This window comes from Phacochoerus africanus, chromosome 1, assembly GCF_016906955.1.
Source record: "Phacochoerus africanus isolate WHEZ1 chromosome 1, ROS_Pafr_v1, whole genome shotgun sequence".
Lineage (NCBI taxonomy): Eukaryota > Metazoa > Chordata > Mammalia > Artiodactyla > Suidae > Phacochoerus > Phacochoerus africanus.
The window spans coordinates 99,036,093-99,155,163 of record NC_062544.1 but is presented as its reverse complement, the minus strand read 5'-3'; the positions used below and the strand labels follow the sequence as shown (position 1 = coordinate 99,155,163).

Genomic DNA, 119,071 nt, shown 5'->3' with positions numbered 1-119,071 from the left:
ATTAGTGCCTTACTATATAAACATATAGATCATAGCAAGGAACAAAAAGTTCAAATCACACAGTACGAAAAAAAAAAATCTGTAAATAATATAAACTATAGCACAAGAAAAATAATTCATTATATAATTCTGTTGGTTCCCTTGTGGTACAGAGGGTAGGGGATCCAAGCTGCATGGCTCAGGTCACTGCTGTGGCATGAGTTTGATTTAGGGCCCAAGAAATTCCACAGGCCAATGGTGAGGCCAAAAATAAAAGAGTTCCCACTGTGGCTCAGTGGTTAATGAACCCGACTAGTATCCATGAGAACTGGGGTTAAATCCTTGGCCTTGTTCAGTAGGTTAAGGATGTGGCGTTGCCGTGAGCTGTGGTGTAAGCCCACAACTACACCTCCAATTCGACCCCTAGCCTGGGAACCTCCAAATGCCACAGGTACAGCCCTTTCAATGGAAAAAAAAAAAAAAAAAAAGGATGCTAGTAAGAGTTCCCTGGTGGCTTAGTGGGTTAAGGACCTGGTATTGTCAATGCTGTGAAACAGATTCGATCCCTGGCCTGGGAACTTCCTCATGCCATGGGGTGTAGCCAAAACAATAAAGATGCTAATAAATTTGGAGTTTGGGATTAACAGATATATACTACTTTATATAAAAGAGATAAACAAGACGTACAGTATAGCACAGGGAACTATATTCAATATGTTGTAATAACATATAATGGAAAAGGACCCGCAAAAGATATGTGACTGAATCACATTGCCTACACCAGAAGCAACTAACACAACATTGTCAATTTTTTAAAAATTTTATTGAAGTATAGTTGATTGACAATGTTGTATTAATTTCTGCTGTAACAACTATAACAACTATACCTCAATTTAAAGACAGATGCTAGCTGGAGTTCCTGTTGTGGCTCAGTGGTTAACCAATCCGACTAGGAACCACGAGGTTGTGGGTTCGATCCCTGGCTTTGCTCAGTGGGTTAAGGATCTGGCGTTGCCATGAGCTATGGTGTAGTTCACAGACACGGCTTGGATCTGGTGGTGCTGTGGCTGTGGTGTAGGCTAGCAGCTGCAGCTCTGATTAGACCCCTAGCCTGGTAACCTCCATATGCCATGAGTGCGGCCCTAGAAAAATACAAAAAAAACAAACCAAAACAAAACAAAAACACACACACACAAAAAAAACGCTAGCTTTCTGCATAATTACAAGGATTAACGGAGATAATACTTTCAAAGTATGTAGCCCAAAGCTGGTACATGGTAAGGCTCAGGAAATGATAGCGATCTATGTTATTCTTATTCCTACTAATAGCTTTTCCCTCTAAACATTTGATCCTACATCATCTAACATGTGCTGCCCTCCATCCCCATCCACCTATCTTTTATTTATTTATTTATGTCTTTTAACCTTTCCTAGGGCCACTCCCGTGGCATATGGAGGTTCCCAGGCTAGGGGTCTAATTGGAGTTATAACCCCTGGCCAAGCTGGAGCCACAGCAACGCGGGATCCAAGCTGCGTCTGCGACCTAAACTACAGCTCACAGCAATGCCAGATCCTTAACCCACTGAGCAAGGCCAGGGATCAAACCCACAACCTCATGGTTCCTGGTCGGGATTCGTTGACCACTGAGGCACGACGGGTACTCCGACCTATCCTTTAAAGACTGACCCAAAGTCCACTGCTTTTCCATCCCCCTGGGTCAGAAGTCATTTCTCCTGCCACCTCCCACCCTGACTGCAATTTAGCTGCTAACTCTGTTGTGAAATTTAACACTTTCACTTGTTGGGGTGGACTGCAGTAGTCGTGGTCCCCAGGTGTTCATGCCTCCCTGTGTCTGGGCCTTTTAGTCAACTCATGATGACTCTGGGCATGGCCATGTGATATGCTTTGTCTAATGGGACAGTACCAAATGTGACATAAGCAGAAAGCTGAAAGCACTGGGGCATTTTCTGCTGGCCCTCTTGCTGCTCTGGAGCCCCTGGGCCCACCTGGGCCAGTCTGCTGGAGGATGAGAGCTACATGGCCCTGTTACCCCCTTCACCCCACTGAAGGACAGCCCAACAGTGGACATGGCAGTGAGGCCTCCAGCATACCTGCCAGCTGACTTGAGGAATGATTTACCCAAATCAATATGGTGAGGAAAGAGGCAGTAGGTGAATTCACTCGATGAATATTCCTTGAGCACCTGCTATGTGTGAGGCTTCGGGAATGCAGCAGCCAACCAAGCAGTTCCTCTGGTGAAGGGGGAGGCAGGCAATACACAGGTAAAATATCGAACATACTGACTTCCCAGGATCAGCACTGGATCAAGGAAACACAAAGTGCTTGAGTGAGAAGGAGGGATGTTGTTTTAGATGAAGAGGTCAAGGAAGGCCTCTCTGAGGAGGTGACATCTGAGCAGAGACCAGAATGAGGTGAGGGAGCTAGCCAGGTAGATATATGGCGAGGAGAGGCTCAGGCAGAGGGAACCCCAAATGAAAAGCCCCCAGGGGATGGGAATGTGATAGACTTGCTGGAGAAACAGCAATGTTGCCTATGAACATAGAATTCAGCACATCAGGAGGAAACTGGTAGGGAATAAGGGAAACACAAAGTCAGGGGCCTGATTGTAGAGGGCCTTGTAAATCAAAGTCGGAACTTTGGATTTTATCCTAGGTGATGGGAAGCCAATAGAGTTAAGATTGAGGGAATGACATGATCTGATTTACGCTGTAGAGGATTTCTATACAGCTACTGTATAGAGAATAGACTGGGGGTGGCTGGACAGGAAAGAGTGGAATTAGAGGCAGATGGATGTTGGTTATGGCTTGGACCAGGGTAGGAGCAATGAAGGTCATGAGAGGTGGTCAAGTTCAAGATATGGTATTTTATGGACTTCAAGACGTCAATGATTGTAAGGCACACTATGGTGGTTCTAAAACAGAGCCCCAAATTCTCTGACATTCCTCTTATGGAGAAGTTGGTGAGGTGTCTACCCCCAGAATCTGGGGTGGCTTATGACTGCTTCAAACAACAGAATAGAATGGAAGTGATGCTCTGTGACTTTGAGGCTAAGGCATAAAAGACCATGTAGCGTCTACTCAGCTTAGTGGGACACTTGCTGCAGAAACCCTGAGCTGCCCTAACAGGGGGACCTTGTGGGGAGATCCTGAGCATTTGTAATGATGGGTGGAGAGACAAACAGATAGAAAGACAGATGGTAGATGATGGAGAGAGAGACAGATATGGATAGATAGATATAGATAGGCAAATGGATAGACTGATCATTGGAAGTATGGATAGATAGGTGAACGGGTGGATAGACAGATGATAGATAGATAGATATAGATAGATAATCCAGAGAGCCCCAATTATTCAGGTCATCCCAGTCAAGGAGCCAGACATGTACATGAAGTCATCTTGAGATGATTCCAGCCTCAAATCCTTAGAGTCACCCCAGCCATTCAAGACTTCCCAGCTGAGATTTCAGGCATTGTGAAACTGACACAAACAACCCCTGCTGTGCCCTGTCTGAATTCCAGCCCCACATCATCTATGAACATAGTAAGATGGTGGTTGTTTATGCCACCGAGGTTTGGAATGGTGTGTCAAGCAGCAGTGGATAACAGGAGTATATACCATTTTTACCAAATGAAAAATATGTGCCTCTTCAAATTAATGAAAATACTCTAGGAGTTCCTGTTGTGGCTCAGCAGAAATGAATCTGACTAGCATCCATGTGGATGCAGGTTCGATCCCTGGCCTCTCTAGTCAGAGATCCGGCATTGCCACAAGCTGTGGTGTAGGTCAGACACAGCTGAGATCTGGCGTGGCTGTGGCTATGGCATAGGCCAGTGGGTGCAGCTCTGATTTGACTCCTAGCCTAGAAACCTCCCTCTGTATGCTGTGGGTGTGCACCCCCCAAAAAGAGAAAAGAAAAGAAAAGACTTTACATTTTAAAAGTAGAGCCAGGATGATACGCTGATGGTTTGGATGAGAGAAAGATCAAAATCAAGAGGTGGAAATGAGGATGACTCCAAAGTTTTTGCCCTGAGCTGTGGGATACATGGTGATATCACTTCCTAAGCTACAGAATGCTGGGGGTAGGCGCTTGAGTGAATTTATGCTGAAGTCCTGACTGGGCTGCTTCTGGACCTGTATGTCCTCAGATGTGTTCCCTGCCCTTCCCGGCTCAGTTCTGAGTCTGAGGGTCTGGTCCTACTCCCCAGGTTCCTGAATCAACTGGCTTCTGGCTGGGATAGCCAATAGAAGGCTGGCAGTTAATTACAGAGCCAAAAGGAAGGCACCAGGGCTCTCTGCCCATCCCTCTCTCTGCCTTGGGGAGCAATTCTGGTCTCCAGCCATGGTTGCCCCTCTTCCTGGCTCCATCTCCAGGTCTGAGGTGATTTCAGCTTCCAGCAGGGGATCCCTGGGTTCTGCTGACTACACCCCACACCTTTGATTTTCCAGCTAGCAGTTTCCTGTTCCCGCTGACCTCTGGGTTCCATCACCAGTCCAACCAAACCACTCCATTCAATTCTGTTATAAATATGTAAAGTCATTTCTGTTTCACTGGGTGGCCCCTGACTGTGGCACTCTAGGTTGAGGACACAAGTGAAAATGTGCAGGCTCGAGTGAGCAGCAAACACCTTGCCCAGCCCCACCTGGGGCAGACTCTCAGGCTCCAAGGTGTTTACCAGCCCTTCACCTTGGGATTTGCTCATTCCTGACCTCTGTACTTTTGTACCAGACATTTCTCTCTGTCTGTGTGCAGCATGTGGTTTCTGAACATCTGAGCAATGCTCGTTTCCAACCCTGGCTCAGAACCCATGGCCCCCCTTAAGCCTGTCAGCAGTGACTCACCTGTCCAGCCTCCAGTCTGTCCCCTGGGCTCAAGGTCCACTTGCTGAAAAATTGCGTATTTCATCCTGTCTCTGTGTTTGGCAAACGTTCCCCTCTACCACTGGTCACAACTTTACCAGAAAACTATTTGGCCTTCAAAACGTCCTTCAGAGTTGCTGTCATGGCCCAGCAGAAATGAATCCGATGAGGAGCCATCCCTGGCCTCTCTCAGTGGGTTAAGGATCTGGCAATGCAGTGAGCTGTGGTGTGGGTCACAGACACAGCTTGGATCTGATGTTGCTGTGGCTATGTTGTAGACCGGCAGCTGTAGCTCTGATTAGACCCCTAGCCTGGGAAACGCCACATGCCGTGGGTTCGGCCATCTGGGGAGTAAGTCATTTCTGGCATGTCTCCTCCCCAGACCAAGAAGCAAACTCTCATATTCCTGCTGTTGTCCTGGTCCCTGGCAAACAACACTACAGCCATTTTACACATCTGCCATATACAACCTCCAGCTTCTTGGAGGTGAGGCTAAATCCTCAGCTTTGGTTTGGGCACTGGTGGCCCTTGGGGACTCTCGGTTGAAGGCTGACTCAGATGCATGGATGACCATGTGTCTTCAGTGACTGCAGCAAGTGCCTTTGGTCTTCCTAGTCTGGTAATAAGCTTGTCTTGGGAGGGATTCCAAATTCTTCTGCAGCCTGTTGCTACTAAGTTTAAGTCAATTTCGGAGTTCCCACTGTGGCACAGTGAAAATCCGACAAGTATCCACGAGGACGAGGGTTTGATTCCTGGCATTGCTCAGTGAGTCAGGGATCTGGTATTGCTGTGAGCTGTGGTGCAGGTCACAGATGCAGCTTGGGAACTTCCATATGCTGTGGAGTACGGACCTAAAAAGCAAAAAAAAAAAAAAAAAAAGGCGTGTTCCAGGCAGGAGAAAACAAATAAATGTTGTATGAGACATGAACATTTTGTCTATTTCCTTTTCTTCCTGCCTTCCTCCCTCTTTCCTTCTTTCTTCCTCTCTTGTTAAGCTTTTTATCTCTTCTTTATTTAGTTTCATGTATTCTTATTTTATTTTATTATTATTATTTTGTATTTTTAGGGCCACACCTATGGCGTATGAAGGTTCCCAGGCTGGGGGTTGAATAGGAGCTATAGCTGCCAGCCTATGCCATAGCCACAGCCACAGCCACACCAGATCCAAGGCAAATCTACACCATGGCTCATGGCAGTGCTGGTTCCCTGACTGAGTGAGGCCAGGGATTGAAGCAACATCCTCTTGGATACTGGTCAGATTCGTTTCCACTGTGCCACAATGTGAACTCCCTCACGTATTTTTATTTATTTAGTCTTTTTGCCTTTTATAGGGCCACTCCCGAGGCATATGGAGGTTCCCAGGCTAGGGGTCCAATCGGAGCTGTAGCTGCCGGCCTAGGCCACAGCCACAGCAATGCCAGATCCAAGCTGCGTCTGCAACCTACACCAACAGCTCAGGGCAAGCTGGATCCTTGACCCACTGAGCGAGGCCAGGGATGGAACTTGCAACCTCATGGTTCCTAGTCGGATTCGTTAACCACTGAGCCATGACGGGAACTCCATTTATTTATTGTCCTTTGTCCTTTTAAAGCCACACCTGCAGCATATGGAGGTTCCCAGGCTAGGGGTCTAATCAGAGCTATAGCTGGCGGCCTTTGCCGAAGCCACAGCAATGCCAGATCTGAGCTTCGGGAACGCATCCAATAATGAACTTTTAAAAATAAAAATACATGAGGGAGTTTCCGTCATGGCGCAGCGGAAATGAATCCAACTAGGAAACATGAGATTGCGGGTTCGATCCCTGGCCTCGCTCAGGGGTTAAAGATCCATCGTTGCTGTGAGCTGTGGTGTAGGTCGCAGATGTGGCTCGGATCCTGAGTTGCTATGACTCCGGCATAGGCCAGCAGCTATAGCTCCAATTAGACCCCTAGCCTGGGAACCTCCATATGCCACAGGTGTGGCCCTAAAAAAGGACAAAAAAGACACACACAAGAAAAAAATCTTAAAAAAAAAAAAAAAAGGTCATTATCGGAGTTCCTGTTGTGGCTCAGGGGTTAACAAACCCGACTAGTATCCATGAAGACTCAGGTTAGATCCCTGGCCTCACTCAGTGGGTTAAGGATCCAGCGTTGCTGTGAGCTGTGGTGTAGGTGGAAGATGTGGCTTGGATCCGGAGTTGCTGTGGCTGTGGCATAGGCCAGCAGCTACAGCTCAAGTTGGACCCCTAGCCTGGGAAGGTACATATGCCGTGAGTACAGCCCTACATAGACAAAAGACATAAATAAATAATGAATAAATAAATGTTTGTTCATTGTTATTATCATTATTGGCTGTGGCATACAGGTATTTGATGTAGGATCTCATTTCCCAGAACGGGGATTGAACTCGGGCCATAGCAGTGAAAGTGCTGATTCCTAATCACTAGACAGACTTCAGGGAATTCCTGGTTTCTATTTTTGCTAACTTTGTATTTTTGGTTTTTTTTTTTTTTTTTTTTTTTTTTTTTTTTTGCTGAACCCGAGGCATGCAGAAATTCCCCAGGCCAGGGATGGAACCCGCACCACACCAGGGACCAGAGCCACAGCAGTGATGCCAGATACTTCACGGCTGGGCCTCATGAGAAGTGCCCCCTCTCTATTTCTTTTTTTTTTTGTCTTTTTTTTTGTTGTTGTTGTTGTTGCTATTTCTTGGGCCGCTCCCTTGGCATATGGAGGTTCCCAGGCTAGGGGTTGAATCGGAGCTGTAGCCACCGGCCTACGCCAGGGCCACAGCAACGCGGGATCCGAGCTGCATCTGCAACCTACACCACAGCTCACGGCAACACCGGATCGTTAACCCACTGAGCAAGGGCAGGGACCGAACCCGCAACCTCATGGTTCCTAGTCGGATTCGTTAACCACTGCACCACAACGGGAACTCCCCCCCTCTCTATTTCTAATTACTTCCTTGTGCCTTTCCTAAGAATACAAACATTATCTTATGTAACCAAAGTATAGTATCTAAATCAGGAAATTGAGCACTGATACAAGACTATTATCTAATCCACAGACTGTATTTACATTTCACCAGTTGTCCCAATCATGTCCTTTCCGGGCACATTTGTTTTTCCCTTCCCAGGACCCAGTCAGGGATTACAGCCTGCCGCCCAACTTTTCCAATTCCCCCCTCTTTTTTTAATTTTATACTTTCTTTTAATTTTTTCAAATACAGTTTATAATACTTTGTTCTTTGTCCCTATCTTTTCTGTTTTTTGATTGTTCTTTTATCTTTGCCACAGCCACAGCCACAGCCACATCCGATCTGAGCCACATTTGTGACCTACACCACAGCTCACCACAACCCACTGAGCAAGGCCAGGGATCAAACCCACATCTTCATGGATACTAGTCAGGTTCATTTCCACTGAAGCACAATGGGAGCTCCTGCCAATCCCTTTTAAGTGGGATAGATCCTAGCACTGCTTTGTCTTTTAGGACCTGACATTTTTGTAGGGTCCAGGCCAGTTGTTTTGCTTCGTCACAGGTTTCAAAATGCCCCAAAGATTTCCCTTCTCACCACTTTGTTTCCAAGGTTTCTTCTTGTCCAGAATCAGGGGAAGACTCTTTGCAGGGCCTTGTAAAATCTTAAATAAACTACATGAACAAATTCCGCTTTGACCGCTATCTTGTTAAAATTCCTCAAAAAAGTTAACTCATTGGCCCCAAAGTACCTTAACAAAAGCCAGGCTGTACTTCTGGTATTCCTCCTCCTCAAAGGTTTTACGTGCCATTTATTGATTTTTCACAAACAGTTTTTTCCTGCCCTTAAAGTCGGATTAATTGAATTTTAATTCAGTTGGATCAGCCTCTAAAAAGAGAGACACTGGCTCTGTGGGTTGATGTTAGGGCCACTCAACCTAAATTGAGAACCTTCACAAGCAGAGTGGGATTTTGGAGGGTAGAGAGTCCAGCCATGCGGAGTTCCCGTTGTGGTTCAGCAGTAATGAACCCAACTAGTATCCATGAGGATGCAGGTTCAATCCCTGGCTTTGCTCAGTGGATTAAGGATCCAGTATGCTGTGAGCTGCAGTGTAGGTCACAGACAAGGCTCAGATCTGGCATTGCTGTGGCTGAGGTGTAGGCTGGCAGCTACCCCTAGCTTGGGAACCTCCATATGGCTCAGGTGCTGCCCTAAAAAGACAAACAACAATAACAAAAGGAGTTCCTGTTGTGGCTCCCGACTAGTAATCATGAGGATGTGGGTTCAATCCCTGGCCTCACCTGGTGGGTTAAGTATCTGGCATTGCTTTGAGCTGTGGTGTAGGTTGCAGCCATGGCTCAGATCCAATGTAGCTGTGGCTGTGATGTAGGCTGGCAGCTGTAGCTCCAATTTGACCCTGGCCTGGGAACTTCCATATTCCACACCTGTGGCCCTAAAAAAACAAAAACAAAAACTCAAAAAAACCCACCCAACAACAACAAGACAAAAACCTTTGGGAGTTTCTTGGTGGTTCATCAAGTTAAGGATCCAGTATTGACACTGCAGTGGCTTGGATCCCTGCTGTGGCCCGAGTTTGATCCCTGGCCTGGGGAATATCTGCATGCAGTGAGTGCAGCCAAATCAAACAAACACCCACAAAAATATTTCCTTTTGGTTAACAAATTTTTTGTTTTTGTTTTTGCTTTTTAGAGCCGTACCTGCGGCATATGGAGGTTCCCAGGCTAGGGGTTGAATTGGAGCTGCAGCTGCTGACCTACACTACAGCCACAGGAATACAAGGTTTGAGCTGTGTCTGTGACTACACCACAGTTCATGGCAATGCTGGATCCTTAACCCACTGAGTGTGGCCAGGGATCAAACCAGCATTCTCACAGATACCAGTCGTGTTTGTTACCACTGAGCCGCCACGGGAACTCCTGGTTAAAAAAATTTTTGAACAGCTGAATGTGTTTGACATTCCCCAAATACAAAAGACTATACCCAGAAAAGTCTACAAGTTCTCTCCTGAATTTTGGCCTCAATTCTACTCTCTGTAACTCTTTCTGACTCAGAAACGTTTCCAGTGGCCTGGAACCTGGTTGCTGTACGAATTTTACTGAACGATTCCATGGATGAGGGACCAAAGCTTATGTTGTCCGAGAATCCTACTGACTATTTTCCTGATCAGCCTGGCCTGAAATTGAGTTAAAGATAGATGGATGGAAGAGTTCCTGTTGTGGTTCAGTGGTTAACGAATCTGACTAGGAACCATGAGGTTGAGGGTTCGATCCCTGGCCTTGCTCAGTGGGTTTAAGGATCCGGCGTTGCTGTGAGCTGTGGTGTAGGTTGCAGACTTGGCTTGGATCCCATGTTGCTGTGGCTCTGGTGTAGGCTGGCAGCTAGAGCTCTGATTAGACCCCTAGCCTGGGAACATCCATATGCCACAGAAGCGGCCCTAGAAATGGCAAAAGAAAAAAAAAAAAAGATGGATGGATAGATAGATAGATGATAGATGAATTGGTAGGCAAATAGATGGATAGATGGATAAGGTAACCCAACCACTCAGAGTTCTATAAAACTTTTCATCTTTAAGTGGAAAGGACAATTATTGCAGAAGTACCAGCCTAGGCAACAGCCACTTCTATGGCCGATAAGGGACTGACAGAGGCCTATGCCACAGCTGCAACAACCCAGATCTGAACCACACCTGCAACCTATGCCATCACTTGCAGCAATGACAGATTCTTAACCCACTGAACAAGGCCAGGGATCAAACCTGTGTCCTCATGAACACTATGTCCAGTTCTTAACCTGCAGAGCCACAACAGGAACTCCTTCTACAAGGCATTTTATTTTTTTTATTTTTTTATTTTTTTGTCTTTTGTTGTTGTTATTGTTGTTGTTGTTGCTATTTCTTGGGCCGCTCCCTCGGCATATGGAGGTTCCCAGGCTAGGGGTTGAATCGGAGCTGTAGTCACTGGCCTACGCCAGAGCCACAGCAACTCGGGATCCGAGCCGCATCTGCAACCTACACCACAGCTCACGGCAACACCGGATCCTTAACCCACTGAGCAAGGGCAGGGACCGAACCCGCAACCTCATGGTTCCTAGTCGGATTCGTTAACCACTGCACCACGATGGGAACTCCGGCATTTTATTTTTTTATTTTTTTAAGTTTATTTTCATTTTTTTTGTCTTTTTGCCTTTTCTTGTGCCGCTCCCGAGGCATACGGAGGTTCCCAGGCTAGGGTCAAATCGGAACTGTAGTCACTGGCCTACTCCAGAGCCACAGCAATGCAGGATCCAAGCCACATCTGTGACCTACACCACAGCTCACAGCAATGCCAGATCCTTAACCCACTGAGCAAGGCCAGGGATTGAACCCACAACTTCATGGTTCCCAGTCAGATTCGTTAACCACTGCGCCACAACGGGAACTCCTACAAGGCATTTTATAGTAGCCTCTGCATTTACTTAATTTATTTAACGTTCACTAATCTGGTACTTTCTAGGTGCCAGGCTCTGTTCCTTGAGCTGTACAAATATTCTCGTTTAAGCTTCATAACAGGCTTATAAGGTTCATATTATTATGATCTCATTTTACAGATGAGGAAACTGCATCACAGAAAGGTGCAGTAACTTGCCCAAGGTCACATAGGAAGTAGTAGGACTGGTATTTGGACCCAGGCCATTGGGTTTCAGGGTCTGTATATTTCCTGCATTCCCTAAAGCCAGATCCAGGAGGCAAGAGTATACAAGCAGAAGCTTCACAAACAAATGAGAAAGAAAAGTAGAACCCCTCCCAAAATTCATGGAAAGGAAACCCATCTCTTGCCCAGTTTGAATGATGAGAGCCTCAGTGGGAGTCGTGTCTGGGTATCATCTTCACTGGGCCCACTGCCAACCCCATCTTCCTGGGGAGCCCTTTCCCATGTGGACAGCAGAAATCTTATCCAAGCAGGCCCCTAAGCTCTACTACTGACTGTGGCCACCGGAGCCACCGGATCTAAGGACTGGAGGGGGGCTTCTTTCTAACGTCCCCGCCACCACCCCCATGCCAGACTCTTAAAGCCCTACGTGAGCTAGAGGTCCCCAAAGATCCACCTCTACCTGCAGATGGATTAATCCCTGACTCAGGATGGCTGTCCATGCTGCTTTACCACATGTGGTTCAAGCATGAACAGCTGTGGCCAACCCTTTCTTACCCCTGTGGTACTTCTGATCCCAATAGGTTTCCTCCAACCAGAGTTTTGGCTGTGGCCTGGGTCTGCAACCATTTCCCATAGCCCCCAGATTCATCGCTTTCCAGTGTTCAGTGCTAACGAAAGCACAATCATTAAACTGCAATACAAAGTTGAGTTTTTGCAGACTCACATATCTTGAAGTTAAACTCAGGGTCACCAAGGGGAGAACATGGGAGAAAGGGATACATTAGGAGTTTGGGATTAACATATACACACTACTATCTATAGAATAGATAATTAACGAGGACCTACTATATAGCACAAGGTACTCTGCTCGATATTTTGTAATTACCGATATGGAAAAGAATCTGAAAAAAAAAGGATATGTATATATACATAACTGATTCACTTTGCTGCAACTAACAGCACTGTAAATGAACTATACTCTAATAAAATTTAAAAACAAACAAAAAGTTGAGTTTCTCAACCCAGGAAAAGTGCCATCTTTATTTTTTTATTTACTTTTTGCTTTTTAGGGCTGCACCTGTGGCATATGGGGCTAGGGGCTGAACCAGAGCTACAGCTGCAGGCCTACACCACAGCCACAGCAGTGCCAGATCCAAGATATGTCTGAGACCCATACCACAGCTTGTGGCAATGCTTAACCAGGGATTGAACCCACAACTTTATGGATACTAGTTGAGTTTCCTTCCATTGAGCCACAATGGAAACTCCAAGAGTGCCATTTTTAGAGAGGGAAATTTTGAGGTCTTAATGCTTTCCTTATTGGATTGTTTTGGGGAATGGTATGGTGATAGGAGTGTTAGAATCCGGGTAACAAACAGGATAGCAAGAGCAGAACTTTTTTTTTTAAGGCCTCACCTGAGGCATATGGAGGTTCCCAGGCTAGGGTTTAAATTGGAGCTACAGCTGCCGGTCTATGCCAGGGCCACAGCAATGCCAGATCCAAGCCGAGTCTGTGACCTACACCACAGTTCACAGCAATGCTGAATCCTTAACCCACTGAGCGAGGCCAGGGATGGAACCCGCAACCTCACGGTTCCTAGTCAGATTTGTTTCTGCTGTGTCACGACGGGAACACCAAGAGGCGAACTTTTTAAATGTTATGGCTGCACCTGCAACATATGGAAGTTCCCTAGGCCAGGGGTTGAATCTGAACCTCTGCTGCAACAACGCCAGATCCCTTAACCAGTGTGTTGGGCTGAGGATTGAACTCGTGGCTCCAATGAAATCCAAGCCACTGAAGTCAGATTCCTTTTTTTTTTTTTTTTTGGTCTCTTTAGGGCTGCACCCGTGGCATATGGAAGTTCCCATGCTAGGTGTCAAATCAGAGCTGTAGCTACTGGCCTATGCCATAGCCACAGCAATGCCAGATCTAAGCCATGTCTGCAACCTGCACCACAGCTCAGCTCACTGCAACACTGGATCCTTACTTAACCCACTGAGAGAGGCCAGGGATTAAACCCACAACCTCATGGTTACTAGCTGGATTTGTTTCTGCTGTGCCACTTCAGGAACTCCTGCCGTCAGGTTCTTAACCCAATGTGCCACAGTGGGAACTCCTAGAGCAGAAATTTAAGAAACCATGGTCCAGGATTCTGAAGAGAGGTCCTTCAGCTTCGGGAGAAGGAATCAGGGATGAAAATAATGGGCCCCCTCCTCATAAAATGCATGTAGTCATCAAAAATAATCAGATAAATACAGATGAAGGAAAATTCTCCAAGATCATGACCTGGAGCCCTCAAAACTATAATTGTCACTGGAGTTCCCTTCGTGGCTCAGTGGTTAATGAAACTGACTAGCATCCATGAGGATGTAGGTTCAATCCTTGGACTCATTTGGTGGGTTAAGGATCCGGTGTGGCTATGAGCTGTCCTGTAGGTTGTAGATGCAGCTCAGATCCCGTGTTGCTGTGGCTGTGGTATAGGCTGGCGGCCACAGCTCCAGTTGGACCCCTAGCCTGGGGACCTCCAAATGCTGTGGGTGTGGCCCTAAAAAAAAAAGACCAAAAAAAAACCCAAAAAAAAACCTATCAATGTCACAAGGGACCATAAAGTTTGGGAGAATGTCCTGAATTAAAGAGGTCTTAGGGGAGTTCCCATCGTGGTGCAGTGGTTAACGAATCCGACTAGGAACCATGAGGTTGCGGGTTCGGTCCCTGCCCTTGCTCAGTGGGTTAACGATCCGGCGTTGCCGTGAGCTGTGGTGTAGGTTGCAGACGCGGCTCGGATCCCGCATAGATATGGCTCTGGCGTAGGCCAGTGGCTACAGCTCCGATTGGACCCCTAGCCTGGGAACCTCCATATGCCGTGGGAGCGGCCCAAAGAAATATCAAAAAAAAAAAGACACACACACAAACAAAAGAGGTCTTAGGACAACCAAATGTAATACAGGATCCTGAAGTAGGTTATAAACCAAGGGGAAAAAACAGCAACTAAGAGAATTTCAGGGGCAACTGAGGAAACTGAAATGTGGATTGTTTTATTATTATTCTTATTTTCTTTTTTAGCCACCCTGTGGTATATGGAGTTCATGGTCAAGGATCAGATCCAAGCCACAGTTGTGACCTATGCCAAAGGCCAAAACCTATATGACCTATGAAAAAACACATGAAAAGATGTTCAATATCACAAATTATTGAAGAAATGGAAATCAAAGCTAGTATGAGGTACCACCTTACACCAGCCAGAATGGCCATCATCAAAAAGTCTTCAAGCAATAAATGCTGGAGAGGGTGTGGAGAAAAGGGAACCCTCTTATACTGTTGGTGGGAATACAACCACTATGGAAAACAGTATGGAGCTTCCTCAAAAAAACTAAAAATAGAACTACCAATTACATATAGAAATCCCACTCCTGGGCATCTATCCAGAGAAAACCATACTTGAAAAGATAGATGTACCCCAGTGTTCATCCCAGCAATCGCCAAGACATGGAAGCAAACTAAATGTCAGATTCTTTAACCCACTTTGCTGGGCTGGATATGGAACCTGTGTCCCGGGGCTGCAGAGATGCTGCTGATACCATTGCACCACAATGGAAACACCTGGACCATTACATTATTAAAGACTATTACAGTAATTGTCTTTAGTATAATACTTAATAATAATTTATTGCAGTAATTATTATACTAAAATTATTATGGTTTTGTAGATACTGGTCCTGTTCTCAGAGATACAGATTGAAGCATTCGGTGGTAAAGTAACATCATGTCTGCAATTTACTCTCAAAAGTTCATTTTAAAAATAGAGGGGAGGAGTTCCCATCATGGCTCAGTGGTAAAAAAACCGACTAGTATCCACGAGGATGTGGGTTTGATCCCTGGTCTTGCTCGGTGGGTTAAGGATCTGGCGTTGCTAGATAGGTCTCAGACATGGCTCGGATCCCCATTGCTGTAGTTGTGTTGTAGACCAGGGACTACAGCTCCAATTGGACCACTAGCCTGGGAACTTTAGGGTGAGTACAGCCCTAAAAATCAAAAGAAAATAGAAGGGGAAAAGGAGTTCCTTGGTGGTTTAGTGGGTTAAGGATCCGGTATTGTCACTACTGTGGCATGGGTTTGTTCCCTGGTCCAGGAACTTTTATGCGCACAGACAAAAAGCAAAGGAAAGAAAAAAATATAGAAAAAGAGGAAGCTAAAGCAAATGTTAGTCAAGTTTTAACTGGTGGATCCTAGGGTATAGAGGTGATTTTTTTCTGTATGTTTAATCTTTTTCAAAATAAAACATTGGGGAAAGATGCAGTGAAAATTCAGAAATGCAATTCATAGTGCTTGCTAGACAATCAATAGCAAATAAATAGTAATTCATTCTCCTCTCCCCTAGAAATAAAACAGGACACACACCATATAGTTCAGGGTCTTTGGAGTGGGGGTGGTCACAGACACAATGTCCTCCCTGGAACCCACAGACCCATAGACTCAGAGCTGAGATTTTCCTGATAAATGACCCCTTTCCTACTTCAAATTATAGACCACTCTCCCTGCCTCCCTGCAGCACCTGAGACCCATTACATTGTGACAAAAACAAAAACAAAAACTCTAGGAACTTCTTTCCCAATTTTCTTCTTTTTTTTTTCTTCTTAGGGCTTCACTGGTGGCATATGGAGATTCCCAGGGTAGGGGTCGAATCAGAGCTACAGCTGTGATCTGGGAGGGAACGGAGCTGTGTCTGTGACCCCTACCGCAGCTCACAGCAATGCCGGATCCCTGACCCACCAAGCGAGGCCAGGGCTCGAACCCACATCCTCATGGATACTAGTCAGATTCGTTGCTGCTGCACCACAATGGGAACTCCTTTTCCAGTTTTCTTTATCTGGAACATGCCCCTAAGATCTAGTCCCCTGCACCTATCTGCCTACCTGAAGTGACACATCCTTCCTGAAGCGTTGTTTGAATACTTGGGTCCTGGTCTCCTGTCCTCAGTTTGTCTTGGAGCTCTTGAAGCTAAGAATCTGTGCCCAGAGCAGTACCTAAAGATCTGATGTACCAGACATGCAATGAGTGTTTCACATTGTGTCATCTAGAGAAATATTTATTAATGGCTTTTGGTCAGTACATTTCCCTGGCCCAGTTATGACTTCAAACCTCATGCCTGACTTTCAGGTGCTTCCAATTTAGTGGAAGATGAGACCAACACCCTGAATAATTATCTGAGACCAATATCTGTTTTCACTATTTCTCAAAACTCAGAGGCAAGAAAATACATAAGTCTCAGAATAGGATAAAAAACATCCGTCTTTTCCCTTCAGCCACAAATAATGCAAAATAAGACAAGTAAAATTAAAAACACATGAAATGGAGGTAAAATGAATAAAATAAAATCATAGAATAAAGAGACAACTTTAAAAAATGAAATCAAAATAAACGAAATTCAGCAATGAAATAAAATGAGTGAAATAAAATGAAAATGAAATACATCAAGTAAAATAACGAAATGGAATGAATAAAATAAAAACCAAGTAAAAGGAAGTAATAAAACAAAAATAAATGACTACATAAATACAATAAATTAATTAAAAATTTGAAAAGGAATCTAATCAAACACCATACCGATTGGAGAAAATTTGGTATGTTTGTTGGGCAGGACCTCGTTTTATTTCACCTGCGTCTTTGGGGGGAAACCAAAGCTCACCTCGGGGAAATGCTGAGTCGCTAAAGCGCTGGACCCTCGGGTGGGTGGCGTTCCAAGCCAGTAAACGTGGAGCCTGACTGGGAGAAGAGGTTCCCGGGGTCGACAGCTTCTCAAGCTCTTCGGGTGCTGGTTCACAGCGCCGACCATACCACCGGCAGGTGGCGCTCTGGGCCCCGAGGCCCTAACCCTAACCTTCCCCGACAGCGCGCGCAGTGCGCCTTTGCGGCTGGACTTCGCCCCTCCGGCTTAACCCTTTGGACTCTTCTCTTTCTCCACGACCTGCGAGCTTTCGACTGCTGAGGATGAGCCGCATAATGGTTAGTTTGGCACCCCTGCAGAGTGACCCTTTATACGCAGGGTTTTCGCTGCAGGAACTCGTTGCACGTTTGACGTGCAATGCCTTGATCTTCCTTGAAGGAATAAAAAAAGAAAAAAAAAATTGGGGGGGATCTTTTCTGCCATTTCTTGGGCCGCTCCCGCGGCATTTGGAGGCTAGGGGTCAAATCGGAGCTTCCGTCGCCGGCCTACGCCGCAGCCACAGCAACGCGGGATCTGAGCCGCGTCTGCGACCTACACCACAGCTCACGGCAACGCTGGATCCTTAACCCACTGAGCAAGACCAGGGATCGAACCTCCAACCTCATGGTTCCTAGTCGGATTCGTTAACCCCTGAGCCACGACAGGAACTCCGGAATAAATTGTTTTATATAAAACACCTCAAAGTGTTAAATAACGTCTTTAAATGGGAGTTAAAAAAAATTCACCTGCCCAGTGCCTCAAGGGAAAGGATATGCATTCAGAGAGTTCCAGAACAGCTACCTGTGGCTTTATCAGGGATTAAATGATGGCTGAGGATCTTTGCAGGCGGCCTTCCCTCAGTTCCAGAGGTCCCCAGGAAAGCCAGGCTGGGGGAGGGGAACGCTGAGGGTGGGGACGGGGACCCGGGGCCGCTCACATGCAAATGCAGCTGTGACAATCCGGTCGGGCGCCTCCGCGGCTCGGGAAGCCGAGGTTGGAACAAAGCATTAGCATTTTCTGCATGTGAAAAGCCTGCATTCCTGGGCGGGGAGGCCGCGAGGGCGCCGCCCCCCCTCCCCATTCACGCTCCAGACCACACAGAGCGCCTCTCGCGCCAAAAGCTCGAAGGTTCGCTGCAGCTTTTCTTTTGACTAGGGCGATGCATACGAAATGTAGATATTTCCCTAAACGCCGGCTTTGACATTTAATGCGATCCTAAGTAGTCAGAAATGTGGACGGGATTAGGAGGGGGCTTGGGGCCCACAGGGACACTTGGCCAAATCCGCCTAAATCCTCCAGGACAATTGTTTGTCACCACACGGATCCCCTTTGCCCCAAATGAGGGGGCTAATGAACTTCGAGGCCTCCTCCCGCCGCACTCCCACTCCCACCCCAGCGCCTGCACGTCCGCCCTGCTCTTCTCCGGGAGGAAGGGAAGCTGGCTGTGTTGGTACAGGTTTGGTTACTTCAGGCTGGGCCAGCTGAGTTCCACCAGTAACCCACCCATCCTGGGTCACTATTTAACTCACTTGATGAGGCTCAGAGGGTCAAGGATGCTGAGCCCCTGTGACCCTGGGATTATGCTAATAAACCATTCCCTACCTTGAAAGAAGTAGGTCCTGTGACACTGCCAGGCCTAGAAAGAAATCACCAAAAATTCTGTTCTGCAGACTTTATTGTTCACCTAGAACAATCCACACACTGTAGAATGCACAGCCTTGGCTTCAAAGTACTTGCAACCCAGGGAAGGAAAGAAAACAGACAACAAAAAACAGAACATAAACTGAGCCTGAAGATCTGCCAGGGGCTCCTCTGAAAAGCTCTCCAGCCCAGAATATGCCTCTGCTGAGCATGTGTGGAAGAAATGGAGAGTTAGGGAGGTGGAGAGGCAGTGTAAGACAGGACATGTGTACACTGAAACTGGAACTCCTAGAACAAGTTCTAGGGAGCAGAGGAGCCTGAAGCAAAGCCCTGGGGGGTGGGAGATGATGACTTTTTGGGGAGATTCCAATTTGGGTAACATGTTCCACCCTCTGTGTGAGGGGAGGGTGAGGGGAGCTGCTACCATGAAGAAACCCCAGTGGGAATCAGAGTGCTGTGGGCAGTCACAGGCAGCTGTGAGGAGGAAAGGGTAGGGGAGGGGATCCTCTTGACATCACAGAATAGGGGCCTGGGCAAGACAGGTGACAAAAGGGACAAGAACATAGGATGCCAGTATCTATTGAACTGTTTCTGTGCCCCAGACATTGGACACATCCAAAATGAAGGCAGCAATGACTTACATGGAGGAGTCCCCGGCTCCCTATCCCCAACTCCACAATGTCAGTGGTTCAGAAAAGTCTCTGCTTTCATTATCCTTCAGGTGACACAATAAACGTTAGAGTTCCCTTTTGAACGTTTGGAGTTCATATCCAGCAACTGCAACAATGTCCAGGACCTTAAACCTCATTCCAGCCCCATGAGGTAGGTACTGTTGGTATCCTTACTTTACAGATGAAGAAACTTGAGGCACAAAGAATCGAAACAACTTGTTTCAGATCAAGCTCGTTCCAGTGAGAGAGCTGAGATTCAAAGCCAGTCCCTAAAGGGCCCACAGTGTCATTGGTCACTTTCCTTCAGGTGGCCTTCAAGGAGGAGAATGGGTGAGAGCTAGAGAGAGGTAAGGCTGAGAGGAAGGAGGTGTCCAGGCTGACAGGGCTGAGCAGGGCAACAGGAGGGTAAGCGAACTCACCAGTATAAAATGTCTACAGGGTGCCCTTTGCATTCATCATTTCACTTTAAATCTTCACACTGGGCCCAGAGGAGAGTTACCCTCATTTTGCAAACCTGCTAAAAACCTCGGAGCTGCCTGGCGGTTCAGCAGGTTAAGGATCTGGCATTGTCACTGCTGCGCGTGTTCCATCCCTGGCCCAGGAACTTCCATATTATGTGGGCACAGCCAAAAATACAAAAACAAAACAAAATAAAACTAAACCTCAAGAGAGAGCAGGTCACTTGGGTTGAATAAGGGGGCAGAGGTATAACTAGTCAGTAAGGGACCCAGCATGGTGGGAACATCAGGCACGCTGTTCTAAGGTGGGGGGACACTGAGAAGGCAGGGCAAGTGAGTCAGGAGAGGCCTCTCGAAGTGCTGCCTCTGCAGAGGGCCATCCTGTAGGAAAGGGCTGGAGCAAAATCAAAGACCATTCCAGCTCTGCTGAGGGTTCATGCTTTGCAGTTTTGGGGACACCTGCAGTTACATTCTCTTAGGGTCTGTGAAGAGATCCATGCAGTGAATCTTGCCCCATTTTGCAGGTGCCGCTGAATGGGTGCTGGAGCTTGAACAAAAGCTAACGAGGCTCATCTCAGAATTCACAGCCCTATCAGATGGGATACCATCCTTTGAGCTCAATGCCTACAGCACCCGTTAAACTACAGAATACCATATACCATAGAAGAAAAGGTACTTATCAAGAGAGACACAGGGGGATTGGCGGGGGGGGGGGGGGGGGGGGGGGGGGGGGGGGCACTGGGAGAGTTAGTAAGAACTTCAGGGGCATATGAAATCTAGAACCTCTCGGCAGGTAGCAGGGGTGGCAGGAACACACTCAGGCAGGAAGAACAGCTGGGAGTAACCTTCCTAGGTGTCAGACTCAGGAGGTCTAGTCACAGAGGTGAAGAGCTGGAGTTCCCTGGCTCAGCAGAAATGAACCCGACTAGTATCCATGAGGATGCAGGTTTGATCCCTGGCCCTGCTCGGTGGGTTAAAGAATCCGGTGTTGCTGTGACCTGTGGGATAGGCTGCAGACGAGGTAGGGTGGTGGCTGCAGCTCCAATTTGACCCCTAGCCTGGGGACTTCCATATGCCACAACTGTGGCCCTAAAAAGCAAAAAACCAAAACCAACCAAACAGAGGTGAAGAGCTTACATTTACTGTGCCCTGATCTGCAGAAGGTGCTTGTGGAAGGCAAAGCTGGGCTGCTGGGATCATAATGTGATAACAACACATCAGATATAGGGTTCTCCAATGGGGAAAACACCTACTTGGCCTCCCTTTAAGATACGCAGGGCTCTCCCAGCACCTGCAGCCCAGGATGGCTATAAGACTTGACTTGAGAAAGGAGATGGAAGCGGAGGTTTGGTGGGGGTTCCTGGGAAGACTATTCCTGATGATTGCCTTCAATGCAGATGGAATGCTGGAACATTCTGTGACCACAGGGACAAATGTCCAAATGCTAAGGACAGTGGCATGAAAAAACAGAGCCAAGTCCCTGATGCACTACAGCCAAGGCCACCAACTGCCTATGTACCCTCTTCTCAAGTGAGAGAAACACTATCTTCCTTTAAATCATGGATCCATTTTTGCTATTCACAGCCAACAAAAGTGTTCCTATTTAACACAGCTACATGGCACCTAATCTGCCTCACAGCTATTCCAAGTTACCCCCAAACCAGCCAGCAAGCAGGGAAAGATCTAATTTTTTTTTTTTTGTCTTTTTTCCATTTTTCTTGGGCTGCTCCTGCAGCATATGGCAGAGCTGTAGCCACTGGCCTATGCCAGAGCCACAGTAATGCGGGATCTGAGCCGCGTCTGCAACCTACACCACAGCTCACGGCAACACCAGATCCTTAACCCACCGAGCAAGGCCAGGGATCGAACCTGCAACCTCATGGTTCCTAGTTGGATTTGTTAACCACTGCACCATGATGGGAACTCCAAGATCTAATTTCTTGAGATTTATCCAAAGATGTATTGCCCTAGTGCAGTGTTGCTGGTACAGTGGTGAGCATAGCTGCCTTCCAAAGATATACTGCCCTTGAGTATAATCACAAGCCTTCTACCACCTTATACGACCCGAGACCCTGTGGGTCCCTAGCAATTTGTTTGTTTATTTGTTTTTTAGGGCTGCCAGTATGGCATATTTAAGTTCCCAGAGGCTATGGGTCGAAATGGAGCTGCAGCTGCCAGCCCACCCACAGCCACATACATCAACGCGGCATCTGAGCCACCTCTGTGACCTATACTACAGCTCCTGGCAACACCGAACCTTAACCCACTGAGCGAGGCCAGGGATCAAACCCAATTCCTCATGGATACCAGTTGGGTTCTTAACCTGCTGAGCCACAATGGGAACTCTCACAGCATTTTATGAAGTGTGTGGACTCTGACCAGGAAAATGCCCAGGTTAAACGCTGCTGCCGCCGTCCTGCATCAGATGAGTGAATACCACGGCGACTGGGAGCAGCAGCTGCAGACTTGACCAACACCAGTGAAGCTTATGGGTCCTGCTCCCGTCTCATTTGGAAAAGGCTCTGAGAGGCTCAAGGGAAGTAGGCAACCTCTGTTTTCAGTACTGTCCTAGAAAGAGTCTACCTTGTATAGATATCAACAGCAATGTGGCAAAATGGTGATCGAGCCTCTGTGCACATCCATCCCACATTCAAGTGGAAGAGGAATTCCCCCTTCTCTGAATCATTTGTGGGCGATGTCGTCACCGCAAATACTCAGTTATGCAATAGATCCCTAACTAAACTGTTTGATTTCAATAGCAGAATAATTTAGATAATGTTTCAGATAAATCATGTGCTTATCCAATCACCTTCCACTCTCCAGTTGTGCAACTGAGGGCCCACGCAGATTCTGCTAGCATATTTCCCTATGTGAACCTGGTTTCCAAAGTAGGGGACAGAAGAGATGGTGTGAGTAAGGGATGATCCTTAATGGCAAGCTTTGCTGAGTCTACCACACACAACTGCACAGTGTTGCTAACACAAGCTTGTGGTGTGTTGTTTTTTCCCTATGAAATTAGTGTATGGACCCTGGGGACAAATTTTGGCCATGTCAACCCCCCATCACATACCTGTCTCATGGAAGGAAGCTCTTAAATTCTTGTTTGAATTTGCAAAGGGGTTCACAATAAACCTTGAATTCCTTGCTAACAGACTCCACAACCAGTGCTTCTGCCTAAGGGTACAGGAGGGAGAACAAGACCAGTGCCCTGAACCCTGTTTGTCTTCATCTGTAACTTCTGAGCAAATGATTGATTACCAGCAGGTCAGGCATCTCTTCTTAACCCAATTTTACTAGCCCTGTGGGTCTTTTTATGCACTTTCTGGTCCTTATAGTCCTAACTAGGCACACACAACACCAACTCCCCTTCCCTCTGCCCTGGTCAGCTTCTGGGCTTGCTACTCGTCTCCTGCTCATGCTCTTCTCTCCATTTTAATTTTAATTTAGTTTTATTATTATTATTATTATTTGTCTTTCTTTTTAGGACCTCACCCGCAGCATATGGAGGTTCCCAGGCTGGGGGTCTAATCGGAGCTGTGAGTGCCGGCCTACGCCAGAGCCACAGCAGTGTGGGATCTGAGGCATGTCTTTGACCTATACCACAGCTCACAGCGACACCAGATTCTTAACCCACTGAGTGAGGCCAGGGATTGAACTTTCGTCCTCATGGATGCCAGTCAGGTTTGTTAATTGCTGAGCCACGACTGACACTCCCTCTTCTCCCCATTTTTAATACTTTACCACTAAATCTCAAGAGGCCAAAATACTCTAATCATTGCAATAAAAAGACAAAATGTATTATACAGGACTGTTCTGATAAGACCATGGTTTAATAGCCTATGACACAGATATATCACATAATGGCTCAAAATTAATAGTCTAGCAAAGATTAAAGGGAAAACAGATGAAAATGAATTTGCGAATCCTTAATTTTAAGTAAGCTTCTGGCAAAAAAAAGAAAAATCAGGGGTTAGAATCATTTCAAAATTTTGTCTTCAAAACTAGCACCCATCACCATCTGTCTTTTATTCATTTTGTCATACAACTAAAAAGGCTCATAAATACTCCCCTGGGTCTCAGGTAACAGTTTTCTGAGAGCAAAATATCACTTTCTCTGTACAGTGAACGCTGGCATTTGGATGGGCTGGATTGGGTGGACAGGCTGAAACACTGGCTTCTTTCTCATTTCAGAGAGTGTTTTCACTGCAGGGAGCAGCTGATTCCTTTTGATGATCTGTAGGGCCAGCTGGGTGTTACCTATAAAAACACTTCCCATTACAAAAAAAGCATGTAACGACACCACCACATACAAAGTGAGCCATTAGAATCCTGCAAGGAGGTAAAAGATGAGAAGAGCAGTGGCCTAACCTCTGCCACACACTGTAATCTCACAATGCTGCTGCACCACCCCCAGAGATTTGGATTTAAGAAATCTAACGTGTGGAGTTCCCTTCGTGGTGCAGTGGAAACGTATCTAAGAGCCATGAGGTTGCGGGTTCAATCCCTGGCCTCACTCAGTGGGTTAAGGATCCGATGTTGCCATGAGCTGTGGTACAGGTCGCAGACGCGGCTTGAATCTGGTGTTGCTATGGCTCTGGTGTAGGCTGGCACCTACAGCTCCAATTAGACCCCTAGCCTGGGAACCTCCATATGCTGTGGGTGTGGCCCCTAAAAAAAAAAAAAATCTAGTGTGTGATCTGGGCAATGGGATTTTTAAAAGCTTCTTGCTGATTCTAAGGCAGAGCCCACTTTGAGAGCTTGTCTACAGGCAGACTGCAGAAAAGAAGGGCTCTAAGACTATGCACTGATTGACCCTATAGCACCCCACAGGAAGCGACAAGGTCTGCCAATGCTTAATGTCCCTTCTTCAGCTATAAAAAGAGAGGAGCCTTGTAAGGATTCCCATGATCAGCAAGGAGGTATGACTAAGGACTCTTAATACTTCTGTCCCTTTTCATTTCTCCCATTCATCTTTCCTTTTCCACTTCATGTGCCATTTCTTACATAGGGCTCACAGCCTTTCTCCTAGGAAGCTACATTCGGGAGGTTCCATGTGCCCCAGAGGCATGACCTCGATTTAGGTTTGAATGAAAAATTCTCAGCAGTAACAGCATTACAGTGAAACTCATCAATGATGTCTATGTTTAAAACACTAAGGTGTACCATTCAAAGCAACTGCATTCTGGATCAGATTTTCAATTAGAATCATGTGGATGCCTAGGAGAAAGGTTAATTAGTAAAGATTAATTATAATTGTCAGAAGCAATGCTATTCTGCCTTTTCATAGATAAAAGGAAATATGCTTATTAACCCACAAGAAGTAGGAATGTGTAAGATACCAAAAACTCCCTAGCTACACTTTTGCTTATAAGAATGTGATGGGCGGATATCTCTTCAATTTCAGAGAGAAAAAGCAGACACTGAAAATCTTGGGCTCTTTGAAGGGCTCCAGTCCTAACTCAAGAGAAGAATTACTCACCATTCTGCAGCTCAAGGTAGACAGCCAATAAGATAGCTTCAGGGGGCACCTCTTTAGGATGGATCATTGAGGCCGCCTTTGCTCAAAACAAAAAAAGAGACCCATGAAACACCAACAGCTTAAGATAAAACTCCAAGTAGTACCAAAAAGTCTGCCTAGGAGTTCCCATCGTGGCTCAGAAGAAATTAATTGAGTGGTATCCACGAGGATGTACGTTCAATCCCTGGCCTCCCTCAGTGGGTTAAGGACCTGGCGTTGCAGTGAGCTGTGATGTAGGTAGCAGATGCGGCTTAGATCCTGCGTTGCTGTGCTGTGGCACAGGCCGGCAGCTACAGCTCCAATTCAGCCCTTAGTCTGGGAACCTCCATATGCCAAGGGTGCAACCCTAAAAAGACCCCCCCCCCCAAAAAAAAAAGTCTGCCTAGCAATGACAAGTTAGCAAACTCATTCAAGCTCACTGGGACACTACAGTTCTGCTTGGATGGCCCTCAGCTATCTTTGTTTTGATCCCTCCTAGTTACACTAGACATGTAATTGATTTTTAGTTAAATATTTCTCTTCCCCTGCCTCATCCATAATGAATTCTTCATAGAAGAAAGCTTTCCTTCACTCCTAGTTTTCACCTGCTTGGGGTTCTTCTCCCTCTTGGCTGTACTTGGTTTTGAGATGGGTGATCAGACACTCCTGATTCTACACTCTGGTCACCTGTCTGAATCTGCATGTCTTTTTGTTTTCCTAAGTAACAATTCAGTCCTGTAAGCTGCAAGTTCCCAACGTCAAGAATAAGAATTCAAACTTAAAAGGCTGGAAATATTTTAAAAAATACACCGTTAAGCATGTCTGATGTCTCCATTCTTAAGACCTGAGACAGTACAATTTAGTCACATAAAATAATATACTTGTTTAAGCAGATGTTGTCCTTTCCTAGATCTGTGAGCACAGAGCACCAGCCAGCAGTTTCCCTCTGATTTAGTCCTGCTCTGGTCAAAGGTGCTGAGATTTCAGGTGTACTCCCTCAGACAGGGGCCCTCTGGGCTGCGGCCTCTTTCTCTCCTTTCCACCAACTGCTGTTTCCCCATCCAGGTTCAGGAGCTCAGGCTTCCAGACCGCTTTGACACTTCCCTTCCTCTGATCATAAAGTGTCCTTTATATTTATTGACTAGAGGTGGGTGTGAAGACAGGGCAGGGATTTACCCTGATAATAAACAAGCATGCAACTAACTAACAATAATCCAAACAGGTTTACTAACTATAAAGGAGAGAGGAAAGTGAATGTCCTATAAACCCAAGAAGAGTTTCTTCAAATGGAGAGCTTTGGGGTGAGGAACGCCCGGCCCATCCTCACATGGTGAGTATCTGAGAGGCAGCAGGTGGGAGGATGGTACTGCAGGCTTTGTGAACGTGGGAGACATCGGGGGACCAGAAATGTGCTCAAGGTCGGGTCCTGGCAGCACCAGGAGAAAGCTTAGACTAGAGGGTGTTCTTGTCCAGAGCACATGCTCCCAATGTGCATGAATGAAGCAGAGAGCTTTGTTTTCCTCTTACCACATCACTGGGGTCTAACAACTCAGCTCAGAAAATGAGAGTTTATACTTCCATCCTAGCTTTATACAGGCAAGACCACCTTTACATCACTTTTGGGGTACTGAAATCTCCACTTCCCCTCAAATGGTTAGTTAACAGATCATTTACTGCTCTTTGCACTGACCACAATCAGCAGCTTTTCCTAGGATACAAGAATTCATGGCAACAGCTTTATGAGAGAATGATATTTTGCTTACTGGCTTTTCAGAACAGCCAGTATTGGGCATGCAACCTCAGAAACATCTACTTGGAGCCCTTTCCAAACTCTTCACACACCACCGTTCAGCACCACCAGGCACAGTGGCCTCCCAATTAACACAAGTCCATTGGATTAACCTAAAAACCAAGAGACCAAAACAAAACCTCCTTCAGACTCCAAACCAGGCCTGATCCCCTCTGTCTCTCCCAGTGTGGCTGCTGCTATGGCCTCCTGCTCTGCAATAACCTGAGCTAGACGGTATGCACTGCAACCTTACTTCTAAACCCTGTGTGCTGCAGTCACCAGGGGCCATGGGCACGTCTAAAAGGCTGCTCAATGCCCCAGCCTCGCCTCAGAGATCAATGGAACATTTTCACCCTTCCCATTTTAACTCCTGAGCTAAAGTCCTAGATAATAGCAAACATGTTCCCTGGATAGATCATCACTTTTCTTATTTTCGATCATAAATGCTGACCAGCTGCCACTAAACTGACCAACATCACTCGTGCTTATTTTGCACATGGTAAATCTCTACTTCTAGACACAAGGTCACCTTCTTAGGTGTCTGAGGAAGGACATTTTGAGAATCCACCTTATCTCTTGAGAATAGGCTTAATTTCACTTTCAATTACTCTGGCAGACCCTAATGTGTCACTGGTGAATACATCATTTGGCACAAACTTTCTCTGATCTTGCAACTCCCTTTTTAGGAATACACCTCCTAAGTGGATGGTCCATGGGGGCAAAGTTGAAGCATGTCCACTTACTGGCTGTTTTATTCTCTTGGCTTAGCCCAGAATTAAGGGTGTTGGATTAATATCCTTCTGAGGAGGTACCCCTTTCCAATTCTGTGAAATTCCTCTGAGGCTGCCAAGGGTACCTGTTGCCTTACTCCAGGCTTGGGATCTCTGCCCAAGACGAGTTCAGGGATGGGCAGAGGCCCAATTAGAATCTTCCTTGGGACCTACTGAGAAATACTCTCTCAGGAGTTCCCGTCGTGGCGCAGTGGTTAACGAATCCGACTAGGAACCATGAGGTTGCGGGTTCGGTCCCTGCCCTTGCTCAGTGGGTTAACGATCCGGTGTTGCCGTGAGCTGTGGTGTAGGTTGCAGACGCGGCTCGGATCCCGCGTTGCTGTGGCTCTGGCGTAGGCCAGTGGCTACAGCTCCGATTCAACCCCTAGCCTGGGAACCTCCATATGCCGCGGGAGCGGCCCAAGAAATAGCAACAACAACAAAAGACCAAAAAAAAAAAAAAAAGAAATACTCTCTCAGTTGTGGAGGCCAGAAGTCCATGGCAGTTACACACAGCCAGGAACCTTCTTTATTGTGTGAGGAATTTCTTTGGTACTGGGTTTTGTGAACCCTTCTAAGAGGTGTATTTGTATTTTAACTTTTTATTTATTTATTTATTTTATTTTTGTCTTTTTAGGGCCACACCCAAGGCATATGGAAATTCCCAGGCTAGGGGTAGAATCAGTGTAGCTGCCAGTCTACACCACAGCCACAGCAATGCCAGATCTGAGCCATGTCTGCAACCTACACCACAGCTCACAGCAATGCTGGATCCTTTACCCACTGATGAGGCCAGGGATCGAAACTGTGTCCTCAAGGATGCTAGTCAGATTTGTTTCTATTGAGCCACAATGGGAACTCTGCATTTTAACTTTTTGAATGGACAGAGATTCATACAATTCAAAACTAAAAAGTATATGCTATCCAGTGAATAGTGTCCTGTTTCAGTGCTTCAGCTACACAGCACTTGTCCTGCCACCCCTGCAGCCAATGTCAGCAGTTTCTGGTGTTTCTGTTCAGAGATCGTTTTTTTTTTTTGCCTTTTCTAGGGCCGCAACTGCGGCATATGGAGGTTCCCAGGCTAGGGGTATAATTGGAGCTGTAGCCACAGGCCTACGCCAGAGCCACAGCAACGCAGGATCCGAGCCGCGTCTGCGACCTACACCACAGCTCATGGCAACACCGGATCCTTAACCCACCGAGTGAGGCCAGGGATCAAACCTGCAACCTCATAGTTCCTAGTCGGATTCGTTAACCACTGAGCCATGAAGGGAACTCCCAGAGATCTCTTATGCATATATAGGATTATACGTTTGGCATCTTGTTCTTTCCACTTAATATATCTTGGATGTGTTATCATTTTAGTACATAGTGCCTACAGCTGCACAGCTGCATCATGTTCGACTATATGGCCATACCACTATGGATTTAAGTGATCCTTTTTTTTCTTTTGGCTGTGCCCTCAGCATGTGGCAGTTACCGGGCCAGGGATGGAACACAAGCTGCTGCAGTGACACCAGATCCTTAACCTGCCACGCCATAAGCGAACTCCTAAGTGATCCCTTATTTAGATGGTTTCCAATCTTTTGAAATTTTAATGACTCAAATCACCAAAAAAATTCTTCATTAACTGCCAAGGTTCATTTGCAACAACAATCAGTCGCTTACCTTGTGAGAATACATTTGGAAGAGTAATATTCCAGTGTGTAACAGACCGACCAGAAGCCTCAAACAAAATAACAAAGTCCATATATTCCAAACCTTCTGTGGTTGCTTCACAATATGGTTTGGCACCAGCCCAGCCTCACCTGGTGCAGACACTTCCGGGCTTTGTCATATTCGCTCCTCAGGCAGTAGGCGCTGCCCAGGTTGAACAGCATCACGGTCCGAGCCGAGTTGACAGAACTGGGGTAGCACTGAGGGGCCCGCTTCCCAGCTGGGAAGGAGACCAGACACACAGGTGAGGGCAAGGGAGCAACCCACTCTAGCCACCCAGAGGAGCTACAGAATCAGCCTAGCACTACTCCTCGGGCTGATGAAGGAAGGGCATGGAGTGTTAAGTCTTTGGGAAGCAGGCCAAGCTATTCGAGTCTTTACAAAACTTTGTACTTACAAGATTCCATTGCTTCATTTTCACCTTTGTCTGATCCTACAAAGACAGGAACATAAATCTGACGGGGCAGCACAACAGAGCATATTTTCTAAAAACCTCATTTGCTTTAGGAAATGGAAACCTAATATTAAAGAAATCTGTCAGAGTATTTCCTTTTCACAGAGTGGAGGTGCTATTAGACATCAGAAGTCTACTCCCCACCACCACCCTACACCTGAGAAATAACCCTCAATAAAGTGAATGCTAGTGTAACTCCCTCAAAAACTTAGCCACGGAGTTTTCTTGTGGCTCAGTGGGTTAAGAATCTGGTGTCACTGCAGCTAGCTTGGGTCACTGCTGTGGCATGGGTTCCATCCATGGCCTGGGAATGTACGCATGCCCCAGGTACAGCCAAAAACAAAAACTTAGCCCTGATTTACAACTTTTTTTTTCTCTTTATGGCGGCACTAGTGTCATATGGAAAGTCCCAGGCCAGGCATCGAATCCGGGCCGCAACTGGGGCAATGCCAGATCCTTTAACCCACTGTGCCAGGCCGAGGACTGAACCTGCACCTCTGCAGTGACCAGATTTTTAACTCACTGTGCCACAGCAGGAATCACCCCCTCCCCCCCAGTTTTTTGGCTGTGCCCATGGCATGCAGAAGTTTCCAGGGCTAGGGACTGAAATTGCACCATAGCAGTGAAAATGTTGGATCCTTAACTGCTAGGCCACCAGGGAATTCCTAAAACTTTTTTTTTTTCCAGGGCCGCAGGGGCGGCAAGCTAGGGGTCAAATCAGAGCTACAGCTGCCGGCCTGTGCCACAGCGACAAGGGGTCCAAGCCATGTCTGCAACTTACATCTTAGCTCATGGCAATGCCAGATCCTCAACCCACTGAGCCAAGGCCAGGGACTGAACCTGCATCCTCAATGATACTAGTTGGATTTGTAACCACTAAGCCACAATGAGAACTCCTAAAACTGATTTCTGAGTGCAATACTTTTACTCTCTCCTGGATAGTGGGATCCCTCTGAAGAGAAAAATATAATATAAAAATCAAAATGAATTGTTCTTACACGATGAGCCTTTCAAAAGTCAGAACATAGGCCATGTGATAATCTACTCAGCAAACCAATCAGTACCAAGGAAGTTCAGCCAAAAATGTAGATTGCCGACCTAAAACTTCCTTCCCTTTACAACCTTGCCCTTAAATTTCCACACATCCTGAGTTATAACAGAGAGGGAGCAGAAGTGGTGTCCTTATTAACCTTGGTCCTGCTCATTTGAAGAGATCCCTAAGGAGACATCAGTAACATTTTCTGGGTTCAAGTGAGTAATAGCATCAGATATTCTGTCCAGAGAGATGAGGGCTTCTGCAGCATATAAATGGCCCAAAAACCTACAAAACAAAACAAATAGATTCTAAACTGAAAGAATCATCACAAAAATACCCAATGTATAGTAAAATCTGGTGGATGGGTGTTTCACACATTGCAAGTCTTTGAATTGAAATCTCAGTTTATAATGGACTGATTAAGGGTCACTTAAATTTATCTCTTTAAAAATATCCTTTTTTTTGTCTTTCTGTCTTTTTAGGGCTACACCCGAGGCATATGGAGGTTCCCAGGCTAGGAGGTGAACTGGAGCGACAGCTACCAGCCTATACCACAGCCACAGCAACACAGGATCTGAGCTGCATCTGTGACCTACACCACAGCTCACAGCAACACTGGATCCCTGACCCACTGAGAAACGCTAGGGATTGAACCTCATGGACACTATTTGGATTCATCTCCACTGCATAACAATGGGAACTCCCAGAACTATTTCTTTATTAAGCAATTTCTTTCTTCTAACTAGCAGCAGTTGTAAAAAACCTTTTATTTTGCTTCCCTACTAAATACCCGAACAGAAATGACAATTAAAAAAAAAATCAGTAACTATATATTTTTTGAAATAAGGTATTTTAAAAATTTCATTAAAGCAGTACCTAAAGCCATATCTAAAAGCCAATAATCATAAAACACAAAGACACAAATTCAAAAAACTATTTCAAATTGTTTTCTATTTACTTTTTTTTTGCCTTTTTTGGTCTTTTTTTAGGGCTGCACCCTCGGCATACGGAGTTTCCCAGACTAGGAGTCCAGTCGGAGCTGTAGCTGCTGGCCTACGCCACAACCACAGCAACTCGGGATCCGAGCTGCGTCTGTGACCTAAACCACAGCTCATGGCAACGCCGGATCGTTAACCCACTGATCAAGGCCAGGGATCGAACCCACGACCTCATGGTTCCTAGCCTGATTTGTTTCTGCTGTGCCACGAAGGGAACTCCTGTTTATTTACTTTCAAAAAAAAATTTTTTTTTTTTGGACATGCCCATGGCATGTGGAAGTTCCTGGGCCAGGGATCAAACCCATGACAAAAATCTAACCAGAACCACAGTGGTGACAATGCCAGATTCTTAACCTGCTGTGCCATAAGTGAACTCCTTAAAATTCTTATTTCTACTTTAATTGTATCCCTCAAAGCAGATTTATCATTTTGCCCAAACTCCTTTGTGTGGGTCTCCCTGAGGACTTGGCTTGTTTTGTGGTAAGACACTCATCAGACCCAGCTCTGGACTCTACAGAGTCCAGAGTTTCTGCCTCCTCTGCTGCACAGCAAATGCCATTTCCATTAACCCCTGAGGTGCAACAACTAAAAAAATTTCACTACCAAACACACAATTACCTAGAGTTCCCTGGTGGCCTAGCAATTAAAGACCCATTGTCACTGCAGTGGCTCTGATTGGATCCCTGGCTTGGGAATTTCTGCATACCTTGGGCTTGGGCAAAACAAAACAAAAATAAACAAAACTTTGCACAATTACCAAATTAAGAAACTTGTTGTGGAGTTCCCATTGTGGCCCAGTGGTAATGAATCCAACTAGTATCCACAAGGATATGAGTTTGATCCCTGGCCTTGATCAGTGGGTCGGGGATCCAGTGTTGCTGTGAGCTGTGGTGCAGGTCACAGACTCGGCTCGGAATCCTAGTTGCTGTGGCTGTGGTGTAGGCTGGCAGCTGTAGCTCCAATTCGACCCCAAGCCTGGGAACTTCCATACGCTGCGGGTGTGGCCCTGAAAAGCAAAAAAAGAAAGAAAGAAAACAGAAACTTTCGCTTTCCTGAAGATAATATATATTCCACTGGGGGAGTAAAAAGAAGCAATATGCACCACAAACTAACAGAAACACTCCAAACAAAACCAACCAGGGACAGTTAGGACAACTCACACTTACTTCAGAGATCCCGACAGCTTGGGCTGCTGAAGAAGTTTATCTGCATGATTCAAAGCCATAAGGTTATCACCCAAAGCCAGAGCCACATAAGCACTGCAGGCAAGGATGGAGCATCTGGAACACAAAAGGGAAGAGCTGAAAACCGGACTTAGAAAATGAAAATGATGATATTTGTTAAATAGGAAAGAAAGCCCTAATTATAGCTGTGTGAACACCACAAAAGGAGAGAGAAAGCTACAATACTTAGGGTAAGAATACAAATGACATATAAAGCTACCATCTGAGAGTCAGTTGATCTATTTACCTAATCTTTAGCTTCCACCCCGTCTCCAACAAAATAACCAAATGGAATTACAATATAAATTTTGACTGTAAAAAAATAATGTAGTTAATGGCCTAGTGAGAACTTACTTCCACAGACAATTCCTTTAACAACCTAGAAATAAAGCAATAGAAGCACATTTCCGACTCTGCTAAGGAACACAATTAACTTACTAAAAAATCCATTTAGTTCTGCTTACTGTAAGGTGTCCTCCGAAACTATTAAAATATCTACAGGTCTTGCTAAGCAATAGAATCAATAGTAACTAAAAAAAATTTCATTCATATAGGTACTATTATCCTAAATGAAAATTCAAGGAGAGAAAAAAAACAGGATAAATAAATACATTATGAAGATAAAAAATTTAAGTTACATTGATTTTGCTAAATTCAGTTGGAAACCTAAATTTCTGTTTGGTTTTCTACTTAAAGAGCAGTCATTTAAAACAGGTCTAGCTAAAGACTTGACACTAATAGATCATTTGAATGTTAAACAACCACTCCACAAAGCAGTCTTAAAAACAAACCCCTGTCAAATAGAAGGGAGGTCTGAATGGCCAACCACAAATGATCTCAGATATAGGGTTTTGAATTACGTTCAGAAATTACAATACACATGTATATCATAAAGTGCATTTGGATTGAAATTTAAGTCTAAGGAAGATTGTAGCCATCTAGCATCACACAGTTTTCTTATACTCTGAAAACCTCTAACTAGAAATGCCTGTCTAGTAAAAACACAGCTGGGCAAATTCAGAAGTAGCCTGTTTCCTCCTTACTGGCTCATTCCTGGTTGCTGGGACCTCAGAAAATTATCTTTAAAGGAAAAGTAGCCCCTCAACTTCTAACAGCACAGAAAACTAGAATGAAAAATTAATAAATAAAATAATTAGGAGTTCCCAATGTGGTGCAGCGGGTTAAGACCCAGTGCTGCCTCTGAGGTGGCATAGGTTCCACCCCCAGCCCCAGGCAGTGGGCTAAGGATCTGGCATTGCCACAAGGCACAGGTCATAGCTGCTGCTTGGATTCATTACCTGGCTTGGGAACTCCCATATGCAATGGGTGAGGAAAAAAACAGAGTTCCCCTTGTGGCTCAGTGGGTTAAGGACCCAATCTCCTCACTGTGAGGATGCAGGTTTGATCCTGGCCTTGCTCAGTGGATTAAGGATCTGGCCATGTGGGCTGCAGCTGCAGCTCTTATTCAACCCCTGGCCTGGGAACTTCTATATGTGACAGGTGCTGCCATAAAAAGAAAAAATAATAAAAAGTGGAGTTCCCTTGTGGCCTAGTAGGTTAAGGATCTGGCATTGTCACTGCTGTGGTGCAGGTTTGATCCCCTGGCCTGGGAACTTCCACATGCCATGGGCATGGCCAAAAAAAAAAAAAAAAAAAACGAAAAAGAAAAAAAAAGTAGATTGGCACAAGGAAATTGAAACTTATGGCTTTAGGCTATCATAAGGGCTGGAAGACTGCCCAAGCTGTTAGATACAAGCTGTTAGACGGTCTCAAGGTTAGAGTGTGTGTTGAGTCAGGACTCACATTTAATGATGAGGACCCCAGTTCACCCCTCTTCCCATCCTATCACACTGCTTCTCTGAGTCTTGTGATTTAAGACTCGACTGCCCTAAATAAATAGAATAAAATAAAACAGAAATGGGGTTCTCTTGTGGCAAGGTGGGTTAAGGATCTGGCGTTGTCATTGCAGCAGCTTGGGTTGCCACTATGGTATGGGTTCCATCTCCAGCCCAAGAGCTTTCACACGCTGTGGGTGAGGCCAAAAAAAGTAGAAAGAAACGATGACATGAGTTTTCTAATGCCTACATAACTATGCACACGTATGTAATCTAACCTGTTTTTTTTTTTTTTAAAGGAACAGAACTTAATTGAAACAGTACAAGTTTAAATTTTGTTACTGAGCACATTACGTAATTTAAAATATGAACCCTATTCATGGAAGAGAGTATTTTTTTGGGGGGTGCACACTCAGCATGTGGAAGTTCCTGAGCCAGGGGTTCAACCTGAGTCACAGCTGCAACCAGACCACAGCAGTGACAATGCTGGATCCCCAACTCGCTGAGCCAGAAGGGAACTCCAGAAGGGAGTAATGTAAGAGCAGACAAGTGGTGTCATTACAAAGGGAATTTCCTGTCACCCACCCCACCTCCAACGTGTCTCCAAGATCTGTCTTCACTAGCAAGGCTACCCTGTGGTCATACCCCGAGGGCAGGGGTGGATGAACTCAGACCTGAGGGCCCAAAGAAGGGAGGTTATCTCTGATTTTCTGCAGCCCTTCAGTGGTTGGGTGTATGTGGTGAGATTAGGTTGACTTAATCTCCTCTTTTGGTTTATTTGTAGTTCTATTTTTAATTTAATTAATTAATTTATTTTGTAGTTTATTTATTTATTTTTAAGGGCCACACCTGAGGCATATGGAGGTTCCCAGGAAAGGTGGGGGGGGGGGTCAATCAGAGCTACAGCTGCCAACCTACGCCACAGCCACAGCAATGTGGGATCCCAGCTGCATCTGCAACCTACACTGTAGTTCAGGGCAACACCAGATCCTTAACCCACTGAACAAGGCCAGTGATCAAACCTGCATTCTATGGTTACTAGTTAGGTTCATTACCACTGAGCCACAAGGGGAAGTTAGAAAAAGAATGATTTTTAAAGGCCTAGGTCTCCGGAGGTCCAAGATCATCATCAGCTCAGGGTCAACGTGGATAAAAAAATTAAAATGTCACAAAATTTAATATCCAATGGGATCCTGCTGTATAGCACAGGGAACTATATATCTAATCACTTGTGGTGGAATATGATGAAGGATAATGTGAGAATGTATATATACACATGACTGGGTCACTTCGCTGTACAGCAGAAATTGACAGAACATTGTAAATCAATCATAATGAAAAATTTAAAAGAAAAATTTAATATTCATTTTCATCTGTGATTTTGCCAAAGGCCAGGGCAAAGCATTAGCTCCTTAAAAGCAGAAGCCTGGGAGTTCCCTGGTGGCTCAGTAGGTTAAGGATCTGGCGTTGACTCTGTCTGTGGTGGTTTGGGTTTGAACCCGGCCCAGTACAGTGGGTTAAGGATCTGGCATTGCTGCAGCTGTGGTGAAGATCGAAGCTGCAGCTCAGATTTGATCTCTGGCCTGGGAACTTTGATAAACTCTGGGTGCAGGGTGGGGGTTGGAGGGAAGAAAAAGCCTGCATCTTTTGTTTCTTACACAAAGACTCCAGCAGTTTTTCAGCATCTGCAGTGGGTGTTCAATAGGTAATCACTTAAGACCACCACCTTCAGTGTTTTAGACTTACTGCCTCAGGCACCCAGATTTTAAGCTGTCCTGCCGGCAGGCCACCTTGCTGACAAAACTAACTCCCTCACAGCTCCCAAACACAAGGGAGTCATCCTGCAGGCTCTGGATCCTAGAGTCTAGGACAGCCCTCACCTCAGGCATGCTTGCTGGGAAAAGCCTGCCCTGGCCTCTCCTGACAGTAGGGGGCTATTACCGCCCCAGCCCACTGTCAAGCCCACTTTGGGTCCAGAAATCAGTCATGTAAGATTTGCAGCAGGATTCTGTATTCCAAACCATAATTGTGTATAAGGAAAAATCTGTTTTCCTTAGCTTTTACTTCTTTCCTAAGATACCATACCAAATTACAAGAGGGTGAAACATTCTAATAATAAAATAAACTTCCTATGAAAAAGTACTTAAACATGTGAATGCAAAACTTTTGGGCTGGCATTCTGATTAAGTCATCAGATTAAGCAAGTTTCACTGCACAAAATGAAAACTAACATTTATGTTCCTCTTTTCAGAGGCCTTCCAGGCCATCCTAACTAGTCTCTCTCCGCCCTCACTCACCCTCTTCCTCTTAGAAAGTAACACTCCGCTCTGCATAATTCCTGCAGACTAGTCACACGAGAAACATGCACGGTTCTATCTATTAAGCCTCTGGAGAAATCACTTTACTTTTGATAGCTGCTACTTAAAATACTGACGACCCCCCCCCCCAATCTGCCCCACTACTTCCTCGAGTCACTGTCCAATCTGCTTTACCAACCACTCAGTGGATCTGACAGTTCATCAGACTGGAAGAACTATACCTCAAGGGAAGGGACACACCAGCTTCTCCCCCCTGTGGGTGATCTGACACAACCCCACACTCTCCTCCACAAGCTGAAGCTGGCTGTAGGTCCATAGAGCACCACCCTCGGAAAAGAAAAGAACAAGAAAGATGAAGAAGAAAGAAAGAAGACCATTGGGGGTAAAATTTTCCTTAAAGGACCAAACTATAGTAACAAGCTACATAAGACTGGGCATTAAAATCTGTTGGGCCATGTATTCTGTGAGTAAAATGAATCTATGTCAAATGCCTGAAAGAGCTTAATCCATATCCAATGAGGCTAAAATGAGGGTAAATTCAGTTACCACTTGTCAAAGGAAAACAAATTCACAAAGCAACCTCAAGGCAAATGTTATTTTAAAAATTGGCTCAGAAAATCCTGTAGGATCTCCTGTTGTGGCTCAGTGGGTCGCGGATCCAGCATTGCTATAAGCTGTGATGTAGGTTGCAGACGTGGCTCAGATCCCATGTGGCTGTGGCTGTGGCACAGGCTGGCAGCTGTAGCTCTGATTCAACCCCTAGCCTGGGAACTTCCATATGCTGCATGTGTGACCCTAAAAAGCAATCCTCCCCCCAAAGAAACCCCCTCAAAACCCAACATGTAAAGATTTCTTCTAAAAGAAGGATTATGGTATGGAATTTTAAAATTTAAAAAATATATATTTCAAGCTGTTCCATTTACTTACAACAGTCTAGAAAATGTTAAACTTGTCAACTTCCAAATCTTAAAAAAATTTAAGTTAAATAAGTTTTTCAAGTCATACCTTCTGTAAGCATTTTACTTCCTAATAGTTCTGTGCAAAAAGAATAGGAGTTCCCGTCATGGTGCAGTGGTTAACAAATCCGACTAGGAACCATGAGGCTGCGGGTTCAATCCCTGACCTTGCTCAGTGGGTTAAGGATCTGGCATTGCCGTGAGCTGTGATGTAGGTTGCAGACGCGGCTTGGATCCGATGTTGCTATGGCTCTGGCTGGCGGCTACAGCTTCGATTCGACCCTTAGCCTGGGAACCTCCATATGCTGCCGGAGCCGCCCAAGAAAAGGCAGAAAGACCAAAAAAAAAAAAAAAGAAAAAAAGAATCTTACTGTCAAACACACCCCAAGTCCAACACTAATAGAAGCTCAATTCAAAGAAGCTGAAGTTTTCTTTAACCAAAAATAACCTTTCAAGGAACCCAGTCCTACCCCAAGCAGCAAATAAAATGCAAGTCACAGACACAGAGTTTTATACATGGACAGGACCTTAAGATTGCTCAATGCAACTTGCTTCCTTGACAAGAGGAAAGAAAGGTCCCAAACGGTTAAATGATTTGTTCAATGCCAGTAGGAGCCCTGTGTGGTCTCTCGAGAGTGGGAGACCACTGAAGAATTATTGTAACTCTGGCTTATAATCAGTCTGATCACCAGTATACCTAAATGGGGTCCTAGGACTCAGATGTGAATTCTGCCGGCGTGAACACAAGGTGCTGATGAGGTGAAGAATATGTCATACAGGCAGGTTCCCTCTTTGGTAGACTATATTAGATGAACAAGTTTTAGTAGGATCACTACCTTTTTTTGGCCCTGCCTGTGGAATATGGAAATTCCTGGGCCAGGGATTAAACCCATGTGACAATGCTGGATCCTTAACCTGCTGAGTTACTAGGGAACTCCATTCATTTACAAGACTGAAATGGGGCTGGGTCTCTAGCAAGAATAATATGAGATTCAAAAGATAATTAGCCATAACCCTGTTTTAGGTATGAGCTACGACAGAATAACTTGGCTAAGACCAAGAGAAATAAGATTCCTAAAGTACACTAAAACTGCCTGTAATATTTATGTTATCAACCATTTGCTTGACTCATCTTCTTCCATAAACATTGGGCCATGGGAGGTCCCTTTTAACTGAATGGGAAATAATTCACTGAATGTCACATCAAAGTCCAAAAGAACTAATTAAGGCTCCATAATTTATATTTGTGAAATAACTGGGCCTAATTAATTCTGGTCTGAACATTTCTTTTTATCCATTTTGAGCCTCTTATTAAAAAAAAAAAGACAAACTGAAATTTCATTTTTATTTTGTATGCTGTGATTTTAATTTCTTTCTTTTTCCCCCCCACTTTTTCCTTATGGCCATGCCTGTGGCATATGGAATTTCCTGCGTCAGGGATCAAACGGGAACTCCCCGATTTTACTTTCTTATACAGATGTTTCCAATGTTGGCCCCAACATTATGTCCTACCCTTTTCCAGTTCTGTTATACTCTTTTCCAGGTTCTAGAGAAGCCTCCAATTTAGTTTTAGAAATTAAAAGTTAGCTAATATCACAATCTCAGAATGAATAACAAAAATGTCCTAGAGTTCCCATTGTGGCTCAGTGGGTTACGAACCCAACAAGTATCTATGAGGATGCAGGATCAATCCCTGGTCTCAATCAGTGGGTTAAGGATCCAGTGTTGCCCTGAGTTCAGGTGTAGGTCGCAGATGCAGCTGGAATCCCACATTGCTGTGGCCGGCAGCTGTAGCTGTGATTCGACCCCTAGCCTGGGAACTTCCATATGCTGCACCTGTGGTCCTAAAAATAAATAAACATTTCTCTAAAGGAAGAGATACAAATGCCCAATAAGCACAGGAAAAGATTCTCGATATCATCAGTCTTCAGGGGAATGCAAATCAAAACCACAATGTGGTAACACTTCATACCCACTACTGTGGATAATCAAAAGGGTGAAAAACAAGTTTTGGTGAGGATGTGAAGGAACTGCAACCCCCATATACTGTGGGTGGAGTTGCAAAATGGCGCAGCCACTTAACCAAATAGTCTGATAATTCCTCAAATGATTTAAGTTACTATAGGGCCCAGCCATTCTACTTCTAGGTATATACATCCAGGAAAAATAAACATATGTCTACACAGAAAATTGTGTATGAATGCTTATAGCAGTATTATTCTTTTTTTCTTCTTCTTCTTTGGCCGCCCTGCAATACATGGAATCCGATGGCCAGGGATCAGATCCAATTTGCAGTTGCTACCTATGTTGCAGCAACGCTGCAACCAGTGTGCCGGGCTGGGGATCGAACCTATGTCCCTGTGCTCCAGAGATGCTGCTGATCCTGTTGCACCACAGCCAAAACTCTAAACAGCATTATCCTTAATAGCCTAAAGATGGAAACAATCTAAATGCCTATCAATGAAAGAATGGATAAACAAATGTGGTATATCCATACAATGGAATATCATTCAGCAATAAAAAGGAATGAAGTACTGATACAGGCTACGACTTGGATGAACCATGAAAACATTATCCTAAGTGAAAGAAGCCAGCCATAAAAGCTCACATATATATGATCCTAGTCATAGGAAAGTCCAGAACAGGCAAATCCAGAACAGGTGATAAAAATGTTCTAAAATTGACTGTAGTGAGGATTGCACGATGCTGTGAATATAATAAAAAACACTGGATTGCATACTTTAAAATGGGTGAATTGTACAGTATGTATAGTGTATCTCAATAAAGCTGTTTAAAAATATAAGGTTATTAGAGTTACTGCTGCAACACAAAGGATTAAGGATCCAGTGTTGTTTCTGCAGCAGCTAGGGTCATTGCTGAGGCATGACTTCGTTCCCCAGACCTGCACAGTGGGTTAAGAACCTAGCCACAGGTCACAGCTGTGGCTCAGATTTGGTCCCTGCCATAGGTGTGACCTCCCCCCAAAAAAAGAAAAAAAGTATTAAAAGTACATCATTATGACCAATAACTGTATAAGAAAATCAATACTGGAGAGTTCCTGATGTGGTACAGGAATTGGATCTGTCTGCAGTTCCAGGACACAGCTTTGATACTTGGCCTGGCACAGTGGGCTAAAGGATCTGGCACTGCCATAGCTGTGGCACAAGTTGCAGCTGTGGCTTAGATCTGATCCCTGGCCTGGGAGCTACATGTGCAACGGGATGGCCAAAAAAGAAAATCATTATCTCCCAATTACATGTAACTTTAATATTTATTTACTTATTATTTATTTTGTCTGTGACTTTAATATTTAAATCAAAGCATATGGATAAAATATCAACCCTGCACATGCCTCTACATTCTAAGATTCAGTAAGACATTAGGCCTTTTGTTTTCTTTTTTTGCCCCCTTTTCTTTGTTTTGGCTGCATCTATGGCATGTGAAAGTTCTTGGGACAGGGATGGAACCCATGCCACAGCTGTAACCAGAACCACAGCAGTGACAACACTGGATTGCCAACCTGCTGCACCACAAGGGAACTCCAAGCCCTTTTAAAAACAAAGGTTTTTGTTTTTTGCTTTTTAGGGCCATACCTGTGGCACATGGAAGTTCTCAGGTTAGGGGTCGAATAGAAGTTGCAGCTGCCAGCCTACACCACAGCCACAGAAACTTGGGATCCGAGCTGAGAATGCAACCTACACCACAGCTCATGCCAAAGCTGGATCCTTAACCCACTGAACAAGGCAGGGATCAATCCGCATCCTCATGGACAGTAGTCGGGTTCGTTACCACTGAGTCACGATGGGAACTCCTTAAAGACAAACCTTTTTGAAGAGATATTCTGCTAAATTTTGTGGCATGTGAGAAAAGTGGCAAAGTAATGATATTACACACTCAGAGAAATCATGTATGAAGAAATACAAACACTTCAAACATTTTTAACTTCTTAGAGCAGCATTATTCAACAGAAATATAATTGGAGCCATGAGTATAATCTTAGATTTTCCAGTAGACACATTAAAAACACACACACACACACACACGCGCGCGTGCGCGCGCACAGAAAAAGGGGCATCCCCTTGCGGTTCAGTGAACTGAGAATCTTGCATTGTCAGCGCTGTGACATGGATTTGATTACTGCCCCAGGAACTAGGAACTTCCCCATGCCTAGAGCCTGACCAAAAAAAAAAAAAAAAGCTGGGAGTTTCTGCAGTAGCACAGCAGGTTAAGGATCCTGTATTGTAGCAGCTGTGGCATAGGGTGTAGCTGAGGATCGGATTCGATCCCTGGCCCGGGAACTTCCCTATGCCATAGGTGTAGCCAAAAAACACAACAAGCAAAAAACAAAAACAAAAACACCCCAGCAGAAACAGGTTAAATTAATTAATTGTAATATATTTAAATTAATCCAATATATCCAAAATATCATTTTAACATATAGTCAATATGAAAAAAAATTTTACATCTTCTTTTAAAGGTTTGAAATACAGTGTGTATCATACATCTAATCTAAACAGTGTACCTTTCACCAGACATAGTGCATGTGCTCAAGGGCCACATATAATGAGTGGCTCAGGTCCTGGACACTGAAGCCTTAGGGTCAAAGGAATACATGTTAAATACAAGAAGAAGGGTTTTTGTGGTTGTTAAGAAACCAAATTTTCCATGTCAGGTCACACCATAAGTAATATGTAAGAGTAATTGATGGTTTATTATTAGTGGTTAAATTATATTTCGCCAAAGAATATATTTAAAATTATACGAATTTGAAAATTTTCAAAATGCCGTTAAAATTTTAAGTTAGCTTTATTTTTATAAATTAAAATACAGCAGGAGTTCCCATCGTGGCCCAGTGGTTAACAAATCTGACTAGGAGCCATGAGGTTGCGGGTTCGATTCCTGGCCTCACTCAGTGGGTTAAGAATCCGGCATTGCTGTGAGCTGTGGTGTAGGTTGCAGACGCTGCTCGGATTCCTCATTGTTGTGGCTCTGGTGTAGGCTGGCGGCTATAGCTCCGATTAGACCCCTAGCCTGGGAACCTCCATATGCCACGGGAGCGGCCATAGGAAAGACAAAAAAATAAAATAAAATAAATAAAAATACAGCATTTTAAAAAAGGGAATATTAGCACCTGAAGGACACTGTAGACTATTTTTATTTTTCGGCCGCGCCTGTGGCTACGGAAGTTGCTGAGCCAGGGAGTCGGATCTAAGCTGCAGCCTCGACCAATGCCACAGCGGCGACAATGCCAGATCCTTAACCTACTGTGCTGGGCTGGGACTGAACCCATACCTCAGCAGTGACCCGAACTGCTGCAGAGACAATGCCAGATCCTTAATCCACTATGCCACAATGGGAACTCCTAAAATACATCATTTTAAGTGCACAGATGAGTTTCAGTATATACCTGTAACCACCACCTAATTAAGGTAGAGAATATTTCTTTCACCCCAGCAAGATTACTTCCAGTCAATTCCCCAACCACTACACCAATTCCTTTTTTACTATACTAATTTCTAAAAACATAAATTAGTTTAGTATAGCTTTGCCTGTCATATAAATGGTATAAATGGAATCATCATACAGTACATACCTTATACTGAGTTAAAAGAAACACAAAATGTTTTGAGATTCCTATCAGTAACTTGTTCCTTTTTATAGCTGAGTAGTATTCTAATACACAGAGTGGACTGCAACTTAGTTATCCAGTTTCCCACTGATGCACACTTAGGCTGCTTCTAGTTTTTGTCTACCATGTATAAAGCTTTTTTTTTTCTTTACCACTGCATGCAGCAATTTGATGTGGGACCTCAGTACCTAGACTGGGGACTAAACTCAGGCCAAAGCAGTCAAAGTGCTAAGTCCTGACCACTAGACCACCAGGGAATTCTTGCTGCTATGAAATTCTTACATGGACAAGTTTCACTTCTCTTAGACAAAATCTAGAAATGGAATCACCTTTTATTTAAAAAATTTGGAGTTCCCACTGTGGCTCAATGGTAATGAACCTGACTAGTGTCCATGAGGATGTGGGTTCGATCCCTGGCCTCGCTCATTGGGTTAAGGATCTGGTGTTGCTATGAGCTGTGGTGTAGGTCACAGACGTGGTTTGGATCTGGTGTTGCTGTGGTGTAGGCCAGCAGCTGCAGCTCTAATTTGACCCCTAGCCTGGGAACATCCATATGCCACAAGTGTGGCCTTAAAAAAAAAAAAAAAAAAGGCAAATAATTAACGTTATAGCATTTATTTAACTCAAGGCTGCAGAGTATGTGTGTGTGTGTGTGTGTGTGTTTTGTTAGCTGAATGAAATTGATGGCTTTGCAGAGCTTTTGGGTTCAAAAACTGAAGCAACATCCTTTTTTTTCTTTTTTCTTTTTCAGGTACCCATGGCATATGGAACTTCCCAGGCTAGGGGTCAAATTGGAGCTGCCGCCGCTGGCCTAGGCCACAGCCACAAATGTGGATCCAAGCCACATCTGTGATGTACACCGAAGCTTGCGGCAACGCCAGATCCTTAGCCCACTGAGGGAGGCCAGAGATCGAACCCATGTCCTCATGGATGCTAGTCGGATTCATTAACCACAAAGCCACGATAGAAACTTGAGAAGCAATATTCTAACAGTGTCAATATATACATGCCTTTCTTGATCCACTATATCAGTATCTCTAAGTTCATGAGAGCCTCACAATTAAACTATTTGGTTGATTTCTGTGATATTTCCCTGCTTTGGGACAAATTTCTGTTTTAACTGTGAGACTATTTTTTCTGAAAGCTACCTTGATTTTAAAACAGAATCTAACTAGTGCATCAGGTGTCCTATGCTTCTGAAAATATGCTTGTAACCTGGTGAGAATGAATAATTTTTTGGACCCATCTTCTTTTCGGTACAAATAAAAAAAAAATAAAATGAAAATACTCAAGAGGCTCTGAACCCATAAGGTAAGAAGTGGCCATTAGAACAGTCATGATAATTTACTGCATATTAGTTATGCTGGAAATAGGAAATGAGGCTGTACATTGGTGTCTTGGGTATTATAGAGCGTGAGGGGTCAAACATAATAGTCCATAAAAACTAAACTATACACTAGTCCCACACACTTCCAATTACATAAAAGAATTCAGGTCAGAAATGGATGAAATCTCTAGGAATTCTAGGATCTCAATGGAGAATCAATGTGCTGAGACCCCTCCTTTCTCTAGGAGACAGCTGGATCCTGCCACAGAACTGCCCTTTAACACACTCAGTGTGCTGAGGGCTTTTATGGCTCTGAAAATTACGACACAAATCTTTTACGACTCCTTCCCCCACACCATTTGTCTCCACATTACCCTTACTACTGTCTCACAGAGGAGTTCTTTTTATAAATCTACCCTAAGACTCCTTCCATCTTGTTCCATTTCCCTACTCCCATCTGCTCCGTAAGAAATAAAGGTTAATATATATTAGCAAACCCATTTTTACCTCACTTTATGATGATGGAATTCCCTATGGAAATCCTTTGCCTCCTTCCACAAAAACAGGAAATTTTATTTTCTCTGAAAACCACCAACCCTCCTACTAGGATGTGTGGAAAGCAGAGTTGCGGAAGGCACAAAACTCTGAGAATAGGTATGCTATCCTGCATGCATCTTCCTCTTTAAAGCCATTTTCAGAAGGAAATACACAACTCTGTAGCTGTTTACCATATGGAATAATATAATTCTTCTTTTTTTTGCGGGGAGGCACACACCCTTGGTATATGCAAGTTCCCAGGCCAGGGATCAAACCTGTGCCATAGCAGTGACCCAAGCCACTGCAGTGACAATGCCAGATCCTTAACTCACTGTACCACAAGGAAATGCCTGAAATAATACACTTCTTACTCCATGCATGTATAAAGCAATCGTAAGAATAGTACTCATTCAAATAAATTCCCCAAAATTAAATCAAGCTTACAAATCATTTCAAGGAGTTCCCCCTGTGGTGTAACAGGATTGGTGGTGTCTTGGGAGCACTGGGATGCAGGTTTGGTCCCTGGCCCAGTGAGGTGAGTTAAGGATCAGGTGTTATAGCTGCTGCTTAGGTCACAATAGTGGCTGGGATCTAATCTCTGACCCAGGAATTCCATATGCTGGGGATGGCCAAAAATTTTTAAAAAATAATGTCAAAACCTCCATCATCAAGGATTCATTCCCCTTAAAAATTGTGTACAATGTTATTTACTGCAGCATTATTTGTCTTTTTTTTTTTGGTTTTCTAGCCACATGCAGAATTTCCTGGGCCAGGGATCAAACCTGTGCCATAACAGCGACCTGAGCTGCCACTGCAGCATTATTTGTAATAGTAAAGACTGAAAACATTATAAACAGCTGATTATAAACTAATGGTCATATCCATACAATGCACATTCTATGCACGCATTAGAAGGAATGAAACAGCTCTGAACTGATACAGAAGAATCTCTAAAGACATACTGTCAAATGAAGTAAGGTATAGAACAATGTGGAACTTTGCAATTGTAGCGTAAAAAGCCCCATATATACATATGCTGGGATAATACAGAGAAATTTAATGGGGAGGACATATAAGAAGCTGGTTAGTAGTTGCCCCTCAAGGGAGAGGAAGCAGAGGACTGGGGTGGGACAAGATTCACTTTACACTGTAGGACCTTTAGTCTTAATTGGATATTTACTATATAAAATAACCCATTAGGACTTTCCCTGTGGCCTACAGCATAACTATGTGGAAGCACTGTCTGCTTGGGATCTGCTCCTTTAGCATGCTAAGGGTGAGGCCAAATATTACAAATAAATGATAATAAAATAAATAAATAAATAAAATTAAATAACCTATCAAAAATAGATGAACCCTGGAGTTCCCATTGCAGACCCAATGTTGTCCCTGTAAGGATTCAAATTCAGTTCCTAGCCTCCCTCAGTGGGTTAAAGATCCACTGTTGCTGCAAGCTGCAGCATAGGTCACAGATGGGGCTTGGATCCAATGTTGCTGTGGCTGTGGGGTAGCCTGTCTCCCAGTGCCTCGGAACTTCCATATGCCACAGGTGCAGCTGTAAAAAGAAAAACAAACAAACAAACAGATGAACCCTGAGATAAATATGAACTGCAAGTAGCTCCATAAAACAGAGATATCTATAGAAAATATTAGGCATGCTGGGAAGAAAAGATATATACCTATCTTTTCTCTCTGTCTATATATATAGCAAATTAAAGCATTTTCCCTAATATGGTCCTGGATGAAATTTACAATCCACTCCTTCCCACCAGATCACTTTATACCAAATCCAGATTAGCTTTACTTAATTTGCTTCAATTTTACACAATTCCACTCAGGACAAAAATCTAGCATAGGAGTTCCCGTAGTGGCTCAGTGGTTAACAAATGTGACTAGGAACCATGGGGTTGTGGGTTCAATCCCTGGCCTCGCTCAGTGGGTTAAGGATTTGGCGTTGCTGTGAGCTGTGCTGTAGGTCGTAGATGGGGCATAGATCTCCAGTTGCTGCGGCTAGGTTCCCTAGCTTGGGAACCTCCATATGCTGCAGGTGTAGCCCTAGAAAACACACACAAAAAAGACAAAAAAAAAAAAATCTAGCATAGTGAGTTTTAGTTACACAGCTTGAAATTTGATTTTTTTAAATTCAATTTTATTGTACTCAATAGCAATATTCTTTTGTATATTTTGTTTCTGCCATGTTTCACCGGTAATTGTAAACATATTTTTTATTTTCTTGCTATGTTACAATTCAGAGAAGAAATATGAATTCAAGAAGTTTTATTTATTTATTTATTTATTTATTTAGGGCCACACCTGGGGCATATGGAAGTTCCAAGGCTAGGGGTAGAATTGGAGCTGTAGCTGCTGGTCTACACCACAGACATAGAAACAGCAGATTCGAGCCATGTCTGCAACCTACACCACAGCTCACAGCAACTCCAGATCCTTAATCCACTGAGCTAGGCCAGCAATTGAACCTGAATCCTCATGGATACTAGTCAGACTTGTTTCCACTAAGCCACAACAGGAACTCCTCAAGAAGTTTTTTTTTTTTTTTTGGTCTTTTTGCTATTTCTTTGGGCTGCTCCCGTGGCATATGGAGGTTCCCAGACTAGGGGTCTAATAGGAGCTGTAGCCACTGGCCTACGCCAGAGCCACAGCAACGCGGGATCCGAGCCGTGTCTGCAACCTACACCACAGCTCACGGCAACGCCAGATCCTTAACCCACTGAGCAAGGGCAGGGACCGAACCCACAACCTCATGGTTCCTAGTCGAATTCGTTAACCACTGCGCCATGACAGGAACTCCAAGAAGTTTTAATAAAACTGAAGATAATTGAAAAAAAATTTAATTACCTTTGTCAAGTTTTAAAAACCAAAACACTGCTTTCAAAACCTTAAATGACCAACCCCTCATTTCTAACTAAATATGAGATTTTAGATTTTCCTCCATATAATCATAAGATTAGTGCTTTCTTCCTGACAATCAGATACAGTGGGAATACACATATATATAAAATCTAGGACAGAGAGGATATTATGGCAAAGTGGGAATCTGACAGAAAAACACAGAAAAAAGCTGTTGCTTTGTTAATGGGTGCCTGAAGCCCTGAGCTCACTGACATCAAGGCCCTGCCATGAACACACTGACCAGACAATATGTTACCATTACAGGGGCACATCTGCTGGCCAGTCTTTCCTCCAAAGGGATTCATTAAGATTAATGAGGTATTGGAGTTCCTGTCATGGTGCAGCGGTTAACAAATCTGATTAGGAACCATGAGGCTGTGGGTTCAATCCCTGGCCTTGCTCAGTGGGTTAAAGGATCTGGTGCTGCTGTGAGCTGTGGTATAGGTCACAGAATCGGCTTGGATGTGGTGTTGCTATATGACTGTGGCATAGGCGGGCAGCTGTAGCTCTGATTCAACCCCTAGCCTGGGAACCTACATATGCCTCGGCGCAGCCCTAAAAAGGAAAAAAAAAAAAAAAAAAAAAGATTAATGAGGTATCTTAATTTTTTAAAAGTTGGAAAAAACAAATATTCAATAAGAAAATAAAAATCATCAGTCACCCCAGCATTTGGGGCTAATCACTATGAAGGTTCTGACATAGATCCCTCCAGATTTATGTAATGCAAATAGACATACATTTATGTTATTTTATAAAAAAATGTAACTTCAAACTACTTAGACACAAATCTTAGCATTTTATAGCTTTGTTCCATGCTTTATTTGGAGGGTAAGATGAAGTTAATCAAATGAACTATACTATGAAAAATTACATAAAATAAGGGTAGATTCCCTACCTTATTTGTTTATATAAAATAAAATTCTAGGAAGTTCCTGAGTGGTGCAGTGGGTTAAGGATCTGGCATTGCTGCAGCTGTGGCACAGGTCACAACTGTGGTGCAGGTTCAGTCCCTGGTTGGGGAACATCCAAATGCTGCAGGTGCAGCCAAAAAAAAATTCTAGATGAAAAAAAATTTTTTTGGTCTTTTTAGGCCCGCACCCACAGCATATGGAAGTTCCCAGGCTAGGGGTTGAATTGAAGCTGTCAGACGACACCACAGCCACACCAGATCTGAGCCACGGTATGACCTATGCTGCAGCTCGCAGCAACGCCAGATCCTTAACTCACTGAGTGAGGCCAGGGATTGAACCCGCATCCTCATGGCTACTAGTTGGGTTCATTACTGCTGAGCCACAAGGGGAACTCCTAGATGAAAAACATTTTGATTGGTGGTTGTAATAGTGTAATACTGAAAGTGCTAAAGAATATGGCTAAATTATTGTTTAAATCTTGGAGGAAAGAAGGTCTTTCTAAACATTGCACAAAATAGAAAAAAAGCAGACTGCAAAATATGATACTTAAAAAATGAAACTCTGGGATTTCTCACTACGGCACAGTCGGTTAAGGATCTGGGGTTTTTGCAGCTGTGGCTCGGATTCAGTCCCTAACCTGGGAACTTCCATATGCCAAGGGTGTAGCCATTAAAAAAAGAAAGAAAGGAAGGAAGGAACTCTGCTTTACAACCAGGTATCAGAAAGAATGTTACAGAACAAGTGATAAAGGTTAATTTCTTGAATACAGAGCAACTCATAAAAATAAAAAGGATGAAAAACCCAATATGGAAAAGGTAAATGCTACCGATAGGAAGTTCACAGAAAAAGTAATACAGCTGATTAATAAACTTTGGCGTCAGATGGAGCACCTTGAACTGACTGAAAGAAATGCCAAATTTTAACATCATTTCTCACTTATTGGGATGATCAAGTTATCGCAAGAAAAGAGACACCACAAATCTCACCACCTAGTAACTAATCTACTAACTAATCTACTAATATAATTTTCTCCTAAGTGTTCGCCATCTGCTTTTGAAGGCAATGCTTTTTTCTTTTACCTCTGATTCCCCAGTAACTAGCACAAGACTAGCACTAATGTCTGTCAGAAATAACTGTGAATAAATGAAATGCTTTCCAAAAAGTAATACATTGATACAGTTCACTGTGTTATATTCAATACATTGTAATAACCTATGAGAAAAAAATCTGATATGCATAACCAAATCACTTCACTGTACACTTGAAGCTAACAAAACTTTGTAACTCACTTATACTTCCATTAAAAAAGAAATACATCAAAAGCTACAGAAAAAGTAGTGCATCAATTTACAATGCTATCAGCAACATATAAACGTTTTAATTGTACTCTTCTCACTTTTTGCAACTTAACAGGTAAAACCTAACAGTGATAGTCTTTCTTTCCATTTTAATTTGTAGTCCTATTACTGAAATCATTCTTCAAGAATAATGCTGGGGCATTCCCATTGTGGCGCAATGGAAACGAATCCGACTAGGAACCATGAGGTCCCTGGCCTCGCTCAGTGGGTTGAGGATCCTGCGTTGTCGTGAGCTGTGTTGCAGACATGGCTCGGATCCTGAGTTGCTGTGGCTGCGGTGTAGGCTGGCAGCTACAGCTCCAATTAGACCCCTAGCCTGGAACCTCCATATGCCGTGGATGTGGCCCTAGAAAAGACAAAATAAATAAATAGATAAAATAAAATAAAAAATAAAAAGACATAAAAATAATGCTTGTATATATTTGATAATGCTATGTCATTAAACTTACTTCCAAAAGTACTATGAAAAAATCATGGTCAAAAATACCCCAGATCTGTTGAAAGATAAATTCGTAAACTTAATCAGCTAACCCCCAGGAAGATTAAAAAACAAAGAAAATCACACACAGACTCATTATAGACTAAATGCCAAAAAACAAAGACAGTTTATGTTGACAGAAAAATGGCACCTGTAATACAATGACTGTGATCAGACCATGGAGGCCAGAAGATAAGACAGTAACACCTTGACTGGAAGAAAAACAAAAATAAAGCCTAGAATTCTACATTCAGTGAAAATATCCTCCAAGAATGACTATGAAATAAAGACAATTTTAGATTTAAAACGGAAAAACAAACAAACACAAAACACTAGGAAAATGAAGACCTGTACTGTTGGAAATGCCGAAGGGAGCTCTTCAAGGCTGAAAGGAAGTATCATGAGAACTAGAATCATCAAGAAACGGTAATTACATGTCTAAACATAAAGGACTACTCTCTTCCTTTTAACATACATGTATGACTGTTCAAAACAAAAAAGGTGCTTATAATTCACAGAGACAAAAGTATAACTTTACCCAGACACAAATGAAATAGAAAATCTACATAGCATCATCTATTGAAAAACCTGAATCCATTACCCAAATTTGCCACTGAAAAAAACCTAAGCCAGATAGTTTCACTGGTGAATTCCATTAAACATCTGAGGAAAGAGTAACATCCACCTTAAAAAAACTCTTTCAGAAAACAGAGGAAGAAGCATTTACCAAGTCATTCATACATGATCAGCATAACCCTAAACCAAAGCCTAAGCAGGACATCCTAAGCAAAGAAAAGCACCCACCACCGATCCTTGGGAACACAGGAGCAAATATTCCCCACAAAATATAAACAAATCCAATTCAACAATGTATTAAAAAAGGTAATACATCCTGACTAGTAGGGTTTAATCACAAGATTGAAAGGTTGGTTTTACATCTGACATTTAATCAATGCAATTCATAATATTAACACAAACAAGGAGATAAAGAATGTGCTCACTCTGATAGAAGCAATGCCAGCTTGGCTTAGATACTCACTTTAGGTTTTCTAATTCCTGTTTTCTCAATGGAGAAGAAGGTGGTGCTGGAATGAATTTATCCCCATCATGGCTTTTACTGCTAAAATAAAGACAGACTCCTAATTATGAAGCATGAACAATCAAATGTAAACTTTTGTTTCCCTATACTGACACCCATGTAATTTTTTGTGAAAAAACTGCAAAGAATCAAAACACTGAAAAAATACTTAATAACTTGGTATCACTTACGTGTTAAAGCTATACAGTATATTATCTTCTTTCCCCGGTACATAATACTGCTTTAAAAAAACCTCTAACGTGTCAACTATACTCCAATAAAAATTTTAAAAAGAAACCTAACATAGTTGTGAATACGTCAATAAAATAAAAAAAAACTAACAGAAAACAATATTTTTACTTCTACAAAGGAAACCACTCCAATATTTTCACCTGTTCCTCATTCTTTTAATTGTCTTTTACTAGCTATAGTAAAGCATAACACTTTGATGGAAAAATTCCACGAATTTGTTTCAAATTTTCTATAATAAACATGAATTTATTTTATAATCAGGAAAAAAATGCTAGGAAGTTCTGTTTTGGCTTGGCAGGTTAAGAACACGACTAGTATCCATGAGGATGTGGTGGGTTCAATCCCTGGCCTCGCCCAGTGGGAAGGATCTGGCATTGCTGTGAGCTGCAGTGTAGGTTGCAGACATAGCTCAGATCTGGTGTAGCTGTGGCTGTAGCTGGCTGTAGCGAAGACTGGCAGCTGAAGCTGTGATTTGACCCCTAGCCTGGGAACTTCCATATGTCACAGGTGTGGCCCTTTAAAAAAGGAAGAAAGAAATAAAAAGAAAAAATGTTGGGATGGAAGATTTGAATTTAAAGGTACCACACGTAAAAACAACTTTCTACATATAACAGTGTTTGTTTTATTACTAAAGTCTTTCAATTTCTAGATTGGTGTAATAGTTAATTTATACTAAGAAACCAGAAATACATAGAAATATCCTGTAAAAAAATTTAAAAAAATCATACAAAAAAATATTCTGGATGTTAGTGGTTTACACACATGTTAAAAGAGAGAAAGTAATAGCCTTCATCTTATTTCTCTCTTGCAGAAATACTTAAACATTCATATTTTCCTTTTACCCAAAACAGAGAACTCTGAAAATTCAGTCTGTAGATTCTGGGACTTGGGACTTCATCTGAAGGAGGGAGGCTGTCTAGTGAAGTCCTGCAGACTCATTCAGGGAGGTCAAAGAGGTTTGAGTACCTGCAAGTGTCACTGCTCTCGCTGCTCTCCGCGTTACCACCTAACTGATTACTATTTTTAGAGCCATTCTCCTGCTTCGGATCTTGCTGTTCTTCAGGTAACAGCAACAAAGCATTTCTGAGACAAATGGCTGCAAACTCCATGCTGGCTACAGGAATGGCTGAAGACTGTCCATCACTTAAAAGAACAAGAGCAAGTTAGCTGAGAAAACAACAAAAATAAATAAGACTTTTCTACTATCAGTGATAAAACCAATATAACTATAGATAACTTTGTCCTCTGATAGGTAGAAATTTTAATTTTGGCAATTATAAGAGAATGCCAAATAACCCAAATCCTACATATTATCAGATGATACCTCGGTGATATTGTGGGTATGGTTCTAGACCATTGCAATAAACTGAATATCTCAATAGAGCAAGTCACATGAATCTTTTGGTTTCCCAGTGGGTATAAAAGGACTATACTGTAGTCTATTAGGTCTGCAACAGCATTATGTCTAAAAAAATAATAATGTAAAATACAATAATGTATTTTTTCTTAAAAAGAGATCTTACTGTTGTACTGCAGTGGGTTAATGATCTGGCCTGTCTCTGTGAAGGTGCCAGTTGAATCCCCAGCCCAGAACAGTGGGTTAAGGATCCAGTATTGCTGCAGCTGTGGCCTAAGTCACATCTCCAGTTTGGATTTGACCCTGGCCTGGGAACTTCCATATGCCATGGGTGTGGCCAAAAAAGAAAGAAAAAAAATATGTTATTGCTAAAAAATGCTAATCATCGTGAGCCTTCAGTGAGTCCTCTTTTTGCAATAGTACCATCCATGATCACTGATCACAGACCACCATAGCAAATAATAATAAAAAAGTCTGGGAGTTCCTGCTGTGGTACAGTGGGTTAAGAATCTGATTGCAGGAGTTCCCGTCGTGGCACAGTGGTTAACGAATCCGACTAGGAACCATGAGGTTGTGGGTTCGGTCCCTGCCCTTGCTCAGTGGGTTAACGATCCAGCGTTGCCATGAGCTGTGGTGTAGGTTGCAGATGCGGCTCGGATCCCGAGTTGCTGTGGCTGTGGTGTAGGCCGGTGGCTACAGCTCCGATTGGACCCCTAGCCTGGGAACCTCCATATGCCGTGGGAGCAGCCCAAGAAATAGCAAAAAGACAAAAAAAAAAAAAAAAGAATCTGATTGCAGAGGCTTGGACTGCTATGGAGGCTTGGGTTCAACCCCTGGCTCAATGCAGTGGGTTGTAGCTGCAGCTTGAATTCAACCCCTCGCCTGGGAAAATCCATGTGCAGCAGGTGCGATCATGAAAAAATAATAATGAAAAAATTGAAATATTGCAAGAATGACCAGTGAGTGACACAGAACCCAAAGTTAGCAATTGCTGTCAGTAAAATGGCACCAACAGACGTGCTCTACTCAGGGCTGCCACAAAAACCTTCAGTTTGTAAAAAGAAGAACAAGAAGACCAAAAATGCAACATCTGCAAAGTGCAATAAAAGGAGGTTTGTCTGTATATAAGATGCAAAAAGTATAAATAAAATTTCAAGTATATACGTTACACACCACACTGTGTCTAAAGGAACAGGACCAAGGCTAGTAGACAACCTGAAGGAAATCTGCAATGTCAGTGTTAATCTAAAAAAGGATTTAGAGACAAGGAAAACTGAATGAAGGCCAGGACAGGTACAATAAGAACCGGAAAGAAGGGAAGAAAGTAGATTTTTTACATTTGAGCCTTGTTTTGGTTGATACTTGCTTTTGAAAATGCCTCATTTACACGTTTTGAAAAAGCAGTGTTATATCTTATTACTTTGTTGAGATTTTATATAACTTTCTATTGGTTTTATATAATAAACTGAGCCAGCTTTACTAGAGGGAAGAAAAGTGAAAAGTAGTAACAGTTTTGAAACTGTAGGAAACCGATGCTTTAACTTGTCTTTCCAAAGAAATCTGAGAGTTCCTGTTGTGGATACCTGACTAGTATCCACAAGTATGTGGGTTTGATCCCTGGCTTTGCTCAGTGGGTTAAGGATCCTGTGTTGCCACAGGCTTCAGAATAGGTCCAAGATGCAGCTGGGATCCTGAGTTGCTGTGGCTGTGTTGTAGGCTGGCAACTGAGGCTCAGATTTGACCCCTAGCTCCAGGAACTTCCATGTGCCAAACATGTGACCATAAAAGAAAGAAAAAGAAAAGAAAGAAAGAAATCTTCATTATTGTTGAAATAAATTAAGAGCAAAATGTTGTATGCCACATACTTTTAAAAACTTTTGGGAAAAACTTTTAAATGGTAGTGAACAATTTTATTTTTTGGAAAAGAAAAAAAAGGAGTGACTTTTTTTTTTTTTTGACAAAGCCTACTACTTTAGAATTAATAGCAACCCCAAATTGGAATCTTTTTAGAAGGATGCTCATATTTAAAAGTTATTCAACTGAAAAGTTGTTCTACATGTGAAAACCTTATATTATTTTTGTGGATATATGTGTTAATTAGCTTTAGGGACTAAGAGAAAATAAATGAGAAGTACCAATGACAAACTATATAAAAAGGAAACATCAAGACGCCCTCTTCTGGACATTCTGAATAATAGCACTGAACAGACTCAGGGCATCAACAATGTCAGCACCCAAGGACATAACAAACCAAAACCATATGTCAAATAGCATTCACTACAGACCTACGTATACAGGTCTACTTCTTTTTTTAATCTTTTTAGGCTGCACCTGTGGCATATGGAGGTTCGAATTGGAGTCGAATTGGCGGTGTAGCCGCTGGCCCACACCACAGCCGCAGCAATGCAGGATCCAAGCCTTGTCTGCGACCTATGCCACAGCTCATGAATGCCAGATCCTTAACCCACTGAGTAAGGCCAGGGATTGAACCTGTGCCCTCATGGATACTAGTCAGATTCATTTCTGCTGAGCCATGATGGGAACTCCTAGAGGTCTATTTTTTGTTTGGGTTTTTTTTGGGGGGGGGGGCTTTTGGTCCTTTTAGGGCTGCACCTGCAGCATATGGAGGTTCCCAGGTTAGGGATCTAATCAAAGCTATAGCTGCCGGCCTATGCCAGAGCCACAGCAATGCCAAATCAGAGCCGTGTCTGCGACCTACATCATAGTCATGGCAATGCCGGATCTTTAACCCACTGACCCAGGCCAGGGATTGAACCCGCAACCTCATGGTTCCTAGTCAGATTCGTTTCCACTGTGCCATGACAGGAATTCCGTAAAGGTCCATTTCTTGAAGTAGCAATAAAACCTAGCTACAAAGTGGCTTGTGCAATGAAATAATTCCTGAGCACATTTTAATAAATAACATTATTATGAAATAGCAGTAAATATATACACTTTCTCTTGGCAAAATACTTACTTATATACAGTATTTTGTATGGACTGTGATGCCAGAACTATTTTACGATGATAGCCTTGACCAACAATAGACTGCACAATTCCTTTTTTACTCGGAAGACCTTTAGTTTCTTGTTCAGAAGTCTACAAAATACAAGTAAGTTCCAATAAAGTTAATGAAAGTGTAAAATGGGATATGATAAATAACCCAGCACTTTCCACAATTACTCTAAGAAAGTTCTTAAGATCCATCAATGTGAAGTTTGGGGTGATAAAGGAAATATGTTTGGTGGTGAAGAGTACACGGGGCTGAATATCTGTGATCTATGCTGTATTTTACTCGCACAGGGTTTGAGGTAATTCTGAGGAAAAAAGCAATTCAAGAATGACTCAAGAGCAAGGCCCCTTACCAACTTCAGCAACAAGGGGGGAAGACATCAGAAGTAAGAGAGGCGACAACACTTCTGTCTGTACAAAAGAGACCACACCAAAAACCTATAAACATGAAAAGGCAGAGAACTATAACTCAGATAAGGGAGCAAGGAAAAACAAAACAAAACAACAACAACAAAAAAAACCAGAAAAACAGCTAAGTGATCTGGAGATTCTCAGCCACCTGGAAAAAGACTTTAAACTGTTGATGCTGAAGATGATGCAAGATATTGGAAATAAACTAGAGGCAAAGAATGTTAATTTACAGCAAACAGTGACCAAACAAATACAAGATTTAAAACTTAAGTAAGCAGAGATGCAAAATACAATAACTAAAATAAAAAATTCGTTAGAAGCCACCAAGAGCAAAATACAGGAGGCAGAAAACGAATAAGTGAGGTGGAGGACAGACTAGTGGAAATCACTGATGTGGAACAGGAAAGAGGAAAATGAAATTCTGGGACAATGTTAAATGCATCAACATCCATAGTATAGAGGTGCCAGAAGCAGAAGAGAGAGAGAAAGGGACAAAATATTCGAAGAGATAATAGCTGAAAATTTCCCTAACATGGGAAAGGAACCACTCACCCAAATCCAGGAAGCCCAGAGTACCATATAAAATAAACACATGGAGGAACACCCTGAGACACATATTAATCAAACTGACCAAAATTAAAGACGAAGAAAATATTGAAACCAGCTAGGGGAAAAAAAAACAAATAACACACAAAGGAATGCCGATAAGGTTATCAGATTTTTCAGAAGAAACTCTGCAGACCCAGAAGGGAGTGGCACAATACACTTAATATGAGGAAAGGAAAAAACTCCAACCAAGATTACTTTATCCAAAAAGGCTCTCATTCAGATTAGAGGGAGAAATCAAAAGCTTTACAGATAAGCAAAAGCTAAGAGAATCAGCAACACTAAACCAGCTTTACAACAAATACTAAAGGAACTTCTCTAGGCATTAAAGAAAAGGACACAACTAGAAACAAAAATACCACAAATGACAAGACTCACCAGTAAAGGCATATATACAGTAAAGGTAGGAAATCATCCATGCACAAATATGCTACCAAAATCAGAAATCATGAGAAGAGGGTATAAAAGCAGGACAGTGGAGATACACTTGCAATTAAGAGACCAACAACTTAAAACAATCTCATATATATATATACAGACTCCTGTATCAAAACTTCAGAGTAACTGCAAACCAAAAATCTGCAATTGATACACAAACGAATAAGAAAAATCAACTCAAATATTAAAGATAGTCATCAAACCACAAGAGAAGAGAACAAGAGAAAAAGGGAAGAAAAAAAGAAAAACAAAAACAAATCCAAAACAGTTAATAAAATGGCAATAAGAACATACATATCTATACTTACCTTAAATGTAAATGGACTAAATGCCCCAACCAAAAGACACAGACTGGCTGAATGGATACAAAAACAAGATCCATATATATATGCTGTCTTTAAGAGACCCACTTCACTTCTAGGGACACATACAAATTGAAAGTGAGAGGATAAAAGAAAATATTCCTTGCAAATGGGAATCAAAAGAAAGCTGGAGTAGCAATACTCATATCAGAAAAAATAGACCTTAAAACAAAGAACATTATAAGAGACAAGGAAGGACATTAAATAATGATCAAAGGATCAATCCAAGAAGATAAAACAATTGTAAATATAAATGTACCCAACATAGGATCATCTCAATATATAAGGCAACTGCTAACAGCCTTAAAAGGAGAAATTGACAATAACACAATAATAATAATCAAGTGACAGATCGTTCAGACACAAAATCAATAAGGAAAGATAGGCCCTGAATGAAGCATTAGACCAGATGGACTTAATAGATATTTATAGGACATTCCATCCAAAAGCAGCAGAATACACATTCTTCTCAAGTGGACATGGAACATTCTGTAAGACTGATCACATTCTGGGCCACAAATCAAGCCTTGGTAACTTTAAAAAAACTGAAATCATATCAAGCATCTTTTCTGACCACAATGCTATACAACTGGAAATCAACAACAAGAAAAAACTGCAAAAAACACAAATACGTGGAGACTAAACAACATGCTACTAAACAACCAATGGATCACTGAAGGAATCAAAGAGGAAATTAAAAAATATCTAGAAGCAAATGAAAATAAAGATACAACACTCCAAAACCTATAGGATCCAGCAAAAGCAGTTCTAAGAGGAAAGTTTACAGCAATACAGGCCTACCTCAGGAAACAAGAAAAAGCTCAAATAAACAACCGAACTTTACATCTAAAGCAGCTAGAGAGAGAAGAACAAACAAGACCTAAAGTTAGCAGAAGGAAAGAAATCATAAAGATCAGAGCAGAAATCAATGAAATAGAAACAAAGGAAACCCGAGAAAATATCAATGAAACTAAAAGCTGGTTCTTTGAAAAGATCCACAAAACTGATAAACCCTTAGCCAGACTTAGCAAGAAAAAAAGAGAAAGGACTCAAAGCAATAAAATTAGAAATGAAGCAGTTCCCGTTGTGACGCAGTGGTTAACGAATCCGACTAGGAACCATGAGGTTGCGGGTTCGGTCCCTGCCCTTGCTCAGTGGGTTAAGGATCCGGCGTTGCCGTGAGGTGTGGTGTAGGTTGCAGACGCGGCTCGGATCCCGCATAGATATGGCTCTGGCGTAGGCCAGTGGCTACAGCTCCGATTGGACCCCTAGCCTGGGAACCTCCATATGCCGTGGGAGCGGCCCAAAGAAATATCAAAAAGACAAAAAAAAAAAAAAAAAGACAAAAAAAGAAATGAAAAAGAAGAAGTTACTATGGACATCACAGAAATACAAAGGATCATAAGAGACTATTGCATGCAACTATATGCCAATAAAATGGAAAACCTAGAAGAAATGGACAATTTCTTAGAAAAGTAAATCTTCCAAGACTAAACCAAGATGAAATAGAAAAGATGAATGGACCAATCACAAGCACTGAAATTGAAACTGTGATTTAAAAACTTCCAACAAACAAAAGTCCAGGACCAGATGGCTTCACAGGCAAATTCTATCAAAAATTTAGAGAAGACCTAACTCTTATCCTTCTGAAACTATTACAAAAACTGCAGAGCTAGGAACACTCCCAAACTCATGCTATGTGGCCACCATCACCCTGATACCAAAACCAGAGAAAGATATTACAAAAAAAGAAAGTTACAGGCCAATTTCACTGATGAACATAGACGCAAATGTCCTCAACAAAATACTAGCAAACTGAATTAATTAAATTTGTAACTGCACATCATAATACATTAAAAAGACTATCATGATCAAGTGGGATTAATCCTAAGAATGCAAGGGTTCTTCAATATCCACAAATCAATCAGTGTAATAACACCACATTCACAAACTGAAGAATAAAAACCATATGATCCTCTCAAGAGATGCAGAAAAAGCCCTTGACAAAATCCAACACCCATTTCTGATAAAAACCCGTCAGAAAGTGGGCATAGAGGGAACCAACTTCAACATAATAAAGGCCATGTACAACAAACCCACAGCTAACATCATTCTCAATGGTGAAAAGCTGAAAGAATTCCCACTGAGATCAGGAACAAGATAAGGATGTCTGCTCTCACCACTACTCTTCAACATAGTTTTGGAAGTCCTAGCCACAGCAGTCAAAGAAGTAAAAGAAATAAAAGGAATCCAAATTGGAAAGGAAGAAGTAAAACTATCACTATTTGCAGATGACATGATACTATACCTAGAGAGTCCTAAAGACTCTACCAGAAAACTGTTAGAGCTCATCCGCGAATTTGGTGAAGTCGCAGGATGCAAAATTAATACACAGAAATCGACAGCATTTCTATATACTAACAATGAAAGATCAGAAAGAGAAATTAGGGAAACAATCCCATTTACCATCACATCAAAAAGAATGAAATACTTAGGAATAAACCTACCTAAAGAGACAAAAGACCTGTACTCTGAAAACTATAAGACACTGATGAAAGAAATCAAAGATACACCAACAGATGGAAAGATATACCATGCTCGTGGATTGGAAGAGTCAATATTATCAAAATGACTATACTACCCAAGGCAATCTACAGATGCAATGCAATCCCTATCAAATTACCGAGGACATTTTTCACAGAGCCTGAACAAAATATTTTGAAGTTTCTTTGGAAGCACAAAAGACCCAGAACAGCCAAAGACAGACTGAAAAAGAAAAACAGAGCTGGAGGAATCAGGCTCCTGGACTTCAGACTATACTACAAAGCAACAACCATCAAAATCATATGGTACTGGAACAAAGACAGAAATATAGATCAGTGGAACAGGATAGAAAGCCCACAATTAAACCCACACACCTACAGCCAACTCATCTATGACAAAGGAGGCAAGGATACACAATAGAGAAAGGACAGCTTGTTCAATAAGTGGTGCTGGGAAAACTGGACAGCCACATGGAAAAGAATGAAATTAGAACACTCCCTTACACCATACACAAAAATAAACTCCAAATGGATTAAAGACCTAGATATAAGACCAGACACCATAAACCTCTTAGAGGAAAACATAGGCCAAACACTCTTTGACATAAATGACAACAACATCTTCTCAGATCCACCTCCTAGAGTAATGACAATAAAAACAAACAACTGGGACCTAATCAAACTTGAAAGTTTCTGCACCGAAAAGGAAATCCTAAACAAAACAAAAAGACAACCCACAGAATGGCAGAAAATATTTGCAAATGAAGCCACTGACAAGGGATATGAAACCATATCCAAAATTTATAAACACCTCCTGCAGCTCAAAACCAAAAAAACAAACAACCCCATCAAAAAATGGGCAGAAAATCTAAATAGACAATTCTCCAAAGAAGACATACAGATGGCCAAAAAACATATGAAAAGATGTTCAACATCACTCATTGTTAGAGAAATGCAAATCAAGGGCACTAGGAGGTACCTTACACCGGCCAGAATGGCCATCATCAAAAAGTCTACAAACAATAAGCACTGGAGAGGGTGTGGAGAAAAGGTAAGCCTATTACACTGTTTGTGGGAATGTAATTTGGTGCAATCACTGTGGAAAACAGTATGAAGAGTCCTCAGAAAACTAAAAATAGAATTACCATTAGAACTGGTAATCCCACTCCTGAGCATCTATCCAGAGAAAACCATGACTCGAAAAGATACATGTACTCCAATGTTCTTTGCAGCAGTATATACAGTAGCCAAGACATGGAAACAACCTAAATGTCCATGGACAGAGGAGTGGATCAAGAAGATGTGGTATGTATACACTATGGAATATTACTCAGCCATTAAAAGGAAAGATATAACAGCCTTTGCATCAACATGGACGGATCTAGGAATTATCATGCTAACTGAAGTCTGCCAGATAGTGAAACACCAACTACATATGCTATCACTTACACGTGGAATCTAAAAAAAGGACACAATGACCTTTGCAGAACAGATACTAACTCAGAGACCTTGAAAAACTTATGGTTTACAAATGAGACAGGTTAGGGGAAGAGGGAATGTGCTGGGGGTTTGTGATGATTGTTGTACAACTATAAATGTAATAAAATTCATTGAGTCATTTAAATAAATAAATAAATAAGTAAATGTTACGGCAGCTTTGCATTCCTGAGATTGGAACAAAAAAAAAAAGAATGACTCAAGCATTTATTTAGAATTTATTTATTTATTTTAGCTGTGACTGCTGTGTACAAAATTTCCCAGGCCAGAGATCAAACTCACACCACTGCAGTGACAATCCCAGATTCTTAACTGCTAGGCCACCTGGGAACTCCTAGAATCACTTATTTAGACCACTCTGTGTCCCAGGCATCATGCTTCATATTATGGGCATTTTGATGCCCACTGAGTAAGGAAAATAAGAGCCACAAAACCCCAATGAAAAAGGAAAGGTAAGCAGCTCTAAAACACAGAGCTTTTCCTTCTTAATTCAAAGTATTACTTTAATCAGCAACAACATATTAACACTAACAAGTTATGTACGTTAAAATTTACATAGGCACAATTCTTACTTTCTGGGAAATTACTATCTTGAAGCCCCCTAAACATTAAACTGAAAATAGTAACAGCTACTTGCACATACACATAGTAGTATTTTCTTTTTTGTCTTTTGTCTTTTTAGGGCCACACTTTTGGCATATGGAGGTTCCCAGGCTAGGGGCTGAATCGGAGCTGTAGCTGCCGGCCTACACCACAGCCACAGCAACACCAGATCCAAGCTGCGTCTTCAATCTATACCACAGCTCACAGCAATGCTGGGTCTTTAACCCATTGAGCGAGGCCAGGGATAGAACCCACAACCTCATGGTTCCTAGTCGGATTCATTTCCACTGAGCCACAACAGGAACTCCTACAGTATTTTTTTTTAGATTTATTATTATTATATTTTTGTCTTTTTGTCTTCTTGGGGCCATACACACAGCACATGGCCATACCCCTAGTTGGAGCTAGGGGTCCAATCAGAGCCGTAGCTGCTGGCCTACACCACAGCCACAGCAATGCCAGATTCGGGCTGTGTCTGTGACCTACACCACAGCTCATGGCAATGCCTGATCCTTAACCCACTGATCGAGGCCAGGGATTGAACTTGCGTTCTCATGGATGCTAGTCAGAGTCATTAACCGCTGAGCCATGATGGGAACGCTAAGAAATATGAGTTTTAGAACTCAGAAAAAGAACTGGCCCATTTCCAGAAAAGTAAATGGTACATATTGCTTCCTGCCTACCTTTGCTTTGGCCACACCCAAAGCATGTGGAAATTCGGGCCAGTGATCAAACTCTCACACTGCTGCAGCCACCAGAACTGCTACAGTGATAATAATGCTGGATCCTTAACCTGCTAAGCCCCCCAAAACTCCTACATTGATTTTTTTTTTTTTTGGTTGCACCTATAGTACATGGAAGTCTCTTGGCCGGGGATTGAATGTGAGCCACAGCTATGGCAATGCCAGATCCTTTAACCCTCTGTGCCAGGCTGGGGATCAAACCCATGCTTCTACAGACACCGGAGTTGCTGCAGTCAGAATTTCAGCCATGGTGGGAACCCCTATGTACTTTTTAAGTAGTCTTCTTCTATTTTATTTTTTTAAATTAATTAATTAATTTTTTTCTTTCCAGGGCTGCATATAGCGGTTCCCAGGCTAGGGGTCTAATCAGAGCTATAGCTGCTGGCCTACGCCACAGCCACAGCGATGTGGAATCCGAGCCGCGTCTGCAACCTACACCACAGTTCATGGCAATGCCGGATCCTTAACGCACTGAACAAGGCCAGGGATTAAACCCGACACCTCATGGTTCCTAGTCAGAATTGTTTCCCCTGTGCCACGACGGGAACTCCTAAGTAGTCTTCTCTTAAATACTCTTAACTGAGTTTATTTTTTTATTTAGCAAATATTTTCTTATACATTCTAACTGACCTGATAAGGGTGGGGGAAGGCTAGAAATGGGGTGTTCAGACACCTGGTGATTCTGATATAACCTGTCTTTCCTCTACCTCTCACTGATGCCTCCTCATTTGAGATTCAAAAGGCTGTCACCAACTGCCATTTGGAGATAATCTAGGTGTGGACACTAGTGTAACCTGGCCTATTTCTCACAGCCATTGTAGACGAACACACATCAGAGAGAAACAGTCTGATAATCCATTAACTCTACAACATTTACTGAACCAAGAGTAGATCCGAAGGCACTGGGGGAAATGCAGTTTTTTCCACACTTACTATGTTATCATCAGCCCTCCTTTAATCATCAGGCGCACACACCACTCTCACGTCAGCTAATGGTGTGGCCCCTGCCCCAGCGGCTAGCAGACCACTGTTCCAAAAGATAGGACCTTCTTAAGGGCTTCAACTTTTCAACATGATGGCTGACACAAGGTGCATACTTACCAAGAGCCAGGAATTGAACACATGATTTCATGAAACTACATTCTGTAAATCAACGATGATAACCCAATGTAAAATAAAAATTAAATTAAAAAATTTTGTTCAACTGATAAAAGAACAGAAAACTATCTTTACAAATTTCCGAGAGGAGGTTCCCATGTGGCACAGGTGAGGCACAGGCTACAACTTCCGTGCAGGCTGGCCTGACCCAGGAATTTCCATATGCCATGAATGCAGCCAAAAAATCCATCTAAGGCCAGAAAAACAAAAAACAAACCACAAAGAAAATTTTCTTTTTTTTTTTTTTTTGCTTTTTAGTGCCGAACCTGCAGCATATGGAAATTCCCAGGCTAGGGGTCAAGTTGCAGCTACAGCTGCAGGCCTACACCACAGCCACAGCAGCACAGGATCCGAGCCACATCTTCCACCTATACCACAGCTCATGGCAACACTGGATCCTTAACCCACTAAGCAAGGCCAGGGATTGAACCTGAACCCCCATGGATCCTAGTCAGGTCTGTTACCACTGAGCCACAACAGGAACCCCAAAAATTAAAAAAAAAAAAAAATTAACAAAACAAAACCCTTCAAATTCCCTGAGAATTAAAAAAAATGGGATAAGGTCTTTATGTTTCCAAGTGGTTTTGGCTCTCCGTGCAGTAAGTCAGGGAGTGAGGTTCAAGGGGAGGGGTCCAAAAAGACACTCACCCCCTTATTGGCAGCAATGCAGCATTCTGCCAGCCGTAGCCAGAGGCGGGGGTTTGCATGATAAACCTGAACAGCTTCGATCAGACATTCAAACGCAGCAAGAGGCCTTCCAATGTGAAGCAGCTGAATCCCACAGTTATAAAGCAACTCATACCTCTTGTTGGTTAGTAATGTACACATGGGTCTTCCTGAAAATTTTTTGCCTGGTGATAAAAAGCAGATAAAAAGCAGAATAAATCCTTAGGTTTAAAATAACAGTTCCATTGAAAACATTTATTCCCTTAAGTACTCTCCTGTTAACCTTGTTTAAAACAAACGACCCCAACCCCCCATCTGAAGTGGTTAACGGCTCTCATCATGATGATGATCTCCACCCCCAACCCCACAAATACCCTCTAGAGGCATCTTGGTTGTCTGTGCTGCTAGGGCCAGAGATGTGTTTTCTCATTTGCCAGCTCCTCAGGCAAGTATTTCAGGAAGGCAAAGAAAACAGACAGGACTCTCTCTTACTCCACTGAACCTGATACTATTTTTCTATACTTTCATAGCCTTTGTCAAGATTCTACTTTTTCTCACTTTCATTTCAGTTAGTCATTTTATCATCATGTGTTTTTTTATTCGGGAGTATTCAGTTAATGTTAGAGTGTTAGGGAGCTTTACTATGGAAACAAAAATTAATGTATTATACCTACAATGACCATCATTCACTCACTTATTCCAAGTTTCACAGGCTATAATAAAATGAGACTGTGATTTCTTTCTGATAAATTTTTCATCAATTAGTCTTTAAAATATTTAATTTAATTGGTTTATTTTTTGTCTTTTTAGGGCCGCACCCACAGCATATGGAAGTTCCCGGGCTAGGGGTTGAATGGGAGCTGCAACTGCCGGCCTACACCATAGCCACAGTAACGTGGGATCCGAGCCACGTCTGCGACTTACACCACAGTTCACGGCAATGCCAGAACCTGAACCCACTGAGCAAGGCCGGGCATCAAACCCACATCCTCATGGATACTAGTCGAGTTCATTACTGTTGAGTCACCACCGGAACTCCAAAAGTATTTTATTTTATTTTATTTATTTATTTATTTATTTTGTCTTTTTGCTATTTCTTGGGCCGCTACCGGGGCATATGGAGGTTTCCACGCTAGGGGTTGAATCGGAGCTGTAGCCACCGGCCTATGCCAGAGCCACAGCAACGTGGGATCCGAGCCGCGTCTGCAATCTACACCACAGCTCTTGGAAATACCAGATCGTTAACCCACTGAGCAAGGGCAGGGACCGAACCCGCAACCTCATGGTTCCTAGTTGGATTCGTTAACCACTGTGCCACAACGGGAACTCCTCCAAAAGTATTTTAAAATGCTAAATAACTGCTTGATTTTAAGCATTTCAGATCAAGGATTCACATACTACAAATATCAAAGGAATAAACTTCAGGAATATGCTTCAAGACTGTGAGGTGCTGCCAAAAGTACGACGTGTGAAACCCTAAAAAGAAGCTCATAAAACTAGTTTGACACAGTCAAGAAATCTTCACAAAATACTATATGGGATTACTGACTTTTAAAGTCATGGAAAAGTGAGTGTAATTTAAATGTCTTTGATTATCACTCCTAACACCTTGCTATTCAAAGTATAATATCTACTAAAAATCCCCAGACTCATCTTTTTGGGCAGGATCGGTGTTAAGTGTATGTAAGTACACACGGCATGCATTTTAACAAGATGCTTGCTCTTCAAAATCACACTTTCCTCAAGCATTGAAGTAAAAACTGTCCCCTAGCAATGGGCTTACCTGGATCAGTGCTGCCTGCACTAAGCTGTGCACAGACATTGTCATTCTCCTGCAGAGCCTTTTTAAAGTAGAAAATTCCCAAATTGTGCTTGCTCATGGCAAAATGGATACAACCAAGATTATTCCAGAACATGCACCTCAAGCATTCACCTGAGAAAAACACAAATAAATTTATCCAAGACAAATTTTACTGTTGATACATGTCACACAAGAATCAGGCTTATCTAGGAGTTCTCTGGTTGCTCAGTGGGTTAAGGAGCCAGAATTGTCACTGCAGCAGGTGAGATCACTGTTGTGGCACAGGTTTGATCCTTGGCCTGGGAAGTTCCACATGCTGTGGTAGCAGGAAAAAAAGAGAATAAGGCTTATTTAACAGGAGTTAATTCTATATGCAATTCCATTTGGTCCCTGCACAAGAGTTTACAAGGCATTTGAAATATAGGAAACTTTTGAAAATTTAATAAACTCCTTTTCTCTTAAAATCTCTTACTAAAGGTGATAAACCAACACTGCACACTGATTTTGTTAGCCTGTTTATTTCTCTGGCTTGTTAATAATGACACAAAAATATAAAGGACAAAAAATATTTACTAGTAATAGAATATGTATGCATTGTACCTATACGACAAAATATTATGTAGAAACCAGAAGGAATGAAGCAAGTGTTACGGAAATAGTCAAAATACATTAAATAAAGAAGAGGAGGAATATATAAACACAACACATAAAATCCTGATTTGGCTTGTTCAAGTCCACTTTTCTGTCACTAATTATGACTATGGCCAAGCACCTTTCCATGTGTGTTGGGCAGCTACATTTCTTTTCCTGCACACTTGCTTCTTCCAAATTAAAAAAAAATTTTGGTTACAGATGTTTTTCCTATTGGTTACCTGCTAGTGTGTATATTATAAAAATCCTCTGTCACATCTGTTTCAACCAATTCCCCTCACTGACAGTTTGTCATTTGTCTTGTGACTTGGTTTAGTGTGTGTGTGTGTTTATTTTATGTATGTATGTATTTATTTATTTATTAAATGAACACGCGGCCAGGATTTTATTTAGCTCATTAATTATTAGCATTATATTAAAACTGTGTATATTGGAGTTCCCGTCTTGGCTCAGTGGTTAACGAATCCGACTAGGAACCATAAGGTTGCGGGTTCGATCCTTGGCCTTGCTCAGCGGGTTAAGGATCCAGCATTGCCGTGATCTGTGGTGTAGGTTGCAGACGTGGCTCGGATCTTGCATTGCTGTGGCTCTGACATAGGCTGGTGGCTGCAACTCCAATTAGACCCCTTGCCTGGGAACCTCCATATGCCGCAGGAGCAGCCCTAGAAAAGACAAAAAGAAAAAAAAAATTGTGTATATTATGCAACGAAAATTTATTAAGAAGAAAGCCTTATATACCATTAAATATTTTATATAGCATCATAAAAAGAATAACAACTGGTAAGAATAACAAAAATAATATACCCTCTGAAAATAAGTAAAATATAAAATGCATAAATTGGTTAAAAAACAGTGTAACTATATAAATATGTCCTCACAATTTGTTACATCTTATTGATTCTTCAATATAGGCATTACACCATTCTAGGTGATATGATAAACAAGACATTATGGACCTTACATTGTACGATGGAGAGAAATGGTTATTAATAATACAATTGTAGAACTGTATTATTTAATTGTACAGTTGCGTTATTTAATTATAATTATCATGTAATCAGAATCAGATGTAAGGAGACATCACCATTCCAAGAATGATGTCAAATGACCCCCTTCATGGCGGATTATGCACTTATTTACTATGAGATATATTTCTTCTCCAGAGATTCCTTGTTTATGTTTCAATTGTAGATTTCTGGTTTGCAGTCATTCTGAAGTTTTGATATAAGTCTATATGTATATAACATTGTTTTAATTTGTTTTCTTAACTGCAAGTTCATCTCCAGTGTCCTGCATTTGTACCCACCTCTTCTCATGATTCCTGATTTTGGTGGTATAATTGTGCATGGATAATTTTATATCTTTATATATACCTTTACTGGTGAGCCTTGTCATTTGTGGAATTTTTATTTCCTGTTGCTGTCTTTTCTTTTCTGCCTAGAGAAGTTCCTTTAGTATTTGTTGTAAGGCTGGTCTAGTGTAGCTGAATTCTCTCAACTTTTGCTTATCTGTGAAGGTTTTGATTTCTCCTTCAAATCTGAATGAGAGCCTTGCTGGGTAAAGTAATTTTGATTGGAGGTTTTTTTCCTTCATCATGTTAAGTATATCATGCCACTCCCTTCTGGCCTGCAAGAGTTTCTGCTAAAAAAATCTGCCAATAACCTTATTGGAGTTCCCTTGTATGTTATTTATTTCTTTTCCCTAGCTGCTTTCAAGATTTTCTCTTTATCTTTAATTTTGGTCAGTTTGATTAATATGCGTCTCGGGGTGTTCCTCCTTGGGTTTATTTTCTATGGTACTCATTGTGCTTTCTGGATTTGAGTGAGTGGTTCCTTTCCCATGTTAGGGAAGTTTTCGGCTATTATCTCTTGGAATATTTTTTCTGTCCCCTTCTCTCTCTCTTCTCCTTCTGGCATCCCTATAATACGGATGTTGGTGTGTTTCATGTTGTCCCAGAGTTCTCTGAGACTCCTTTCATTTGTTTTCAATCTTTTTTCTCTTTTCTGTTCTGCATCTGTATTTTCCACTCATCTGTCCTCCACCTCACTTATTCGTTCTTCTGCCTCCTGTATTCTGCTGTTAGCTGCTTCTAGTGAGTTTTTTATTTCAGTTATTGTATTTTGCATCTCTTCTTGTTTAAGTTTTATATCTTGTATCTCTTTGCTCAGTGTTTCCTGTAAGTTATCCATCTTTGCCTCCAGTTTATTTCTGATGTCTTGCATCATCTTCAGCATCAACAGTCTAAAGTCTTTTTCCTAGAGGCTGAGAATCTCCTCATTGTTTAGCTGATTTCCTGGGGTTTTTCCTTTCTCCCTCGTCTGAGTTATAGTTCTCTGTCTTTTCATTTTTATAGGTTTTTGGTGTGGCGACCTTTTTACAGATAATAGGGTTTTAGCTTCTCTTACTTCTGGTGTCTGCCCCCCTCGTGGCTGAAGTCGTATGGGGGGCTTGCTGTAGACTTCCTGATGGGAGGGGCTGGTGCCTGCCCACTGGTGGGTGGAGCCGATTCTAATCCCTCTGGTGGGTGGGGCTTAGTCTATGGATGGGATTAGAGGCAGCTGGGTGCCTGAGGGGTCTTTAGGCAGCCTGTTTACTGAGGGGCGGTGCTGTGATCCCACCTGGATTGTTTACCCTGGGGCTTCTCAGCAGCTGACTGACAGGTGGGGCCAGATTTTCCTAAAAATGGCCACCTCCAGAGAAAGGCAGCTGCTGAATATTCCTGAGAGCTTTGCCTTCAATGTCCTTCCCTCACAACAAGCCACATTCACCCGTTTTCCCAGGATGTCCTCCAAGCACTGCAGTCAGGTTTGACCCAGATTCCCATGGAGACCTCGCTCTGCCCTAGGACCCAGTGCACGTGAAAGTCCGTGTGCGCCTTTTAAGAATGGGGTCTCCGTTTCCCCCAGTCCTGTGGAGCTCCTGTGCACAAGCCCCACTGGCCTTCAATGCCAGATGCTCCAGGGGCTCTTTCTCCCAGTGCCAGATCCCTGCACAGGAGGGTTTGATGTGGGGCTCAGAACTCTCACTCCTGTAGGTGAGTCTCTGTGAACCAGTTAGTTTTCAGTCTGTGGAGCTTCCCACCTGGGAGGTATGGGGTTGGTTATATCTCAAAATCACCCCTCCTACCTCTTGATGTGGCCTCCTCTTTTTCTTCTGGAGTAGGGTATGTTTTTTAAGGTTTCAGGTCCATTTGGGTGGAGACTGCTCAGCTTTTAGTTGTGAATTTTGTTGTTTTATATTTTTTGTTTTTAATCAGAGAAAGTTTTACATTTTTTTGTGGTCAAATTTAGTAATATTTTCAAATTCGTATGGCTCTTGGATTTTTGATAATGTTTAATCAAGGCTTCCCCACTACAAAAATAGAAATAATCATCCAAGTTTTCTTTTGCTGCTGTTGTGACTGTATTTTTTACATTTTAAGCCTGCATCTCTCTGGATTTTATTTTCGTGTAATTAAAGAAATCCAAGCTTTTCTTTTTCTAAATGTTTTCCCAAACATTCTCAAATAATTTACTAATAGTCCACCTTTTCCTCAATGATATAAGACACCCAACTAGATTGATAAAATTACTAACCGGAATGCTTAATGCCAACAACTCAAAGTCGGATTGTGATATATTTTTATTTATTTATTTTTGTCTTTTTCCCTTTTCTAGGGCCACCCCTGTGGCATATGGAGGTTTCAAGGCTAGGGGTGGAATCAGAACTGTAGCTGCTGGCCTACGCCAGACCCACAGCAACATGGGATCCGAGCTGCATCTGCAACCTACACCACAGCTTATAGCAATGCCGGATCCTTAACCCACTGAGCAAGGCCAGGGATCGAACCGCAACCTCATGGTTCCTAGTTGGATTCATTAATCACTGTGCCACGACGGGAACTCCCATGATATATTTTTAAATTAAGCAATGATAATATTTAAGTAAGACAAAAGTTAGGCTAAGGAAAAAAGAGTAAGAAATACACTAACTTGTTTAAAGGAGGTTGTTTCTGGGGAGTGACACTGTGAAAAACAAAAATTATATTGCCAAAACTTCTCTAATAAGGCTATTTTTTTTTGATACTGCTGTTGTTTTTTCTTTTTGGCCACACCCGAGGCATATGGAAGTTCCCAGGCCAGGGATCAAATCTGAGCCACAGCACATGTAAAATTTAGTGTTTGCTGCTGATAAAAGAGGCTTACTAGGAGTTTCCACTGTGGCACATTGGGTTAAGGATCTGGCATTGCCACAACAGTAAACACTAAATTTTATATATGGGAAGCAAATTAAAGATTTTAATATTATTAATTACGAAAAAATATTAATACATAAAGCACACACCATGTAAAAAGTCTTTCCTATTAGAATGTCGTAACTGTTGAGCTATGACTTCACCAAACTGAAAGGATAAATGTGGGAAGGTTTGAGTATGTTTGCATGTATGTTCTATGCATTGATGTGAAACTTTCTCAGACAAAATAAATATCGTACTCATTCTCTGCATTTTGAATTTGGTACAAAACATTTTCAATAGTTTAACCTCGTTTCTTGTATAGATTAATTCTCCTCCTTCTTCCCCATAAAACAGCAATGATATAAACTTAACTGACAGCTGCAGGTTTTCCTTTCATTTTACTTTTAATATTAAGCAATCTGTCAAAGCATTCTAAACAGAGGCAAGAATAGAAAACTCATTATCTTCCTAAGTTTATAAATTTTTTTTTTTGTCTTTTCTAGGGCCACACCTGCAGCATAAGGAGGTTCCCAGGCTAGGGGTCTAATGGGAGCTGTAGCAGCCGGCCTACGCCAGAGCCACAGCAATTCAGGATCCAAGCAGAATCTGCAACCTACACCACAGCTCATAGCAACGCCGGATCCTTAACCTACTGAGCAAGGCCAGGGATCAAACCTGCAACCTTGTGGTTCCTAGTCGGATTCGTTAACCACTGAGCCACGAGGGGAACTCATATGGAAATATTTTTGATATAGTTAATTATCTAAAAAAGTATTTATATTATTCACTGCTTTTATGGGAGAGAAAGGAAAAGTAAAAGCATTATTATTTCATTTCCTAAAAGGTCTCATTTCACAAAGCAGAAGTCCAAGGACCTTATGTTTTGGACATAATTTCTAAGCTGGTATTAAAACCAAAATGATAAAAAGAACAACGTGAAATTTAAAAAAGAAAAAGTAAAAGAAGAAGTGAAGCTTCTTCTAAAATGGAAATAAGTAATAAAATAGAATTCCAAAATTTTTTTGCAACAGAAATAATAAACATTTTCATTGAAAAAAATTAGCAGAGGAGTTCCTATCGTGGCTCAACAGTAACAAATCTGACTAGGATCCATGAAGAAGAGGGTTTGATCCCTGGCCTCGCTCAGTGGGTTAAAGGATCCGGCATTGCCATGAGCTGTGGTATAGGTCGAAGATGCGGCTCAGATCCCAAGTTGCTCTGGTGTAGGCTGGCTGCTACAGTTCCAATTCGACCCCTAGCTTGGGAACCTCCATATGCCGCAGGTGTGGCCCTAGAAAACACAAAAAATAAAAATAAAAAGATAAGCAGAAATCACCCTGAAGAGTTGTTTATAAAAAAAACAAGCAACAAGGCATAGAAAAGTCAGGAAGAAAATACCACAACTTCATAATTTTCTTTTACCTGTTTTCATGAATCCTGGATGCTCAGCAATGTTTGAACTATTCAGGAGCTTCACAGCTTTCCGATAATTGCCTCTTAAGTATTCAAAATTGCTTTTAAGAAACAAAGAGGGTGCAGACTGCAAAGAAAATATAAATTACTCACAATCTGTTTTCAGATGCCTAATGTGAATCACAATCATAATGTTGTTTATGTTCAAGAGCATTAACAATCACAAGTCATGGAGTTCCCGTTGTAGCACAGTGGAAAGGAATCCGACTAGGAACGATGAGGTCTCGGGTTCGATTCCTGGTCTTGCTCAGTGGGTTAAGGATCCAACAGTGAGCTGTGGTGTAGGTCACAGATGTGGCTCAGATCTAGCACTGCAGAGGCTGTGGCATAAGCTGGTGGCTACAGCTCCAATTAGACCCCTAGCCTGGAACCTCCATGTGCCACGGGTGAAGCCCTAAAAGGACAAAAGACAAAAATAAACAAAAACAAACAAAACAATCACAAGTCACAGTCACAACAATCTGTGGTCTGAGTTTTCTGAGATTGATTTAACAATCTAAAAAAATTAAGCCTGGCAGAAAGTACTTTATTTCTTTTTTCTTTTCTATTTTTTTTTGGCTGCACCATTTTATTTTTTATTTTTTTATTACTTTTTTCATTTATAATGATTTTTATTTTTTCCATTATAGCTGGCTTACAGTGTTGTCAACTTTCTACTATACAGCGATGTGACCCAGTTACACATACATGTATACATTCTTTTTTCTCACATTATCATGTTCCATCATCAGTGACTAGACACAGTTCCCCAGAAAGTACTTTATTAACTGAATTATTAAAGGTCTATGTAAAAAGAAAAAAAATACATACAACATATGTACATAAGAATACAGTCCACAAATAATCAACTGCCCATCCTCATCTATTACACTATTAAATGAAAGCCAATTTAACAGCACAAACTAGTCCTTCATTTAAAAAAAAATTTTATTGTTATTTTTTGGCTGAGCCCATGGCACATGGAAGTTCCTGAGCTAGGGACTGAACCCTAGCCACAGCAGTACCTAAGCCACTGCAGTGACAACAGCACATCCTTAACCCACTGAGCCATAAGAAAACTCCTAGGTTCTTCATTTTAATGGTTATTAGAGACTGGTGAGCTGAGCTCCCTCATTTTTCAGGATACAAATATATTTTCATTAGAAGCCAAAGAGGTAGAAATAATCCAATGTTCTTCCAAGTAGAAAAAAAAAGTATCATTTTATGAATGGAAAAATTTCCTAACAGAATGCCTTATTTTCAAGGGCTCATCTTGCTGTTACAAAAATCATGTTTTGGATCACAGAACACCTTTTGCTTCTCCAAAACTTTAGGAGGAAGTTTTCCCTGATATGGGTAGTATAACTAACAATGATTTATTTTCCTGTTTGTCTCACCTCTCTGACTAAAACAACTTTTAAGACAAAGATCATGTCTTTTCTCCCAAAAAAAGGTTAAATTTGGGGGGGGGTCTTTTTAGGGCCAAACCCATGATACATGAAGTTCCCAGGGTTGGGGTCGAATCAGAGCTGTAGCCTACAGCCTATACCACAGCCAAAGCAACGCCAGATCTGAGCTGTATGTGCGACCTACACCTCTGTTCACAGGAACAGTGGGCTCCTTAACCCACTGAGAGAGGCCAGGGATTGAACCTGTGTCCTCATGAATGCTAGTCAGATTCATTGCTGCTGAGCCATGATGGGAACTCCCTCTCCTAAAAAAGGTGTAATGAGGGTTGGCTGGCTATTAAGTCTTTCCCTCTTAGCCTCAGGTTATATCTAAGCTAAAACTGCTCTAAAAATTAATGGAGTTCTACTGACCCAGTGGCTACTGAACCCTGCCTAAGATTTCTAAGATCAATTTTCTTGAACTATTCCTACTATAAACGACATCTTCTTATGACTTTACACGTTAATTTTTTTGGCAGCACAGGGTATTGGCCCAGGGATTGAATTTAAGCCACAGCTGAGGCAATACTGGATCCTTTAATCTACCATGCTTGGCAGGGGAGATCAAACCCACTCCTCAGCAGTGACAAGAACAACTTAAGTCAGATTCTTAACCCACTATGCCACAGCGGCAACTTTGATTTCACTTTTTGTTTTGTTTTTTGGGGCCGCACTCACGGCATATGGAGGTTCCCAAGCTAGGGGTCTAATCGGAGCTATAGCTTCTGGCTTACACCAAAGCAACTCAGGATTTGAGCCACATCTGCAACCTACATCCCAGCTCATGGCAATACTGGATCCTTAACCCACTGAGTGAAGCCAGGGATCGAACCTCATGGATACTAGTCAGATTCGTCAACCACTGAGCCACAATAGCAACTCCATGATTTCATATTTTTAATTAACACTTTTCCTAGAATTCCTGTTATGTGGCTCAGCGGGTTAAGAACCCAACATAGTATCTGTGAGGATGGAGGTTCAATCCCTGGCCTCCCTCAGTGAGTTAAGGATCTGGCATTGCTGTGAACTGTGGTGTAGGCTGCAGATGTGGCTTGGATCCCGTGTTGTTGTGGCTGTGGTGCAGGACAGCAGCTGCAGCTCTGATCTGACTTCTAACCTGGGAACCTCCATATGCTGCAAGTGCGGCCCTAAAAAGACAAAAAAGACCAAAAAAAAAAAACTGGCTCAGATCTAGTATTGCGGTGGCTGTGGCACTGGCAGGCAGCTGCAGCTCTGATTTGACCCCTAGCTTGGGAACTGCCATATGTATCTGTCTCTTCCCTCTACTGTTTCAAAAAGTATGTATCAGTGGAGGGCTGGGGTGGAGGGAAAGGAAAGAGGAATTATAACTCAAATACTCTAGCGCTAATCAAACTGAAGGTATTGTCAAGTCAAAGATCAACTGGAACGGGCAGGTCTGTGTTACAACTAGGCTGTTAACTTTTAATGTTTTGAGTATAATCTAAGAAAAATCCTTGGAGATCCTGTCGTGGCGCAGCAGTTAATGAATCCAACTAGGAACCATGAGGTTGAGGGTTCAATCCCTGGCCTCGCTCAGTGGGTTAAGCATCTGGCATTTTTTTTTTTTTTTTTTGCCTTTTTGCAATTTTCTTGGGCTGCTCTCGTGGCATATGGAGGGTCCCAGGCTAGGGGTCGAATCGGAGCTGTAGCCACCGGCCTATGCCAGAGCCACAGCAACGCTGGATCCGAGCCACGTCTGCAACCTACACCACAGCTCACGGCAACGCCGGATCGTTAACCCACTGAGAAAGGGCAGGGACCGAACCCGCAACCTCATGGTTCCTAGTCGGATTCGTTAACTACTGCGCCACGACGGGAACTCCGGATCTGGCATTGTTGTGAGCTGTGGTGTAGGTTGCAGATGCAGCTTGGATTCCGCGTTGCTGTGGCTCTGAAGTAGGCCAGAGGCTAAAGCTCCGGTTAGACCCCTAGCTTGGAAACCTCCTTATCCTGAGGGAGTGGCCCTAGAAAAAGACAAAAAGACAAAAAAAAAATCCTTAAGTGTCTAGTAACAGTAACTATCTAAGTAAACCACTCATGGAATGATGGATAGCTATTTAAAATGGTGGTTTTGAAATTTCCCTTGTGGTGCAGTGGGTTAAGGATCTGGCGTTGCCACAGCTGTGGTATAAGCCCAGGAACTTCTACACACTGAGGGTGTGGCCAAAATAAAGAAATAAAGAAATAAATAAAATAAAATGGTGGTTTTGAAGGCTACATGCTAAAGGAAAATGGCTGTTATAATGTTAAGTGAGAAAAATATTAAATTGGAGACATAGTATGATCACTGTACAACTCAATATAAAGGTTTATATAGCTGGTACCATATATTCAGTATAATAGGCTAAGATAAATATATATACATTTTTTTGTCTTTTTGGGTTGCACCAATGGCATATGGACATTCCCAGGCTAGGAGGTGAATCGGAGCTATAGCTGTCAGCCTAAACCACAGCCACAGCAACACAAGATCTGAGCTACATCTGCGACTTACACCACAGCTCACAGCAACACCAGATCCTTAACCCACTGGGTGAGGCCAGGGATTGAACCCACATCCCCATGGATGCTAGTGGGGTTCATTAATCACTGTAGGCTAAGACAAATTATTTAAAACTGACAAATACCTACTGTCTAAATAAGAAAATTTTAAGACATAAAAGCCACTAATTGAAAAAAAAGAGAAAGGTTAAGAAGAAACTTACATTCCCAGCTGTGTTCATGACTGACTTGATTTCCCTTTTGCATGCCTTCAGGGACTTCATTTGGATATAAGCTCTTACTTTATACTGCCAAAGGAAAAAAATGCTTTTATGTAAGAACTGTGGGGGATTTACACATGCTGAAGTAAAATTAGACACAATCTGTTTACAATCATACCAGTTACTTGCAAAAGTGAGTATAAAATTATCTTAAATAATGTATTTTGACTGTGTGCTTGGAATACAGTTTTAAAACCTAAAACGTGACAGGATGAAAATTTCTACTTAACTTTCAAGCAAAAATCCTACCAATTCTTACCTGCATATGACTAACAATAAATTTCAAAATTCTACAAACTGATTTTACCATCTAATACATTCCCAGGATATTTCTATCAATTTTTATAGAGAAATAAAAGAAATAATATTAAAAAAAGAAATGATATTGCATTATCATCTTAAGCAAAATATATTTAGAAGGATAAATGTGCCTCTAAACTGTAATACTTTAGGAGTTCCCATTGTGGCTCAGTGGTTAACGACTCCAACTAGGAACCATGAGGTTGCGGGTTCGATCCCTGGCCTTGCTCAGTGGGTTAAGGATCCAGCGTTGCTGTGAACTGTGACATAGGTTGCAGACACGGCTTGGATCATGCGTTGCTGTGGCTCTGGTGTAGGCCGGCAGCCACAGCTCTGATTAGACCCCTAGCCCGGGAACCTCCATATGCCGCAGGAGCAGCCCTAGAAGAGACAAAAAGATAAAAATAAATAAATAAATAAATAAAAATAAACTGTAATACTTTAAAGCCAAATAAGCATACATGTCTTCTATTATTTACTGTTTTCAATGACCTATCATATTTTTCATCATTTATAAGTAAATTTATGTGACATATAACTCTTAACATTTACGCTACCTGATGTATCTTTGACTTTGCAGCTTCTATTAGAGCTCCGCTTTCACCTTTATGGTTAGACGTGTCTTTGTTGGTGTTATTACCAGCCTGCAGGGTGATGAAACAAAGTTAACCAAAATGAAGTGCTTTTGAGGATAAATGAAATCATTGATTTCCAAGTGAGTTAATCTGAATCACCTACAGAGCATTTTCAAAATTCCGAATCCCAGGTCCCAGAGATTCAGGTTTAAGAGTTTGTAGTGAGTGACAGGAAATTACTTATTAGCAGCTCACAGTTGAGCATATGATGGGCTTGGCTTAAAAAGCAAGGATATTACTTGGGCAAAATTCAGATTACCTTTCTAAAGCCCAGGACAGATGTCATCCCCTCTTTAAAAATTTTCTCAGGTGTAAACACTACCAACAACATCATGCCCTAGAGAGTTCCCTTGTGGTGCAGCAGGTTAAGGATCTGGCATCCCTGGCCCAGGAACTTCCACATGCCCCTGGAGCAGCCAAACAGCAACAAAACCCCAAACAAAAATGCATCATATCCTTAACCCAGAGTAAACTGTTCAAAGTCCTTCACGATGTGACCCATATTTGAGTTGCCAGGCTCATCCCTAATGATCTCCCCATATTTCTCAGGTCTTCCACAGGTGAGATGACCAGAAATCCTGCCTACCCACCACTCTCACACCTTTATACTCTCCTCTGCCAGGATGATCATCCTGCTTCATCCTTCCTCTTCTGCTTATTGAACAATTTTATCTTTAACGGCTCCAATCAAACATCCAAACTGCTCTGAAACATTCCCTAACCTTCTTCCTTCCTGTCCATCAATAGATGTTGCCCATTTTTATCTTTCCATAAGATCTGAATTCCTTGAAAATAACTGCAGTGTTATCATTGGTCACTTTAGTAGCACATAAGCATCTACTGAAAATGAATTCCATTTCATCAACTATTACAAGTATTGACCATAAAAAAAAATGAAACAGTTTAATTTACTACACAGTATGTGGGAATAATGCTAAGATTATTTAACTGAGCACTCACACATGTACACTTGAAAAAAGCAATGTTAGATTTTTATTTTTAAATCTCAAGAACTTATATAGGCAGAAAGAAAGGTACTGATAATCTGTTTCTGCAAATACTCCATTTTTAACAAAGGGACGGGAACTGGACAAAATAAGGACCATCCTTTGGCAGCCAGGTGCATAGGCAAAATGAAAACCATGAGAACCAACCAACCAACTAAACAATCAATCAAAAAGGAGTTCCCTGCTGGCTCAGTGGATTAAGGATCCAGCATTGTCAATGTGACATAGTTTTGATCCCTGGCCTGGGAACTTCTGCATGCTTCAGGTTTGGTTAAAAAAAAAAAAAAAAAAGAAAGCCACAAGAACCAAGATGTATTCTCAAAGTAAATCAAGTCTCCCCAGAACATGGGGAAGCTTAATGGTCATAAATGTGTGCTCTTTTTGAAGAACTTTAAGGATGAAATTTTCCCCAGTGAAAGTTGTAGAATTGCAAAGTTATGGAATTTTGTGGTCTTTTTTTCCTTTTCTTTTTTTTTTTTTCTGGTTTTTAGGGCCACACCCATGGTATATGGAAGTTTCCAGGCTAGGGGTCCAATTGGAACTGAAGCTGCCAGCCTATGCCACAGCCACAGCAACTCGGGATCCTTAGAACCCAGGTCCTCATGGATATTAGGCGGGTTTGTTACTGCTAAGCCACAACAGGAACTCCTGGAATTTTGGTGGCTTAGTTCTAATCTTCATATTCTGCAAAACTAGTATCTCGCATGTGAAAAGATGTTAACATACATCCTTAGCCATTAGAGAAATCAAAACTATTATGAGGTACCACTTCACATCCATTAGGATGGTTACAATTTTGAAAGGACTGAGGGCTGGGAGAATGTAGAGAAGCTGAACCCTCAAAAGTTGCCAGCAGGAGTATAACATGGCGCAGCTACTGTGGAAAACGGTCTGGCAGTTCCTCCTGAAGTTAAACATAGAGTACCCAAATGATCCAAGAATTCCACTCTGAAATACACACCTAAGAGAACTGAAAACATATGGTTTCCACAAAAACTTGTACACAAACATTTGCACCAGCATTATTCATAACAGCCAAAAGAAGAAAAGAACCCAAGGTTTATCAGCTAATGAACAGACTTTCTAAAAGTGGCATATCCACATAATGGAATATTACTTGGCTATAAAGAAGAATGAAACACATGAAAAAGGAATGCTATAGGCTACAACATGGTAAATTTTGAAAATAACATGCCAAGTGAAAGAAGCCAATCATAAAAGGTCACATAGTGTACGATTCCATTTATATGAAATGTCCACAAATCCACAGACATAGAAAGTAGATTAGTGGTTGTCAAAGGCTGAGGGAAGGAGGGAAAGGGAATGAATGCTGACAGGTACAAGGTTTCTTTATGGAGTGATGAAAATGTTCTGCAATTTCGACAGTGGTGATAGTTGTACAACTCCGTGAGTATACTAAAACTCACCGAATTGTACACTTCAAAAAAAATGTATTTGTACATGGGAATATATTTGTGCATGGGAATTTTATTTCAATAAAGCTGTGAAAATAATATTTAATAACCACAAAGATTAACCACACTTTAAATTTTAGTCTGATCACTTCAGAAAACTCACCTCATTCTTTCCATTTTTGTTATTGTTGCCCTGTGAAATCATTTTTTCCAAAACAGCAAGAAGATGTAAAGCTTTCTCAGCTTGGTAGGTTAATATATAGAGGTCTACAAGCAAAAAACACACTGCTTGGGCAAATTTTTCTTCTGGAGGGCGGTGGGGGGGGAGAAAAACAGGAAAAGAAAAGTCATAATCAAACGTAAAGCAAACATCTCAGACCACTCCCCCCCAGAAAAAGCTCTGAAAAGCAAAGCCTGAGACTTTACTTAAAGACGGGAAGCAAACTGCAATGTCAACAATGTCACTCTATTTGACATCTCAAGGCCTCTCACCCTACGGATTCTAATGCCTGAACTTCCTTTGGCAAAACGTCTACCAAATTCCAGCACATGAAGTGAGGATTATTACTTTAGATGGAAGGAAACCTCAATTCCAGGACTTGCTTGGCTACTCAACAGATCTGCAGCCCCTGTATTTCACTGAACTATTTACTTATTTATTTGCCTGCACCTGTGGCACAAATAAGCTCTTGAGGCAGGGATCGAACCCATGCCACAGTAGTGACAAAGCCAGATCCATAACCTGAGCCACCAAACTCCTGCCCTTACCTTTCTTACTACCCTTACTCAAGGCTAGTAATTGTAAGCTAGTTAACAAAAAAGCGAACATTGTTCTAAACTATCTAATCTATGATTACCTGTGAAAATTTCAATTAGGCAATATACACAATAAAATATTATACTGTCCGCTAACATTCCAAAACACTCCTTCCTTAATACACTATTCAAGTAAGAAAGGATCAGGCACACTAAGGCAGTGATTAAACATCAAAGGGGAACAAAAATCAGTAAATCTTTATAATCAGAAATAGCATTTTTGGGAGCTCCTGTTGTGGCTCAGTGGGTTAAGAATCTGACGAGTGTACATGAGGATGCAGATTCGATCCCTTGCTCACTCAGTGGGTTAAGAATCTGGCATTGCCGTAAGCTGCGGCACAGGCCGCAGATGCAGCTGGGATCCCGGGTTCCTGTGGCTGTGGTGTAGGCGGGCAGCTACAGCTCTGATTCAACCCCTAGCTGGGGAACTTCAATATACTGCAGGTCTGGCCCTAAAAAAATAAAAAAAAAAGAAGAAACAGCATTTCTAACAGTTATCTTCAAAAACTGGGGCGGGGGGGTCAGGGCATGAGATAATTATAAGAAAACCTGTGTTTTTGGGTGTTCTACGCAGCAGAAATGAATCTGACTAGGAACCATATGGCGGGTTCAATCCCTGGCCCTGCTCAGTGGGTTAAGGATCCGGTGTTGCCATGAGCTGTAGTATAGATCGCAGACTAGCTTGGATCTGGCACTGCTGTGGCTGTGGTGTATGCCGGTGGCTACAGCTCTGATTAGACCCCTAGCCTGGGACCTTGGGTAAGGCCCTAAAAAGACAAAAAAAAAAACCCAAAAACCAAAAAAAAACAAAAAAAAAACAAAAAAAACCCCCAAAACCTGGATTCATCTAAAAGTGATATAATTTTTCTTTGGGAGCACTGGTGACATATGCCACAGCTGTGGCAATGCTAGATCCTCATGTCCACTGTGCTGGGCTGGGAAGTGAACCCACACCACCATCAAGACAACATTGGGTTCTTAACCCACTGAGCCACAGGGGGAACTCCTAAAAGTGATAAATTTTTATTTTTTTTAACCATTAAGAAAACTTGTCACAACTTTTTTTCTTTCTTTAAACACATGTAATTCTGATTTAGGTTATCTAGGTAACAGTACCAGGGACCTTTGCAAGTATAAGAAGACAAGCAAATTTTGGACTTGACAGACAACATACCAAAAGGCTCTATAAACTGATAAAGTTTTTCACCAACTGATATGGCTTCTGTGTACTGCCGCAGATGATAAAGAATCACTGCTTGATTGTAATACAACATGCTATTTTCAACATCATCTAATCCATCCATTTCTTCAACAGCAGAATGGACCTGCAAAACAATCGACAGGGATTGTGTTCCAACAGTAAGAAAATAAAGGTAAAAATTGAAAGAATCTGTATGAATAAACAGAAACATAGGCCAACATTTCTTACTCTTGAAATTTCCACATTTCCAACAGGACCTCTAGATTTTAATTACTCTCACATACTAAAAATCAAATATTTGTCATAGTAAAATTTTGTTCTTCAATGTGGCTTCTGAGTTGGATTCCCACTCATGTGGCCTCATGCAGCAAGAGGCTAAATAGGGAGTGTGCAAAACTCAAAATAACCTTTCCTATGAGAATTATTTTTTTTTCTTTTTATGGCCACACCTGCAGCATAAGCAAGTTCTTCGGCTAGGGGGTCAAATCAGAACTGAAGCTGACGGCCTATATCACAGCCACAGCAACATTGGATCTGAGCCACATCTGCAACCTATGCCACAGCTTGTGGCAATGCTGGATTCTTAAACCACTTAATGAGGCCAAGTATCAAACTTGCATCCTCACGGACTGGATGTTAGATTCTTAACTGGCGAAGGCACAATGGGAACTCTGAGAATGTTATGATATATACATAAGCTAGATTCCATTTTGTAAATACCAAAGTAAATTTAAACATGAACAAACAATACCTAACTACTTGACTATGTGCCAGGCCTGCTACGTTAAATCCTTTATAGAGAATACCTCATTTACCCTTCCCATACCTCAATGACATAAATATTATTTCCATCTTATAAATAAGGAAACCAGCACAAAAAGCTTAATTATCCTGCCCAAGGCCATATAGCCAGGAAGTTTATTTTCTGATTTTCCTATTGGGTTCTTTGTTCCCATAATAAAAAAATAGATTTTTCAAAGCAGTGAACAACAAAAATACACCTTCTCAAGCACTGAGGTAAAAACAGGCTTTTAATGGCCTCACTAGAACCCTAACTTCCACATCTGACACCAAAAGTCGTAACACTTTGCATTTTAAAGCTAATGACTATCTGTATATCCACTTTCTTTTCTTTTTTTTTTGTCTTTTGTTGTTGTTATTGTTGCTATTTCTTAGGCCGCTCCCGCGGCATATGGAGGTTCCCAGGCTAGGGGTTGAATCGGAGCTGTAGCCACCGGCCTATGCCAGAGCCACAGCAACGCGGGATCCGAGCCGCGTCTGCAACCTACACCACAGCTCACGGCAACGCCGGATCGTTAACCCACTGAGCAAGGGCAGGGACCGAACCCGCAACCTCATGGTTCCTAGTTGGATTCGTTAACCACTGCGCCACGACGGGAACTCCCTGTATATCCACTTTCTATAAGCTGCAGCAATACACTTTTAAATTTTAATCGTTTCACATTCTCTACTTCCATGTAACACATTAAAATGAAATTTTACCTGTATTAAAACTTATCTTTACATTGAGAATGGATAAGCAATGAGGTTCTACTGTATGGCCCAGGGAACTATGGGATAGACCATGATGGAAGATAAGAAAGGGAGTGTATATATACATATGTATGACTGGGTCACTTTGCTGTATAGCAGAAATTGGCACAATACTGTAAATCAACCATATTTCAATAAAATTTTAAAAAACCTTATATTTTCCATTATGAAGAATGCAACAAATTGTTGTAGAAGTTTAGGTAATTAATTCTGACTGATATTTCTCTAAATTAAACAATGGAACTTTTTTTTGGCCATGCCCATGGAGTGTGTAAATTCCTGTGCCAGGGATCAAACCCACGCCACAGCTGTAATCAGAGCCACAGCAGTGACAATGGCGGATCCTTAATCTGCTGAGCCACAAGGGAACTTCAGGGGAACTTTATTTTTAAATTTTATGGCTGCACCTGCGGCATATACAAGCTCTTGGGCCAGGGATTGAATCCGAGCCACAGTTGCTGACCTACACAGCAATTACGGTAACAATGGATCCTTTGACCCATTGTACCAGGCTAGGTATGGAACCTGTACCTCAGCAGCAACCCAACCTGCTGCAATAAGATTCTTAACCCACTGCATTACAGCAGGAACTCTGACTAGAACTTTAATATACAGTTGGTCCACTGTATTCACAGGTTCCACATCCATGGATTCAACCAACCACAGACTGAAAACACATGGGGAAGAAAATGTCAGAAAGTTCTAAAAAGCAATATTCGAATGTGATATGTGCTGGCAACTATTTACATTGTATTAGATATTATAAATAACCTAAAGATTATTTGAAGCATACGGGAAGATGGCATGATGTGGCTAGGTTATATTAAAACATTATGCTATTTTATTTATTTTTATTTTTAAATTTTTTTGTCTTTTCTAGGGCCACACCCGCGGCATATGGAGGTTCCCAGGCTAGGGGCCTAATTGGAGCTGTAGCCGCCAGCCCAAGCCACAGCCACAGCAACCTCAGGATCCGAGCTGCGTCTGCCACCTACACCACAGCCCACGGCAATGCCAGATCCTTAACCCACTGAGCGAGGCCAGGGATCGAACCTACAACCTCATGGTTCCTAGTCAGATTTGTTAACCACTGAGCCACGATGGGAACTCCCATTATGCTATTTTATATAAAGATTTTGAGTAACTGTGGATTTTGGTACTGCATGGAGTCCTGGAACCTTGAACTGGTTAATGGCAAGGAACATGAAGTTCATGATACAGAGTGGTTTGTAATTAGACTTCTGCAGACTTCAATCACCCATGTGTTGAGTTTGATGCAGGGGTGGGGGAGGGATGTTAATGCTAACAATTGGTCCAAGCTGACCAATAGCATGAGCATCTCAATGAGTTTCGTGGTTCTTTATAATCTTTAATTATCAAGTCACTATCTTCAAGTGATTAAAAAAATCTTTTTAAATGGAGAAAACTCAATTTCCAAAGAAAAATAACACTTCTTGGTAGTTATACAATGGAGAGAGAATGAGCTAAGAATGGGATAATTCTTAGCCAGAAAAAGGGGTCCTGGATAAATTAAGGAGTTTTGGTTTCAGCAATGATTGAAATTATGAATAACTTTTCCACATTTTCTATAATTCACCAAAATAATCTAGTAATTGCTCCAACCAGAACAAAGACTACTCATTAAATAAGATGAAAATGAAAGTGGAACAGAATGAAAAGGTGTGTCATCAAATGAACCTATCTACAAAACCGAAATAGACTCACGGATGTGGAGAACAGACTTGTGGCTGCCAAGGGTGAGGGAGGAAGGAGAGGGATGGCTTGGGAGTTTAGGGTTAATAGACGCAAACTTTTATATTTAGTATAAATACATAAATAAATAAAAATTAAAATTATTAAGCTCCTCAAACCTCAATTTAAAATTGAGATAATGGGAAGCTCCTGTCCTGGCGCAGCAGAAACGAATCCGACTAGGAACCATGAGGTCACGGGTTCAATCCCTAGCCTCACTCAGTGGATTAAGGATCCGGCGTTGCTGTGAGCTGTGGTATAGGTCAGAGACGTAGCTCAGATCCCACATTTGCTGTGGCTGTGGCGTAGGCCGGCAGCTGTAGCTCAGATTAGACCCCTAGGCTAGGAACCTCCATTTGCCACAGGTGCAGCCCTAAAAAGCAAAACAAAACAAAACAAAAGAAATTAAAAAATAAAACTGAGATAACAAGTACCTATGCCAAGGGTTGGATGTGAGGATTATATGAGATAGGGAATAAAAAGCACTTAATATGAAATTTGGAATCAAGTAGTAAGTATCTGATGAATGGTGGCTATTATTTTCATTTTTGTTGAAGAATTTCAATAGGGCTGAAAAATTACTTTGTTCCTATAAAGAATTATAAAGATCCTGAAGAACTTTATTTCTTTTCATTTTTTTTTCCTTTTTTGGCTGTGCCTGTGGCATGTGGAAGTTCCCAGGCCAGGGATCGAACCTGAGCCCCAGCAGTGATCTGAGATGCAGCAGTGACAATGCCAGGTCCTTAACCTGCTGAGTCACTGAGGGACTCCTCTTCTAACTAAATGACATTGAGGGTGATGTATAGTATCTTCACTCCTACAAAGAATCACGAAGAGCCTGAAGGGGTCACTTATTTCTAACCACATCACATTTTATGTGATACTCCATAGTATAGTGGTACTCATGAATACAAGACGGGGGGAGTCCTCAAAAAGGTTTCAGGATCTTATACAGCATGAAGCAGTAATTAAAAGCATAGGCTCTAGAGTTAAAGAGAACTGGGTTCAAGCAGCTCTTATTACTTAAAAGCTTTGTATCTTTGGACAATCTACACAAGCCATCTGTACCTCAGCTTTCCCATCTGTGAAATAAGAAAATCACAGTAGCTACTTCATAGGGCTACTGGGAAGAGTAAGTGAGATGTCCTATATAAGATTCTTAGTTACATAAAGTCTTATTACATAGTAAGCACTAAAGGTCCGTTATCAGCCCTCCTGAATATCAAAGGTCTAACCTTGTGATACTGTTATGACCAGACCAATGATCAAGGCAAGCCCCAAACAATATAGAAATCAGAATATCGTCTATTTAACCGATCATCTCCTGATCCAAAATGCTAAACAATCTGCTATTACTATTAATAACTGGACCTTTGCAGGTATAAATAAGATAAAATCTCAGCAGGTCATCTTTTTCATACATTTCTATTTTAATTCTTAATCAAAACTCCAAAGCTCATTCAAATTTGGTATATTAGTTTACCTTGTTCAAGTTCAAAACTCAATGGAAAATAAAATCACACAATATACCTTTCATTTCCTGAAATAATAATTTTATACAAATAAAATTAATACCAACAAATGTTTATGATATATTAGAAATCATGCTATTAATATCAGATAAGTAGTCACATTATTTTACTTAACTAATTTTATTTCACAATTTAGAGAATACCATAATATTTTATAGTGAAATTCATTTATGTATCACCTGATTCTTCAGCTGGTTAAGTGTTTGTCTCAAACTATCTGTTGTGGTTTGGTTACTTTTAAAAAATTCAGCTACTGCTGTGTTCAAAATTATTTTATAATCATCTTTGTTTATATCTTGTAGGCAGGCAAGATGCTGCAGACATACATCATAATTTCCAGCCTAAAATAAAAACACACAAACAAAATTACATACCAACTTTAAGAATTATACATTCATTTCCAAACATATTTCATTCATTTTTATTTTGTTTATTTATTTATTTTTCTTTTTTGGCCACACCCACAGCATATGTAAATTCCTGAGCCAGGGATCCAATTTGAGCCATAGGTGTGAACTATGCCACAGCTGCAGCAACGCTGGATTCTTAACCTGCTGCACCACAGCCCAAACTCCTCATTCACCTTTATTTAAAATCTCTTAAAAAGACAGTTACTAGATGAAGTAATAGTCATGTCAATTAAGAAACTGCGTGGAGTTCCTGTTGTGGCTCAGTGGTAACAGATCCAACTAGCATCCATGAGGATGCAGGTTCGATCCCTGGCCTCATTCAGGGGGTGGGGGATCTGGTGCCGCTGTGAGCTATGGTGTAGGTGGCAGACTCGGCTCAGATCCTGAGTTGCTGTGGCTGTGATGTAGGCCAGCAGCTGCAGCTCACATTAGACACCTAGCCTGGGAACTTCCAATGCCACTAGTGTGGCCCTAAAAAGCAAAAGCAAAAAAAAAAAAAAAAAAAACCAAAGAAATTGTGATATGTCAATTTTACCTCAAAAAAAACTGAAAAAAAAAATTGTGCATATTTATTTCTTAAAAATCAAACTCTAAATACATGTGCATTATATCTACAAGACACACACACTATATAAGTTTATAAAATATCTATATATAATATATATTATAATCAGATATAATATACATTAGTATATACTGGTATATATTACTATCAGGGTGTAACAAGGCTAGCCAAGAAAGGTAATATGATTATTCCAAATTTTAATTTGTAGTATACTTTGCATACCCAAGTATCAAGTTCTTCAGCTTACATGAATGCAACCTGCTAATCAATAAGGTTTTCTTTCACATTATTTTGTTTGTTTGGTTTTTCTTCTTACAGCTGCACCTGCAGCATATGGAAGTTCCCAAGCCAGGGGTCAAGTCAGAGCTGCAGCTGCCAGCCTACTCCACAGCCACAGCAACACCAGATTCAAGCTGCATCTGCAACCCATTCAGCAGCCTGAGGCAACAATGGATCCTCAACCCACTGAGCTAGGCCAGGGATCAAACCCACATCCTGCGCCACAAAGAGAACTCCTCCTTCACATTGCTTAATGTCAGAAAGATAAAAGTTCTGACAACAAACTTCTGAGGTTCCATTATAAAGGATAGTCAAGGAAGAGAACTGAAGAGACTAGTGAAATGAAAAGCCATTCCCATATATTTACAAATCTAATTTTAAGAGACATAAAAACAAAACTATGACAGTTAAAATATGTTTATGGAAACAAAAACTTGGGAATGGCTCAAATCACTCCCATTCCTTTCATCATATTTAAACTAAAATTAAAAAAAAATTAAACCTAAGTAATCTCTAAACTTTAACTCCTGAATCAGTACAGAACAAAAACTACACATTAAAAAATTCATTGTGAAAAGATTCATACTTGACAGATCCTAAAGATGGCACAGATTAAGAGAAACCATTTCTTACTGTGAAAGCTTGGAAAGCATTGGTGGACAACTCCTTCTCTTGATCAGTGATCCCAGAAGACTGACCTGGTCCCTCATGTTTCTCTGCTCCCTGATCTGCAAACACACAAGTTTTGGAGTTCTTTAGAAGTAACATTTTTGCAGTGACTGTAGTTTTCCTCTTAACTGTCTTCTTCCTACTGAAGTTGCCAGTTACCTCTCTCCACTACAATGGCCAGTGGGTTTTTTTTGTTTTGTTTCTTAGTTTCTTTTTCTTTTTTTTTAGGGCCACACCCATAATTTCCTGGGCTAGGGGTTGAACTGGAGCAGCAGCAGCAATTCTATGCCACAGCAACACCAAATCCGAGGCGCATCTGTGACCTACGCTATAGCTTATGACAACACCAGACCCTAAACTCACTGAGCGAGGCCAAGGATCAAACTTGCATGCTCACGGATACTATGTTGGGTTCTTAACCCGCTGAGCCATAACAGGAACTCCAGAGCTAGCGTTTTACATGAGGAAAGAGCCATTACTTTGAAAACTTAAGAAATGTTTCCCTTTGCCGTGGAAATTGTTATATAAGGATTACAGCTCTCTCCATCAGGACATTCAGGCTGACAGCATTATGCTCTCTTAAAAATATTAGATCTCAGGGAGTTTCCATTGTGGCTCAGCAGAAACGAATCTGACTAGTATCCATGACGACATGGGTTCGAACCCTGGTCTCACTTAGTGGGTTAATGATCCGGTGTCAGCGTGAGCTGAGGCATAGGTTGTAGATACGGCTCAGATCTGGCATTGCTGTGGCTATGGCAGAGGCCAGCGGCTACAGCATGAATTCAACCCCTAGCCTGAGAACTTCCATATGCTGCGGATGCAGTGCTAAAAAGACAAAAAAAAAAAAAAAAAGTTAAGATCTCCCCTCGCCCCTGCGCCAGTAATATACCAAATATCTTATATATTCAAGAAACTATGCCAGGCCCTGGAAATATAAAGAGATTATAAACCCATGTTCAAATGCCTTCAAAAAGTTTATAACCCAGTTGAAGCACAGTAACATTTACCCATTAGAAAACTACATTGATAAGAACCCATCAGTAATTTCCAGGCAAAGAATGCTTTCAAAGACTTAGAAATCCAAAAGCCAAGACTAATACATTTAAAAAAATTTCCTTTGGTGTTCCTGTCGTGGCTCAGTGGCTAACGAATCGGACTAGGAAACATGAGGTTGTGGGTTTGATCCCTGGCCTTGCTCAGTGGGTTAAGGATTGGCATTGCCATGAGCTGTGGTATGGGTTGCAGACGTGGCTCGGATCCTGCATTGCTGTGGCTGTGGCATAGGCCAGTGGCTATAGCTCCGACTGGATCCCTAGTCTGGGAGCCTCCATATGCCACGGGTGTGGCCCTAGAAAAGACAAAAAGAGACAAAAAAAAAGTTTCCTTAACATAAGTATCCATATACATTCTAACATTAACACTTTTTGCCCCATAATTTACTGTTTTAAAAATGAGATTTTTTGTTTTTAATTTAAAAAAAGAATCCCAACATAAACATAAAAATCTTAGTTGAACCAAGTCTTACTTAAACAACTCAAAAATGACAACTGTTTTTGGTTTTATGGCCTTGTCTGAGGCACGCTGAAGTTCTGGGGCCAGGGATCAAACCTGTGCCACAGCTGCAACCCATGCCACAGCAGTGACAATGCCAGATCCTTAACCTGCCACGTCACTAAGGGAACTTCCTCAAGGATGACACTGTTAAGTGTGAGTATAAACTGGTACGACCTCCTGGAAAGTAACTGGCAATACTTACCTATGTACATAGCCTTGACCAATCTCATTTCTAGGCATTCACTCCACAAATACCCAAAGATGTTCATCACAGCACTATTTATAATAGTGAATATCTAGAAATAACAAATATCCTTCAGTTAAGAAAATTGCTGGAGGAGTTCCCGTCATGGCTCAGCGTTAACGAACCCGACTAGCACCCATGAGGACACAGGTTCAATCCCCAGCCTTGCTCAGTGGGTGAAGGATCTGGCATTGCCGTGAACTCTGGTGTATGTAGGTCGCCTGCTACAGCTCCGATTAGACCCCTAGCCTGGAAACCTCTGTATGCGGCGGGTAGGGCCCTAGAAAAAACAAACAAAAAGATATATAAACATGTATTTCTGAATATGTACAGAATAAAATTTGGAAGGATGTCAAACTCTTAGGGGTTACCTCCAGGGAGTGGGATGGAAGAGTGAGAGATTTCACTTTCCTTCACATTCCTTAAGTGTAAAATCAACCAGGACCTGTTCTGGATATAAAAGCCTTACTGAGCTACAACACCACTCCACAGACAGACAGACAGACAGACACACACGGTTTCTAGTTTGCAGGAAAAAAAGCCTCCAAGATCTTCCCTAATATTGTGGAAAATTGACACAACACTGTAAACCAGCTATAATGGAAGAAATAAAAAATCATTAAAAAAAAAAAAAAAGGGTCTTCACTGAGAGCCGAAGGACAGATTCAAATTTGCTGTCACCCAATACCACAGCCACAGTGACCCTGGGGTATCCAAGCTGCATCTGCAGCCTACACCACAACTCATGGCAAAGTTGGATTCCCAACACCCAGGGATTGAACCTGCATCCTCACGGGTACTACTCAGATTCGTTCTGATGCACCACAAAGGGAACTCCTCAAACATTAATTAAGTTAGGGAGGGAATGCAGAAACAAAGGAGGAGCAGTCAATAGACAACAGTGCAGGGTATAGGTTTCCCCTCAGGGAATATAGGTAACAATAATATAGCTCTGAATTCTTCAACAGAATTAAGGCCACCGGCCAGAGTGGAGGAAGGTAACTTTGGGCTGAACCATAAGATTCTTGGACAGCCCCCTGCCACCCCATCAACCAATCAGGAGAAAGGTACACACCCTGAGCCCTCCTCCCAACTTTTGCCTATAAAAACTTTTTTTCCAAAAACCATTGGGGAGCTCAAGTTTTCTGAGCACAAGCCACCTATTCTTCTTGCTTGGCCCTGCAATAAACCTTTCTCTGCTCCAAACTCCAATGTTTCAGTTTGTTTGGCCTCACTGTGCACTGGGCACATGAACTTGTATTTGACAACAATTGTTTAAATTTTTATAATGAATATGGGTTACTGCTTAAAAGTTTTACTTTTTAAATGTCTGCCTAAAACTAATAAAACGTTTTGGAAGTCAGATGGGGGTTGCCTTAAGAAGTCTAGTGACTGCAGTATGCATCAGGTGGAATATGAAGAGGTATTTCTGAGTGTGTGAGCATTCATTTAATTACACGTACACTTAATAATGTGGGTATTTCTTTTTCTTTTTGCTTTTCAGGGTTGCACCTGTGGTATGTGGAAGTTCCCAGGCTAGGGGTCAAATTGGAGCTACAGCCAACAGCCGCAGCCAGGATCCGAGCTGCATCTGTGACCTGCACCATAGCTCACAGCAACACTGGATCCCTGACCCACTAAGCGAGGCCAGGGACTGAACCCACATCTTCATGGATGCCAGCTGGATTCATTCTGATGCACCACAATGGGAACTCCTAATGTGGGTATTTCTTGATAACTGCCTAGAAACCTGTCTTCCAGGAACATTTCAAAGAACTAGTCCTCAGCAGAGCTAACTTTCGGAAGCCCTGGCTTGGCACATGTCATCAATCAGTAAAGACTTCCAATTTCCCTCCCTCAAGATGGCAACATAGTACAATAAAAAGTCTTGGCTTCAGTCTGGTCTCCCCTTGGCCACCTAACTCTGCTTACTGATGCTAAATAAGGTCACTGCTGTGGTTCGGGTACAATCCCTGGTCCAGGAACTTCCACATGCCAAGGGTATGGCCAAAAAAAAAAGTGAAAAAACAACCCCAAGACTTATTTATGCACCTTAAACACACAAATTAACAATGAAATTAGATTTAATGTGAATAGCTCCTTAGATCACCAAGAAACCCCTATTATTAGATATGATAATATAACTTGTGCTTAAGTGAATTTATCTAAGACTTAGATTTGACCTATAAAAAAGGCATTCTGGTATTTGGGCTTATTAGAAGAATTATTTCTGATAATTAAAGTTAGATAAATTAGTATTTCATATCTACTTTTGCATACAGATAAGTAACGGAGGAGGAAAAACTAATTGTTCAATGGGGACAGCTCACTGGTTTAAGAGGACACTCAAACAACTTTTTCCTTAGAAAGCCAATAACAGAGTTATTTGTTAACTCAACTGTTTACACAATGCATCTGTTTTACAAAATAACACAATATTGTTCAGAGTGAGGGCCAATTTCTTTAAAATGTCTAAAAATGGGGACACAGGATTTCAGGACTCCAGAAAGTAAAATGAGAATTTAGAATGAGACAGAACCCTCAACTCTGTGTATATTCATGAGACCATTTTAACAATGAACATAAATACTTTGTAAAATTTTTAGGGTGCCTAAAGTGTTTAAAAAATCCATCTACATAAAGACACTAAATTTAAACCAAATGCCAAAAATTTTAGTTTGCCATCAAGTTACCTCCATAGCTTCTTCTAAAACACACCCTCCTTGGCAGTTCCCGTCAGGGCTCAGCAGTAAGGAACCCAACTAGTATCCATGAGGACACAGGTTCAAACACTGGCCTCACTCAATGGGTTAAGGATCTGGCATTGCTGTGAGCTTTGGTGTAGGTCGCAGATGCAGCTCAGATCCTGCGTTGGTGTGGCTGTGGCACAGGCCAGCACAACTGCAGCTCTGATTTCACCCTTAGCCAGGGAACTTCCATACACCAAGGGTGCAACCCTAAGAAGACAAAAACAAAACAAAGCAAAACAAAACAAAACAAAAAAAAATAAAACACGCCCTCCTCTTAGATTAGATGACATTCCTTCATGGGACTTCTGGGCCTAAATGTCATTTATAAATTGCGGTTTATAAATACAGGGTGGAGGGAAACACCCAACAATTCACCAAGGCACTGAAGAGTTTAAGCTTCTACTTTCCACCAAAAGCAGACTGGCTCATGTGGCTACTGCTATCATCCTCTAGAACTATAAAAGTTTCCTAAAGTCTTCCAAGTAAAGAGAGACACCAACTTTAACAACAAGAGACCCTGAAATTCCCATTTCTACAGACATTTTATTTTATTTTTATTTTTATTTTGGCTGTGCCTTCAGCATATGGAAGTTCCCTGGGGCCAGGGATCAAAGCCTTGCCACAGCAGTGTCCTGGGCTGCTGCAGTGACAATGCCAGATCCTTAGCCCTTAGAGTCACAAGAGAACTCCTCGACATTTTTTTTTTTTGGTCTTTTTAGGGCTGTACCCGTGGCATATGGAAATTTCCAGGCTAGGGGTGGAATCAGAGCTGCAGCTGCTGTCCTACGCCAAGCCATGCCAGATTTAAGGCATGTCTGTGGTCTACACTACAGCTCATGGCAATGCTGGATCCTTAACCCACTGAGTGAGGCCAGGTATCAAACCCGCAACCTCATGGTTCCTAGTCAGATTTGTTTCTGCTGCCTCGACAGGAACTCCCCACTCCTAGACATTTTAGATAGCCAAGCTCAATAAATAGCCTATTACATGTTAATAATAATAATTATTATTCTACCTACATTCTTTCACTTCAAGATAAAACTCAGAGGGAAAAACTCACTTCAGTGGTATTACTATTTTTATTTTCCTTATCTTTCTTCACTTTACAGGTTTTCTGTAAGGAACTGGTATTATTTTTTGCAATTAGTCTTTAAAACATTTGGTATTTTGGTAATACTGACTTCTTACCAGAAAGAGTCTGCACATAATTCCACAACGTGTCTTTACTTGTCCAGAAATAGTCTCCATTGCCAATTGAAAGAGTATATGACCGATTATCCATAAGTTTGACTTTCCTTCTACTCTGGCCTAATGAACAGGGCTGACTTTCCAGGCGAACAGAGCTTTTAGATGCACAAACCTTGACGCTTTTTAAGCCAACAGACTTCATTTCTACCAACCAATTGCCTTTAGGTTTAAACTAAGTAGCAAAGAAACACATCTCTTTTTCAAAACTGAAAAAAGTCAGTTAACTGAAAACCCAGAAACATTCTAATGTAGAAGGTTAACAATTCAAACCTAATTGGAGGAGGAGCTTCCATACAAGCTCCAACTTTCAAAATATAGCTCCAACGATGTTCAAAAAAACAAAAACAAAAACAAAACAAAAACCGCCACATTTTTTTCCAAAGAAAAAAGAAATGTAGGCCTAAAGAAATACCTCTACACATACAAAATAGTGCTGATGCCTTTGGGAGGGAAAATTTAAATAAGGAAGATGCCATTTCAGAGAAAAATCACTCACATTTACCAAAGCCACCATACGGCTAAGATCCGAACACCTGGCATGTGTTTTCTATCATTTGAACAAGTAGACCTACCTTAGCAAAGCCCTAGGCAGAATGGCTGATTTCTACACAGCTCCAAGAACTGACATGTGACCAGGATGCCACAAACTTGAGCACCCTGTCCAGCATGGCAGAAATAAAGGAATAGAATACCAAGTATCAAGAATATCAGCATAGTGGAGTTCCCACTGTGGTGCAACAGGAATGGTGGCATCTCTGGAGCACTGGGACTCAGGTTTGATTTCCCAGCTCAACACGGTGGGTTAAGGATGCAGTGTTACTGCAGCTGTGGCTTGGGTCACAACTAAGGCTCAGACCTGATCCCTGGCCCAGTAACTCCATATGCCTCAGGAAGGCCAAAAAAAGAAACAAAAAAAGAATATCAGCATACCTCGGGGAAGACAGGCAAAGCAGAACACTACCACCGCTGATGAGTATTTTTATTTTCATATCTAAGACTAGTTTTTAGTCCCAGAAAAGAGATTTACTGTAGTTTTCAAATATTAATATTTGACTTCTTAATGTTACAAATTCAAAAAGTCTAATTTTTTTTTTGCTTTTTAGGGCTGCAGCAACAGCAGCAGCAGCAGCATATGGACGTTCCCAGGATAGGGGTCGAATCGGAGCCACAGCTGCAGGCCTACACCACAGCCACAGCCACACGGGATCTGAGCTGCATCTGCAACTACACCACAACTCACGGCAACATCAGATCCTTAACCCACTGAGCAAGGCCAGGGATCGAACCTACATCCTCATGGATACGAGTCGGGTTCGTTTCCATTGCTCCACAAGGGGAACTCCAAAAAGCCTAAACTTTCACATTCAACTTAGACATCTTATTCTACTTTGAGTTTTAAATTTGAAAGGGCTGTGATAAACGTCTGATTTCATTTACAAAGATAAATACCTTCAAACATAAAATTTTAACTACTTTAAATAATTTAATGTCCCAATTTAAGTAGAGTAATTTGACTTAAAAAAGACACATATTTTCTGAGAACTCAAGTTACTTATAAATCTAAAAAGCTAAGCTTACAAAAATAGTGACTCTTGGGTACTCTTTACTGTCCATGCAATAATACAGTAAGGCTTCAACTTATATTCACAAATATTAATCAATTATCCAAACAATTACAAATTTTAATTTGGAATCATAAGACTCTAAATTCTTTTTTTTTTTTTGGCGGTGCCCATGGCACACAGACGTTCTTGGGGCAGAGATCAAACCTGCATCACAGCAATGACTAAAGCCATAGCAGTGATAACACGGAATCCTTAACCTGCTGAGCCACCAGGAAACTCTAAGACTCTATAAATTTTTTTGTTTTGTTTTTTGCTTTTTAGGGCCACACCTGCAGCATATATAAGTTTTCAGGCCAAGGGGTGAATCAGAGCTGCAGCTGCTGGCCTACACCACAGCTCATGCAATGCCAGATCCTTAACCCACTGAGCGCGGCCAGGAATTGAACCTGCGTCTTCATGGATATTAGTTTGAAACCCACTGAGCCACAACAGGAACTCCCCAAGACTCTAAGTTCTTAAACATTAAAAACACTTAAAATATCCAGTGTAGGTCACTGTTAATCCTTATTCTGAAAACTGGTAAATGAAAAGGCTGAATTAGGAGTTCCCGTCATGGTTCAGAGAAAACGAATCTGACTAGCATCCATGAGGACACAGGTTTGATGTAAGCCAGCAGCTGCAGCTCAGATTCAACCCATAGCCTGGGAACTTCTGTATGCTGAGGGTGCAACCCTAAAAAAAAAAAGCTGAATTAAGTTTTTAACAATGATATCCCTTTCTGGGAAAAATTACACTTCATCCCAGTTTATATGTCAGAACTATTCTTTGTAGAATGACAGCTAGGAGTTCCCGTCGTGGCGCAGTGGTTAACGAATTCGACTAGGAACCATGAGGTTGCGGGTTCGATCCCTGGCCTTGCTCAGTGGGTTGAGGATCCGGTGTTGCCATGAGCTGTGGTATAGGTTGCAGACTTGGCTCCGACCTGGCGTTGCTGTGGCTCTGGCGTAGGCTGGTGGCTACAGCTCTGATTAGACCCCTAGCCTGGGAATCTCCATATGCCGTGGGAGTGGCCCTAGAAAAGGCAAAAAGACAAAAAAAAAAAAAAGAATGCCAGCTGACAAATGCAGACACGGTAATAGAATTAGGAAAAGTATCACTTTGCAACCCCCAATGATGTAACTGATTATGGCACAGATCATCTACAGTGGATGTTTATATAATGCCAAATTATTACCACATAGATTACTTTTTTAAAGAATCCGAGATGTAACTGTCATATAACATTATATTAGTTTCAGGTGTACAACCTAATGATGTGATATTTTTGTATATCCTGTATATTACTTCTGACTGAATATGGGAAAGGACAGTCCTGTGAACCACCTTAACAAACTGATCAAACTGAGCATCATCAATAGTGGACAAAGTGACAGTAGGTGCTTTTTTTAAAAAATGATTTTTATTTTTTCCATTATAGTTGGGTTACAGTTGATGTGCTTTATATAAAGTACAGAACGCCACTTACAAAGCATCTTAAAAATATGTTAAATCTAAATCTAATCAAGCCTGTAGTAATAACATTCAGTTTACAGAAAATACAGGAGATAAGGAATTAATTAAAAGATACCAGGAAGAAACAATCAAAACATGCAGAATAGGGGGCATTTTGTAAGACAGTCCACTTAATCTCACTGTCGTTAAAAAAAAAAAGAAAGAGTGAGTTCCTGCCTTGGCGCAGCGGAAACAAATCCGACTAGGAACCATGAGGTTTCGGGTTCAATCTCTGGCCTCACTGAATGGGTTAAGGATCCAGCAATGCCATGAGCTGTGGTACAGACTACAGACTCGGCTCGGACCTGGCGTTGCTATGGCTCTGGCGTAGGCTGGTGGCTACGGCTCTGATTAGACCCCTAGCCTGGGAACCTCCATATGCTGTGGGTGCAGCCCTAAAAAGACAAAAGACAAAAGAAAAAAAAAAGAAAGAAAGAAAAAGAAAAAAGATATGGGGTATTAAGAGAAACATCAAAATACAATGAATGAGCCTTGACTGGGTCTTAACTTAAAAGTCACAGTTTCTTTAAAACTTTAAATAACATTTTTGGAACAATGAAGGAAATCTAATATATTCAAATATTAATTTTCTGAAGTATGATTATGGAACTGTACGTAAGTTTATGTCCTTATTTTTAATAACTGCATGAAGAAATTTTAGAGAGATGAAGTATCAAGGTCTACAGCTTATCTAGAAATGATTCAACATCAAGAACTATAGCTAGATGGAGTTTCCTCTGTGGTGCAACAGGATCAGTGGCATCTTGGGAGCACCTAGACATAGTGCAGCTGCAGCTTAGGCCTCGACTTTGGCTCCTATCTGATACTTCAGGTGGCCCAAAAAAGGAAAAAAAGAACAACAAAAAAGAACTGTAGCTAGTGACAGCTAGCCACACCTGCAGCACATAGAAGTTCCCAGGCTAGGGGTTGAATCAGAGTTGCAGCTGCCAGCCTACACTACAGCCACAGCAACTGGGGATCCCAGCCTCATCTGTGACCTATACTGCAGCTCATGGCAACGACAACCCTTTACCTACTGAGCGGGGCCAGGGATCGAACCTGCATCCTCATGGATACTAGTCGGGTTCATTATTGATAAGCCACAACAGGAAATTCAATTTTTTCAATTATTTCAATGTTTGAAATCATTTGTAATAAAAAGTTGAAAAATGTCAAACATACACAGATTTTTACAACTATGCATGGTGCATGGTATTAATTTCACAATATATACAAATATCAAATTATTATATTGTAAACCTGAAACTAATACATCAATAACAACTTTTTTTTTTGTCTTTTTAGGGCCACCCCTGAGGCATATGGAAGTTCCCAGGTTAGGGGTCAATTCGGAGATGCAGCTGCCAGTCTACCCCACAGCCACAGCAATGAAAGATCCGAGCCTCATCTGTGACCTACACCACAGCTCATGGCAACACAGGATCCTTAACCCACTGAGCAGAGCTAGGGATTAAACCTACATCCTAAGGGATACTACTCGGGTTCGTTACAGCTGAGACACAATGGGAACTCCTACACCCTGATTTAAAAAAAAAACAAACAAAAAACAGAGGGATTTCCCACTGTGGCTCAGCAGAAACAAATGTGACAAGTAATCCCTGGCCTTGCTCAGTGGGTTAAGGATCTGACTGAGCTGTGGCGCATGTCACAGATGCTCCTTGGATCTGGCATGGCTGTGGTGTAGCCCAAGAGCTACAGCTCTGATTGGACCTTTAGCCTGGGAAGCTCCACATGCCAAGGGTGCAGACCTAAAAAGATCAAAAAAAAAAAAAAAAAAGAGAGAGAGAGAGAAACACTAACCTGAACTACTGAATGTTTCTATTTATTAACCACCTGGAAAGATATCTAACCTTAAAATTATATGATCCTATCAAGAATGTCTTTCAAAAAAATTAAATGAATTGACAGTAACTAGAAAAATAAAAAAACCATGCACACACACAGGAGTTCCTTGGTGGTACAGAAGGTTAGGATCTGGTATGCTCACTGCGGTGGCTCAGGTTTGATCCCTAGTCTGGCCAAAACATTAAAAAAGTAAAGTCAAACAAATCATTCTAAAATATTGCTGATGTTTCATACCACTTTTATACATTTCACAGGAACTTTCCACTGCCCCTAAAATGTTTATTTTAGGTTGGTGCCCCATCCACCCTGGGATACCGCTTCCCTTATGATTTGGTTGAAATACAAACTGCTGACTGGTCAGTCAGTCACTAAGAAGTCACACAACCTAGAACTTCAGGTAAATCAGTTCTCCAGCAGGTGAGTCTTGACCAATTGGGAAGAGGAAATGGGAGAAAGCTGGACATTCAACCCTTTCACTCTGATGTGGTCTTTTTTTTTTCTTTTTTGCAGTGCACATGGTATGCAAAGCTCCTGGGCCAGGGATGGAACCTGAGCTATAGCAGAGACAACACCAAATCCTTAACTGCTAGGCCACCAGGGAACTCCTCATCTAAAGGGTAGTTTCGCCTGGAAAACCTTATAGAAAACTCCGATATGCAAATGACCTGCTCTGTCTCCTCACAGGTCAGAGTGACAGTAGCCAGGACTGTAACGTATTGCATCTTCCTTTGCCCCCTCACCTTCCCTATCTTGAGCCTACACCTCCAAATAAAAAATATGCAGCTTAACCAGGTTCTGCTTTCCAAAGAATGTGGGCTACAACATACATCTTATCTTACCTCATCTGATTCTAACAAGTTACAAACTTGTGAGGGATATAAATTACAAAGATACTGGGAATAAGTAAGAATACTGAGGACCCCATTTCTTTCCTTTTCAGCAGAGGCTTAAATAAAGTTTCTTTTTTGTTGTTGTTGTTTTTTTTTTGTCTTTTTCTTTTTTTTTGCCTTTCCTAGGGCCGCTCCTGCAGCATATGGAGGTTCCCAGGCTAGGGGTCTAATTGGAGCTGTAGCCGCCGGCCTACGCCAGGGCCACAGCAACGCGGGATCCAAGCCGTGTCTGCAACCTACACCACAGCTCACGGCAACACCGGATTGTTAACCCACTGAGCAAGGCCAGGGATCCAACTTGCAACCTCATGGTTCCTAGTCAGATTCGTTAACCACTGCGCCACAACGGGAACTTCTAAATAAAGTTTCTTAAAACTTGCCCATGGTCACACAAATACCATATGGTACAACTAGGCTGAACCTAGGCTGCCTGATTTCATTTTTATTATTTTTTTGCTTTTTAGGGCCAAACCCACAGCATGTGGAAATTCCCAGGCTAGAGGCTGAATCAGAGCTACAGCTGCTGACCTAGGCCACAGCCACAGCAATGCTGGATCCTTAAACCACTGAGCGAGGCCGGGGATCAAACCCACAACCTCATGGTTCCTACTCCTGTTCATTAGCCACTGAGCCACTAAGGGAACTCCTAGGCTGCCTTATTTCAAACTTCCTCCTCCTCCTACCTCTTCATCACTTATCACTTGGCTCAGTTAAAACATGAAGCAGCTCACAGGACACCACTGCTGACATCTCTCAATGGCTCCCCATAAGTTAGAATGAAATTTCATCTTCTTCCATGGCCCACAAAGCCTGACAGAAGCTGTCCCCCACCCCCTAACTCTGACTTTGCCTCTTGCCTCACCTCCTCTGCTCACTATGCTATAAAATGAGTGCTCTGATATGCCAGCAGTTGGTCCAGGTGCTGGAAACGGCACACAACCCCAACACAGACAAAAGTGCCTGACCTCAAGGTGCTTATGCTCCCAGGTCTTCCTGCTGTACATTTTCCAAGGGGTCTGTACAGCTGCTGCTCCTCCTATCTGCATCATTCTTGCTTCCTGTGGCTGGCTCTTTAGAGTCTTTGTTCAAATGTCACCTCTTAGAGAGCCTTTCCCTATCTGATCCACTCTCAGTTATTGAGATCAAGACATACTAAAACACACACTACATATTGAGATTTCCTTTTTCCTTTTTTAAATTAATTTTAGTTTTAAAAATAATTTTACTGTGAAAAATCTTAAGTGTTGACTGCTTCTAAGTCCTGTCATTTAAATTCCAACAAAACCTGGATGGATGCCACAGAGAACATTATTTTCTTACAGGAAACATAGGCCAGACCATCCCAAAAGTAGGCAGGAAAGCATTTTATATTCTTCAAAGGAGAAGATGTTTAGGAATGGGGTAGTAATCCATAAAGAAAATCGTCGCGGTTAAATTAGTCTTGAGGAACTAGGGGAAAACAGGTTCCACACGCAAGATATTAAAAAGCAGAGTCTGAAGTGAGACACAATGAAGTTATGCCTATTTAAATAAATGGTTTTCATAAAGCTAATTATATACGACGTGGCCGACCAGAGGCAAGCTGATGTCGCCGTGACCAGCCAGGGAAGTCCTGGCCTGAGCCAGGGGAAATCAAGGTAGCTCTTTTTCCAGGGTGAACTTTCCTTGCTCTGCTTTCCCCAAAGGGAAGTCAGAAAATCTGTGAAGCGGCCACAAAGGTTTAAGCTTTTTAAACCAGAGCTATTCCAGAGAGCGGGGCAAAGGAGGGCAGAAGTAGCTTCACGCCACACTTGGTAAGAAACTATCTGACATCGGGCCCAAAGACTCACATTCGCCCCTCAGAGGGAGAGGATGGGGAGAGAAATGCACGCCCCAATTAGAGTCACCCTAGAGTCCCCAACCTCCAGTCCCCAACCGGAGCTCCTCCGCCGAAGCGCAGGGTCTGCCTGCTCCCGCGTGTCCCGTTTCGACCCTGATCGCTGGGCGCGGGCACCTCACCTGCGGGCTTGTCTGCAGCCATCTTCCCGCCTCGGCTCAGGTTCTTCCCCGCAGGTGGCGTGGCCTCCACTCCAGCTGCCCGGCCGACCGCTGTCCTGGACCTCGGAGGAAAAGTCTGCACCCACTCCCCGGGTTCCGGTCTGTGGAGTGGGCAGACGGCGGGCTGAGGAAGTGACGAAGGCTAGCTCGCGTAGTCTAGCAACAGCAGCAGCGTCTCCGCCAGGGCGGTGCCACCGCCCCCAGCCATGCCCGGCTTCCGCCTCGCCGAGTCCCCTGACACACTACTTCCGGGGGCCGCAGCCGGCGTGGGAACTGCGGCTGGTCCCGCCCCACGCTGGCGTCCCCGGCGCCCCGCCCCCTGCAGCGTGAGCGCGCGCTCCCGTCCGGAAGTACGCTCAACCGCACCTCTGGGAGAGAGCTGTGCGCTGGTGCTTTGTGCTTGTCCCGGTTAGACTTCGTAAGTATCAGAGCTTTTGTCCCTCATTTTACGGAAAACCACATAACTGCACTTGACATCTAAGCTTAAGGCTAAGCTTAGCTAAGCTTAAGGCTTGCACTTGGCTTGTATACTCATTGATTTCTCACAGATCTCTGAGAAGGCACTGTTGCCCTTTCCCTTTCCCATTTAAAGTCAAAACAAAACATTTTGTTTTAGAAGTTTTAAATGTACATAAAATTGCAGAAATGATACATGGAGCTCTTGTGAGCGTTTTGAATATTATTAAGTCACTACGACACATCTGTCACGTCTAAGAAACCACCATTAGCATATTACTATTAATTTTTTTTTCAACTTCACCAGTTTTCTTTCTTTCTTTTCTTTTCTTTTTTTTGGTCTTTTTGCCTTTTCTAGGGCCACTCCCTCGGCATATGGGGGTTCCCAGCCTAGGGGTCTAATGGCCTACAGCAGAGCCACAGCAACGTGGGATCCGAGCCGCGTCTGGAACTTACACCACAGCTCACAGCCACGCGGGATCGTTAACCCACTGAGCAAGGCCAGGGATCGAACCCTCAACCTCATGGTTCCTAGTCGGATTCGTTAACTATTGAGCCACGACAGGAACTCCCATTCACCAGTTTTCAGTTAAGGTCCCTTTTCTGTTCCAGGATCTTTTCCAGGATACCACATTAAATTTATTCATGTCTCCTTAAGCTATTCTTTTTCTTTTTTTCCTTTTTACATCCACATCTGCAGCATATGGAAATCCCTGGGCTAGGAGTCTAAATGGAGCTGCAGCTGCAGGCTTACACCACAGCCAGGGCAGTGACAGATCTGAGCCACAAGGATCTGAGCCCCATCTGTGACCTACACCACAACTTGTGGCCACGCCAGATGCTTAACCCACAGGGAAGGGGCCTGGGAAGGAAGCTACATCCTCACGGACACTATGTCAGGTTCTTTACCTGCTGGGCCACTATGGGAATTCTTTCTCAGGCTATTCTTGGCTGTTATTGCTTCTCAGATTTTCCTTATTTTTGTGTGTGTGTGTTTTTCTAGGGCTGCACCTGTGACATATGCAGGTTCTCAGGCTATGGGTCTAATCAGAGCTGTAGCCACCACCCTATGCCAGAGCCACAGCAACTCAGGATCCAAGCCTCATCTGTGAACTACACAGCTCACGGCAACGCCAGATCCTTAACCCACTGATCGAGGCCAGGGATTGAACCCGAAACCTCATGGTTCCTAATCAGATTTGTTAACCACTGAGCCAGGATGGGAATTCCAGATTTTCCTTGTTCTTGATGACGTTGACAGCTTTGAAGAGTACCAGTCAAGGTTTTTGAAGAATGGGTTAATTGTTTTTTTGTTTTTGTCCTCTTAAGGCCACAGTCATAGCATTATGGAGGTTCCCAGGCTAGGAGTCAAATTGAACTTGTAGCTGCTGGCCTACACCACAGCCACAGCAACACCGGATCCTTAACCCACTGAGCAAGGCCAGGGATTGAACCTGTGTCCTCACAGATACTCATCAGATTCACTTCCGCTGAGCCATGACAGGAACTGCATCCACTGTTTTTTATTTCATGGTTAGACTAGGGTTATAGATTTTTAGCAGAAACACCACAGGGTGACTTGCCATTCTCATTGCATCAAATTGAGACTAGGCACTATCACAATGACTTGGTGATGTTGACCTTGATCCCCTGGCTTAGGTAATTTTTGTCAGGCTTCTCTACTTTTAAGTCATTAAGTGCAGCTCACAGTTGAGTGGTTGAGGGCTGTGAAGCTCTACCTCCTGCTGTAGGAAGGCTGTACATAAATTATCTTTTCCAAGGGAAATTCATCTCTTCTCCCTCATTTAGTTACTTATTCAGTCATATATTTATGTCTGTATGGATTCACGATATTTATTTTTATTGAAGTTGATTTACAATGTGTTAGTTTTTGGCATAGAGCAAAGTGATTTATATATATACACATATATGTATATATATTCTTTTTCATATTATTTTCCTTTATGGTTTATTACAGGATACTGAATATAGTTCCCTGTGCTATCCAGTAGGTCCTTGTTGTATATCTATATCTATATATATAGCAGTTTGTATCTATATGTATATCTATCTATCTATCTATATATATATATAGTAGTTTGTATCTGCTAATCCCAAACTCTTAATTTATCCCTCCCCCACCTTCCACTTTGGTAACCATATTTGTTTTCTAGGTCTGTGAGTCTGTTTCTGTTTTTATTTATTTTTTTTGTCTTTTTGCCTTTTTTTTTGTTGTTGTTGTTGTTGTAGTTGTTGTTGCTATTTCTTGGGCTGCTCCCACGGCATATGGAGGTTCGCAGGCTAGGGGTCTAATCGGAGCTGTTGCCGCCGGCCTACGCCAGAGCCACAGCAACGCGGGATCTGAGCCGCGTCTGCAACCTACACCACAGCTCACGGCAACGCCGGATCGTTAACCCACTGAGCAAGGGCAGGGACCGAACCCTCAACCTCATGGTTCCTAGTCGGATTCGTTAACCACTGCACCACGACGGGAACTCCTGTTTCTGTTTTTAAATAAGTTCATTTGTATCATATTTTAGATTCAACATATAAGTGATATCCTATGGTACTTGTCTTTGTCTGACTTAGTATAATAATCTCAAGGTCCGTCAGTGGCAGCTGTTTTTATGGCTGAATAGTATTCCACATCTTCTGTACATGTACATTTATTTCATGTTGTGGTTTTAATCCAATACTACATTATTTTCTTGCTCAAATTGTTTCAGCTTTGGTAGTTGGGAGCCTTTTCAGGTTTGCTCCCACATACCTTTGATGCGGCTGCCCATTTTTTAAAAGAACCTTCTGTTTTATATTTACACATGCACAATAAAGTGTGCAAAATGTAATCACAGTTTTTTAAACTTTTCATATCCATGTATCTAGCACCCAGAGAAAGGACAACACACTACCCACATGCAGATACCCCCCTCATGCTTCCTTCCATCACTCTGTAAGGGAAATTACTAGCCTACGGCTAACACCGTGTATTAGTTTCACTGTTTTTTTTTTTTTTTTGTCTTTTTAGGGCTGCACCAGCTACATATGGAGGCTCCTAGGCTAGGGGTTGAATTGGAGCTGTAGCTGTTGGCCTACACCACAGCTGCAGCAACACCAGATCCAAGCCGTGTCTGCGACCTACACCATAGCTCATGCCATTGCTGGATCTTTAACCCACTGAGCGAGGCCAGAGATTGAACTGGCGTCCTCATGGATCCTAGTCAGATTCATTTCCGCTGAGCCACGATGGGAACTCCCAGTTTCACCTGTTTTTAAGCTTAATAAGAGTGGATCATGCAATATATTTTCTTTAAAGTCTAGAATGTTAGTTTGTTTCTCATTGTTAATTAATGTTCCATTATATGAACATACTGTAATCTATGTATTCATTTTATTGTTGAGTAGTTGGGTATTTTGTCTATTTCGAATAAGTTCAGTATGAATATTCTAGTATGTCTTTTATGGGAGCCAACATAAAAAGAAACCTAAAGCGTTTATTGATCTCACTGCTGTAAAGAGCCTTTCAATAAAAAAGGTATTAGGGGAGTTCCCATTGTGGTGCAATCGTATCAGTGGCATCTCTCCAGTGCCAGGACACAGGCTTAATCCCCTGCCTGGCACAGTGGGTTAAAGGATCCAGTGTTGCCACAGCTGCATTATAGGTCACCACTGTGGCTTGGATCTGATCTCTGGCCCAAGAATTCCATATGATGTGTGGTGGCCAAAAAAAAAAAAAAAAAAAAATGGAATTAGGAGGAAACATAAAATTTGAGCTTTTGCTGGATGATTTTAAAGAGGGATTAGGGAAGTTGGGAGGTTGGCAGTTTTGGGTTGAATGCAATTGGGAAACAGATAATTCAGTGATTGTCAGTCTTTAGGAGGTAGAAGGATGAAAGCAAGGCTGGAGTTGTCATTGGTCAAGGGGCAGCATTACTCATGGTGGAAGAAGGAGGTGTTTCCTTGTTTTTTGTGGTTATAAAGAGCTTTGTTTCTTTCTTGTCCCAAATATAGTCATGGTGTAACCTTCTCTGAACATGTTCATATTCCGTGAGTGTTGTTTATGTCCAGCTGGGAATGTTCTGCTAGCAGGATTGTTTTTCACTTTCTTCATCTCCAAGCTTGTCAGCAGAGCCATTTTTCACTTTCTCACATGTGGTCCCATCTACTGGTTCTATTTTACAGGTGAGAAGAATGAGGCACAATGTAAACCACTTCCCCAAGTAACAAGACTGGTAAGTGATGATTATCTTATTATTATCTTTCGACTGTAGAGGTTCTCGATTTTGCCCATATTAAAGACACCTTGGGTCTCTTCTCTCACCCTCCAGTATTGGCAGCTTTCTCTCATTTACAGCCAGGCTGACAACAGGGATGGAAAAGAGTTAATTCAGAAGTGGGAGGTGGGGAGTTCCCTGCTGGCTTTGTGGGTTAAAGATCTGGTGTTGTCACTGCTGTGGTAAAGGTTTGATTCCTGGCCCGGGAACTTCTTAAAAGAAAAAAAAAAGAAGAAATAGTAGTAGGAAAGTCTGCCCTGTCACCTACCATGGCAAGTCACTTCGCCTCCAGCTAGTGATGGTACAACTGTCTGCCTGCAGTGCATCAGACCATATGTGGTCCATGCCACTTGTGGAAGACTATCTCCAAGTTTGGTTGTGAACAGTCCTCCCATCCCGATATGAATATGCTGTTCTTCCCTCTCTGCGTAGGAACTGTGACTTGGTGTGACCAACAGAATGCAGAAGTGAGGCTGAGCCAGTTTTGGTTCTAGCCCTTGAGAGGCATGGCAGCATCCACTTTTCCTCTCCTGCACTCAGCTACCATGCTGCAAGTCTGTCATGCTGGAGAGAGACATGGGGAGGAGATTCAAGATGCCCCAACTGACAGACAGCACCAAGGTTCCAGACATAATGAAGCTGTCTTGAACCTTACCACCCAATTCAGCTGCCAGCTCAATGCAGTTACATGAGTGATCCTAGCTAATATCACATGAAGCAGAAAAAGGTGAAAAATAATTAAGTCATTGTTACTGAGCTTTTTTGTATCTAATTAAAAAAATTGAGATACAAGCTCATAGCGTGCAATTCACCTAAACTTTTTTTGGCCAAGCTCACGGCATCGTGGCAGTTCTTGGGCCCGGGATTGAACTCACACCACAGCAGCTATCCTAGAAGCTGCAGTGACAATGCCACATCCACGACCCTCTGCACCACAAGGGACTCGCAGTTCACCCTTTTGAAGTGTACAATTCCATTGTTTTTAGCATATTCACAAAGTTGGGCAAACATTACCAATATCTAAATCCATGGCAAACTGCCAAGGTAGAGTGTTTTTTGGTTTTTGTTTTGTTGTTGTTGTCTTTTTTTTAAGGAACTTTTTTTTTTTGTCTTTTTGCCTTTTCTAGGGCTGCTTCCCATGGCACATGGAGGTTCCCAGGCTAGGGGTCCAATTGGAGCTGTAGCCACCGGCCTACGCCAGAGCCACAGCAACTCGGGGATCCGAACCGCATCTGCAACCTACACCACAGCTCACAGCAACACCAGATCCTTAACCCGCTGAGCAAGGCCCAGGGATCGAACCCACAACCTCATGGTTCCTAGTCGGATTTGTTAACCACTGAGCCACGATGGGATCTCCCTGTTGTTGTCTTTTTAAGGACTCATTGGTGCCTTCTTGAGGACATTTCCAATTTAAAAATGAAGAAAAAAAATTGAAAAAAAAAGTGAAGAAAAAATTTGTAAGTTAAACTTTTTTTTTTTTTGGCCTTTTCAAGGCCACACCCACAGCATATGGAAGTTCCCAGGCTAGGGGTTGAATTGGAGCTGTAGCTGCCGACCTACACCACAGCCACAGGATCTGAGCAGCATCTTCGACCTACAGCACACAACTCACAGCTACACCACAACTCACAGCAACGCCGGATCCTTAACTCACTGAGCAAGGCTAGAGATCAAACCTGCGTCTTCATGGATACTGGTCGGGTTCGTTACCATTGAGCCACACCAGGAACTCCAAACATGTTTTTATTACTCTCTAAAACATGAATTCAGGAAGATTATTTCAACTGTAAATATGGAAAATTGAATAATTAAAATTGTGTCATAATTATGATATTTTGTACAGAGGAGTATAGAATATATTATGACAGGTTTATTTGCAACTCAGAATTGACAAATGTCAGTATTTGCCACATTTACTTATATCTTTTTTTTTTTTCTCTTCTCATTGCAGCGTGCAGCGCCATGTGGGATCTCAGTTCTCAGACCAGGGCTTAAACTTGGGCTGCAGTGGTGAAAGAGCTGAATCTTAACCGTTGGACTGCCAAGGAATTCCCTAGATTCAAAATCTTTCTTTTGAAATTTGTTCCCGGTACAGATGAGTCTAGTTTATATTCCCTTGCTGATTACATTCCCCTTACTCCCTTCCCAGAGGTAGCCACAACTCAGAAGTTGCTGTGTGTCCTTATAGACCATGTTTAAAACATACCCATAAACAACATTTATTATTATTCAAATTTATATAAATATCACACTGACAGTATCATTATAAAACTTTCTCTTTTAGCTCAACAATATATATATGTCTTTTTAGGACCACACCCAAGGCATATAGAGGATCCCAGGCTAGGGGTCAAATCAGAGCTGTAGCTTGGATTCCATCCCAATAGGATCAGGGGCTAGGGGGCTTCCATATGCTTCGGGTGTGGCCAAAAAGGGAAAAAAATATATTGAAATATGTATTCATAATATATATATTTGTATTAAATATACAATATACAAAAATGTAGATATTTGTATTAAACCACAAATATAGTTTAACTGCTGTTTAGTATTCTACTAAATAATTATCACTTAGGTATACTTTTATAGCATGATCCTTACATAAAAGTCTCATAAATAATATAGGCATTAATTATCTCACTGACAAGAAATCTGCAGGTAGACTGTTTCACTGCTAGGTCAGCGACTCAGCAATGTCAAGGTGCAATTTGGCATCCTTGGGATTCTTTCTTTTGTGGTCCCAAGATAACTGCCATAGCTCTGAACATCATACTCTTGCCTGTAGAAGTATCCAAAGCAGGAAGTGGAGGAAGGGGGCAAGAATTTTCCTTTCCTAGCCATATTCTCTAACAAATAGGTACCACATTTCATCAAACCCAAGAAGCTATCAATTTATTCTTTTTCTTTTTTTTGATTTTTAGGGCCACACCCATGGCATATGCAGGTTCCCAGGCTAAGGGTCTAATCAGAGCTACAGCTGCCAGCCTATGCCAGAGCCACAGCAACGCAGGATCCGAGCCGCATCTGCGACCTACACCATAGCTCACGGCAACACTGGATCCTTAACCCACTGAGTGAGGCCAGGGATCAAACCCACAACCTCATGGTTCCTAGTAGGATTTGTTCATGCTTTGCCACGATGGGAACTTCTACTCTTTATTTTTTAATTTTTAATTTTTAAATGATTTTTATTTTTTCCGTCATAACTGGTTTACAGTGCAATTTAGTCTTAAAAATAAAGTGTTGGAGTTCCCGTCGTGGCTCAGGGACAACAAACCCAACTAGTATCTGTGAGGATTTGGGTTCAATCCTTAGCACTGCTCAGTGGGTTAAGGATCTGGCATTGCCATGAGCTATGGTGTAAGTCGCAGATGTGGCTGTCGCCTAGGCCAGCGGCTAAAGCTCCAATTAGACCCCTAGCTTGGGAACCTCCATATGCCATAGGTGTGGCCCTAAAAAGAAAAAGAAAAGTGCCTACAATTGAACTGACTTAATGCTTTATTCCTCCTTGGCATTTTTATTTTGTGCTTAAAAAATAGCTCTTTTATTACTTGAGTATACAAAATAGGAAAATAGAAACGAAATAAATTGGTTAAGGTATTTTCGGAACATCTTCCCACTAGAGTTCCACCCTAAATTACCTTTCAGGGAGATCCCTGGTGGCTCAGCAGGTTAAGGACCCAGTGTTATTACTGCTGTGGTATGGGTTTGATTCCTGGCCCTGGAACTTCCACATCCTGTAAGCATGGCTAAAAAAAAAAATTACTTTTAAATTCAGTGCCGTATGTGTCCTTTCTCTTCCCTAGGATGTCACCTCAGTGCCCCCAGAAACACTGGCAGGAAATCATCTCTTCACAGAATCACCACTATTGTCTCAAAAAGGCAAGTTTTAATTCTGGTACTTTCTGAATCTTACCAGAAGGCGTCACAAATGGTAGGTTTTCCATTTGCACACGTGTGGGAGTGACAAACACACCACAGCAGTGATTGTGACAAGCCTTCCAATTTCAGAAATGAAAGAAAGAGGTGTACCTACTGTGTCACAGTGGGTTAAGGATCTGATGTCTCTGCTGCATCAAGGCTTCGATCCTTGGCCCAGGAACTTCCATATCCTGTGGGCTTGGCTGAAAAATAAATAAATAAAAGGATTAAAAAAAAAAGAAAAAGAAATGGGAAAGAGTGTGTATCTAGAATTGGTGAAGTACGGAGAATCTTTCCTAGAAGCCTCTCATCAAAATCTCCCCTTAACGGTGAGGTTGGTTGCCCTCCCACCACTGGATCAATTACTAGTATGAGAAAGAAGATTCTGACTTGTACCTTGGATTCATCACAGTGCATGCACAGAACATTTATGTGGGGGTAAGTAAAAAGCAGGGTTTAAAAAGCAGTTTTTTTCTGGCCATGCCCACAACATGCAGAAGTTCCCGGGCAGGGATCCAAATGTGTCACAGCAGTGACAACGCTGGGTCCTTAACTGCTAACCCACTAGGGAACTCCAAAATCAGGATTTCATTAACCAGGAAGAGCAGGAAATGACTGCTGACAGGTCCAATCTCTTATCACTTTATCACTATTTATCTCTATTGATAGACCCAAGTCATTTCCAATTTTCATTTCACAGACGAAGCTGCAGAGCCCATTCTTGAGCGTATGTGCAGTTACAAGAACTTCTCTAGGAAACATACTCTGAGGTGGAATATAGCTGAAAGTATAACTAATCCCATGTGTCCATCCCCTCGCTTCACTTCATCATAGACTTGTTTCATCTTCTTCTTCTCCCTTCTTATGTTTTGTTGCTGGAGTATTTTAAAGCAAGTCTCAGACATCATTCCCTTCACCTCTAAACACTTCAGCATGCTACTCAAAAAGAAATAGCCAAGTATTTTCTTACATAACCACAATGCCATTATCACATCTAACAAAATTCAGAGTAATTCCTTCATATCATTCAATTACCAAGTCATACTCAAATTTCCTCTATTATATAAAAATATTCTTTTTGTAATTACTGTTCAGAATCAGATCAAACAAGATCCCTTTCATTTGGTTATGTCTCTTGTGTTTCTTATAAGTCTTTTAAGTCTTATGTTTCCCTTAATCTAGAACAGTCCCCTCCCCTTTTATTCTTTCTTTCATTGACTTGATGAAATTAGAGTCCAATGTAAGATCCTTCCTTTGAGATCTGGTGTATTGCTTCCTTGTGGACTGCATCCTTTATGCTCAGTATTTCCTGTGGACTAGAGATCAGTTTTAAAGCCTTGATTATATTATGGTTCATACTTTTTTTTTTTTTTTCCCTTGAGAATCCATCCTAGATGGTACTGTGTACTTTCTCCGTCCCCTTCAGGAAGCATGTAATGTGTGTTACCTCATTTTTTGTGACACTAAGATTGATCCTTGTAGATGCAAACATTTAGAATGGATAGGCAGTGAAGTTCTACTGTACAGCACAGGAAACTATATCCAGTCTCTTGGGGTAGTCCATGATGGAAGACAGTCTAAGAAAGATTATATATATTTATATATTTCATTATATATATGTTTCATACATATATATGTATGACTGGCTCACTCTGCTATACAGCAGAAATCACAGCATTATAAATCAACTATACTTTAGAAAAGATAAATAAAAAATACTAGATAACAATAAAAAAAATAAAAAAGATTGATCCTAGAGTTCAGATAATGACAACTTGGTTTTTTCTTTTTCTTTTTCTTTTTTTTTATCTTTTTAGCAGCATATGGATATTCCCAGGCTAGGGGTCAAATCGGAGCTACAGCTGCCAGCCTATGCCATAGCCACAGCCACAGCAATGCCAGATCCCAGCCACATCTGTGACTTACACCACAGCTCATGGCAACACCAGATCCTTAACCCACTGAACAAGGCCAGGGATTGAACCTGCGTCCTCATGGATACTAGTCAGGTTTGTTAACCACTGAACCACGACAGTTTCTTTCAATTTAATTTAATCTTTATTTTACATTGAAATATAGTTGATTTACAGTGTTGTGTTAGTTTCAGGTGTAAAGCAAAGTGTTTCAGTTATACATATATCTCCATTCTTTTTTCAGATTCTTTTCCCGTATAGGATAGGTTATTATAGAATATCGAGTAGAGTAGAATATCGAGTAGAGTTCCTTGTGCTATAGAGTAGGTCTTTGTTGTTTATCAATTTTATATATAGTAGTATGCATGTATTAATCCCAAACTCCTAATTTATCCCTGCCTGCTCCCCCACCCAGGCAATCTAATTTTTATATGTTGCCATCAGCCTTTCTTCTTATGGTTTTAGGAGTGCTGATGACCACTGCTTTATCAGCTTTTTCTTTTCTTTTTTTTTTAATATTTTTATTTTATTTTATTTTATTTATTTATTTATTTATTTATTTATTTATTTATTTATTTGTCTTTTTGCCATTTCTTGGGCCGCTCCCGCGGCATATGGAGGTTCCCAGGCTAGGGGTTGAATCGGAGCTGTAGCCACCGGCCTATGCCAGAGCCACAGCAACTCGGGATCCGAGCCGCGTCTGCGACCTACACCACAGCTCACGGCAACGCCGGATCGTTAACCCACTGAGCAAGGGTAGGGATCAAACCCTCAACCTCATGGTTCCTAGTTGGATTCATTAACCACTGCGCCACGACGGGAACTCCAGCTTTTTCACTCATGGTTGAAACAGTTTTCTAATTTGGACACACCTGCATTTGGGAACTAGAATCAGGGCTGAGTGCCTCCATAAAATATATAGACTAGGCATCTCACTCACTTTACCCTAGTCCCAGCCCTAGGTAGAAATCTTCCACACTAAAAAAACTCCCTTATCCACAGAGATATTCAGTTACACGGAAATTTAGTCTATATCAGAAAGGCAGGAGAGGTGTTTAATTCTTTCCATATAATTATCAATTCTCCAAGGAGTAGTTGTTGTCTTAGTAATCTCCAGGACTATTTCTTTTCTAAAAAATTATTCTGAACTCACAGTTTTTTAATTTATTCAATATGTTTTAATCAACTGCAGTCCTTAATCTTTCTGAAATTAAAATTATTCCATGTGTGCCAATAGGAACACAGCACAGCACAGAACCCCCACAATTGTCCATTATTATACCTCTGCCATGCTTTTAATCCCTTATTTATTTATTTATTTATTTATTTATTTATTTATCTTTTCTAGGGCCGCACCCATGGCATATGGAGATTCCAGGCTAGGGGTCTAATCAGAGCACTAGTCGCCAGCCTACGTCACAGCCACGGCGATGCTGGATCCTTAACCCCCCGAGAGAGGCCAGGGATTGAACCCGAAATCTCATCGTTCCTAGTCATATTGTTTTCGCTAAGCCATGACAGGAACTCCAAGAAGTTTTGCCTTTAATATTAAAAACAAACTCATTCTCGGATTTCCTGTGCTGACTGAATCTGACTGGCATCCATGAGGATGCAGGTTCAATCCCTGGCCTCGCTCAGTGGGTTAAGGATCCAGGATTGTCGTGAGCTGTGGTGTAGGTCGCAGACTCAGTTTGGAGCCCATCTTGCTATGGCTGTGGTGTAGTCCATCGGCTACAGTTTTGATTAGCCCCGTAGCCTGGAAACCTCCATGTGCCACAGGTGGGGCCCTAAACAGACAAAAAAACAAAAACAAAAACAAACTCATTATCAGAATCTTTCAGGAGTTCCTGTCATGGCTCAGTGGTTAACAAATCCAACTAGGAACCATGAGGTTGCGGGTTCGGTCCCTGCCCTTGCTCAGTGGGTTAAGGATCCGGCATTGCCGTGAGCTGTGGTGTAGGTTGCAGACGAGGCTCTGATCCCACGTTGCTGTAGCTTTGGTGTAGGCTGGTGGCTACCACTCCGATTCAACCCCCCTAGCCTGGGAACCTCCATATGCTGCGGGAGTAGCCCAAGAAATGGCAAAAAGACAAACAAAAACAAAATCTTTCAAGAAAGAGACTGGCTAAATGGTAATGCCATAATGTTTTAGGGCTTCACATAGTGTTTTGGGTCAAGCCTAGGTAGAGTAAGTGACTGCTGCAACACAAGTGCTGTGGCCATGATACACACATGTCCCTCATTAAGAGATAGCCTACAATTCAACACATATTTGGATTATACTTTAAAATAATTATTGACAGAGTGTCCCCTATGGCACAACAGGATTGGCAGTGTCTATGCAGCACAAGGACACAGGTTTGATCCCTGGCCTGGCACAGCGGGTTAAGGATCCAGAGTGGCTGCAGCTATGGTGTAGGCCACAACTGTGGTTCGGATCTGATCCCTTGCCTGGGAACTCCATATGCCTTGAGGCAGCCAAAACTGAAAAAAAAAAAAAAACTAATTTAATTAATTAAAATAATTATTGATACCTTCACTAAAGATAGCCTTTCAAAAGAGTTATGCTGGAGTTCCCGTCATGGCTCAGTGGTTAACGAATCCGACTAGGAACCATGAGGTTGTGGGTTCGATCCCTGGCCTTGCTCAGTTGGGGAAGGATCCGGCGTTGCCGTGAGCTGTGGTGTAGGTTGCAGACGCGGCTCGGATCCCACGTTGCTGTGGCTCTGGCGTAGGCCGGTGGCTACAGCTCCGATTCAAACCCTAGCCTGGGAACCTCCATATGCCGCGGGAGCGGCCCAAGAAAATGGCAAAAAGACAAAAAAAAAAAGAAAGAAAGAGTTATGCAGTAGGAGTACACGGAACTTTCTCTCTTGAAAGGAACTTCTACTCTTCTACTTGAAAGGAAAGCTATGCCAGAGTCAGAGAATGCAGGGTGTTTATAGCTGTGCAATCTTAGAAAACTCGCCTAACAGCCCTCTAAAATTCAGTACCTCATCTATAAATTGATGTTAACATCTACCTCTCAGATTTGGGGGTGGGGGCATAAGAGGTAAACTAAGATTTGCATGAAAATGCTTTGAAAATGCCTCATGTGTGCGCCTAAATTGTTAGTTGTGACTCTCTTCACCCATAGGCTGTGAGAGGAGAGGCCATGAAGTAAGGTAACAAACAATTTGTGTTTGGGGTACATAAACCTAGATCATCGTTCCTATTCTATAGTGTTTCTGGAAATGTAAAACCTTGTTAAAGTCTCAGATTTGGTTTTTTAAATATGAGATTCCAGAGATCACCATAATTCGTGAAAGAATTATGCCTGGCACCTTCAAACTCATAACAAAGAAAACTACGATGCCTATTTACGTATTTTTCCCCTCCACCAGCATAAACTGAACGTAGCTGTAATATATGATGGTAAAATGTCTTTTAAGACATCTTCGGAGGTATTCTAGAAATTTAATCCTATTTAAGTGATCAGCATAAAAATCTTTTATCAGGAGTTCCTGTTGTGGCTCAGTGGTTAACGGATCTGACTAGCATCCATGAGGACGCAGGTTCGATCCCTGGCCTTGCTCATTGGGTTAAGGATCCAGGGTTGCCGTGAGCTATGGTGTAGGTTGCAGACACGGCTCAGATCCTGCATTGCTGTGGCTTTGGCATAGGCCAGCCGCTAAAGCTCCAATTAGACCCCTAGCCTGGGAACTTCCATATGCCGCAGGTACAGCCCTAAAAAAAGCCAAAAAAAAAAAGTCTGTTGTCAGTTTCTTCCAAAGCTGAAAAGGACTATGATGAAAATCCCAACAGTAACAGTCCTCAAAATTTTTCTTAAATTTTTACCTTGTATAACTGGATACTAGGTGGAGCTTCATCAACTATTAAGTTCATAAAAAAAGGAATTTAATTTC

The 119,071-nt window shown here is 42.1% G+C and overlaps 1 protein-coding gene and 1 long non-coding RNA gene across 8 annotated transcripts; one reads left to right on the top strand and one right to left on the bottom strand.

Annotated features, from left to right (window-relative positions):
- Positions 1–23,749: 23,749 nt before the first annotated feature.
- Positions 23,750–104,846, bottom strand: CNOT10 (CCR4-NOT transcription complex subunit 10). Of its 7 annotated transcripts, none has more exons than XM_047769483.1 (19): positions 104,564–104,846; positions 90,859–90,953; positions 89,151–89,312; positions 84,107–84,257; positions 82,280–82,422; positions 79,617–79,703; positions 78,703–78,786; positions 74,499–74,616; positions 68,192–68,341; positions 66,391–66,593; positions 57,347–57,468; positions 53,979–54,155; positions 52,722–52,802; positions 33,367–33,480; positions 31,357–31,487; positions 30,110–30,145; positions 29,805–29,932; positions 25,420–25,495; positions 23,750–24,197 (listed from the first exon to the last, which is right to left on the bottom strand). In XM_047769483.1, exons 1-19 carry the CDS (start codon positions 104,583–104,585, stop codon positions 24,046–24,048), a joined length of 2,232 nt encoding a protein of 743 aa, XP_047625439.1. In that variant the 5' UTR covers positions 104,586–104,846; the 3' UTR covers positions 23,750–24,045. The 7 variants fall into 7 exon arrangements, 6 of the variants coding, with proteins under 6 accessions (XP_047625439.1, XP_047625448.1, XP_047625428.1 ...); XM_047769492.1 differs by having other exon boundaries at positions 52,722–52,799; XM_047769472.1 differs by lacking the exon at positions 104,564–104,846 and adding an exon at positions 92,654–92,743.
- A 107-nt stretch (positions 104,847–104,953) lies between these two features.
- On the top strand, positions 104,954–111,762 carry LOC125112041 (uncharacterized). The gene is made up of 3 exons (XR_007131023.1): positions 104,954–105,020; positions 109,238–109,287; positions 111,284–111,762. It is a non-coding gene; the product is annotated as an uncharacterized LOC125112041 (long non-coding RNA).
- Positions 111,763–119,071: the final 7,309 nt, after the last annotated feature.

Bases quoted from the DNA above. Each gene is read 5' to 3' on its own strand.
- CNOT10 (XM_047769472.1), bottom strand. From the start codon at position 92,720: ATGAACATCTTTGGGTATTTGTGGAGTGAATGCCTAGAAATGAGATTG. The intron at 79,704-82,279 runs GTGAGTTTTCTG...ATCACCCTGCAG, and splicing joins ACAAAAATGGAAAGAATGAG to GCTGGTAATAACACCAACAA. The intron at 52,803-53,978 runs GTACTCAAACCT...TCTTTATTTTAG, and splicing joins GAGAGCAGTGACACTTGCAG to CAGTAAAAGCCATGATGGGG.